Source organism: Mya arenaria, chromosome 13, assembly GCF_026914265.1.
Source record: "Mya arenaria isolate MELC-2E11 chromosome 13, ASM2691426v1".
Classification (NCBI taxonomy): Eukaryota; Metazoa; Mollusca; class Bivalvia; order Myida; family Myidae; genus Mya; species Mya arenaria.
The window spans coordinates 9,089,910-9,218,641 of NC_069134.1; the positions used below are offsets into that span (position 1 = coordinate 9,089,910).

Here is a 128,732-nt window from a genome sequence, read left to right on the forward strand (position 1 = left end):
TTGTAAATTCGTGATCTTGGACTTTTCACGTCCAAATAAAGTACGCGTCAAACTGAATGCGAGTGCTTTGTTAGACCAGATAAAAATCACAGGGAAGTATGATGGCATTTCGTTTTCTTCATTGAAATGATAAACAATTGCAAATCTTAAAATGGCTAAATTTGAGATTTTTTTTATAACTTCCTTATAACTTTTATAACAGAGACAGTAGACGTTAGTAACGCAACGTAACAAACGGCATTAGATACATAACTTGCTAAATAATTAACACTCTTATTTATCAGTCACAATAGGTAAATAAAAAAGAAACAACAAATTAACGAACATACAAACTCAAGTTCGGATGCACAATGTTTAGCTGTGCCGATATTTTGAGGACATGGATACACTTTATACACCATATCGCTTAAATGAGGACTTACATTTGATTGGACAGATACTACCACTCAGGCGCAATTTGATTGGTTCGCCTATGCACACTTTTAAGAGACCGGGGAAAAATGTGCATGGTGGCATACACGAATTCAAGACAACGCTATTTTCTGAGGACTTCGTAGATTTTGGAAAATTTAAACATAGTCCTCACGAAGATGCCAAATAATGAAAAATCTTTATGAGGACTCGTGTGCAAGTCCTCATACTACGAACAGTCCTCAGACCGTTGGTGTGCGTAACACTATACGTCCTCAAAACGGTGGTAATACAAGCCCACACACACACACACACACACACAAGATAACAAGATATACACAACGAAAGACACACATCGAGATACACACAACGATTGACACGCAATCCGATAGACGCACAGCGAGATACACACCACGATAGACACACAACGTGACACACACAATAAAGGCTCACAGCGAGATACTCACCACGATAGACACACACCATGACACATACAATAAAGGCACACAGCAAGACACTCACCACGATAGATACACAACGTGACACATACAATAAAGGCTCACAGCAAGATACTCACCACGATAGACACACAACGTGACACAAACAATAAAGGCGCACAGCGAGATACTCACCACGATAGACACACAACGTGACACATACAATAAAGGCTCACAGCAAGATACTCACCACGATAGACACACAACGTGACACAAACAATAAAGGCTCACAGCAAGATACTCACCAAGATAGACACACAACGTGACACATACAATAAAGGCGCACAGCGGGATACACACCACGATAGATACACAACGTGACACATACAATAAAGGCGCACAGCGAGATACACACACGATAGACACACACCGTGATGATACAGAACAAGAGACACACAACGAGAGACATATTACTAGACACAGTCACTCAGCGAGGGACACACAAGCTCACAAGAATCTGAGTACGAAATACATAGTTATATATTGGTACATTAAAAGATCGCTATCAATAAGTTTAGTAGGTTACGTCTACATAGCATGATTTCATAAAATCTAATAATACATGTATATATCATTTGTCCAGAGTGGATGGTACACTTGAATCTATTTCCGCAAAGTAAAGTATGCACTGTTTATTTAACTTACATCATCCCGTTTGCACTACTTTAAAGTACACAATATTGTGAACTATTTGCATTAGAAAGCAATTAAATATACTCCTGATCGTTTTAGATTAAAAAAGCTTTGGCATTTTCTGGAGTTTTGCCAAATTTAAAATATATTTAAATATTTTAAACGTATATATTAAAATGCAACGTAATATTAGTTTGTTAACACCAAAGACAAAGACTAACGCAGTGGGTATTTCCCACTCTATTCCCAGTATGATATGAAAGTGACGATACAAGAACTAGGTCATTTTGAATTGATTTTTATGGTTTAAACGGATGTTTAAGTATACCACAAGGAATACCATATTGATATCTCATCATTCTATTTCGTTTTGTCATCAGATTGAGCCAAAATAAAGTATAATTTCAAAACCTTCCTGAGGCTGTTGGAGCCAGTATGCTTGGAAGATGGAAAGAAGGATATGTGAATTCCGACCAGAAATTGTGCAGTGTATCAAAACAGAGCGTGTACTGCAGCACCTTGTTCCTTCATTTATAACCCAAGGTAATGTAAAACAATACATATTTCATGTATGTATATATTTCATAACGTATACAGAAATCATAAAAAAATGATCATATTTTTCGCGTTATGCTGGATTTTATGACAAGTACTGATTGTAATATTATTTGTTTTGTTGTGAATAACCCAAATCAAAGTAGGTTATCGGCTGTGGGATTCTAATGCAACGTAATCATGTTGCTATTGTTAGATTGGCATGTATTAATTTCAGGCGAGAGTAGAGTCATTAAACGGCTATACAAGATATCCACAGAAAGGGCAAACAACAAACTTCTTGATAACTTATTGCTGTCTACGTCGCAAGGAAAATGGGTGGCGTTTATCGACGCCCTGAGAAGAGAAGGTTTCTGATTTGTTTATTTTAATCTTGTGAAAAGCGTTAGCATACAACTTAAAGTTACTCGTTCATGGTGTAAAAACTGCACTCTTGTTATTACGAAATAAAGTGTGGCAAATCATCAGGAGTATAAAACTTAGACACAGACGGCTTGAACCCTTCAACAAATGTTGATAAATGCTCAAATGTTGTCATTGAAGTCCACAATTTTGAAATGCGTCACTAACGCGATTCAACAAAAGGCTTTTACTTGATTTGATGATTGACATGTTTCCGACAAAAACATCAGAATTGTATAAGTCCTTGTGGGCAAGTTGATAAGCTATCGGGTTTCTATTTTTTCTTGATTGTACCGGTTCGCTCGCCACTATAACAAGGTTGTTGTTTATATACTTCCATTGCATTTTTTCTGCAATTTCCGTATCAAATAGTAAAATAATGATAATATACATGTTTTCAGATGCATTATCGGGAATATTATTGTTGGTGCGAGTCCCTGTAAAAAAAAATTGAAGAATACTTCAAGAAGTTATTGTCTGTTTCAGAGTACATTTTTCTTGAGAAGCTTTTAAATTGCGAGGATACGTTGAACAAAACCAATTACAGAAACTACAGAAGAATAATTGAATTGTTTGCACCGACATTAAAACAGCAAATAGAACCATCAGAACTGACAACATTTCTTGTGGCCGACAGAGTCATTTCTGACGTAGACCAAGAGGAGATTATAGCCGAACAGCAGAACCACGGTTGTATAGCAGCCACGGTTGTTCTCCTTGATCGTATCAAAACCCATCTCAACCCTGATGAGTGGTATCAACGTTTCTTGCTGGTAAATGTTGTTTGTTTAGTATTAAGTACTTTTCCTGAGTGAAATATCCTGTTTCCTTCATTTTGTCCCATATGACCAATGCTCTTCAAGTAATAAAAACTATCGCGAAATCAATAACACGTGATAAAATGTAGGTTTTATGAAAATCTCAGTCATCATAAATTGTCGTGAAATAGGTATATATATATTAGAATTTGAATCTGATAGAGAAAGTTTACAAGGGACTAATACGTTCATTCCCCATGGATTTTTTTCTAAAACACTAACATATTTACTTGGTTGTAGAGTTTATCTAGTTATATTGCACAAATTAATATTCCTTAAAGGAGCATGCCCATATGGTTTAATGGTCATATATTGTCAGTCAGCTTGGATCACTTTTTTACTTTATGTTCTGCATTTTACTAAAATTTATAGATTGACAAATACCACAGAATGAAAGAATGAAAGAATGTGTAAATCATGTAAGATGAATTTAACCGCCTACACAATTAAAGAATGCCAACGATTAAATAAATAGGTATCTTCCAATCCACATACATTTTGGAAAATAATAAAGAAACGCTATGATAAAAAGAAGATAAATTAATTTCATAAAACGCTGCCGATTTATTCAACCATTTTAGAGACATGTTCAACCAATATGAAAATCATGACAAAGAACACTTCGAGTCTAACAACCACAAAGGATAATCAAAATCTTAGATATACCCGAAAACGAAATCATAAAAGCTGTTTTATCTTAAACTAATAATAAAAGCTCTGACAGATATCAGTTGCCTACCCAATTATTCATATGTTTAATGCTAATACTTCCTCTTTACAATCGTATATTTCTAACACAAGTACACCCCGAGTCATTGGGTAAAGATATTGTTACCCAAGTGTTCAAAAAGGGGATGTTTACGATGGTATAAACTATAAAGGGACCACTTTAACTAATATAAATTTCACAAATATACACTCAAATCTTGTTAAATATGCTGACTTAATTGTCACAAGAGAATGCAAAGTTAACAGAAAACCAGTTTGGATTCCAAATAGCTGACTGTATATTTATTCCACAATCTATTATATCGAAAACGTTGAGTGAAAAGCAAGGACTCTGTATAACTCTGTCAAGCTGTGTGTTAAATTCAACACGGTGTTCTCTCCCTTAATCGAATATTCTTCTGGAGCGCTGTTCTTGATAAACGATATTATTAAAAATATAAATTCTGACTTGCTTGGAATATATTAAATATTCTCATTATTATTATATGCAGACGACATGGTATAATTTGCAGTCACAAGACAGTTTAAAAGCGATTTTGAAAAAAATGTTGAAAATTACTGGCGATTAAGAATCAATGTTGGCAAAAGTAAAGCATGATAATTTGAAATGGAAGATCCACACATATTGATATATCACTCTATCAATTTATAGCACTCCATCGAAGTATTTCCATCATTCAAGTATCTTGGCATCCGTTTATTAAAAAACCCCGGAAACTTTCTGAGTTAAAAAAAATGTTGGACAACACTTTGGAATGTATGGTTAAAAAAGAAATAGGCAGTTTTTGTCTCGAGCTTAAACGAAATAGGAGTTTTGATAAATATTTCCAAAAATGGTACTCGGAAATGAAAAATCCTCTAAATTAAAAAGTTATGCTATATACAAACACGCCTTTGAAAGAGAAAAGTTCACATATTTTTTTATTATCAGCAAGAAACACTGGAATCATGCAAGATTTCGAACATCATCGGATCAACTGGCTGAATTTAATTGAAACAGAAGGTCATTTTCTTTAAGTATTTCCAAAATACAGAGAAATAATTTCAAACCATATTTTTGCCATTGGCTATCAATTAACAAATTTGCCAATTTCATGAGTTCAACTTCAAACTTTATAATATTACAAATTTGATTTATTCAGATTCAAATCTCATGAATGTTATGTCTTAGAACAAGCCTGTTAAAAGCAATATATTCGCTGTATCCTCTTGTTTATTCAATATCTTATTATATTGTATGTATTGTTTTTTTTTGCTATTTACATTGTATTGTTTTATGCAGTACATGTATTATACATAGATTATAGTTTTTGATTTACAGATTTGTACAAGCCGGTATCATGAATGCATTCACTTAGTATTTTCAGATATCTTAGTAAACACTGTAATCTAGAGATCCAGTAACTATAATTATTCTTATTTTCACACATCTCACTTACAAGGGCACGACAACATAAACTATCATAAATTTTACCATATGTTTTCCATGTCTATAGGCATTGTACAAAAACGGACAAAGCTCTCTCGTTAAGGATGTCGACCCAGACTTTTACTGGAAACATCAAACGGAAGAAACTATAGAACGGACTGGTATGCTACATAACTTAAATTCTTTCCAATTTCAGTAAGATAGGAATTCAATGGTTATTAAGAAAATCTATTAGCTTAAACTTCTTTGGACACACAATAAATTTTATCCATTGTTTGTTTCAGTACCTTGCGACAAAGGCTCCGTTAATACAGAAAGGGCGGCTGGTGAAATGCCAGAAGATGCAGAATCAAACATTGCAAAGAGAATCATTGATTACTGGTCGGAAATTGTGGAAATTGTGGATATAGATGATTTGAACCAGTATTTAAACCCTGATCTTCTTGATGAAGGTACTGCATTAGGGAAATGTTGCTGTAATACAGTATGCCTTTAAATCAAATTTATTGATGTTTAGCAGACGCTAAAGTTTATTTCAATATTTATATACAAAACAACAGAAACAAGCACAGTTGTCGAAGGTTGAAAGTTTAAACATAAACCCCGTTTAATGGCACATGGTTAACATCAAAGACATAAAACACAGAAACAAATAATTAACACTAATCAAATTTCTTTTAAAATCCGGCTTATTTGAAATCTTTTTAATCGGCACACATTTTGCATTTATTAGTAGATGGAACAAGAATAAGGGGAATAGAGCCAGAACATACAGGAGAAGCATTGAGTAAGCTGTTACACAAGGTTATAGGAGGAAAAGTTTGTCGAACGTTTCTGTGTGTCCTAGTAAACGCAGGTACCTTATCTTATTTGATTTTTAAAATGCATAATTGCACCCGGAGCATAAACGTTTTACAATGCAATGTGTATTTTCCATAAATAAGTTTGTTTGTGCCGGCTGTTATATTCCTATGTATAACAAATTGCCGTTTCAATTTTCACAGGTTATCCGTTTCTTGCCTCATTTCTGAAAAGTGATTCGGACAATTCTTTAAAAACATCAACTTATTTGAGGAATCTTATTCAGATATTCTCTTCCCGTGTTCAAAACCAGTTGGATGTAAACCATGTTCTAAGCGATTTGGTTGCGGAAAGTGTAATAAGCCAAACAGACAATGAGAAAATTAAGTCTGTGCTTGATTTAAGAGGAAACACAGCCGCTGCCATGGAGCTCTTAGATCGTATTCACAAGCGCCTTGAGCCTTGCAGTTGGTATAGCACGTTTCTTCAGATATTAGTGAGGAGAGGACATGCACACATTGTTAAAATAATCGAACCTGATTATTTGGAAAACCAAACAAACTTCAGAGAAGAATTACGTAAAATAGGTGTGCTACCTTTTAAACATATTTTGGTTAAACGTATTTAAAATATAAAAGGTTGTTTGTGGTTGTAGAAATAAAGAATTATGCCGATAATCGATTGATTACTCTAATTTGCACAAGTAATTTTCATGCATGTATCGTGTGATGTATACATGGGCTGGTGGCCTTCTAGCAAGTAAATTGTTTGTTATTGTTTGTCTTGACTCATGGAAACATGCGATATTTATTTAAATTTTTCTTTTTAGCAGAAAGCAACCTTCAGGAAGATTTGGCATTTTCTTTTGATAGTCCAAGCGATAAGACGTCTCTAGTTAAGGCCATTAAAAAGCGTATACACAATTTGGAATTGTCGAAAGAGGAAGCTTTGATCTCGATAGACAAATGGTTTTTGAAATTACAGGCATCATGTGAAGAAACAAAACGCGAAGTTTCAAGTTTAGCTAGCAGTGAACATGAGAGTCTTCAAAGGGTGTTGATAGACGTACAAGGTGTACCAAGTCAGGGTATTTACTTACCTGTTTTTTTTTAAATTTTCGCAATTTGTAAGAGATTCGTTTTCGATTTTGTTCATGATAATTGGAAATTATTTTAAATATAAAAAGAGATACTCCTTTATACCTAATCTAAATGTTGTTGTTTTCAGATGACCAGTTTGGCACTTTTAGAGACAGATGTTATGAACAAATTGGAACTTTGCCGAAAGCGATTTTATTTGAAAACAGCTCAGACTTAATTCTTTTCGGAGGATTTGGAACCGTATCGCTAGTTGAAAATCGAATGCGTGAAAACGAACGTTTGCCAATCATTGACAACAGAATAAGCAGAGAAAAGAAACTGTCGAATGAAATTTCTAGGCTTAAACTCAGTTATTCTCCTTCCTCATCTTCGTCCTTTTTGAAAGTCAAAGGCAATCAGGTGCGAAAAACAGGAATGGCATTTCATGAGGCCTCATCATCCAAATCAAATTCGAGCCAAGGCGTCTTCGGAAGGTTCCAGCTACTGAAAAGCATAGAGTCAAACACGCTCTTAAGTTTGTCTTTTACGGACGCCGTGATCGATGCAAACGGCCATATAGTAGCGTTTTGTACTACATTGTCTTCATTCTTCAGAATCGGCTTTGTTCAAAATCAGTTGGTGTTCCGTGATGTTATACAGTATGAGCATAACTGTGAGCAGCTTTGCCTTCTTGACAAAAATGTCATTGGTGCAATGACTTCGAAAAATAAACCTTTGGTGACGATAGGAGGTAGTTGCGTTGAATTAGTTTTGAAATGGGAATGTGTTAGCCCAAAACAGACTATAGCAGCTGCAAAGGACAAAATGCTAGTTCTTTGCTCTGGTAAGCACATTCACGTATACAAACTATCGGAATTTAAGCAAGATGAGGTGAATCTTGGTGGTATTCCTATTTCCAAGGATTGGAATCCATCTAGTGCAGTCCTGAATACAGAAGAGTCGCAGATAATTGTCGCTGAGAATGGTATTTTCTGCTTTGACCTGTTAAATGGGGTCATGTTGTGGCAGTGGTCGGAAAAACGTCAACCCTTGATGAACCACCGAATCTTTAGAAAAATCAGCTTTTTTGATAAATTCGTGGTTATCGCTCATTCATCTACTAAGGGCATTGGATTTAGCCGGCTCGACATTGATGAAAAACACGTTGAATTATTGGCAGAAAACGTGTGCAACTTCAGAGCAAATGTTTTCTTTGAAAATTGCAAGAACGGCAAATTAAAAGCGTACCTCATTACCAAAGGTGAAATCAAGATAATGTACCTAAATCGCTCACAGACTGATTTAGCAGACAAATATAAGTCGATGCACACTGCAAATGAAAATACACATTCGGACGACGGATACGTACTAATGCCTGTTTGCCTTGATGGGTCGGAATCATCAGCATATATATTTCCTTAGTTTGAACTATTATTTTATTTTACAACGATAGTGGAGAAATGATTTAGTATGGCCCGATTGTACGTGAGGATGCGATCATTTTGTCTGGTGGGGAAAACCGGTGTGCCCGGAGAAAACCTATTTTCCAAGCTGGGTGCATCTTACGAAATTCACATATGCAAGTTCTTAATTGGTTCCCAAGATAAAAACCCTCGATGTGCCTATTATGCGTGAGACTACTTAAGAGGCACATAAAACACAATGACGCATTTAAAAAAATGTAAATTGAATATGAAATGATCAATAAACTTATTTAAAAAAAAAATCTATTCTAACAGACGGTTTTGTCGTAATGATAACACAAATATATTGAAAATGTAACAATAACATTCTTTTAATTCAATCATGGAAATCCATGAGTATTCACAAAATTGCTTGCAAGACGATTACGATTTTATAGCGCATACTACTAAGGGGAAGTAATAAAGTTATATCTTTTATTAGATCAAGATAATTGCTTTCCATGAATTAATGGCTGAAAGGAATGCTGATATTGGGTTATTGATATCTCCATACTCTGACCTTTCCACACATCCCACTATGGCGACCATAAAGTTTCCTTATTAGGTGTACCATCTGCGCATGGTGAGTAATGGAATGCCACCGATGATAGAGGAACTCTGGAAGACATGTCTCGAATTGGGCAGGTGCATAGCATGTCGGTTTCTGCAATTATTTTCCGGTAAAAATAGAAATGGCACACGATTTTTTTTGATTTTTTAACAAAGGGCAATTTATTGTTCATACTGGAACCTCTTTTCATCGTATAGTACGGTCACCTTTTTTATTTTGAAATCCCCAGAAGGTATTGTTTATTTATAACCAAATTGTTCCACTCTTTACGTTTATCACAGCCAGTTTGAATTTGTAATTAACAATATCAATCAAATAATGGCAAAGAAGCAATCGTTTAAACGAGTCGTACACAAGAAGTAAGACAAGAAATTTATGTTCGTAATCATTAAACAACGTTTGTACTAGCCGAATGAGCCATATAAACACCACCATAGCGACAACATGTTCGCACCGTATACATTGCATGGAGGGCTCTATAGTCCGTCTTGCGAGAGGTAAATGTCTTTTTTTTTAAAACAATACAACAAACAATGAAAACCACAAGGACAAGCCCAGTAGTCAAATATCCTATATCAACCCTGTTTATAGGCACCAGGTCCAAACGACAATATTTATGAGAACAGCTACAGAAACAATCTCAGTAGCAAAAAGTTTAAACATCCACCCGGTTAAATGGCACTGGGCAAACGCCAAAGACATAGCACATAAAATCACAAACAAGAAACATGGAAGAACAGCACAAAACTCCACAAACAGCACAGTGCATACATACTATATATAAAAAAACTAGGTATGTTTATCAAGGATTGTTAGGTACCGCCTGGGAACGGTCAGTAAAATGTAAATTGAACAACACTGAACGAGAGACAAAAACGTACAACTAAAACCACAAAAAGACCACACACGTATCAAACTACCAATAAATGATAGGATTACTGCCTGGGAACGGTCTCTTTAAACTTGTTTATCAAAGCTGACTATTTTTCCGGACTGTTTAAAACCAGTAACCACAACAATTCTTGATATCGAGTATTTAAGATATTGGATCTATGTGTATTGTACTGGTGCGTTGAATGTCTTATTGCGTTTCTGCTGGGCTTTGATCGTGATATATGTATCTTCAAATAAGCTCATAGTAATTTAAACGTTTGAATGCTGGACTTGACCCTGTAGTCCACGTTGTTCTAGTTCTTTTATTTCATTATACATATATTAGACATGATTAAATTACATGCAAAATGATAGACATAATTAAACATTTCTGCGTTTTTACTATCATCTTTTTTCAAGTTTTAAAATCAAACAACTCGCGTAATTTAATGCTTGTTATGTATGTTTGATAGTTTAATTAACGCACCGCTCTAATTTGATTCAATCATAGAAGTCTTATGATAAAACAACCCTCCAAAATGATCACTTAATAACCGTTTCTAGTTCTTTATTTTCTGCAACAAACAAATTAATGTTTCAATCAGTTTTCTTTTCACAAGTTTGATTATCGTTTGATGATGTCGCGGCAGTCAATCCACAGCGCAATCATCATTATCGACTATCGAGTTAACACAACATCACAGGTGCAATATTTAACGACGCACCGGCTGTCAAAACAAAGTGACACGCGATTCGCGAATTCCTAATACACAAAATCATTTTGACATGTTTTAACAAATATACGTCCGGTTTTGTGAGGTAAATTTACGTTGACAACTAAAAAAAATTCTCGATTTTTTGTCCGGTATCCGGAATTCCGGGGTTCCGGTTTTGTAGGGATGTTTTTACATTGAAAATAGAAGGGGAAAATCGGGACTCTGAAAAAAGTCCGGTATCCCGAGGATTCCGGTTTTGTGGAGATCCAGTTTAGTGAGTTTCCACTGTACAATGAATACTACAGGGTCAAACCCAAAGGTCGAAGATTAAAAAAGAATCCCTGTTTAGAGGCATAAGGCAAGGCACCAGACGACAATAAAGTAGAGGCATAAGGCAAGGCACCAGACGACAATAAAGTAGAGGCATAAGGCAAGGCACCAGACGACAATAAAGTAGAGACATAAGGCAAGGCACCAGACGACAATAAAGTAGAGACATAAGGCAAGGCACCAGACGACAATAAAGTAGATGCATAAGGCAAGGGACCAGACGACAATAAAGTAGAGACATAAGGCAAGGGACCAGACGACAATAAAGTAGAGGCATAAGGCAAGGCACCAGACGACAATAAAGTAGAGACATACGGCAAGGGACCAGACTACAATAAAGTAGAGGCATAAGGCAAGGCACCAGACGACAATAAAGTAGATGCATAAGTATAAGTATAAGTATCCATCCAGAACTTCACATTTCTTAATTATATTAAGAAATATATGTTTTATGTTACTACTGTTTTATAGGATTTGATGCAAAATTTCTTGAATGTTTGAAAAATCAATTCATATTTAATTTCAGACATTTTGCTGTAACGGTATCTTTCCAATAAAATGTAGTAAAAACTTCCTTAGATGGTTTAGCCCTGGAATGGATCTGTAATTTACATGCATGTGTGTCATCCATCTTTGTGAATGTAATGACCGGTTTGTCGTTGAGTAAAATATAAACTTCTCGAAGAAACGCGCAAAGGAGATTCATTATCTTCAAGCGTAATCGGTTCAATTGAAAACAACCGTTATTATCATTTAATATGTGTACAAATGAAATGAACGGAGGAAACTCACGAGCTTTGCGAAAAGAGAAAATCCCGGACAATTTGTTTTTACAAGCTGCTAGTTCACTGCACATATAAAATAATCGTGTTTTGCAATGGTTATAGACGTTGAAACATAATAGCTTTTTTCTTATTTCTTCATTGAAATTCGTTCTATGTATAAAATTTAACTATCTCAGTTTTTGTTTCAGAAACATAGTCAATAAATAATGAAAAAAAAAAAAATTGAAAAAAATGATGTGTTACATAATATAACTTACGACCGACGACTATGAAATTTTCATCTCCCTCCCGAGGGCTCTTTGGAACGTTTATTGGTCTTTGTCTGCTATTTAATGAGATACTTATTTTGCTTTATTCAGATACTAGAGCCATGTTCAATAGAGAAAATTATTACCTTTAATGTTTTACACAAATTATCAGGTTTCATGGCGGACGATATAATAAACATAACGATTATGCACAAGACTGGAAAATAAATTCTGCCCAAAGAATCTTAAAAAGGATGAAATTTAATCATCCTCAGTGCGAACAACGCATATCAATGCAAGCGTCGGGTAAACGTTAATTACATCGTTTTGAATCATCTCATTTCTGTACCATAATAATACAACCATGAAACAATCTCATTTCCGTACCATAATAATACAACCATGGCGAAATCTCGTTTCTGAACCATAACAAAACAACCATGGCGAAATCTCGTTTCTGAACCATAACAAAACAACCATGGCGAAATCTCGTTTCTGAACCATAACAAAACAACCATGGCACAGTCTCGTTTCTGTACCAAAACACTACAATCATGACACACTCCCATTTCTGTACCATAACACTACAATCATGACACAATCCCATTTCTGAACCATAACACTACAATCATGACACAATCCCATTTCTGAACCATAACACTACAATCATGACACAATCCCATTTCTGAACCATAACACTACAATCATGACACAATCCCATTTCTGAACTATAACACTACAATCATGACACAATCCCATTTCTGTACCATAACACTACAATCATGACACAATCCCATTTCTAAACCATAACACTACAATCATGACACAATCCCATTTCTGAACCATAACAATACAACCATGAAACAATCTCATTTCCAACCCAAACAATACAACCATGAAACCATCCCATTTATGTACCATACCAATACAACCACGAAACAATCTCAATTCTGAACCATAACAATACAACCATGACACAATTTCAATTTCACAATCTCAATTCTTAACCATACCAGTACAACCAAGACACAATTTCAATTCTGTACCAAAACAATACAACCATGAAACCATCTCATTTCTGTACCAAAACAATACAACCATGAAACCATCTCATTTCTGTACCAAAACAATACAACCATGAAACCATCCCATTTCTGTACCATACCAATACAACCACGAAACAATCTCAATTCTTAACAATACCAATACAACCAAGACACACTCTCAATTCTGAAACATAACAATACAACCATGACACAATCTCAATTCTGAACCATACCAATACAACCAAGACACAATCTCAATTCTGAACCATACCAATACAACCATGACACAATTTCAATTCTGAACCATACCAATACAACCATGACACAATTTCAATTCTGAACCATACCAATACAACCATGAAACAATCTCATTTCTGTACCAAAACAATACAACCATGAAACCATCCCATTTCTGTACCATACCAATACAACCACGAAACAATCTCAATTCTGAACCATAACAATACAACCATGACACAATTTCAATTTCACAATCTCAATTCTTAACCATACCAGTACAACCAAGACACAATTTCAATTCTGTACCAAAACAATACAACCATGAAACCATCTCATTTCTGTACCAAAACAATACAACCATGAAACCATCTCATTTCTGTACCAAAACAATACAACCATGAAACCATCCCATTTCTGTACCATACCAATACAACCACGAAACAATCTGAATTCTTAACCATACCAATACAACCAAGACACAATCTCAATTCTAAAAACATAACAATACAACCATGACACAATCTCATTTCTGAACCATACCAATACAACCAAGACACACTCTCATTTCTGAACCATACCAATACAACCAAGACACAATTTCAATTCTGAACCATACCAATACAACCATGACACAATCTCAATTCTGAAACATAACAATACAACCATGACACAATCTCATTTCTGAACCATACCAATACAATCATGAAACAATCTCATTTCTGTACCATAACCATTCAACGATGAAACAAGCTCATTTCCGAACTATGCCAATACAACCATGGTACCCAGTTCTCTTAGTCTATAATTGCCACATGTATATGAATTTGTTTTGTTCGTTAATATTTACTGTGTTATAATACAGTTGTGTTCAAACGCATGCATTCTGGGAGATATACCCTTCGGACGCACACAATACACGCATGTAAATGTAAATATTTAATTCATTCTATTCTTTGACCTCAATTACGATATTTTTAGTTTTAAATAAATGTGATATGTCGAGCAATCTTATAATAAACGTCTTTATAACATCTTATATCACTGGATTGTGCGTACGTTCATTTGCGTCAGATAAAAGTAACTAAATATGACTTTTAAAACAATACTGATAGCCAGGGGAAATAACAAGGACCATGTTACGCAAATACAAACATAATGTGTTATAGCAATTAATTGGCAATAACTTGGCATGGAATATTTATATGTGTCTTAATTTTGTTGACGATACTGTTGTTATTACCTGAAGGTCCTGCGTAGGGTCTATTGATGCCCGATAAATCGATAAGACGAATCTGGGTATGAGAATCTGATCACCAGAGACGGATACATGGAATCATTACTGAGATTGGAAAATACGTGGTCAAAAGGCAAGATAATTGATTCGCAAGATTCAGATAGCATTAAAAGTTCCGTTTTCTTTGAACGGGTCGGAGAGCGTATTTCCTATTTCGTGTCGATCCGCGCGGACTGATATGAAATTTAATCCATTGTGAGGTCAGCACATCTGTGACATGGAAAAGTAGTTCTAATCTCTGGAAAGTTTTGATGGATGGACTTGATCCGCATGGTATTGAAAATCAACCGAGCAGAAAATAAGTAGATCGGATTTTGGAAATCAGATTGGCAGACAAGAACATGACAATGATCAGAAAATTTGAAGCAAGTGCGGCACTCCGCTCGGAACATACGGAATATCGGGTTTACCGCTTTTAATTAGTAAACGCGAGAGGATGGCTGAGATTATGTGAAACTTAAGACTAAGGTGGGTTGGTTTTGATTTCTTAATGATCTCTTAGTTTGTCATGAACATTTGATGAGCGTGTTATGGGAGTTTACTTGAAAATTCTGAATGACTAAACATGTATTAAAGTCATTTGTTTTTCTAGACGATGGACTTACATGAAGATCTAATTGACAACGACCGCATTGAATGATAACTTAATTCTTACTTAAACACTTACTCACTTTTCGGCTATTAAAATGGACACTTGTATGTGAAAAATATGAATTGTTATGTACCCACTCCCGACTGTAAGTATTATAATAATCACTTCTACGTTAAGTACATATTTGCTCATTTTTGTGTCAACTTTAGATACAAATGTTCCGTTTAGACACGCGCTGACGTGTTTTTTTTTCATAAAAAAGTTGTATTGTATATGTGTACGTTTTTTTCGCAATGAAAGAACTTCAGTGCACACGCACATGCACACGAACACGCGTACGCACGCTCGCATAAATATATAAAAGGTGACATTAGACACGATGAGTGCCGGTTAAAAGATATAAATACAAACTAAAGGACATGAATTAAATGTACGGAACACCGGTCGGCAAGTTAATTTAAACAATCCATTTAAATTCTTTCAAGATTGTTTATTTTTATTCTTATATCAAAATATGTAACCGCATTCTTTAGTTTTTACTTTTTCTATCAACTTGTGAATATAACTTTATTTATCAACATGAAAGAGACGTCTTTCGGAGTTGTCAAAACTAATGCAATATTTGGCAACTGTTGGTATACATGTTTTATGTCTTTAGACAACCTATGATGTTACATTAAACTGTGTTTTCCTGTATAGATTTATTTCGTATTATCCGACCTTTTTCGGCTTTTAAATGTTTAGGTTGATGTCACCAGAGGAGCTTGTCACTACACAATAACATACTTTAAGATAGAAACATATATAGTGCTTGGAAACCACACAAGTGTCAAAAATCGTATATGACTGCCGCACATTTTTGGACTGGTCATTTGTTGTTAAAGAGTGATCAGAGCATTGTATTTCATAAGTATGCTTGAAGTAACATACTCTTCGCTTCAAATAGCCTTTGTTTGTAGTCACTCAAAATCTGCTTGTCTGAGGACAATCGACAAAAGCTTTAATCTGAACTTAAATGTTTTCAAAGTTTAACCAGTACGTAATAGAACACCAAGCTCCATGTACATGGAAGTTCGATTATCCACGTACCTTTTGTAACAACAGCACAATTGAGCCATTAACAACGCTTTCCGGTCTTTTCATTAAATCTGATATTTCACGAAATGTTTCTGTTATTTTTCAATCGAACGAATTGTTCGCGGAAGTATCCTATTTATTTAGTACACGCTGATTGCGCAGCAGAACAAAAGTGCACCTAACATGAAACAGAACAATTTCAAAAAGAAAAAAAATATGGATTTTACGAACTTATTACTCTTGAATTACTATCGTGTCTGTATAACTTACATTCGAAGTACTGCAGTGTTACAGAATTTTCAAGGAAATATTCTATTGTCATTACTTTAATCTAATAAGTGCGCAACTTTAGCTTTTAAACCAAATACCCCCTTATGTAGTTGGTTTCTATTGTGCAAAATATGGGAAACGTAACCTTTACTTGTTTGTCTTCACTTAACAAGGTCTTAAAGAATAATTCTGTCTCAATGTATTGACATTAACATACGGTGATCTGCCGTAAATGTTCATTTTCAGTCGACCGACTACATCACGAAGTCATGTTAATACACATTAACTCTCAGAAAGATGGATTGGCCGAAGCTGTAGGTGGCGAAACTATTCTTTCGAAGCCCAGACACATGCGTTCGCGAGTGATTTCCGCGCTCTGTAATTATTTCTAGAGCATGCAAGCGGCCCCCTTTTTAGTAATTAACCTCATGCATGGTATCAAATCTAGAAACTAGGCATCATTTATTTTACGCGTGAATTTTTGATGTTTCTATTTTTATACTTTTTCAAAAAAAATGAAACAAAGGGTGTAGAATACTGCAATTAAGGTTGTCCATGTATTTTTTTGTTTCTTTAAAGCTACATATCACTGCCATTTCAAGTCATGTGTTATGTTTTCATTATCCAGCTCATTTCGAGATTGTGTTTTTAATGATTACAAAACGGGTGCCATACATTTACTTATTGTTTTGAAAATATGACATGCATATCAATAACAAGCCTCTGTTGATACCCTTGACTATTAAATCGTTAAAAAATATATGTCATGAACATTTATAGTATAATTTAATATATATTCCAAATATTTTCTACAGTACACTTTATTCTTTTTTTATGTTTTATCCCAAAAAAAGAGTTACACACCTGAACCAAATAAAATGCAAAGATAAGGTAAAAAACAAACATGTCTGAACTTTTATCTGTCCTTGTGAACTGGTGTCGATATTGATAAGGAAAGTGCACATCTCCCTCTGTAAACATAAAAAGTGCAAATTGCCATAGTTACATGCACATAAACATGTCAAGAACGTACAGCGAAACATCTGCTCTGCGTTCTGATGTTGACAATTTAATATGTTCTTCTTCAGACCAGACATTAAGGAACGTTTAACTCAATTGGTGAGCGCTAATTATAAGTTGTGGCACATTCCGTGTGTGTTGTCATCTCCTGGAGGCTAATTCGGTGTTCGGAAATGTTGTTCTTAATTGGTCAAGAGAATTGACTCGGTTTCTCATTCATCATTTTCTCAGAAATAATGGCTTTGCAATTGAAACCATAGGATGGATGTCAGCAATTACATGAATTCGTTTGGATGTTCATAATATGGCCGGATCATGCTGAAATACTGAAGCATATTTTAATATTGTCTTATCAATAATAACTATTGCAAATCAAAGTTAAATTTTATGTTAATACTTATTAATAATAATCAACGAAAATCATAGATAAAGTACAACAGCTATAATATATATGTATATAAACCTCTTAGTAACATATATTATTTTTTTCTTTTCAGCTGAACAATGATTGGCTACTGCAGACTGATCGGGATCTTACTTCCATTGGTATATGGTTGTGTCTTTCCGGACCATTTCCAAGGTCAGACATGGTATACAAACGTTAAAACGTCAACCAGAACAATGGTTTATTTTGTAGATGACATTATGGAATATAACGATGAAAATACTGAAGTCGGCTACGTTAGCAAAGTATATACGTACAAATGTGCGCAGAACATTGGTATTAAAAAATTCATTGTAGAACGTTATAAACAATTTACATGCATTTCACTGATTGCGAAAAGTTCGTCAGTTATGGAAGTATCAATGTCTCACCACGCGGATACACTAAACTCTTCATTGTGCGATTCGAATAACATTATAAAAAGCCCATGGTTATGGATTTCTTTGGAACTTATGAGAAAAGAGTTTTCCGTCTGTCCATTCTCGGGTGGATACAATATGAAGATTAAAGATAAAGGAGGTATTGATCACGCCTGCAATTTCATCGACCTCCCGATGCGCTTCGAGAGCGAGTGTTTGAGAGGGGAAGGAATGACGTTTGACTTACGGACAGAGCATTGCATAGGTGCTCTACCAATGCGTAAGACACAGAACGTAATGTGTGTGAGTCACTGGCGAGAAGATGGAGACGTGGTCACAGTTTTACGCGACACTGACACAGACACCGTCTGGTGTCTTCGTATCCCCGCGAGGAATTCATTTACGGGAAAAACAATTATGCTTCTCTTCACTGATGTTGCCTGCAAAGTGGCTGCCGATGTCAATTACTTTACTCTAGAATTACAGATGGTACCGCAAAATACACTCTGTACAGACGAGCACGCAAATTGCAACATACTTCCATGCACATCCCATTTCGAGTCTCAGTGCTTGCGAACATGCTCAATGTGTGACCCTAACACGTATCCGACAGCGTGTGATTTCCCAAAAAGGTTTAGAGGGAAATGGTTTCTTAACGATAATTTTGGTGTTTCTGATGTAAATATAACGACGTCTAAGATGCGTGTTGAAAGAATTGGAAATTTTAATTGTATATCTTTCCATGATTCACCACCTCGGAAATCTAAGCAATTCACAACGTTGTCATTCTTCAGCAACGGATGCAGGCCTCGATATACCTGCATCAGGTTCAAAACCCTGAACTCCAACGTGCTAGGTCTTGGTATAAGTCAAAGTCGTGTGTGGCCTCTCCCAAATGGACATAGACAAGTTGGTGCGTCGGTGTGCGAGCTTAGTAATTTTAAAGAGGACCATGCACCGATAAGGGACACATTTAGAACGAACTCAGATATATTCAAGCCCATTGTCTCGTTGGTGAATAACATTAATTCAATGCAGTGTCCATTTCACAATAGTTTTGTGTTTAACGCAACTTTAAATAATGGGACAGTTTGCAATGGAGCATTTTTTAAACGTTGCAACGAGTCGTCTCATTTACTGTTTATCTTTCACAAATGCCCATACGAATATTTGTCAGTGGAATATGTGTGTCTTGGTAGCATTCAAAGCAAATACTGGGAAACAATAACATTAATACAAAACCAAAATGACGTTAAAGACACGCGTTGCATCGTTACGTCTGAAATCGAACCAGGACATATTCTTGTTCTACCAGCAGGGGAATGTGATCAATTTTCATGGGCGCACGTCAATGCAGGAATACGCAAGCCTTCACTGGATTTAGTAGTGACCCCTGAAAACAAAAACTGTCGGTTTCCGGAGGAGACTCCGGTTGTATTTGGACGAAGTACAACAATGTCTACAGTACCGAAACCTCAACATGACGCATGGAAAGGGATACATGCCGAAGTTAAACTCTCGAAATATCTAGAAAATCAAACACATAAGCACCGACACCAAAATACTATGCTTTCTTCAACAGAAGCGTATGATGATCGCAGAATTGAACTTTCAACTGAAAATGTGCTTAGTTCTGTGTTTTCGCAATCAAGTTCACAACAGATCGTGAATTACTTTAATATGCTGTATTATGTATCTACTTTGTACTATATGGCCATGCTTTAATTTCATTGCATATCTGGTTTCTTTTGATATCTGTTTAATTATTTTTTGGTAGAATAAAGATATTTTTAGACGCACCTGTTTCAAATGATTGCACCTAATGTTGTTGTTCAGATCAAACCGAGACTGCTGTGACCTGTTTTATACCATCACCGACGGATCTCGCTTTCAAAAGTAATACATCAAAACTGTATCAATTTTATTATATATTAGGAAAAATTCATTCCAGACAGTCGCTATCCCTATATTAACAATTTAATAATATATTATTTTAGCATTCCTAAACAACATATCTCAGAAAAATAGAAAAATGCAGAACTTCCTCAAAACTTCTTTTTTAGGTAGTTGCATTCAGTTCTTCACCCAATCCAGCTTATGAACACATAGAAAAAATAGATTCGTCTATGTATTGTTTAGATACATTACTTTGAGCAGACACGCACGCTAGTTCACGGTTTTGTACATACGGTGGACAAGGAAGCGAACCACACTGTGCTTCAACCAAATAGAGAATATTTTGATTATCGTCCGTTCCTCCATGTTGGAGAAATTCTGGGTTGCCATCTACACATATGTGATTATATCCATCGCTTCCAGACGTAAACGTTCCAGCCATTAGAAAGCCACTGTATTCAAGTGTCCATCCAATGTAGCAATTGTTTCTTGCCGGAATCATCAAATTTAAAGCGAAGTGAGTTTTGCAGACGGCGCACGGTATATCTTGGTTATTTACGTTGTTGGGAAAGTATTTAGTTGCTTCGTTAAGATCGATTTCAGCTCCATAGATACGGCCACCAAACGGTGCTACTGCGTCATCGTATCGACCCCACGTGGGCTCATTCGGAAGACACTGTTCGTTTGTACCTCCTCCATAAGCATTGTATTTTTTCCCAGCAGTGAAACCTATGACAATTTTGTAATACTTTTGTTAATAGTTATTATTCAAAAGTGCATAATAACAATAATTATATGTACAGCATGTTACGATATTTAAATTATTCATGAAATTATTCCAGACTTACATAATTTCTATGTCATCCTTACAGGGTGTTTAACTGATAACTGGGTAAACAAATGTATGCCGTAACGGTATATATACTTATAATACAATGTTTTATAAACTGTTTAATGATTAAAACAAGCATGTTCCATTAAATTGCTGTGGTACAAACACGACTTATTTGGTTGGATTAAATGTCCATTTGACACTACCACACCCGAAATGTGACTTTATTTACCGTGGTATACAAGTTCAGTGTTTGCCGGACATGAGCTTCTTCCCCATCTGATATACAGCGATCCATGAGTACCTTGAAGAAGTGAGCAAATAATAGGCAAAAGAAATATGCTTAGCTGTTTTATTGTTAAATGTATTATGATGATGTTAGAGCAGTTATTTAATTATGAGAAAGTTGCTCTTCTTATTTTTATATCAGCTACATTCTCGCATGCGTATGGATTCATCACTAAGGCTATGAACATTCCGCATTTATATTTGATCTTAACAAAATTAAATTTAGTAAGAAAAACTCTTACTTTGCTGTGATTGTTCGAGTATCTGTACTTTGGAAACAAGCTTGTCTTGTTCTGACTGCATTAATACGATTGTAGACTGTAGGTTGACAATTTGTGACGGCAGAATGGAGCAAAAGTCGTTTAGTGTCAACATCTGCTTTCTCACATTTAGCACCAATTACAAACAGTAAACATATGATTCCAATTATACTTTCCATGTTGTACATTACAAAGTAATGTCGCTAATACTAACTAGTATCGTTTTCGATTACTTCACAATTATGAACTTATCTCTGAGAAACATCAGCTGCGAGGCCATTTACAACTGCAAAGTCTTTGAGATTCAATTTAAAACTTGATATACAGACAGATCTTATGTCCCAAAACAACACAGGAACTTTTAACTCTGGATGTTTTTCATGCCCATACGATATTGCTGCGAACTGTTTTAAAGCATTATTTTCATAAAGGAAATTATTGAAAAAAAAAATGATTGTATTCACAATAGAAACCCTGTCAGATCACCACGATAGAACAAAGCTCATGACCCTTTTCTGTATTCTTAAAGTTATTGCTATTTGTCTAATTACTATCCTCTATCAAAATGCAAGGGGAATAAACGAGTACTTCATTCGGCGGGGATGTTGCAGTTTGTGACTGCTCTTTTACCCAAATGTATCAATGATTACAAAATCAAAAATATAATCTTCACCAGTATCAACTTGAGGAAAAAAATAATTAACATAGAAACTGATAAAGAAATTGCATATATTCAACGACCGGATACAAATATCTCATGCAAACACATTAATTATTAAATGTTGGGGAATGCCAATGTCTTTATTGATCACCCCTCGTATTTTTACAAAATATGTAAGAAAATGTAAAAAAATAATATTTTTAGTTTTGATTCTAAACCTCTGGGCTCTGAATTTCCTTATTATGAGCAACACGTATCCCATCGACATTCGAGAAAATTTGTAAAAAATATATGGTATTTATATATTGGTATGGGAATTAAAAGTGTTTTTTTATTCAACTTCACAGCAGTAAAAACATTACATCAGGTGTTTAAGTTATGTCTAGAAAATCGGAATATTGTCTCGATGTAACAGACCCGAGAAAATATGAGTATGAAATGGCACACGCAATGCTAGGCTCAAACATTGTACCTCGTTACAAGCCATGCAGTCTCAACATATTGATGGAAATGAAATGTGATCCTATTTACCTTGGTGTTCTTTATTCGCTCTATAACATATGGACACCGAATCAAGCCGGTTTAGTTGTTTCTTATGTGTGGTCTTCGATTCCAGCATATATTTCACGGCTGAGTGTGCTTACAACAAAAGGATGTACGTAAGGATTAGCGGAAAATCGGCACACACAAAACATTCAAATAAACAGCCGATGAAAAGTATGTCACATTGACTTGAAATTATATGCAATAGCAATGAATATTTTTCTTCGATTTTCCATCACTTTTTCGAGGAAATTTATACCAGCACTAAATCACAATGTCAGAATGTATGTACGCTATCTAATTTAACCGAAAGTTTTATATGAAATGTAAAACTGTATAACCATGATTCAAACGCCATAACATGCCTACGTTTATCTGTAGAAAAAATGAAGTATTTCAAATATTTATGCTACCTAGGACACACTGTCATTGTGCACATACAAACTTAAAACCATTTTAATGCATTCAGTGTCAGCCATAGGTAAAACATAACGTTTGGCATGGCTATGTGGAGATTTCTGACAGTAAGTACTGAAAATATAAATGTATTAACTAATCTATGTATTGTATGCGCTGCCATGTCAATTATAATGAATATACGCGTATGCAAGATGCAATTTACTATATTTATTTTACAGATAATTGCGGCGTGGTGCGTTGACTATTCTCGTAAGTTACAAGCATTGACATGTTAATAATGCACTATTAAAGCCTTGCTGAAATCGTTTGTACGTTTAGATTGTTTTGTTTAAATAACTAGTAACACTATTTAGACTTTAAATCTCATTTTTCCAAAGCCAATATGCTAGAAATATATTCAGTTAATTTATCCTTTTCAAAAGCTTGTCAATCAAATTGTTGTAAAAAGACGTACAAGTACACCAGAAACCAATTGTGTTTGACTATAATTTAGAATACACTTAAATAATGAAATGCCAGAGTTTAATCCACAGATGAATAACATGATATTGCAGAGTCAAGCTCATTCATATTCGGGATACCTCAGACGCACTCTCCTTCAGTCGATTACATTAAAGTGTATGTATCAGCAAAACAGTCCTGTCAGGTATACATAAATGCTCCCGGAATATCTTTTACCAGAAACTTTACTTTGAATGCTGCAACCACGTCATCCGTTCAAATACCATCGACAACGATAATTACAAATGATGGGATTTCTAGAAAATCCATTTTTGTTGAAAGTTCTGAGGACGTTGAAGTACGAGTTATGATACGCCAAAAAGACACCTCCGACGGTTTCCTTGCGCTACCAATAACAACAACCTCATCTGAGTTCTACATTGCGTCATATGTTCCTACCGATTCATCTAGCCAGTTCCTAATATCTGCACCCTATGATGGGACATCAGTATCTATCACTTTAAAGATGACATCAGGAGTCATTGTGTACGACGGAAGTACATACAGAAATGGTGATACAATCACAATTGCACTTAATAGGTTTGATGCATTTTTCTTGCACCATTCATACGATCTGACCGGCACACATGTTTCAAGTTTAAAACCAATCTCTGTTGTATCAGGAAATAGGTGTTCAGATGTGCCATATCGTTCGACTGCCTGTGATTACTTGATAGAACAAATGCCTGCCGTTAGCAGTTGGAAAAACGAGTACTTCACCGCAAATTTGAAAACACGACGCAACAATAGAATTCGTATCATATCTGCAACGGATTCGAATACCGTTCATATCACTGGTGTTTCGACACAAACATTGAATAAGGGAGAGTTATATGAACATGTTGACCAACACGATATCGTTACTAGAATAGTTGGTTCGAAACCCGTACTGGTAATACAGTATTCAGAAAGTTCAGCTGTTGATGGCGCCTTAGGTGATCCAGCAATGATCCTTGTTCCTGAATTAAACTCTCGAAATAACGAAATGTACTTTGAAACGCCTTTAGGTTTTTCAAACTATGTTTCTATTACTATAAGAACTGCAAATGCTAGTAGGCTTAAGCTTGATGGAATTTGGATAGACAGAACAGACGAGAAAAGAATAACATCTAGCGATGAGGTATTTTTCTTTTATAAACATTTTTTTGGATACAAAGACATGTACGTTGTATTTCACTGTATTGTTTTGAAATAGTCTACCTTAAAACGTGTACATTCTTTATAATGTTGAATCCATGGTCTACGTAAACATGCCTTCTAGACTGTATATAATATATATTGTTTATTTTACATAAACGTTTTGTTCTCGGTTTGTTAGGAAATAAGTATTATACGCGTGCAAGTCAACAATGGCAAGCATCACCTTCGGCACGAGGAAACCAATGTCAGATTTGCAGCTATATTATATGGTTTCGCAGAAGATGAGTCCTACGGGTTTCCGCTCTCATGGAGTACACGCAACGGTAAGCGCTTATTAGTTAGTATCTTGAAATAGTCTGTATTCCAGCTGGACACTTGCAGTCCGATAGTGTCATTCGAAAAACAATCCACTAACACAATATCAAACATTTGAATACACATATATTCAATAAGTCTATATATAAGACATTTTGTTACCTAAACATACAGTTAGCGAATGTATTGTTTTTAACAATGATGATATGATTTTTATCTGCAGTTGTGACTAGTGTACGCTTGGTTAATGGATCGTCGCCAAATGCGGGCATTGCACAAGTCGAGTTCGGTACTGGTGTTTGGTATTCCATTTGTTTGCATTGTGCTGTCGGACAGGTTGCACATGCTTTCTGTCAAACTCTCGGCTACGACAAATATCTTTTGTCGTAAGTCAACATTTATCTCCTCATAAACACTTTTAATGATGCCTGTTTATGGTGTAAGTATATTTTTGTTTATAAACGTTAGCAATCATGTGAGAACCAGATTAGCTCCAAATTTCCATTGACAGTGCGTAGGCGATACTCCATACATTTATAATTGATATATAAGCGGTATCTTTGTGGACAGCGTATATAATATTAATTATTTGTATGTTTGGCTTTGGCCTTTGATCATTGTTTCAATAAACAAGATCGCAGTAAGATGTGGCTGCTTTGCTTGTCCCTGTATAGTTCCCATTACATCTTCTATCCATAGGTCTAGACTAAGTTCCTCATCTGGCTCCAGCTCTATGCTATCTTTGGATGGATTGTCGTGTGCTGCAGATCTATTAAACACTTGCACTATTGAAATAACAAGTGTCTATTCATCAAGTTGTCATGACGGAGTTGCTGTCCTTGACTGTGGTAAGATCCTTAAACTGCATGTGTAACCAGCGTGTAATAATAGAGGGGAGATGTAAAACACCAATCGTGAGAATACAAACAGACAGTAAAAATGTCGGTGATACGGTTATGCTCACTGATATTGTCAATTTATTTTCAAAACGTTAAATTGTATGTGAAATCACATTGCACCCCTGTGCATGTTACTGTACAGGATATCAATGACAAGCCGTATATTTCATTTAAAGTACATTTAAAATAGATCTCGAGAATTCCCCGTATAATTCATTATAAGATAAATGATGCCTTAAATATTAAATTTAGTTAGAATTTTCAAGGCATACAGTGACATTAAGCAGATATCTTATTTCTTCAAAGTTTATCTTTACAGGGTTTTGTCATAAGAATTGTACGCTTGAAATAAGTTCATAGTATCTATATATTTAAACTGATTTTGATTATTGCAAAGACTTGTTATAAAAAATAATATTTCAGCCCCATCCCTTGAGGAGATTGTGACATCGACGTGCTCTGCTAACAATATTCTTGTAGAAGTCGATATGGAAAAGCTTCAGTACAGGTGAGTTTTTCATATGAATAGTTGAACTACGTATTCCGTCATGACTTTGGATGGTGGCCATGAAGTGAGCCGAGAGGATTGTGTATGTCGTTATGAGTTATGTATCATGTTCGTATAGGGGTGAGATTTGAGCCACTATCTTCGAAGTCTATCTTAACGTTCATTTTAGATATTCAGGTTTGCAAACGCGAGGAATTGTTTTAATATATATTACTGGTCTATTCTCTTCAGATATCCAGGTTCAATCGCCACTGACTTGTACTTTGGAAACGGCCCATGTACGGGAATGTTAATTGGAAACGTTCTTGAATTCAATTACACGATAAATGACTGTTCTACAACCACTAGCGTGAGTCAAGTAGACATTGCTCTTATTACATTTATGGTATTCCGTTGTTAAGCTCAACAATTTCATTTGTTTTGATCAAACAACACGTGGTATGTGAAAACCCTTACATATTTTTTTCAGATGACAGACTCCGAAATAATGCATTCTAATCAACTCGTGTATGCCTACCATGACCCAAAGTATGCTTTCATCATAAGAAATATCAACTGGACTCTTGATGTCAACTGTCACATTGCCAGAAACTTGTCCCTGGATTCGCATTTGACTTACAACCAATCAACAAGCGGAATTCAACAATTAAATGCAACAGCAAGCTACACATTTAGAACTGAATTTTTCAGAGACCCGAATTTTCTCCAGGTAACAATCATGGATTATCGAATAGCATGAATGCTGATTGACAGACTACACGGTGTTACATTTATAGAAGAAAGTATTGCATTTAAAATTATGGTTAGGTAAAACAATGATTAGAACATCAATCACTTCGTTGGCACGATGTTACTCGAGAGTGTGGTCATGTGGGGAAAATCCATTTGTCAAACTTGGTGACCAAAAACTTTGAATCGAACCCTGGCCGCGTCGATGAGAGCCGTGTGCGATAACCACTGCGCCAACCAGACAGCCACGGTTGTCCCACTATTTCGTCTAAATGATATATATCTGCCCTTGTTTTTACAGCAAATTTCTGGGGAACCGCTGAATGTGCCAATCGGATCAAACGTGTTCGTGAAGACGTTCATTCAGAATGTTGATTGGACTGTTGAAATGAGACTCGACGCATGTTATACCTCCACAGGGGATACAACGCAGTCGAAATATTATCTGATAACGAATGGGTATTATATTTTTTAATTGAAAATGAAGCGTCACCGACGATATTTAACAAGTCTGTGCAAAATACGTATATAATTGTTTTTGTTATTTAAAGACCTGCTTCTAAAATGCGAGTTTATTGATTGTTTTAACGATGCATATCTTCGTCTGTAAAGATTTGTACCAAACGCAAATGAACCATATCTACATGTTCGTGTATGTGCTTTTCATAATATACATAAACAATGATTAAGTATGGTCATAATTATATTTTTCAGTTGTGCGGTTGACGTAAACACCCATCTGCTCTCTCAAACAGATCACGAGACAAAGTTTGTGTTTCAAGTATTTGAAACAGTTGGCAATAGCTATGCCATGAACGTCAAGTGTGACATTATTGTCTGTGATTCCACAAACCCAACATCGGCTCGGCGATGTGAATCTAAACCGCTTTGTACATAGCATATTTTACAATCACATATCTGCTTGCTGCAAATGGATTTATTGCGGGTGTATTTAAAATACATTTTCCATTTCGTATTGTAAAATATATGCGCCAAAATGTGTTATTACATTCAAGTGGATTTATTATTTCATTTAAATTATAATACAATATCGCCCTATCGTTGTCGAGTATCAGTTTGTAAGTTTCTCGTTATTGAAGTGCAAACTTCCAGCTTCCAACGTCGATGATTGGTAACCATAATTGTGACCATAATTGATAACCAACTTAACATTTTTTCCTGTGCATAATAGATTTTGTTATATGGTGTCTGGAAACATAGGTCTGACTAAATCCCACATTATTTGAACACCTGTCAGGGACTCCCTATAGTAAATGTCCTAATTTTTTTAGTTTTCGCAACACATTTTCAATAATATAAAGGTCTGGGCTCTCAGCGTTCAGCAGGCAGGTCTGGGTTCTCAGCGTTCAGCAGGCCAGTCAAGAGTTGTACAGTCAAACCGCGGTGGCTCGATCTCGCTTGACTCAAATTCCTCGTTTCCTCGAACTAGATGTGAATGACCGAATTCTTTAAACTGAAGGTAAACAATCCCGTTTGGCTCGAATTTTCCGAGGCTCGATGTATTTTCGCCGGTCCCTGTGAGTTCGAGCCAAAGGGGTTCGACTGTATTTTGTTCTAAGATTTCCATTAAGTCGTTTTGAAAATACTTGAACAGTTAACTACCATTTTTATTTTTATAAATGTCCTTGTTTCCATAAATAGATGTGAAGGGCCCGACCCCATTAAAACAAATCCCATAACTGACCCTTATAAGTAACTTCCGTTCGGGTTTGTCACACTGGCCAGTACGTTTGTATAGAATTTCAGTTTTGACAAGTGAGTGTATTACACCATAGGTGGCAGTATCAGTCAGAGACAGTTATAAATATCCATCTATATACTCTTAGTTTCCTTAGAAAAGTTTACTAAAATACTGTATGGTCATATCTTTAAAATCTTAAATGATCCGAAATAGGTGACTTTATTGATATTTGAATATTCGAAGCTTGGTCACAAACTTTACGAACATCCTCGTATATTAAAGCTCACCATCTCTGACCGATACTGCCAACAATGCAGTATACCAGTTAAAGAATGAAAACTACAGGAATTGAAATATAAAACCCTGTGAAGAAGCCCCTGGTAAGGGCACAAACGTACTAACACCTCAACACTAAACACTATAACACAGGCATTAAACTAGCTTTTAAAAATACATGGTTGGATTACCGCATTGGAATTTCCACACGAGTTCATTTGCGCACGGATTTACCGGGGGGGGGGGGGGGGGGTAAACTACGCTCATCACCTCAAACTTGTCGCATTAGTTATCAATAAATACAATATTAAATATACTCCTCATCGGAGCAAGCATCAACTTGATTAATGGAGAATACTGTAAAACTAATATATAAACTGTTAATTAATTTCAAGAACTCAGCGTCTGGAAAGAAACATCCCCTGCAAACGAAGCAACAGAACAGAGGCAACAGTGTTTTTTTTTTCTTTAAGGTACGATGTAGTCGTTCAAAGACAGCCACCTTAGCGAATTTAAAGGTAAAACTTAGTCTTCATACAGTCTCACGATGCATGTATAATTGTACAAACCAGGAGATAAAAGAAGATAATAAAGAATTAAACCATAAAAATATATGCTGTCAAATCATTTGAGATATTAATACGAAATGAATCAAAAACCTAACGAGCAATATCTTATATATGAGGCGTCGGCTGGCATCGGTTATTGCACTGAAAATGGTTTGAAGGATAATCTTTTATCCCCAAGAAAATCCGACGACGACTTTTAAGCTCAGGTTGGTCGAAGCAAAAGATACTTTTCACCAGACTAGGCGTTTGTCTAATAACTAAGGTATTCAGATGTTTGACGGCAGGTCAAAGTGTGATGTGGCTAGGGGTCTAACACGCATACTTGTACTGTACAAAGAGCAACTGTCGATTGCATTAGCTCATCATGAGCTTAAGTTGATTAACATTGGTCAGTGACTATTGTCACAAAAATATATTTAACATCAAGGGTAGTGCCGTGCTCAATGAAAACAGTAGAAAATGGCGACGCGATAAGGTTCAATACAAATAGCCGAATGCATTCACATTCCTCAAGTATTCAAAGATAGGTCCAGCAATAAACGACATCGCAATGACATATTAGGTTGGACGTTTGTACTTATTAGTTAATATGCGTCTTTTCTATTCTGATTTCTCTCTGTTCTGCTCATTAAAATGGGCGGAAAAAAAGACTGTTGCTACATTCAAATGAAAATATTGCTGGCAAGATAATCAACCTTAAAACTGAAATGTCCGCGGTGCAAATCTATATCTAAATCTATAAGTATTATCAGTGCCGTAGCTACACTTTCTATACCTCTAAAAATAACCATCGAGGCGGAATGTCTATATTTGAAAATTAGATATAAAAGAATAAATTCTACAAACTACGGTACCATGCTGTTTAATGTTGACTTATTGATTATGTAAAGTGACGATATATGTGACGTTTAGAAGTAGGTTTATGGTATTGGTAACAAAGCCTCATATGATTGTGACAGTAAATTTCCTCTAAATGCACATTTGTTTTGTCTAAATTTATGTAAACCGTGTAGAATTAACTTCAACTGTATCAAAAGTAATAGCAACACAAATGTTGAAATGCTATATTAATATGTAACCTTTTTATGCATTTAATTCCACCAAAGAGTGCAGGAAATCGTTTCTTGCAAAAAAATCTCCGGGGGGGGGGGGGCGCGTCCCCAGACCCCCCTAGACCGTTATGCCTCGGTGTTTTTTTAAGTCTGGCTACGGCACTGATTATTTACTAAACATTTACTGCACTCTTTCTCACTTAAATACTGATTCTTTTACTAGTTTGAGAAACCCACTCAATCAACTGTTAGCGCTTTTCCAACCAATCATTCATGTTCAGTAGCTCTTGTTTATTCATTTTTGTCTCACTGTTTACCGAAATGGTAACTGAAGTGTATCAATGTGACTTTGATATGTTTAGGCTGGTTCCTGTACTTAAACCTGAAAAAGGTTTAACATGAAGATGCTAAAAGTTATGTACGTGAATTTAGCTGCCAAGCGGCCTAGCGACGTGAAGTTAGCGGCCTAGCGCCGTGAAGTTAGCGGCCTAGCGGCCAGGAGGTCTAGCGGCGTAAAGTTGGCGGCCTAGCGGCCTAGCGGCCTTATTTTTCCCTATTTTAAAGCAATTGTTCATGTGGTTTTTTTTGGAAAACAATGATAAATCAATGTATTTTATTCCTATATTAACATAGCGACCATAGATTGTTTTCTATTTCTGTTTTTATATGCGTTTTCTTCTAAAACAACGATAAATTAACTGTTTTAATGCACAAATTTTCAATCTTAAGCGATTATCAACATTTCTTCCAAAAAGTCGTTCAAGCAGTTCAGCGGCCTAGCGGCATTTTTTTTTTAAATGTCGATTGAGTTTTTTGAAAAAAATGTTGAAAATCGCTTCAAATTGATATGTTGTGCATAGAAACACTTAATATATCATCGTTTCAGAAGAAAATGCATGTATTCATGCTTTGAAATAGGATGCCATATTAGGCCGCCAGGCCGCTAGGCCGCTAACTTCACGCCGCTAGGCCGCTTGGCCGCTGAATCGCTGGATCGACTGTTTTTAATAACTATCGCTTCATATTGATAATTTATGAATAACAACAGTTAATAATTATATATCATTGTTTAAGAATAAAAGGCATGTAATTATGCTTTGAAATAGAATGCCATATAAGACCGCCAGGTCGCTAGGCCGCTAACTTCACGCCGCTAGGCCGCTGAATCGCTGGATCGACTGTTTTTAAAAACTATCGCTTCATATTGATAATTTATGAATAACAACAGTTAATAATTATATATCATTGTTTAAGAATAAAAGGCATGTATTCATGCTTTGAAAGAGGATGCCATATAAGGCCGCCAGGCCGCTAGGCTGCTAACTTCACGCCGCTAGGCCGCTAGGCCGCTAGGCCGCTGAAACGCTTGATCGACTATTTTTTTAAATGTTGAATATCGCTTCAAATTGATAATTTATGAATAAAAACAGCAGACATATCATTGATTTATAAGAGCTGGCATGTTTTCATGCTTTAAAATAGATAAATGTTTGATCGACTTTTTTGTAAAAAAAAGTTGAAAATCGCTTCAAATTGATTTTGTGCATAAAAAAACAGTTAATATATCATTGTTTTAGAAGAAAAGACATGTATACATACTTTGAAATAGGAAACCATTTTAGGCCGCTAGGCCACCAGGCCGCTTACTTTACGCCACTAGGCCGCTGAACTGCTTGAACGACATTTTGGAAAAAAAGTTGAAAATCGCTTCAAAATGATATTTTGTGCATAAAAACAGTTAATATATCATTGTTTTAAAAGAAAAGGCATGTATACATGCTTTGGAATAGGATGCCATTTTAGGCCGCTAGACCGCTAGGCCGCCAGACCGCTAACTTCACGCCGATAGGCCGCTAGGCCGCTAACTTCACGTACATCTTAAAGTTCCCTTTTAGTACGCGGTATGTCATGGTTTTTAATGCGCGTTAGGTACGCAAGCAGATGATGGTATTATGAGATTCACTTGAAACTCAATTGTGCGCCGATCTAACTAAGGTTCTCGAGTCACTATAGCAACATCTCTCTGACAAAGCGTAAACTAGAATGTGATTTAATTAGATTGAACAGTGGGTAATTTTCGGTACTCAAACTCAAATTCGTTGACAATGATTTGTAACACAGGATTCGGAAAGAAATTATAGATGAATTCCGTACGTAAGGCCAAAGCCTGCCTACACTTATGACTATATTATCCTTGAGGCAGTGTTGGAAGACGTGAATTCGGTGGGTTAGAAACTTGAGTCCAGACAGTACACAACTTAGTTATGGAGGTGAAAAATAGTCCGGTTATACGATACCATAACGAAAACTCACTAACATGTTTTGTTATGGGACGATAGTCAAGCATTTCGCTTGTGAAAATCATTTAATTCATATGAGCTGAATGAAGACTTTTGCAAACGCTTTGTACACATTGCGTTTGTGTTGCCCTGTTTATGCATAGGTGCAGTACGTATTTTCTGTAGTTCCATTTTGATAAGATGCTGAAAACGTAGTTTTTATTAATTATTACCTACTAGTATATTATATGACAGGAAACATTGCTGGGCGACACTGCACAGATTTAAGAAGTGGTACCGACAACCTTGCTTTTCGTACACTCCGGTTGGGGGTGATTACCACGATGGCGACGGTTTTTCTTAGAGTGTGGATTTGTTGGTCAGAATTGACAATGAAGATTGGTACACTCTCCTTTTCAGACCGGTGAATCAATAGGGTATGCCATGCGTCGTGTGCAAGACAATCTCAACATAAACACTCATGATTCCCGCAAGAAACGTTGCTTCTGAGGCTGGAATGTCGAATACTCAGGGTAGTCAAGTTGACCCTCGCTATGGTTACGACCATCTCAGCATGGACGCTTCTCCTTAAACCATATGTTTTTGGAAAATATCTTTTCAGTTCGTGCTTCAATGTTACCTGCATTCCGTGTCTAAAAAGCTTGTGCCGCGGCTTGAAAAAAGAGATCATAAAAGTAAACTAGAAATTAGTCAAATAACATAGGGAACGAGCTCTTTATATCACTGATTGTTTAAACGAATTTTATTTCCCCGCGAACGATTTTTTTCCAGATAAATAAGACAGATCATCTGTTTAGGGTAAACACAACGAGTGAAACGCTTAAATTAGTACATTGCTTTTGGACTTGATTGTTTTTGGTGTAATACTGTCCTGTTTTGTTTTCCTTCCTTTCGTTTGGTCTATCTACTTACGAACAATGCGTCACTTTGGGTCGTGTTAAAATGCTGACCAAAGTTGCTGACAAATGATAGAGGGATATTGCCGACCAATTGCTGATCATATAAATAAAGACGGAATATTTTTACTAGTGAAATGAAAGTATAATGAGGAGTTATTTTATGTTTCATTATGTACTATTATTTTGTTAAATAAAAAAAAAATAACGATATTTTTTTACAGCGTTTAGTTGCAACCACAAGCAAACTGGCTAACTACTTTCAAGGTCGATCATCATAGTATAGACGAATGTTCTAAAGAACTCAGTTCCTGTTGGTCATATATATTGATGCCCTACAATAAATATAATAATACAATACATGGCACTTATTTAGGGGTGAAAACATTTCTGTATTGAAAAATAACACATGTTAAGTCAAATATTGCAATGCTCTTTAACACTGTGCATGGTTAACATAGACTGACCGGGCTGGGACCAATTTATCAATTTAGGGCACGCTATACCCTACAAGATGCACCCGGCGGGGTGTCTGGGAGGATATTTGGCCACCGGTTTCTAGCGCGTCAAAGTATGACCAAATACGCGACATTTCGTCGTCTTAACGCGCTCCCATATAACTGGTAAAGGGGAGATAATCTCGAAGATATCTCTCGAACCAAAAATGATAGGAGGTTGGTACTGGTATTGAAATTAGGTCTCTCCATTCCCTACGTTACGCCACAATCGGCACAAATCTGACGTCATTGCGTCACTGTTTCCATTCGCCTACAAGGTTATTTTATAAGCTAAAATGGCGCAATAAATGCCTTAAAATGGCGTATTCAATCTCGAAGATATCTCAGCATCCCTGCACCTGACCTGGCTGGGACCAATTTTCCATTTAGGTCACGCTATACCCTACAAGATGCACCCGGTGGGGTGTCTGGGATATTTGGTCATCGGTTTCTAGCGGGTCGAAGTATGACCAAATTCGCGACATTTCGTCCTCTAAACGCGCTCCCATATAGCTCGTACGCGGGAGCTAATCTCGAAGATATCTCTGAAACCAAAACTGATATGAGCTTGGTACTGATATAGAAATTTAGGTCTCTCCATTCCCTACTTTACGCCACCATCGGCGCATCTCTGACGTCATTGCGTCACCGTTTCCATTCGCCTACAAGGTTATATTATACGCTGAAATGGCGCAAAAATGCCTTATAATGGGGTAGGCAATCTCGAAGATATCTCAGCATCCCTGCACCTGACCAGACTGGGACCAATTTTTCCATTTAGGGCACGCTATACCCTACAAGATGCACCCGGCGGGGTGTCTTGGATGATATTTGGTCACCGGTTTCTAGCGCGTCAAAGTATGACCAAATTCGCGACATTTCGTCGTCTTAACGCGCTCCCATATAGCTCGTAAGCGGGATCTAATCTCGAAGATATCTCTGGAACCAAAAATGATAGGAGGTTGGTACTGGTATTGAAATTAGGTCTCTCCATTCCCTAAGTTACGTCACCGTCGGCGCATCTCTGACGTCATTGTGTCAATCTCCACTTGACTCAGGAATTACCATACCACAATTTAACCAAATACAATAATATCCATTAAATTTTTCCTATACACCATTCGGACACTAGTCAGCCCGGTTGTTTACCGCGGCCGAGTATCCTGTTTGAAAAGATCCTTCTTTTTTCTCATATATCTTATCGTATAAGATACTTATATCCAGTGATTGTTATTGCCCACGCCTCTGATAAGCATGTAGTTACCAAAAATGAATTGTCTTGTCATACGGAGTGCGTGTGAATTACCATCTGCCTTCGGTATATCTGTCTAGTATACGTCTTCGAGTCCATTCATTGTTCTAGTTGTACTATATAAAGTTCTGATATGTATGTACTTTTGGCTACTTACATCCTTTATTTTATGAATAAACATCCCAATAGTTTAATTATCAAAGCAATTGTTCAATAAGGAACAGTCAGTTGCTAAGAAACAACTTTACACAATAAGAAGATATGGAAAAAAACTTGAGTTCGATACAGGAGCATGGCTAAGAACGTCCGGTTGACACGAACTAACATGTAGTGTTCCATAAAAAATAGTTGTTTTGTTATTTATTCCAGAGTTAGTTTAAAAGTTGACAGTTACAGCGGATATACGTCCGTTTCGCGGCACATAGTTAACTCAGGTATTTTGAGTGATTTCAAAACTCTATGATTACACAGTTAAACCTTTTTATTTTATAAGGCAGACTGTGTGTGATGTTCATAGTTTCAAACAATGACTGCATCGTATCTTTGAAAAGTTTTTGCATTAGGTGCTCTGAATTGTATTCCTCCGTCTGCAGATCGAGTTGGGATCTCTAATCATAGAAGTACTTGGGTTTACCTATAAGTTTATTATTATTTTGTATTATTAAGTTTTCTCAAGTTAAAGCTGCACTCTCACAGATTGAACGTTTTGACAACTTTTTTAATACATACACGTTAGAAAGTACATACTATTCGATCTATCCTGATCTTAAATATAATAATTACCGATCGACAGTGAAATTAAACATTGGCTGTCGCCCACAACGATCAATATATAACATATAATATGTATTATTGCAGTAGTCTCCAACAATAACTATGTCACCATCTTGAAATGTTCTGAAACATTTAAAGTCAGTCTTGCGAGATCTAAGACTAAATGTCTATCAATAAAGAGCGTTTCTAGTGACTCCATTGTAGAAGGAGTAAACTCATCTGATATGAACTTTATGGCATTGCCGCAAATGAAATATGGATCTCTTACAAGTAGAATCGCTCCACATAAATAATACAATGGAAACAACAGGGGCAAGCCAAGCAGCCAAATATTTAACAAAGATCCTTTTTTACGTCATTATATAAAATACGCTCGTACATACATAGAATCTTGCAAAGTTAAAACGCACAAATAGTAACAACTAATATGCATATTAATACAGGAATCCTGTTTCAGTTAAAAGAAATGGATTGGGGGGGGGGGGCTATGGCACGCCATAATTGTCTAAAATTGTTTGGCCTTCTGATAAGATGCATTGTTTGTCCATATGCAATAGCAATACATGAACGTCGAAAGATGTACGCAATATTTTTCTTAATAATTGGGTTGAGTTTTGGATTCATGAATGCAAAAGAGACGGACTATAAAAGAGTTCTGTTAGGTTCAGAGCAGGAATTGGCTGCCAAAGTGATATCGCTCGAAGCGACGGTGGCTGCACTGGAAAATAAGCTTCACGATATATGTAAGAAATGTCTTTAATGCTTTATGATTTCGTTCAATAATTTATATTGGTTTAGAATACTATAGTATATGCCTTTAAAATGGTATTTTCAGAAGACGTTAAAGAATGTTTGGAAACAAATTTGTAAATAATATTAAACAAACCTGGCATCCAGCCATAAACTAATAAAAAGTTTTAAATTGAATTTGAAATATTTGAAATAACATTTTATTGGCGTCCATATGTATTTTTCAGCTCAAAAAGGTTCAGTTTACACCAGATGGGGGCGAAACGTCTGTCCTGGATCAAGCGAACTGGTATATAAAGGTAAATTGCTTTAACAATGACACGTTAAACGAGTTTTTTTTTTAAATAATTTAAATTTTTATACATATTTTGCGATATTTGGATGTGTGAAGTTAGAATTCATTTTTTTACCTCAAGGCACTTAAAGATGGCGAAAAAAGAGCGTTTGACAAAGTCAATCAAGATAGTCGAGTGATTTACATGTTAACACGATTTTTATCTAACAGGATTTACCGCCGGAAAATACTTTAATGAAGCCGGTAGTGGAAGCGACGAGCAATGCCTTCCCAGCGATCCAACATGGGGTCGTTATGTTGACGGAAATTACGGCGACTATAGAGCTAGAATCTTCGGGGCTGAAATAGATCTTCCAGAGGCAACAAGATACTTTCCATACGACGTCTTTGAGCAAGACATCCCATGCGCAGTGTGCCGTACAAACCATTCTATTAACATCATGATTCCCGCAAGAACTTCATGCTACGCTGGCTGGACGGAGGAATATTCCGGCTTTCTGATGGCGGGAACACACGAACGAATTGGAGCGTTTGATCACATTTGCGTTGATGGGCGACCTGAATTTCTTCAACATGGAGGAACCAATGACAACCAAAACATTCTCTATCTCGTCGAGGCACAATGCGGATCCCTCCCATGCCCACCATACGTACAGGGTCGCGAGCTGGCTTGTATCGTCTGCTCAAAATAAATTAAAAGAACAATCTGGCTTTAACAAAATATCATTATACGTACTTGTTCATAATAAAATAAAAGAAGCATGAACGTCCTGTTTATATATTCTGGAAGAGAAATCAACTACATATGTGCGATAATAATGTATGAAAAAGCAGTCTTGGTTTGGTCGAGGCTGATCATTGCAATCAATGATAGGTGCCACGCTATCAATGTCCACAAGCGCCAAAGCGTCGGATGTATTCAATTTCCTCGTAGCACCAGGGGCCGTTTTCAATATAGTTACATATATGTTTTAACTAATAATTATTGTGATATAAATTCTTATTCCAGAAGGCCATTCGAATCCAAATGTTTTGATTGGTCTGAAAATCTATGATTGAATTCAATGAAACGTTTGAGTCAGACCATTTGCACAAAGTTTCCGGTTTAAATTAGATGTTATGACATGTATATTTATAACAGTAGAAACATATCGGTGATAATTTGATTACCTGATAAGTATTGTGAGTGAATTTTCGAAGTTTTAGATAGATTATTCAATTTCCTCCATATCATACATACAGACATTTGTCAATACAAGTCCGTGCTTCAATGTGTCCTCCATTCCGTGTCTAAAAAAGCTAGTGTCGTGGCTCCAGAAAAGTACTCATCAACTTAAACTAGAAATCCCATTCGTCATTGTGAAATTAATCAAAGAAAATAAAGGAGTATCGGAAACAAGCTCTTTAGATCACTGATTGTTAAAACGAATTTTATTTCCCCACGAACTATTTTTTATGGGTAAACACAACGAATTTACTGCTAAAATTAGTACATTGATTTTTGGACTCGATTGTTTTTGGTGTAATACTTTCCTGCTTTCTTTTCTTCCTTGCGGTGAGACTACCTACTTAAAAAACTCATTTCGGGTTGTGCTAAAATGCAGACCAATAAGCTGACGATAGAAATAAAGCGATATTGCTGACAAAATGCTTATCATATAAATAATAAAGGATTTTTTTCTATTTGTCGATCATTATCGTACAGACAATGTTCTCAAGAATCCAGTTCCTCTTTGTCATATATAGTGATGCCGTAAAATAAATCTAATTATACATAACATGGCAATATTTTACATTTTAGGGCGGAAAACATTTTTGTTTTGATAAATATCACATGTTAAGTCAAACATTGCAATGCTATGTTACACTGTGCATGGTTATGATATATTTTTTAAAACATCTTTTAAACTTGACTCAGGAATAACCATACCACAATTAAACCTAATACAATATCCATTTACATTTTAACCATTTGGACACTAGTCATACCGTGGTTTACCACGGACGAGTATCCTTTTTGAAAGATACTTCTTTTTTTCTCATACATTTTATCTTATAGGATACTTAAATGCAGTGAGTGTTATTGTCTACGACTCTGATTAGCATGCAGTAACAAAAAATTGAATTGTCTTGTCTTTAACATGTCTGAGGGAGTGCGTGTGAATTACCATCTGCCTTTGGTATATCTGTCTAGCATACGTCTTCGAGTCCATTCGTTGTTCTAGTTGTACTATATAAAGTACTGTTATCTATGTACTTGTGGCTACTTACTATCCCTTCTCATATCAATGAACATTCGTATAGTTTAGTAATCATAGTAATTGTTACATAAAGAACAGTCAGTTGCTAAGAAACAAGTTTACACAATAAGAAGATATAAAAAAGCTCGAGTTCGATAGCATGGCTTTGAAAGTCCAGTTGATACGCTTTAACATAATATAGTGTTCCATAAAAATAGTTATTACCAGCCAATTAAACAAAATATTCTAAAAAAATGTATTTAAATTTATTTCTTACGTAGAAGGACTTTTTTATCCTTGCCCCTTTGCAAGATAAGGATTTCCACCATTGTCCACTCTTTGGATCTACTTACTTGAGGTGGGAGTAAATGGGTTCTAGGACTTGACTACTCGTATGTACAGAGTGGTTGGTTATGTGGAAGAAACAGAGTGGTATATAGTTTTAATGTAAAACACTGTTTAATAGATAATAATTTCCCTCTCTTATTTAAATAATACAGTTAGTTTAAGTCATTACAAATCTTCCTTAAGTTTGAATCAAATTGAAGCTTTTTAATACTGAGAATTTGCTGAAGAGTTTTTTTTCCTGTCATTATATATCTTAATAATAAGGTTTTTTCCGTCTTAAAATGTTCTGGTCCTGTTTATGAAACATTTGAAGTTTTTCTTGCAAGATCTAAACCTAAATTTATATCAATAAATAGCTTTGCTAGTGACTCAATTGTAGAAGGACGTGAACTTTATGGCATTGCAGCAAATGAAGTATGGATCTTTAACAAGTAGAATCGCTCCACAAAAATAATATAATGGAAACTACAGGGACAAGCCAAGAAGCAATATATTTAACAAAGAATCTTTTTAACGGTATTATCGATGGACACACAGTATAAGAAACGATACCAGCACACACTTCGTATCAGGTGTGCGCGAGACCCGGTTCTGTTGATAAGGTAAATAAACATTATGACAACCGAAATTCACCAATTTATTTATTTTACAACTTATTCAACTGGTAGTTAATAGATACATTAAATGAATTTGTAAGATGGCAGAAAATTGCACGGGTTGATTGTTTGTGGCGGGAGACGCGGTGTACAGTTAACCTGTCGTCCCTAACAACACCAAGGGTCACCAACATTAACCCTACCTAGCGTCACCAACGAGACGCACCAGTTAGTGGAGAAGACACTATCAGCAGATAGCCTCTGAAGACAGCAGCACTGAACTGCCTAGATGCGTATTATTATCAGTTTGTCTAAAGTATTGACTTGACGTAAATCGCCACTGTGCGTTCCCGCCACAGACACGGTTCGTGCAGACTCGGCTTGCGGCTGCCCTTGAATGTGATACACAATGGCCGTTGACTTGAAGCCGTGCAGCAGGTGGAAAGGTGATGAGGTTCGCAGCAGGCAATGGCATCTTGACTAAAATATTTAGCACAAAAGAGACGACCATCCGAACGTGGAGAAAAACACAAATTTAATGAAACTGGCCGATTTATGCCTTAATTCCGTTACATAATAAGAAGCATAAGTAACAGAAGGATCATACTATTATACTATCGTAGCAAATTCGACCGATAGGTAATAATTACGACCAACAGCATAATTATAGTTTGTATACTATTAAAAGCATACTATTAAAAGCAAGGGTGGGAGGGGTTGGGGTTTGAGAAATTTTGACGGTTACCTTTTCGAATAGACGTAGAAGAAAAAAGAAGTAGCGAGGAAAAGGATGACGTCATTGTCTATTTTAAGCCTGGCTACAGGCAACTAAATTAAAACAAAATAGGTACTGGCGCATAAAGTTGTAACCAGAATTATATAAATTATATAAAGTACGCTCATATTTACCAATAGCAAGCTTGAATTGCATTTCTTTGTAATTTAAAAAAGATGTATGGTTGTTCATATTCAATACAAAAACGTAGAATCTTCGAAAGATGTACGCTATATTTTTCTTAATAATTGTATTGAGTTTTGGATTCATGAATGCAAAAGAGACGGACTATAAACGAGTTCTGTTAGGTTCAGAGCAGGAATTGGCTGCCAAAGTGGTATCGCTCGAAGCGACGGTGGCTGCACTGGAAAATAAGCTTCACGATATATGTAAGAAATGTCTTTAATGCTTTATTTTATAAAGCGTTCAACAATTTATATTGATTTAGAATACTATAATATATGCCTTTAAAATGGTATTTTAAGGAGATGTTAAAGAATGTTTGGAAACAAACTCGTTAATATGAAACAAACCTGGTATCGAACCATAAACTAATAAAAACGTTTAACATTGAATTTGAAATAACATTTTTTTGGCGTTCGTAAGTATTTTTCAGCTCAAAAAGGTTCAGTTTACACCAGATGGGGGCGAAACGTCTGTCCTGGATCAAGCGAACTGGTATATAAAGGTAAATTGCTTTAAAAATGACACATTGAACGAGTTTTTATAAATAATTTAAACTTTTATACATATTTTGCGATATTTGGAAGTGTGAAATTAGAATTCATTTTTTTTTACTTCAAGGCACTTAAAGATGACAAAAAAGAGAGTTTGACAAAAGCAATTAAGATAGTTGATTGATTTACATATTAACTCGATTTTAATCTAACAGGTTTTACCGCCGGAAAATACTATACTGAAGTCGGTAGTGGCAGCGACGAGCAATGCCTTCCCAGCGATCCAACATGGGGTCGTTATGTTGACGGAAATTACGCTGGCTATAGAGCTAGAATCTTCGGTGCAGAAATAAATCTTCCAGAGGCAACAAGATACTTTCCATACGACGTCTTTGAGCAAGACATCGTTTGCTCACATTTGCGTTGATGGGCGACCCGGGTTTCTTCAACATGGAGGAACCAGTGACAACCAAAACATTCTCTATCTCGTCGAGGCACAATGCGGATCCCTTCCATGCCCGCCATACGTACAGGTTCGCGAGCTGCCTGTGTCGTCTGCTCGAAATAAATTAAAGAACGATATGGCTTTAAAAATATCATTATACGTACTTGTTCATAATAAAATGAAAGAAGCTTGAACGTCCTGTTTTAATATTCTGGAAGAGAAATCAACTACATATGTGCGAAAATAATGTATGAAAAAGCAGTCTTGGTTTGGTCGAGGCTGATCATTGCAATCAATGATAGGTGCCACGCTATCAATGTCCACAAGCGCCAAAGCGTCGGATGTATTCAATTTCCTCGTAGCACCAGGGGCCGTTTTCGATATTGTTACATATATGTTTTAACTAATAATTATTGTGATATAAATTCGTATTCCAGAAGGCTATTGGAATTCAAGTGTTTTGATAAGTCTGAAAATCTATGATTGAATTCAATGAAACGTTTGAGTCAGACCATTTGCACAACGTTTCCGGTTTAAATTAGATGTTATGACATGTATATGTATAACAGTAGAAACATATCGGTGATAATTTGATTACCTGATAAGTATTGTGAGTGAATATTCGAAGTAATTTAGTTTATTTTCTAAAAACAGACTTTCCAATCGACTGAATACTGAAAAGATGGCGTCGAGGCAAAACTTCAACTGTCGTTTATTGTTTCGGCCTTGATCGATCCTAGTGTAAAGCTTTTTTAAAAACACCGCTAATGACTTCATATAAATCCTTATAAGGATTATATATATTTTGCATTTTCGTGACATTTAACAGTTTTTTTGGTGTGTATTTTATGCAATAATAGCACTAATACACCTGTTTTCGGTTGTTTCCATCTGCAAAGGCCCCCCAAAAAGTTAACAACCCTCTTGTTACTCACTCGGGTTGTAAACCATTTTACGGGCCTTTGCAGATGGTAACAGCCTCAAAAGGTATATTAACCGTATATTCAAACTAAACAAAAACATGATATACTCATACGTTTATTATTTTAATACCATACAACAGTTAAAGAACAACACTCATGCTTAAAAATACTTAAGTTTTCAATGTGTTCACTTTCCCAAAGTAGGTTAAGATAAGTCATCCAAGATATGGTAGTACTGATAACGTCATATAAACTTAGACCATTAAAGTGCCTAACAGTATGGGTTGCAAAGTCTCTACCTTTCTATTCAGTTTTTTTCTGATATGTTCTGCTCGTGAAAATGGGAAGAGCAAAAGGCTGTTGCTTCATTCCGATGAAGATATTGCTGCAGAAATTGTCAACCTTAAAGCTGAAATTGGGTCGCTGTAAACAGAAATCAGCCTGCTAAAGAGTAGTTCGAGGGGTAAGAAATATTTCTCTGTTGTTCAAGTTAATGTATTATGTAATAAATTGATGATGTACTCATTTAAAAGTACGAGTCAACGAGAGACCATACTTCCACCTTCTAAATACGACGGTTAATTTCATAGGATATACATAATGTATACCTTTAAAGTAAAAATATCGTTATGTAAATAATTTGCTTCTGTTCAACATTGCAGACAGTGGCAAGGGGACGGTGTACATTCACTGGGGTAGTAGCATTTGTCCACAGAGCGCGGAACTTCTTTACAAGGGTAAGAAAAGAAAAAGCTCTATATTTAGAGCAAAACGTTTAAAAACTGGTGTGAAACAAGACAAGTTTCGTTCATTTTGCGGTCACGATGCAGTCACATCTTTCACTTAAAAGTAAATCTGTGTAAAGTGACACTCTTATTCAAAATCAATACATACACATGTTTAACAAACATCCATTTTGACCGATAAACCTTTAACTTCTTACTAAATAATACCTGAATGGAAAAAAATATTACTGATAACAATGATGTAACCCAGTATTTAGAGCAGAAAACGCAAAAATATTAAATGATTGGTGAATGCTAAAATATTTACTGTGATCTATTATAGTCCCATAAGGTAGAAATACCGTGTTGTATGCACATTTCTTACCAATTGTCCTTTCCGATAACTTGGTTACTTCCCCTGATTTCTAAGGGAGGCTACTCCATTTCCTACTTCCGGGGAATACATTTTGCAAGATGGCCGACGTAGACAATGAGATCACTGGGGCGTGTATGAATAACAATGAGTTGACACCATTTAAGGTCGTCGATTTGAAAAGATACCTTGCGAACCGGAAATTGAATGTATCAGGTCTTAAATGCGAATTGATTGAGAGGATAAAAGGCGCATATAGACTTTCTATAACTGACAAACGCGTGCTGGAGGAGAGAGATCGGGAAGAAAGAGAGAGAAGAGCAACCGAACGCTTTATCCTCCCATGTGGCGAGGGTCTTCCACCGCCATCAACACTGAAGGCATGGAAGTCCACTATTGATCTGTTTCCTGCTGTAGAGGAAAAGGATATATACAACTACATTGTACTGAAAAGAGACTCGAAACGTCAATTGAAGGCGAGGACTTATTATGTGGACGGACATGTACAGAAAGTTGAGGTATGTCAAATAGTGAGTTTATAATAAGTCTGAGGCTGTTTTTTCTGCCATGTTTACTTCATCTAGTTATATAATTAGCTCAAGGGGACTATTTTGACTTGGACATAAAAATAATTTGGTGTGAAAAATGTACTCAACATTTTTATGTAGGCGGGGCTAGCCACAATTGTCCTTTCCGATAACTTGGTTACTTCCCCTGATTTCTAAGGGAGGCTACTCCATTTCCTACTTCCGGGGAATACATTTTGCAAGATGGCCGACGTAGACAATGAGATCACTGGGGCGTGTATGAATAACAATGAGTTGACACCATTTAAGGTCGTCGATTTGAAAAGATACCTTGCGAACCGGAAATTGAATGTATCAGGTCTTAAATGCGAATTGATTGAGAGGATAAAAGGCGCATATAGACTTTCTATAACTGACAAACGCGTGCTGGAGGAGAGAGATCGGGAAGAAAGAGAGAGAAGAGCAACCGAACGCTTTATCCTCCCATGTGGCGAGGGTCTTCCACCGCCATCAACACTGAAGGCATGGAAGTCCACTATTGATCTGTTTCCTGCTGTAGAGGAAAAGGATATATACAACTACATTGTACTGAAAAGAGACTCGAAACGTCAATTGAAGGCGAGGACTTATTATGTGGACGGACATGTACAGAAAGTTGAGGTATGTCAAATAGTGAGTTTATAATAAGTCTGAGGCTGTTTTTTCTGCCATGTTTACTTCATCTAGTTATATAATTAGCTCAAGGGGACTATTTTGACTTGGACATAAAAATAATTTGGTGTGAAAAATGTACTCAACATTTTTATGTAGGCGGGGCTAGCCACAATTAAGGGGGGTGTGGTGGATGCAAGCACATGTATGTGTCGAACCACACTGACTATATACTTATCTTAATTTTAAAAAAAATAATGTATTTTGTACAATTTTCATATGTTCTATGATGTTTATTTATTGTCATTTAAATTAAAATATTATTTATAATTTATTCTTCAGGTCCATCTCATAAGCGAAGAGTGCAGCCACTGTTATGTTCAAGCTTCCGTGCTGCCATCATTTCCAACTGCAGACAAAAGAAAGTCACCAGAGTACCAACCCTGGATCCTTCTGTCGAAAGTGACTGGCTGCATACACTCCGCGTTCTGCAACTGTCCAGCTGGGTAAGTTGAATTAATTTGTGATAAATCAAAGTCTCTGATCTGCATTGATGAAAGGTGTCAAACCCACACACGCTAGGCTATTTTGTCAGTATTATCAAATACTTAAACTTGGGGCATTCTTCAAACTATTTCATATCTTCTTATCAAACTTGGTACACTTGTTACAAGAGACAAAAAAGCACATGTTATAACTGTCATAATTTTGGCTTTCATGGTTAGCTGAGTTTTGCTATTTTTTTCTGAATGAAAGAACAGGCGAGCTTATGTATTGATTCAATGAACTCCCTTCACCGTGTTGGTGTTTACTTATGGCACTGTTTGTGTTTTGTATGTTCATGGCCTACCAGGAAATACTAAGTGTAAAATACTGTGTATTCACCTCCATTTTCAAACTTTAATGTTTTGGAATATACATGTAAGTATAACAAGTAAAAAGGCACACATGTAAATGAATTTTTTTATTTTCATCTAGTGAAGGTGAATGCTGCAACCATATTGGTGCCCTGCTGTATGGACTTGAAGACCTGACGCGTAAAAAAACCCTTGCTCCAACATCCAAACCCTGTGCCTGGAACAACTTCAGCATGCTGTCTGCACCACGGAAACGTAAGCTGTCGCCTAGGAAATCTGAAGATCTTATGTTCTCAAAGAAGAAACTGTACAACGTGTCAGTACGTAAAGTTTCTGTAAACAAAAACCATGAACTGAACTCTATCAATGGATGCACTGTTAACATTGACAGATTTAGGCAGAAACTGGTTGGTTCGAAGTTGAATGTAGGCTGGTTAAAAAACTTTGAAATTGAAACAACTGAAAATGAACCAGATCTCCCTGTGTTACATTCTGTGCCATTCAACTACCATGATAGTGTAAACTTGAGGGACAGTTCTAGTAAGACAGTGTTTTTGGATCATTTTGACTCTTTGAAGCAAAGCGCTGAAGAAATTCAATTAACTGAAATCTTAACAAGGGGCCAAAAAAGTGGGAAATGGCAAGAGGCCAGAAAAGAACGCCTAACAGCTTCAAACTTTGGCAGCATCTGTCGTAGGAAAGAATCAACTGAACCTGACGGACTCCTGCGGCAGATGTTGTATTCCAATTTCACAAGCAAGTACACAGAATATGGAATTAAACATGAGAAGGCTGCAAAGAGAATGTATGCGAAAGCAATGCAAACTGACCACAAAGGACTAGCAGTTAAAGACAGTGGTCTAGTTGTATGTGCCGACAGACCCTACCTTGGTGCCAGTCCAGATGGGCTTGTGTTCTGTTCACATTGTACAGAAAGTGTTGGTCTGGTTGAGATTAAGTGTCCTGCCTCTAAGAAATGGAGGATGCAAACGCCTGAGGAATGCTGTGAAGACAATGATTTTTTTTGTCAGTTAGAGAATGGCAAGGTGTTACTCAAGGAAACACACAAATATTACTACCAGGTCCAAGGGCAGATGGGAATCACCGGGAGGAAATGGTGTGATTTTGTAGTTTGGACATGTGTAGGTCTTTCTATACAGAGAATTGCATTTTGTGAATCATTTTGGCTGAAAATGTTGTGTCAACTTGACAGATTTTGCCTTGAATCATACATTCCTGAACTGTACGCACAACGTGTTAAAAGGGGAATGAGTCTGTTCAATTGATTTGTACATCGTCTAGTTATGTGTTGTTTATACATGTACATTTGAATGATCAATAATGGCAATTTATGTGAATATCTTGTTTGCTTTCAGTTATTTTCATAACTATATTCAAAATGAAACTCCAAAATGACTGTATTGTTACTATAATTTGAAACCATGAATAAAAAAGTTGTAAATCTAAATTTTGGGCAGTATTTTGAAAGTATGTGTACTTTTGTCAACATATTGTGATTATGCGATGCTGTAAATCTACTTTAATTATTTCCTTGTTTTATGTTTGACCTTTTCTACTTTTCCTTTCCATTTATCTAGTTTTCAGGGATGTATTTCTGAGCTTAATAAATGGACATATGTTTAACCTTTCAAGTGTGTTATTATTGCATTTTGTGTGCAGGATAGTGATAGCGTTTATATTGCCATTGTTTAAAGAAGTAGCTGAGTTTTACTCTAAAACAATTGAAGATGTTCAATTGAATATTGGTTTGCATGTAGCTACTGCACGGCCCATAACTCAAGACTGTCGAGTTGTTCTCCTTTTCTGACTTGCTAATTAAAAACAACAAATGAGTGTTACTTTCTTATGTTTGCAGGGTGCAAAACTTAAAGGGGCTATACACCGTGTGATGAAATATCGAAAAAAAAAAGAAACTTGTCAAAAACTGACATAAACTTGGTATCAATGTGTACAATGCATTGAAACTAACTAACTGAAGTACCACATACCGTAGTATACAATTAATTTATTTTCGCATTATTTTTTCCATATTTCTCCATTAATTTTTTTTTACTGGGTATGTATACCTAGTAGAATTCATTCTTATGCGTGATTTGCTAGTTGATGATATCATGGGATATAACCAAGTAAGGTATATTAGCTTAAGCATTCATATGGTTTCGGATAAGCCTTCGTAGCAAAGTGGATACAACACTGGACAGCTATTTTGGTGACACTAGTTCAATCCATAGCTCAATTTTCTTTTACATTTTGGTATTTCTTTACCATTATCATATCAGAAGAGTAAAACATTTTATTAAATAATTTGTCCTGAGATTTGTTACAGAAAAAAACTTTATTGGTGCCAATCTGGTGTACAGTCCCTTTAAACATTGGGACATATTTAGCATGGGGCTAGTTTTTTTAATCTAATGTATCTTAAAGTTAACATTTGTCGGGCATTTCAGTTTGATCTATGGCACTCTTGCCTATTCTTATTTCCACTTAGTTCAATTATGAAACTGATATGAAAATGGTTCATACTGAAAAATCCTTTAAGCAATTCAATACTAATGATTTGAAGTACGTGGTAGATCAATTACACATGGCAAATAAAAAAAAACTCATTTCAGAGCCAAACTTAATAAGTGATCTTTGACTTTTATTCTTAGAAATGTTACAAATAATAAAACCACAAAATACAAAGCAGATGTTTCACAAACAAAAAATTATATCAATAAATTGATCAGTTAATGCATACATGTTTCAAATCAAATCTTGAAATCCATTCACATGAGCATATTTCCTTATCCATTTTTGTCAAACCTGAATCAAATGTGTAATCTCATATGTTATCATATAACTTGCTCGAAAAAATGATTTTAAAACAAAATTGTAATTTCATTGTTCTAGTTAGAAGTATACAAGTTTTTATCCCTAAATCTAATGCTTGATATATACAAACGCTTTCATTGACACATGAGTTATTATTGAACAAGTGGTGGCCATAGATTTGTCAAATATGTGCATATTTTGAACACTTTAGAAATTCTCCTTGACTGTGTTATAGGAATATTGCCATGCAATATTCGAAAGTTCTTGATTCTCTACATTTGCCTTTCAACATGTATTCGTAAACTTGCAATATCTTTTGTAAGGAGAACCTCACGTTTAGAGAATTGTTTTCCTTTCTGTTTAAATGGTGGAATAATGAGATGAATGCCTCTTGGAGTAGTAAGGTCTGTAATAGTGAAACCCTTATCAACCATTATGGCGTCTCCTTCTTCAAGCAAGTCCAAGAGTCCACATTTTTCTGTGAGTTTCTTGTCACTGGTACAGCCCACCCAACAGTCAGAAACAAAAGTTACAACACCATTTGGGCTTATACCCACCAAAATCTTATGAGTCATGTGAGACTTGTAATCACTGTACATTAAACTTTTCAAAGAAAGAGAACTGGATGTTTCACTGTAAATTTCAGTGCAGTCGATAATAATTCTAGTGTTAGAATATTTCTCTTTAAATTGTTCAGGCATGTTATTTTTCACTACCTCACGAGATGGCCATTGAACAAGAAAGGATAATTGTACATGTAAATAGTTGATCCATCTTTCAACAATGTCACTACATTGTGAAGTGGATATGCAAAACCTAGTACCTAGATCTTCAAATAACAGACCTAGACGTAGGCGCATCAGCACCATGAAAAATTCATCCAGAACACTTAGAGTTCTTGGCCGTCCTCCATCTGAATCTTTATAGTTAAGTTTCCGCCTTGATGTCCGCACTTCAGCTTCATCCTTGATTTCATCAAACAAAGCTTCAAACACAACTCGATTAGGGATTCCGGTGTAAAAACTGACCAAATCGTCATTGTATTTTACGTCATCATATGTGAGCATAGGTAGCTGACATTGTACACCAAAGTCTCTAGTAGAATGTTCTGTTTGTGAACTGAAGTCTGCTGTTTTTCCCAGGAAACTTTCTTCAGTTTGTACTTCCATCACTGCACAGTTGTTCTCAGTCTGTGTGTCACAACATCTGAAACATATACAAATTGATCATGTACCCATTTACCACATCTTACATGTACAGTCTGGTAACCCTAACCAAATGTTTGTTTTTTTGGCCTTAAACATTTACAAACACTTAAATTTTCCTATTTTTGTTAAAGAATGAAGAAAAATGATCAGAAGTAATTAACTTATCAGATCGATTTCATAGCACAAGAAGCAATATATATATATATATTGAACAATACCTAAAGGACTGATTCTGTGGCTGTAGTACTGGTCCCATGCAGTAATCATGCAGGTGGACAGAGGTATCAATGGCATGCCCGGAAGGGGATACAAATGACAGTTGTGGCTGTATACTATCATCATTTGACAGTTCTAGGTCTAAATCGTCATTGACCGTATCACCATCATCATCATCACCTACGTCTTCATCAAGGAGCTGAAATTGCAAATGAAACTGTATAAGATAAATGTTTTAGTACAAAATCTGCCAGGCTATATGGTACACATTTTTCCAGGCTGTATTTGAAAACAATTCTTTAATCATTTCTTAAATTACAAAATTTACAAATAAGTGCTGTGACATTGTTTTTAAGCACCGTTGATATAACATAATTCATTTTGAGGTGCATGTAAGGAAGAACTTAAACTAATATAAGAAATAAAAAATACCGTTGGCTGGAAGGTTTTGGTAGCACCAGTCTCAGTTGGAAACATAGATGGAAGTGTATGCTGGAATGAAGGTCCTCTGAAGCCAACAAAATGCTCACTACACAATCGTCTGTGTTCATTCCACTGGAACGATCTCATGACCGTTTTACATCGCTGCACCCACACACGTTTTAAACGTTTGTTCTGAGGAAAACGGTGCAATGACACTTTTCTCCCATCAATAACCTTTCCTCTGTAAATTCCTTTACAAATACAACAGTACTTAGGGGTTTTCCTGCCCGTTTTCTTTATTAGTTTTGAATCTTTACTTTCCATTTTCACTTGTTGCTGTTTACTTCCTGGTTTGTGTAGTCCCCGGAAGTAAATTTCCGCTTTTTGCGCATGCCCACTTGAAGAGTATTCAGGGAAAGATAATCGAGTTATCGGAAAGGACAATTAAACTCGGTATCCTTCATAAGAACAATTGATTTCGACATTTTTAGAATATTAAAACAAAGTATTAATTATGGTAAATCTTATTTGGGAGTAAGAGTGCATCTTTAATAACCCTTTTGTGTATAAGATCGTCGGGTTTTTTTTGCCTAAAACAGTTCTCACATAGTAGTTTCAACAGTTAATGTTCGAAACTTTTCCCGAACCTTTTAACGAAAATGTGTCTTTATCAGGGTACACTGCGGGGAAGCTTTACTCGGATGCCGCGAGCGGCACGGACACCCTTTGCCTTCCTGATGACCCAGGGGTAATTTCCATGACGGTGTTGATTATCTTCGAGGATCAATATATGGGTCCGAAATTGACCATGAAGATACACACAACCTCTTCTCTAAACCGGTCAATCAACAGGATATGCCATGCGCAGTGTGCAAGACAAACAAAACGAAAACGCTCATGATTCCTGCCAGAAATGTATGCTACCAAGGGTGGACTGTCGAATATTCCGGTTACTTAATGGCTAATGGCCATATATCTAGTCACTATGGCTACGACCATATCTGCCTGGATAGTTCGCCCGAGTTCCTAGCTCATGGAGGAACTAACGATGATCAACACATTCTGTATGTGGTAGAAGCCAGGTGTGGGTCGTTACCGTGTCCCCCGTATGTCGACGGGCGTGAACTAACGTGTGTTGTATGCTCTCAGTAAGAAGACCAAACGTGCATTTGAGTCGATTTTTTCGAGTTGTTGCTCTGTCCGAATAGAATGGAATACAAATTTGAAAAAAAGAAAACAAACCAATTGCTACATCGGGATCCTTTATTTATATTTCCTCCCAAACCCATTATGGTTTTTGTTAAACATCCGTTTAACCAAATATTAAGTGAGAATATAAGTATCTTCCATGGTCGAGAGTGTAAGATAGGTTCATTCCGACCCGAGCGTAGGGTGTTTTGCGGAAACGAGGTTTACCGAGTTTCCGCAAAACACCCTGCGCGAGGGTCGGGATGAACCTATCTTATACGAGCGGCTATGGTAGATGCTTTTTCTCCCACCTCAGTTAAACAAAATTAAGTAAAAATGAATTTTTTGCTGGAACTCTTTTTTGCTTAGGGAAAATAATTGCGTATGGATATGCGATAGCACGTGGTTGTCATGGATATACGCGCAGTCATCCAGTTAATGTTAATAGTCAAATCGGTCTTTTTAAATAGTTCTAAGGAGAATAAAGCATTATTTCTTGAATGGTGCCTGGAAACTGTTTTCTGGTGACATTTGAAGCGAGAAATAATTAACTACCGTTCTAAATATTACCATAAGATAAGATTTCCTTGATGCTACTGACGACAGTCTTCAACAAGGGAGGTAATTACTATGTGGTAAAAGGAGTTCCATACGGGCATTTTATCTTCGCCCGTGGGCAAGATAAGAATATCTAGCATGGTTAAATTATTGAATATACTTATCTGAGGTGGGAGAAAGATTATTCTTTTTTGCTCTATATAATAAAGAGAAAAAAATATATACAGACATTTGACTATACAAGAATAACAGGAATGTTTATAAAATACAATATGTGCCTGATCAAGTGTACATGGTTAAAAAAGAGTTTACTTAAATAATCATACTAACATAGATTCAACATGTATACAATAATTATTAATGTATTTACATTTATCAATAGTGATACTTATATTAAATCCCTCAGATGATTGTCCAACTAGCACTTCAACGAAAGCCTAGACTAAATACCTAACTAACTTTCAAAAAATATACATTGGTACGCTCTATCTTAATTGCCATATATTCGTCACGCCTTAATCGATAATTGAGGCATTAATACCCAGACACTTGGAAGACTGAAGTTGGGTCATATGTAACTAGTTTACTAATAGTCATTTCTAAAGAAGCAAGGCGAGTTGAACTTGTCACGTACACTTCTCTTTAGTTTGTTCTTCCAGAAATTGAAATACTCCAGTTTTTACAAATATATTAAGGTTATTTATCAGCCCATATTTCTGAGAGAGACGATTCAATCTTGTATGAATATTTTTACTAATCAAAGGATAGAAAATGCATAAGTCTGTTTGTGAATATATATATATATATATATATATATATATATATATATATATATATATATATATATATATATATATATATATATATATATATATATATCCTTTATGGAGTATTTGGGCAGTAAAATACACAACTGTCCCAAGAGCTGCATATGTTTTACGCAGAATCGATGTGCTATTTCTAGGATGTTTTTCGATTATTAAAAGTGACTCCATATTTCACAACCATTTAGCACTTTCGGAAGAATCTCAGATTGACAGATTATACGTGATGTTATTGGGATCATTATTTCTTAATATATTCCATTTGAGTTCTTACCAAGATAAGCTCCTCTGTGTATATAAACGGCTTCAAGCGTAGAGTCTTTTTTGCGATAGGTTTGCGACAGACATAATACCTAAAGGTTTGTACTTTCCAGACTAATGTCCAGGCTTGAATATCCTCTCCTCTATTGGATTATTCTGTTCATTAAATACTACAGTGAAACAGTTCTGTGCCTTGTAGAGATACATTCATTTGCAGAAGTACTCCTAACGAAAGTTGAGCATTTTGTCCATTCCGGTCTTGGACAGTGACTCAAGAATCATGTCATACGCAACGGTGAAGGGACACTTGCACTCTTGAAAGCCGTAAAGACAAAGGTCACATCTGCTTTTCTACACCCTACCCTGGTTGAACCCTGCTCCGTGAAATTTATTACATTTCATTCATGTTCAATTACTTTACAGCTGAGGCTATATCTTGTCGTAGATTGAGAAAAGAATAATCACTCCAAACAACTATGATATAGCCGAAGACATAGTTATTATCATTTAATCTTCCGGCTCATCTCTTTGTTTTTTCTCGCCTGTGTGGAGTGGAGAAGTACTACTATTTCCATAGTGTCCGGTAAACGCAGCTTACTTGTAAATACATATGGCAGGATAGGAGCAACCGTGTCTTTCGAAAAATAGTTTGCTTGTGTGGTATCTATTTCACTTTCGGTATTTTTTTATGGGAGAAGGACATTTGCTTTTGCATAAATATCATCGTATAGCAGCACTCATACTGGGTGTATTCCGACGCGTGTGTGTTACGTGCTCTGTCAATCCTATAACATACTCGGTAAAATTTTCTAACCAATATGGTTTGAAGTATTGTATGAAACGTTTCAATGGAAACGGTTTATGTGCGTAGTCTGTTTCCGTCGTACATAGCTTTTGATTAGCCATGTCAACATCCGTAATACTCATTTTCACCCATAAAATGCCATTTATGTCACTCGGTTTAGCATATCTTTTTTTACTTCCTCGGCAAAGGGGCTCCGTTCAAGGAAGTCGATATTTATTAACTACAGGCTATTTAATCGCGACTGTCCACGGCAATTTGGTAAGTACAAAACTTTGCCAATGTCCCCAATCACGGTCGTATGATATTAAATTTCAATTAATGACCGGTAGCTGTAGTTAATATCCATTCTTGCCTATTTTCATCCTTACTTATGCGTCAGTGATACTATTCATGTGGTGGCCAATTGATTTCGTTTTCGAATTAAAACACTGAGATTACTTAAGATCAATTAAAAAAATGATTACTGGTTAGGATCTCTGAAAAAATACCACATCTCGTTTATCTTAGTATAATTCTCGAATACAAAAGATGGTGATACATTTCTCAAATAAGAAGTTAACATTATAATTTCAATACGTTTCGCAACAGGTGTTGGTGTTTAAAAAACAAAGGATCTTATGATCATGTTTGAGAAGACAATATAACATGGCATGGCAGACCAGTTCCATCTACCTTCCTGATTATGAAATGTGACCATGAACGTCAACTGTGCAACGTTATAAACATCCCATTATTTCAAGTGAGTCGAACTTCGACATTCGAGCCAGCAGGTTAGAATTTCAAATTCCAGAACATTTATTTTAACTCTGTCATACATACTTTTGTCCAGACAACTATTTGTAAAACAAATGCAACCTAAGCCTTTTAAAGTGCATCAACGCCTTCAATCCAGTTTTACAAATTATTTGTCTAAATAAGCCTGCCGGAACACAGGTTAAGACACGTTTTGTTACTTATACAACATGACAAAGGGCTCCCCAGCCATTAAAGGTTGGCTTGTACATTCCCTCGAACAAGTGCTACAAAGCAATGAGTTGACAACTAAACAATTAACTGACCATTAAATATCAATATAACATCATTAGGTAGATGTCATCGTAATAACAATTAATTATTATTTTATACTTGATAAATTACAGCACACGTACACGTACGTCAGTTGAACAAAGACTCTCCGTTGGTCAGGTGGTCAGAACTGGTGGCCTTGGTGGGACAAAGGCAGGAATATTTATACGGTTTAAATCGCTGTTAAAAGGTAAAATACAAATTTGATAGTATTAAGATTTTAAATTTATAAGTTTGATATTTAAGATTTATTTGGAAAGCGTGTTTTGAAAAACAAAATGACTTTCGATATTTATTATTCAGTTTATTTCCATCCATTATACTGTTCGTTGTTCCAAGTTGTACTTTTCGTTTTTGTTTGAACTGAATTTAGTCATATTAAAGAATATATAATATTAACAATAATACTGCGTTATTTTATCCTAAAATAACGGATATCTCATTAAAAAAACATGAAAAAACTGTAGACCGTTAAACAGTTTAATATATATATATATATGTGTGTGTTTTATAGATCTATTTAGTTAGTTAGTTAGTTAGTTAGTTAGTTAGTTAGTTAGTTAGTTAGTTAGTTAGTTAGTTAGTTAGTTAGTTAGTTAGTTAGTTAGTTAGTTAGTTAGTTAGTTAGTTAGTTAGTTAGTTAGTTAGTTAGTTAGTTAGTTAGTTAGTTAGTTAGTTAGTTAGTTAGTTAGTTAGTTAGTTAGTTAGTTAGTTAGTTAGTTAGTTAGTTAGTTAGTTAGTTAGTTAGTTAGTTAGTTAGTTAGTTAGTTAGTTAGTTAGTTAGTTAGTTAATAAGAAATCAAATAAATTTATAAAAATGAAAGATACATGTTACGGTTGTATACGGAGATGAAGTTGTTTTATCGTAGTACGGGAAACGGTTCAGCTAAAAGATTACATAGAATACTTTTTTACTCCTTGTTTCTTGCGAGAAAAGTTTCTATTTTTCACTATCAAACGTTCCATTGTATGGATACGGACATAGTACAAAGAAAAACAAGTGTTAATTTAAAAGGAATGGAAACAAAGACCAACGTCACTTATCGAGAAGATCGATTAGCTTGCCAAAAACTGGGAGATATAAACTGCATGCAAGCAAATCGAAGTGATACATAAAATCAGAACAACCGATCAATTTAATTCGCACTTAATGATAGATAGGCTATTTATATTTCTTGGAAACACCCAAACTTACTTATTTGTACTGAAAACGTATGGAAAAAACGCGAAGACTTATTTTTATGATTTTAAACCCATAATAGATAATCTGTTTGCAGTACTTGAGCGATTTTTTTTTGTATCCCAGTTGAAAACGAAGTTGACAAAAAAAAAACTCTTTCTCCGCTTGGTCAATTTAGTTGTTGTAACAGACGTCAAACAAAAAAGGCCATGCACTGAATGATTCATTAGTTTATTGTTTTATTACAGTATGACAAACTACTCGCTATTCATCTTGGTGTTCGTGCTATCAACCGGTCTGATACAGGCACAGTACCCGGTGTATATGGTTCCCGCCTACCCGGACTTTCCCGTAATGTTCCGACCAAGGAGAACTACGCCTGTACAAATGCCGCCGTTCTCGGATTATTTCGGTGGCCGCGGGGGTACCCAAGATTTGCCGGTCTGGGGCGGAGCCGGCATCGGCGAAAGACACGCAAATGGACTGGACAGATTCGGCCGTGGAGCGTATCCATTAAACATCAACTGAAGGAATAGTTCAAGGGACTGTACATGTGTGTATAACAATCACTCATAATGGAACTTATGTTTAATCGTTTTAATGTTGTTGTTTTTTCCGAAATGTAACATGTTTTATGCGTTTATCATAAATTCGAGATAATAAACTAATGTAATTTCCTCATCCTTGTGTTTTCCGTTACCCTGAACTCTTTATCATTACAATAACTGGACGATCATGTTGTTGTGATGGTCGAATTAGTTATGTTGTCGGAATTTTTAAAGTAGGATGGATTTTGTAAGGGGGAGAATTGTCATGTAATTTCATCTGTAACACAAAGCTGATAAAAAGGAATCTTAGAAATAGAAAGAACGCACCTACCGTGCGGGAATCCCATATTAATTACGTTTTATTGTTAAAATATTTTAAGTTAAACAGACGTGTTTAGTATTATATTTATTGATAATATAACTTTTAATTACAATGTAGTTATTGCACCTGTATATAAATTAGTCACATTTAGTCGGATTGATGGCTGTTAGTAGAATATCAAATGTCACCGTGTCATCTTATGTCAAGGTGCATAATTAGTCATCATTAATTAGAAAATTGATGTACAAGACATGCATTGATCATTATGATAATTGCTGGGTAAGAATACAGTCATCCTCTGTCTAAGGGAGACATGCAAGTTAGAAGTATATCAAATACTCAATGATAACATAATAAATTAAAAACTATTTTGCATTAAACACAAGTATGTACACACTCAATGACATTTTGAAAGTGTAGCCAAATAATCGAAATGATAGTCAGATACGTACGAATACGCGCATAAACTATGCCGTGTATGCGCTCCGTATTATTTTCACTAAAAGGGATATTTTTATACAATCGTGGAAGACCTTATACGAAGGTGTATGGTAGAAATGGCTATCATCTTTGATAACTGTGAATGTGGAAGGATATAAGCTCTGAGGAATCTGAGTAAAACGAGAGCACCATCCAGATCCATTCAGTTAAGTGCGTACCGTATACAATAATGTGATATATAAAATGATGCTTGTAATAAGGATGTTGAGACACATTCAATTACATTATGTACTACCACACCGATTACTTTAAAGGAGATTTCTTCACAAACAGAATCCTGTTGTTTAACACTTTGGTACCAACGTATTGCAATAGTGTTCTTGATATATATGGAACCACTGTGTGAGAACACGAGTTTTATATGACACCAGAGAGCACACATGTGTTAAGTTCTGAACTATTCATTTTTAACGTGACGCTTCCATTCCAGTTGTGTTGGCAGTGTTGGATGAATCAAACTTCACATGATTAACTGCAAACTCAACGCAGTGTTACTTCCCTTACCGTACAGTAATCACTGTCACCATGCAAACCACGTGACTATACTCACTTTAAAAAGAGAGTTGAAAAATAGTTTATACCCAGCTATACTCTTTCTGCTTGTCAATTCAAATGTACACATAATACGACATATATCAGAGACAGGACCTTACATTTGAGTTTCAACATGCGATACATATAATAAATATCAGAGCTTAGTTAATGTTAAAGATGCACTCTTACTCCAAAATAAGATTTACCACAATTTATACATTTTTTTTAATATACCAAAAAGGATGAATAAATGCCGAAAACAATGCTTCTCATCCTCTTACGAAGGATATCATGTTTAATTTGAAAGAAAGATGCAGTAAAAACGGTATTCCTACCTTATGAGACGAAAGTAGATCACAAAAAAAACATTTATTTAAAATGGTGAAGAAATAATGAAGGTATATTTGTTTAAAGTCTTCATTCGAAGCGAAATGTTGACCTCCGACGTAGCATTTACGACGCAATTTATCACCTGGTATACACACACTGCTGTCGAACCATGTTGCAACATAATTTGCTAGTGGCCCGGCAATATCTTAAAAAGTTCAATTTCCATCAAAATTACCATGTGTACTTTCTCCCTGAGCCGTCATAAAAAAAATGCGTTTTTTACTTAGTGTTATCTTTATTCAATATGAGTTTTTTGAGAGTCTTTTCTAATGTCAAGGTGGGTAACGTAGTTTGACTGTGCAATGAACATGTTGCCATAAAGTATCCCTGTTGGTTGTGCCTTTGGACGTGTTTCATTTGTTAAAACATAAACTTTCATTCCCCAACTCCGCCAGTATTTATATACGATATGAATAGACGTTGTAGATTAAGGGCAGTAACTGGTATAGAGAAATGTCATAAACAAACAACTGATCATATCCATTGACAACATAACAATTCTTCCATAATTGCTTTCTTTCAGGTCGACGAGTAGTTGGTCGATTTCAGCCAAATACAGAAAGAAATAAGGCCTCCTCATTGTCTGACAGAACACCTCATTGTCTGACATAACGCCTCATTGTCTGACAGAACGCCTCATTGTCTGACAGAACGCCTCATTGTCTGACAGAACGCCTCATTGTCTGACAGAACGCCTCATTGTCTGACAGAACGCACAACGTCTACCGGGTCGGATCTCAGTCCGCGCATTTTTACTACACATTCCAGAACCCCAAAATGAATTTCTTAAGATTCTCTAAACTTTCCAGTATATCCCAGTTTACATTGTTTAAAGAAGGGTGTATATAATATTATACCACCTAAGGAAATTAGCCTAAGGAAATTTCATAGTTCATGACATTTCTCGGCCAATTCAAGAAGTTGGTAGTGTCATTTCTAGACCAAAACATTGCACTTAAACGTCTTGTTAACCTTCTAGTTTTAGGTATCTGTCACCTTTCTACATTTAATAGTCACTACACGTATTTTTTAGGTTAATCATTATACAATATTCAGTCTATCTAGTGCTCTAGTGCTCTTCGGTAGATAAAGTGACGTTCATGTTCGCATGAATGCCCCCGACGAATCACCGGCGAAGTGATTTTGGCGACTTACTTATTATCCAAAGACTAGTTACGCACGCGTTTCCTTTCAGACCAATAACAAACGATTCGTTAAAAAGAAGTTACCAAAAAATCCTATTTCGTCACTAAAACAGTTGAACTGTCTTAGAATTTAATAAAGTAACGCATGATATCAAAATTCAATAAACGTATTAATTACTTTAATCTCATTTTTTCGCCTTTATCGTTCTTTTGTGCTCGCAAGGTCACGAATTTCGACTGTGTCAGATATAGAACAAAACAATAACTTGTAAATCTTAGCGAAGGGCACTGGAAGAGCCTATGGAAGCATCATAGCTGTGTAGTGCATATAATTAATTATGGTAGTAGTGTATGGGGTGCCGAAAAGTCCATTCCATTGTAAACGTGCAGCATCAGGGCGTATTTCCTTGGGGTACATATATTAAAACCAGTGGTCGCCATGATCTACTGCCCGGTTAGCTCAATCGGTAGAGCGTTGGACTATAAATCGGACAACCCGGGTTCGATTCCCGGGCGGACCATGTCACTTCTGTTGTGATTGGTTATGAAATCCTTTCTACGACCATTCGCACTGTACCACTGCATCTGGCATGTACAGAAGTTGTCAGTTCCTTGCAGAGGTGAAGGCACCTAGTACTGGTTCTGCCCAGGATAGGTGTGCGGTGGTTGAACTGTCACTCTGGGACCCTTCAATGTGCTCACGCCGGGACCCGGAGTATAAACTACTAACACCACCACCATGATCTACTGCCGGAGATGGACTTATACCATTAAACTCTTAAAGAGAATGATATCGTTTCATTACACCCGGCTTACAAAATAAGTTTTTGAAATAGAATGAAGTATTTGGGAAATAGTTGGTGTAGTGACATAAATATGTTAGTCAAGTTTGTAAGCAAATTCATCGAGAAAACCGTTATCCCATCAGATGCCGTAAGAAGGCAAGTCTGTACCCATGAACAAGAATGGACTCGATTGCCTAAAATGAAAATATAAAGTACATGAAAGATTTAATTTAAAAGAGAAAACTATTTTATCTTAAAATTAAGAAGAAATGAACGGTCATTCCTTGCACAAACTTGTCGTACTATTCCCCCCTTGCGTATAAAGACAGGTTAATACGAAAAACATATCTGAACCAAACCGGGTCGTATCCCCGTGTATGCGTTTGAAAATACATAAGTACACGTGTACATTGGCGAGCGTCCGGAAAAAAAGAATGTGTGTTAATGTGATAGAAGAAAACTCCAGAATGAAATCCATTTCGTACTCAATTGTCTTTTTATTATGGTCTAAGAAGATGTTTCTTTTTTGACTACCTAAATAAGTGAATTTATTCCGCACGATTCTGATGAACACAGGCATTTAATGCACCATTACCCAAGAAAAATAGCTAACTTCTTTGTAGCCGCATATCTTAGTCGACGAAATTACCTCTACATTACAAATGTTTAATCATATAACGCGTTGTATTTCTGTTTTTTGTTTGTCCATATTATAAATAAATCATCCCTCTTTATATATGCTTGTTATATTCGCATTGTTTTTATTTCATAATGAATTCCTTTGATATATTCGATATAATTGAATTCAGTATGTGATAATTGTTTGGATTCTCGAGTTAAGATTCAATTATATATAAATCATATTCAATGTTTCGATCTTTAATGGTATCGCGGTATCAAAATCACTAAATCGCGAAATGTTCACATAAATAATTTTAATACATTAATTCCAATTTTTTCAGCACCATCAAACAGTCAATCAGTCAACATAACAGAACGTTATGGAACACAACGTAACGCTATTGTACGTATAGGAACGGTAATCTGACATAACCAAAACACAATAATCAAGACACATACATCGTATACACAATAACAATCAAAGTTATGCACTTAACATAGCAAATAGAGGTTAACAAGGTATTTTCATGACATTAAAAAATGCTCTGAAGTTGTCTTGTCATCAAAGATGGCTTTAACAAACATTTCATTTTTAATGTAAATAAACTTCATTTACAAAAAGCTAAAATGTAACAAAAATATAACTTACTAAACAATGGTACGTTTTCAGATTTATTTAACAAAGACTAAACATTCATGCATGTCTTTTCACTCGCACCTCACTTACTGACCAACTATACTTTCGCCCGGAGCCCTCGCAGCTGCCAACCAATAAAACACCAAAATATGATTTTCCGGTTAGCAGTTAGTGCACTCGCTTCTCACCTGAGCGACCCCGGTTCGATTTCCGGCCTAGGCACATGTGAGTTTGGTTTGTGTTCACCAAGTCGGACAAATGGGTTTCCTCCGGGTACTCCGGTTTCACCCTCAACACATTACCACACTCTCGTGCAACATCGTGCCAACGAGAGTGATTAATATAAGTTGCAATATGGCCTGTTTCACAATCGTTGTAAAAGTTTAAACTAAAAACCCAAATTAGGTTCATGGAAACCACGCTAAGTATATTTTGTGTACGTATCTTGCAAATCCCGGCCAAATTATCAAAATAATGGAACCGATTAATTTCTGCTGTCATTCTTACAATGAATCATACTCGTTAACGACCTACAAATATTATTAATTAAATAAACATATTCCTAGCTGATGCACAAATGGATCGACAAACGCTGACAATTGAAAGACCTGTATGACCTGGGCTAGGCTTCAATTGGGAAAATCAGAGTTTTAATGACATGTACATAAGAGTTCTTTTTGCACGCACCAGAATGTTCTTACGGCGTATCTATGCACCAAAATGTAGTTGGAATGCTGGTAAATCTAACAATATGCATAAGTCCGAATTGGGAGAAAAGATCCGGGCACCGCAAGTTGTAATACTATATTGTAACCAAATCGTAGCCAACATGTAGTTAACGCATTCTTACACTGTACCACATTCTCCGATTTTCGAAATATGTCGATGTAATAAAAATATCAGATGACAAATATATCTTGCTTACGTATGTACGAATAAACAAAAGGCACAGCTCCAACACGGAAGTATCGACAACTCATTTTCTTTGCACCACCGATGAGAAGTGAAGCTTGTGTTTAGTAGGGTAATCGCAACAACTCGGCCATCTCTGGCAACCTTCGTATAGACCTCGTAAACAGTAGTAAAGATATACGAAAATGTGAAGGGCGCCGGCGATTTACACCATACTTAATACAGATAAAGAAGACCCACTGTACTGTAATAACCGAAAGGAAGTGGATTGTGATGATATATTATAGATTTATAGTTCATTTCAGTCTCATTTGTGTACAACATGATATAATTATATATATATACATATCTACACATAAAACATAAAGCACACAGCCATTCTTTTAAACAATTGAAACAGCCTATATAAAACATTTGTCTAGCATTTCGTATAAATATTGCACGTAGATTGTTTTGATAAAACGATTACTATAGAAGTTGGCGCATTTATTTAATGTACAAATCATAAAATGATAAAAAGAAAACTGTTATTCGATTTACCAGTTGAAATTGAGTTTCATAAAAATACACCAAGTATTCCTTTAGTATTATGAGTCTATATAACATGGTAAACTCATAATATGTTGAAGAAATATCTGAGTATGACTAGATAAAACTCGATTTAATTATATGTAAAACATTGAATAAAAAGCATCTATTTACTGAATAAAACATTGTTTCTTGTTTTTAAAATTTCACAACAGGCTTTAGATCGGGTTGGGTGAACAAAAATACATATTTTTCAACAGATGTTAAGAGATCAAAGTTTGGTTAAATGGTTATTGAAACATCAGTGTTTGCCTTATACTATTCTACATTGAGCATTCTTATAATACATGTAACTCGTTTTCAATGTTTGTTGAACAAAATGGGTAAGTTCTTCGAAGTTCAGGTAGATGCTCATAACGGCAAGTTTCTATCCTTAAAGAACGCCACATCTAAACTTTGCCAAAGCAGATCTATACGAGGGTTGTAGAAATATCTTTCTCCCACCTCAGATAAGTAGATCCAATAATCTAACCATGCTAGATATTCTTATCTTGCCCACGGGCGAAGATAAAATGCCCGTATGGAACTCCTTTTTTAATGGTCACAACATTGTAAGTACCTCCCTTGTTGAAGACTGTCGTCAGTAGCATCAAGGAAATCTTGTCTTATGGTAATATTTAGAACGCTAATTAATTATTTCTCGCTTCAAATGTCACCATAAAACAATTTTCAAGCACCATTCAAGAAATAATGCTTCATTCTCCTTAGAACTATTTAAAAAGACCGATTTAACATTTACTGGATCATTGCGCGCATATCCATGACAACCACGTGCTATCGCATATCCATACGCAATTATTTTCACAAAGCACAAAATAGTTCCAGCAAAAATACATGTTTACTTAATTTTGTTTAACTGAGGTGGGAAAAAAGCATCTACCATAGCCGCTCGTGTAAGATAGGTTCATCCCGACCCTCGCGCAGGGTGTTTTTGCGGAAACTCGGTAAACCTCGTTTCCGCAAAACACCCAACGCTCGAGTCGGAATGAACCTATCTTACACTCTCGGCCATGGAAGATACTTATACACAAAAGGATTCAGCCTCATAATTTTGCGTATGTAATTCGTAAGATGAAAGAACATGATATGGCAAATAATAAATATGGTCACAATGATACATGGCAAAAATATGTAGACAAATAAAAACATAATAGAGATTATTTTATTTTTATTTTTTTACAAACGGTAAATATCCTGATTAAGATATAAATGCTACATATCTAAAGTACCAGGATAATAGGGATTTAGGCGAATACAATAATTAAAAAAAGTATGACTTATAGATGTGCGCCGAAAAACAATTGGAATTATTGTTTTGTTCCCTGAATTTTACAGACATACTTTTGTTTAAATTCGCTCAAATAAATGCCCAAGACATTAAAACAGAATGGGGCTTTTAAAAAATATGTAGTTTATCAAAGGTTCCGTTAAATGTATAATTAATCATCAATGGTCTTGTTCAACCCAAAGATTCCAACAATATTGAAACCGGCCATCAGAAGGTTGGAAAGATCTGGCAATGCCAGACGACACCGTCAGACGAGTTATTTATAAAACAAACATGAATCAAATCATGAATTTCTGGAAAATAATGTGTAAGTGTGAGACGATACGTTGGTCGGAACTTTATAGATATATGCCATAACACTTACAGAACACACATGTAAGTGGTAAAAGTTCGTCAAACATTCTGTATTTGTTTTAACTTATATCGCTTTGTTGAACATCTTCTTTGTCGGCCATGATAGACGTTTTTTCTGAAGATCCGTTTTATTTCCGAGGTCAATTCTGTTGGCTAATGGCCGACGTGATCCGATTGTAAGTAGGTGTGATACAGTGAAATAGAGTGTTCATTGGTTTGATAAGACAGGCAGACAGACAGACAGACAGACAGACAGAGTGAGTTGTTTCTTGTCGTAAACATGTAAATAACAGTTTCTTGAAAAAAAAAACATGTAAATAACAGTTTCTTGAAAAAACATGTAAATAACAGTTTCTTTTGCGAAAGAGGTTATCCCTCTAGTTTCGTTTGCCTCTTTCGGTATTAAATTGGTGTAAACGAATAACCCGTGCATATGGTCCTGGTAATGCAATTTAGACTATTCGTGTTGCGTCCCTCGTGAGAGATGGTCATTTTTAAAATAGAACTGTAGTGATAGTTGACATTAAATTATTACATAATGATATTAAAGATTGATAATTTTCAAGATTAATGCAATATAGTACTGAGTATAAATCATTTTCATAAGCTGGCATTTTTGTTACAAATATCCCCTGTTCCACATTTTCTGAAAAATTCGACTGACTTGTTTCCCTTGGCTTTACGAAATATACGCTTCGTATATTAAACGTGAATACGTTAAGCACATTCTCATCCATCAGAGGTTCGATCGTGATAAAATCTAACGTGGTACGTCACTCAGGTGAAAGGTACGTAACTCTGTTGAACGAGAATAGTTAAGCAGAGACAAATGATAAACTTAAGAAATAGAAATTACAGTTCAGTTCACCTTTAACGTCATGATGCGTCACGAATCAAATCTATGACCTCTTTAGTATGACCACTCAACCACAAATCTGCTTTACCACAATGGTAACACATCATTTGGAACTTGAATTCCAATCTCACAGTTTGCCTTTAAATGATTTCAAGCCGTTGTCAGTGAAGATGCGCGTTTTTATTCTAAATATAGCTTTATGGGATGCGCCAGGTAGTCTAAATTAACATAGCGTAAGTCGAAATGTCGATTGTATAAACACTTCATTAGACTTAATCAATATTAAACATTTAACAAATTTGTTAAAACCAGTTGAATCATTGTCAAGTGATATTGTTTTTTCGTCACAAGATTGGGTTGTTAGTATGTTTTTCTGATCTATTCATTGGACGGAATTAAAATTTTCTGTGACATAATGTAATTTACAGCACATGCGTGATTGGACGAAAGTTATCGTCTACCAATTAAGTGCTTCATCATTTTCCCTTTTACTGCTTGATCCAAAGCATATTTAGATCACTTCTGGTGAGTTTATTTTGTGGTTTTTATGCGTAAATAAATATATTTTAATAAAAATCTAATTAACTAAATAGCGGTACGAGTCATAATCACGTATATATGGTGGCTCGGATAAGTAAACTTAAAAGAAGTTAGCAGCTGACTGTGATATCAAACAGGTAATATTCATATATGATACATACACACTATTTTGCTATTGCTGTTGTTGTTGTCGTTGTTGTTTGTTTAAACGTTGTCATCGTAATCATATTTAATGTCATCAAAACCTAAATCTTGATTATTAATGGTTAAAAATCATCATCATCATCATCATCATCATCATCATCATCATCATCATCATCGTCGTCGTCGTCGTCATCATCATCAACAACAACAACAACATCATCACCACCAGCAGCAGCAGCAGCAACAGCAGCAGCAGCAACAGCAGCAGCAGCAGAATCATCTTCATCATCATATTCAGCAGCAGCAGCAGTAGCAGTAGCAGCAGTAGCAACAACAGCATCATAAGCATCATCACCATCATCATCACGATCATCCATCAAATGAAAGACTGGTATACGTATAAAATATCATACTCATGGTCATGTGACAAAATGTATACAGTAATCATTAATAAGGTTTTTATTGATGACAGTTTCGTGTATCATTTTTAAATTAGCTTTGTGGTTCTTTTTTTTCTCTCATATGATCTGAACGTGCAAAAGTTGTTAATTTAAAGACAGAAAATTCACATGTGCTGACAGTCAAGTGAAAAAGGTATAATAGAAAATGCATTTGTTTTAATTTAAATTTATTTATTTATATATGATATGTACATGTTCATGAGGTTCTGATTTTATTTTTTCAGACCAAAGACATGATTCGTGAAGTGATATGTGCGGCGTTATTGGCGCTTTGCAGTGGTCAAGGCAGTCAAATTCAAACATTTGGTAGTAGGGGATCAGGGTTCTCAGGCGGGTCAGCGTCTCATTTTGGAGCGGGGCCTCCTTACTCGGGGTCATCCGGTTCAGGATTCGGTGCCGAGTCCGTGGGTGGGTTTGGAGGCGCAGCGTCTGGATTCGGAGGTGATAATAGTATGACATTTCACAACGGAGGAGGAGGCTTCGACACTAGCGGCTTCGGTGCAGCTGATGCCTCAGCTACATCAGGTGGATTTGGTGCAACATCTGGTTTTGGGTCGACGAGTGGATTTGATCAGCCATCAGGCAGCGGTAGTTTTGATACATCGTCTAGTTTTGGGTCGACGAGTGGATTTGATCAGCCATCAGGCAGCGGTAGTTTTGATACATCGTCTAGTTTTGGGTCGACGAGTGGATTTGATCAGCCAACAGGCAGCGGTAGTTTTGATACATCGTCTAGTTTTGGGTCGACGAGTGGATTTGATCAGCCAACAGGCAGCGGTAGTTTTGATGCAACATCTGTTTTCGGGACGTCGAGTGGATTTGATCAGCTAACTGGTAGCGGTGGTTTTGATGCATCGTCTAGCTTTGGATCGACCAGTGGTTTTGATTCATCGAGAGGCGGATCAGCCACTGGACACGGCCAGCCTACTGGGTCCTCCGGCTTGGACCGCGGAAGTAATCCGAACGATGAGTGGATCGGTGCAATGGGAGGACAAAACGCTTTCCCCATCCACGGAGGATTCTGTGGGGGAGAAGAATGCTCTGACGGAGGTTTGTCTGCTGGCGTTGACGACGGCATGGGTATGGGAACTAGGCAGGCCTTTGAAGAACGGAGGCGAACTGGTAGAAATGAGGACATTAGAATGTATGAGATGTTCACAGGCGGTCCGGCGACTACCGGTGTTATGGGAGCGGGAACGGGCGGAGGTACGGGAGCGGGAATGGGCGGTGGAATGGGGGCGGGAATGGGAGGCGGTATTGGATCGGGAATGGGATTCGGTATGGGAGCGGGAATGGGCGGCGGTATGAGAGCGGGAATGGGCGGCGGTATGGCAGCTGGTATGGGGGTGGGAATGGGCGGCGGTATGGGAGCGGGAATGGGTGGAGGTATGGGAGCGGGAATGGGCGGAGGTATGGGAGCGGGAATGGGCGGCGGTATGGGAGCTGGTATGGGGGCGGGAATGGGCGGCGGTATGGGAGCGGGAATGGGCCGAGGTATGGGAGCGGGAACTAGAGGTGGTTTTGGAGCTGGAATGGGCGGCGGTATGGGTGCGGGCAGGGGCGGTTTCATGGGAGCGGGAATGGGTGGTAGTGTTGGGGCCAGTATGTCAACGGCACATACGGCCACGGGTGGATTAGGGATGCACATGGGCGGTGTGGGATCCGGTATGTACACGGGCGGTAGTGGAGCCGGTATGACCGCGATTGGAAGATCCGCGGGTGGTTTAAGCGGTATGACTGGGATGACTAGTTCGATGGGCACAGCTGGAAGGACCGGCATACATAGTGGACATACAGCAGGTACACATGGGACACACAGCACACACAGAACACACGGCCGTACCTCCGGATCGACCTCATCAATTGGAAGGCAATATCTTGGACACTCACATGGACTGATGACAGTGAGACCGTATTTTGGCACCCATAGTTTGTACCGCGGAGCAATGCTTGGCGGATATCGCTCCCCAGTGCTTAGCGGATATCGCTCCCCATTTTCTTTTAGACCTTTGTACAGTCTTGGTCACACTCGTTATTAACCATATTGAATGGACTAGAAACTCATGATGGAGATATGCTCTTGATGAATTTAAGACATTTTCAATAGCATACAGGTCTGTTATTTTGTTGTACATGTTGAACTGACTCATTACGGAGTTATGTTTTATAAAAATATATGTTAATGTAAATCCGTGTTTACAAATAGTATACATCAGATCATTTTTGTGTTATATTTATTTATTTATTTATAATACATGCTTGTCTAGATAAAATTTGAAGAAAAATACGTACATGTTTTGTTTTTGTTTACAGGGATACAAATGATTATAGTATACGTATTAAGTGCGTAGATCTGTGAATCAATCAATAAATATGGATATAGTCTTATACAGAAAGTATAATTAGAAATTTACACAAACAACCAACGTTAATTGGCTTCTTAGTTAGTATTTAATTGACGATAAAGTAGAGGAATGTAAAATAATCGTATTAAATGTTTTTAACTGATTTATCTTAAATTATCTTAATTTAAACGTTATAAATTTTACAACGATTGTGATGAAAGCTATGATAGCTTAAACTAGGTCACTCTCGTCGGCACGATGATGCGCGAAAGCGTGGTCTTGTGGTGTAGGGAAAACCGGAGTACCCGGAGAAAACCCACTTGTCCGGCTTGGTGACCACTATCCAAACTCACATGCGCCAAGGCCGGGAATCGAACCCGGGTCGCCGTGGTTAGTTGCTAACCGGACAACCTTAAATTAACTTATGTGGTCATACGTGTCAAGAAGAAGAAGAAGAAAAAACAAACAGAACAAGAACAAGGAGAATATATATATACGCACTGTACTAAAAGCAAAACACTACATGAAAGGATAAACAATAGTTATCTAATTTAATGTTTGACCACTATCTGTGACACATTACCCGAATTTCAATAAGTTTTCGGTTCTTAGAAAACATCCATAAACTGCTGTACTGAAAGAGTTAATCGCTATATATGAATTATAATTTGTCAAAACCTACACACGCTAACGTTGAAATGGTAAGTAGTTATCTTTATCAGAATTGACCTGTCTGATAAACAGGGGCGAATTTAGTATTTGTTAGAGGGGGCGCGGTTTGGGAGTGCAACTAAGGAAGTGAGCCCCCATTTCAAAAATACGAAAAAATAAAGGGTTTAATGAGTAAATTGGGACGTAAAATCATCCGCAAGAAAAAAATATGAGTCATTTTAGTCGGAAATAGTGCATTCAAGTGCATTCAAGTGGATTCTTTTCACATTGTTTCTCGGATATTGACATAAAAAACAAACTCGAAACAATTTTAGATGGGGCGCGCGCCGGTTGCGCCCCCTTCTAAATCCGCTAGTGGTAAATATGCGTTAATGTGCATTAATGAAATGGCTTTTTTGCAAACGAGGAGTCAAATCTCCGCCATGTTTCATAGGGCCAGACATCGAAAAACAACAACACATATTTGTTTGATAATACATCATTGAAAATTCAAATTGGAGCTCTATTATTTCGTAATACAAAATATGACAATTTTCTGTTTTGCCGAAAAGCTTTAGTAAATATACTGAAAATTTTATTTTGTCGGGAATTGTACCACGTCACGATGCTATGAAACAGTAACTACAATCAAAATGACTGTAGACTGGAAATACATAACAAATTCCAAACACTCTCAAATAAACGTGTAGCGTAGAACCTCAAAGCTGCCAAAAATTTCAGCCAGGGAGGATTTGCAACAACCCAGTTTACTGGACGTTCAAGATCAGCACGAATTAAAACAAATCTGTGACTTGTGAAAATTTCAACTACATGTTATTGAAGTACCCCCCCCCCCCCCCCCCCCCTCACACACACACACTGATGTTTATTGGCTTAATATCGTGCGCTAACTTATGCTGTATTACGACCTTGTTGGTCGAGGAAACAATGAATTATTGTAAGAATACACACTAGTTTTCACTTAGCCAAGCTTGCGTTTAATGTCGGTAAATAGTGTACCTCATTATATATATATAGCAAATATTAATTAAATGTACAGAAAAATAAGAAAATTAACACTAACACGTATTCAATCCGATTGGTGTACTAGCGGTCATTTAATTTCAAAGTTGATGTAATTTAGCACATAGTTTACCAGTTTTTCATCTATCTAATCTTTGTTAAATGACACACTTTCTTTGATCCACTACAATAAATTTATTTTGGAATCTGATTGGGGTAAAAAACTGGTCATAAAACAGTAACCATATAGTTATATAGATGTTGTGAAAGGATTGTTTAGCCCCATCGACATTTCTGAGATTGCAACTGTAATATCCTTATGAATGAACCATGCTCATTACTGTAGTCTGCTATTTATATCTGTATTGCATGCTGGGATAACACGGTACTTCCGTGATATACAATATGGCTGTCCAAATAAACGTAGTTACAATCAATGTGTTTCTTATAATATCTAGCCCTTAGACATAACAGCATCGCCCATTATCAAATGAATTGCATTAACTATTCATAAATAATTATATATTTTAAAAAATACAACAATATCTTAATACTAGTTATAAATACAGAACTTCAACTATTCCAAATATGCCGAGTTGAGTGCATTATTATACAGCGTATTGGCTCAGCCTCCACACTTTGGCTCCAGCTCCCTGGCTTTTGGCGCCAGCTCAACCCAGAAAAAAGAGTATAAACATGCTAATTCCGGTAAACAGGCGGTCATTTTTATTCCCGACGAAATAAAAGTACTCGATAATACTGGTTTTATCTGAAATGTAAGCTTCTTGAGTGAAATTCAGCTGAAATATATATTTTTATATACACAGCTCCTAAAAGAGCTGGAGCCACTGTTTCGCAGACGTGGTCTAGGAACGAGAATTTCCCTTACTTGTTGCAAATCGCTGATGTATTCCATCTTCTCTAAGTGTCATGCACATTTAATACTCACACTCATTCAAGTCGTATTCACAACCAGTCTTTGAGAACTGTTCAAGTGGCATATCCGAACAAACTCAAATTTCCCATCCACGCAAAACCACTGACACCTGTGAATAAGGACCTTTCACTCGAATATATCTGAAGCGTTATTTGATAACAGAAAAATAACTAATTTAGTGTGAGTGTATGTGGTTGACCTGGATTGACTCCCTAGGCTCAGGGATAGGTCATGACCATGATATGAACTGTATTGATTTTGAAGAATGTGGATCAAAGGTCAAGGTCGTGGTGACCTTCAGTTGAAAATCGGTTTACATTCAATATCTGCGGAACGCTTTGGCTCAGGGATTTTGAACTTGGTACTTCGATAGGTCATGACCAGCAGATAAACATATTGTTTTTTATGGTCAGTCAATCAAAGGTCAAGTTGGTGGTGGCAAGTCAGTTTCTGATCAATATATGAGAAACGTTATGGCAAATGGATTTCAAACATTGTGGGCACGTTGGTCATGACCAGCAGATGCACCCTATCGCCTTTCAGAACAGTGGGTCAAAGGTCAAGGTCGTTGTGCAGAAAGCTGAAAAACTTAGTTCTCTATCAATAATTGAGAATCGCTTAGCCCTAGATACCTCGAACTTGGTAGGGGTCCCTAAAACATGACCAGCACCTTAACTATGGTAGTATCAGATGGACAAAAGTCAAAGGTCGTGGTGACCTTTAAATGAAAATCCGTCCAATGACTGAAGAATGCATGCATCCAGGTATCTCAAACTCGGTATGCTGTTTCGCTGCATCTGCTTAATTTAAGTCATGTTCAAAAAACATTCGCAGCGTCTTTAATGATTTACATCAAAATTAGTCTTACAAGCAAAGCGCAATATATGCACGAACGTTTTTGATGTAAGCCTACGTTAAATGTCCCCTGTACCTGTGCATTTTGTAATTAAAGCCATTGTCTTTAGCCGTCATAATAGTAATCAGAATAGTAGTTGCGTAGCAACAAGATACTTTACAGTAATAGGTGTTTAAAAATCCATTTCAGTGGCCATCTTTAATACTTAATAAACCACCTTTATTACCTAATGTATCTCATTTTTTCATAATCATCATTAACAAGGTCCCATTAATTTCATTCATCTCTTGATAAACGTGTTTTGATCCAATTGACAATGCGATTTTATTTTTAACTTAATGACGACTAAAATATTACCTTCAGTGCACATTCAAAATATCGGCCAGTGTTTATAATATATAATTATATTTTATTACATCATCATTTTCTACGATAATAGTTTGGCTTGAACATTACGTTCAAATAGAATAATTGAGCAAAATGGCAAATAAGAATCTTATAGATTTATAACATAACTTCTTGAGTTACCTTCGTATTTTGTTTACGTGTTTGCCAACCCTTAACGCATTTCTTCACATTCTGAATGTGTGAGTGAGCGTAATAAAAGAGCCCTTCTTAATCATTAAAATATTACTTCAGGTCATCTTACTGTCTAAGAATACCACTCATTGGCTGACACATTATCAACGCAAAATCTGACGCGGGCGTTTGTATCGGATGAGTGGCAGTAGGCGGAAATTTAAACCAAAAGTACTAAATGATTGCCTATCTCTGTTTGGACATACCGCGCGGTTTGTGACATCACATTTGGTTATTGCAGGAAGCAAACTACATCTCCATTCAGATAGGATTATCGCTGTAAGTGGACTTGTAAATCAGTAAAGACGGTGATACCAACCATACATCCAGCACAAAGCATGCCGATAATCTGGCTCAGGATTGATGAAAAGTGAGAAAACACAATTATGTCGCAATTTAATTGATCTTTCAAGTTTTGAAGCCCAACCCCATTCATCATAAGGAATAAAAGTTATACCCATTACACGATTTCTGGTAAAACAATAAAAATAACAGTGCTCTGAAAAGTCGCATACCACGCCTGGAGTTTCAATTGTTTGATTTAGTAGCGCCGTCCAGATGTGCCCCTTCTGACGTCAAATCATGGACCCCCTCACCCCCTCCCCCTAACTCCCGTGTTTAACAAATGCATCTTTTATTTGCAGTTGATGTTCTATATGTGTTTGAAATTTCCACATTAGTTATTTTATTTTGCATCTGTTTTTATCTTCAAATTAGCTGATCATAACCGCAACAAAATATGTTTCATAATTTGCCACTAAAGGACAGGAAAATGAGTTATTGTACAAAAGGCATCATCACCTTTGTTAAGCAAAATTTAAACAAATGTCACCCAATTCCACAATTGGTAATCAATCAAGCACTCTTAAAAAGTAATTATTTTTTTCTTTGTTAATTTTCTTAACCATGAAACGTACATCGTTCATCAAAAATTCTTACCATGAACGATTGAGAGTTGGGCATCACGTAAAAAAGGATTCGTTCGCAAACCTCGCAAGTGTCTGACAGAAAACGTGGTCGCTTAAAGGTGAGTACAATTTTAACAAAATACGCATTCAGTTTACCTTAAAATTCTTACTTGACTTCAAATTTGACAGAAGCCAATACTTGACTGGTGCTTAACTTTTCTGAACTATCTGCAAAACTGTTTTATATGGCGTTCAGCTTATTCATTTTTTGTCAACATATGGAGACTTTACGATAAAGTAAATTATCATCTTTTTTAGGTAGAAGTCATGTTTGTTCACGCGCTTTTAAGCCTGTGCTTTCTGACGGCATGTAGCGCAGCTCCTGGTGACCCTCTGTCTGGTAGGGGCGGAAGTGGAGGATTCGGAGGTCCATCTTATAGTATCACCGGCCCATTCGGTGGCGGCAGTGGATTTGGAGGCAGTGACTTTGGAGGTGGTGGATTTGGTAGTGGAAGCCGTTCAGATATATACAGTGCTGGAGGTGGCGGCAGCGATGGATTTGGTGCAGGTGGCGGCAGCGTTGGATTTGGTGCAGGTGGCGGCAGCGATGGATTTGGTGCAAGTGGTAGCAGCGGTGGATTTGGTGCAGGTAGCGGCAGCGATGGATTTGGTGCAAGTGGTAGCAGCGGTGGATTTGGTGCAGGTGGCGGCAGCGATGGATTTGGTGCAAGTGGTAGCAGCGGTGGATTTGGTGCAGGTGGCGGCAGCGGTGGATTTGGTGCAGGTGACAGCAGCGGTGGATTTGGTGCAGGTGGCGGCAGTGGTGGATTTGGTGCTGGAAGTGGCGGCAGCGGTGGATTTGGTGCTGGAGGGCAATCATATGAAACTAGTGGAGGAAGAAGTGACTTCGGGTCGCCTGCTGGTGGCTTCGGTGAAGGATTCGGACGGAGCGGTAGAAGTGGTGTTGGTGGTGGTGTTGGTGGTGGTGGTGGTGGTGGTCGTGGTGGAAGAGGAGGTGGTGGTGGTGATGGTGGTGGGTCGCGACGATCTCCAGGCGACCAATATGCAAACAGACCACCTCCGGCAGAGGGATACGTTGGAGGTCGAGGAGGTGTTGAAGGTTTACCGGTTCAAGGCGGGTACGGCGGTGGCGAAGAATATGCTGATGGTGGAGTTCGCGAAGGCATGGCCATGGGAAGGCCCGGAGAAGGTTCTGCAATGGCGACTGATGTGAGACGCCGTACAGGCAGAGAAGACTTGCCTATGAGTTATTATGAACAGTACTCCGGCGGACCAGCGACCGCTCCTGGTGGTATGGGTGGAATGGGCGGTTTTGGAGGAGCGATGGGAGGCACAATGGGAAGTGGATTCGGTGGAAGTTATATGGGAGGAATGGGTGGAATGCACTCTGGAATGGGTGGGTTCGGAGGAATGGGTGGGTTTGGAGGAATTGGTGGGTTCGGAGGAATGGGTGGGTTCGGAGGAATGGGTGGCACTCATTCTGGAATGGGTGGTGCGCATACTGGAATGGGAATGACCGGAGGGATGGCCGGCGGCTATGGAAGTACGACTCGCGGCTTTGGAGGAATGACCAGCGGTTATGGAACTAGCGGTTTCGGAGGTATGGGCGGTGGTTTTGGAAGAACTGGTGGAATGCATTCTGGTATGGGAGGCGGTATGCATTCTGGCATGGGACGCGGCATGTATTCTGGCATGGGAGGCGGTAGCATGGGAGGCGGCATGTATTCTGGCATGGGAGGCGGCATGTATTCTGGCATGGGAGGCGGCATGCATTCTGGCGGTATGCATGGCGCCGGGATGAGCGCATATAGCGGAACCAGGCGAATGTAGGGCCACGTAGCGCTGACGACGTTACAATGACAGTTTATTTTATTTATTGTGGTGATTATTTTACATGATTGAGTGGATCTTAATTGATGATTTCTTTCCGATCCATTATTTAAATGGTACAGACAAGAGCAATTAATATTAATCAATGACAACGCTCAATATACTTAGCATGCAGTATCACACTGTTCCGGCTGTCTTTGAAGATTCCTCAGATAGTATACCATTGTAACAAGAAACAAGTTACAATATATTTTTTTCGTATTTTGTGGCGAAATAAAACGCTATTTTTGTCATATAATAATTGAAAAAAGAACAACCAATGTTTTCCTGTTATGAAATGAACATTCTTTAACAGTACATCTTGAAAGAATCTTGATTTATCGATATGTTTTCATGTAAAATTTCACAATGAAGAATACAATATAAAATGTATGGATTGTTTTAAATGAAATAAAGAAGTGCAACATATGTACTATTACTTGAGTTGATTGATCTGCTTGGTCTATTTTTTGACAGTTGATTATCTTATCTCGACATCTAAGGAGCAGCACGGTCAAGTGAAATATAAGCAAAGTTTTGACAATGTAGTTTTTGAGTTAGGGTAGTTACATTTACCCGTAAATTGTGGATCTCCAATGACAAACTTGTATTGAATGAAGCAATCGGTAGCATGACAATGCATAAAGGCCACAGACTCACGGGCATACATCAATGAAATACATAGATATACACATATCAAATCTTTGGACACGACATAATTATATAGTTTAACCACAATATTGGACACTGGTTGTGAGAGATGTGAACAAACTTGTTGGTATTTGCAATAGATTAAAATAACTTTATTCCAATAATATTAAGGTATGTATTTTCTCATTGAAAAGTCATTGTCTCGCCAATGCTTTCCAGATTGTGCAATATTATCAATTATGCAATATTACATAATTCATTTTCTTAAGAAATTTATTTTCGTGTAAAAATAAGAATTTGTATGCAATGCTTACGGGAAACTGTAAATGGTGTCAAATAAAAGAATAGTTAATCATTTTAACATTTAGATGTTATGGAGAAAAAATAACGCCAACCATTACTGATGATAACAACTGATCCACTATACGATTAAAAAGACGGTGAAAAACACACACACAAATCAAAGCACTGAAGTACTGCATGGTGCGGCTGGAATGATGAGACAGTACTTTATTACGTTGATTGATGGGGGTGCGGTTGGCAAGGGGATTGTGTAGTTTGTCATGTTGGTTGAAGAGGGTATGCTTTGAAAGATGAGACAGTACTTTGTTATGTTGCTTGAAGTGTTGGTCAATTGTCTATAGAATGTATACATGTAGAAACTTTATTACGTAGTTCGAACCTGTAAGGGTCGCCACCGGGTTACCCAACACTTAAATAGTTTATATTGTTTTACAATTTTTGACTCATAACAGTGGAATTGTGGCATTTAAAAACCTTTTCCAGCGGTAAAAAATTAGATTTGTAGATTTGATTTAACCATGAACTTGATATGAAAGAGGTCATGAAGGACTAAAGTATTTTCTTGCCTTATTTGATGTAAACTCGTGTGGATTAATGACATAACACCCATTGGGCAGTTAATTCTCGGTGTTAAATGCCTTTCTTTATTTACTCATGACAGTGAATCAAATCATGGATATACAATCTCAGACCCTTTGCTACTTTCCATCCTTATATGTGTTGATGGTTTGTGATTTGCAAGACAGACTGATGGTTCTACTTTATCTACTTTTTTCATAACATGTTCACCGCATTGTTTATACTCCTGCACCGGATATGGTCTCTCTATCGAATATACAGTGGTTACGTTCAACTTTTTTTTTCTTATAAGAAACGTAATAAGTTTTCTTATGTTAAGTACACGCGAGGAACTTTCTCCCCTTAATTGGTGTAAAGGGTTGCTAAGCACTAGAAACCAGTGTTAATTCGCGTGCATATTTGTCCAATGTCTATATAATGCATAGTAAATTTATTAAGTTGTCTCTGACCTTATAATTCAGAACACAATTTATGTACGATATATATATATATATATTTCTTATTGCAGTATCAGCGATTCTAATTAAAGATAGTGTCAATTGTCTCACTTATTTGACTCTTTGTTTGTACTCTTTCCCTTGGTTTTATTTAAGGGGTTTTATTTGAAGCTTGTTTAGTAGTTATGTCGGTTTTCGTTATCTATTGAAACTTTGTGTGTGATGTTGTTGTTAACCGACATCGCTCGTCACCTTGGGGCGGTTACTCCGTAAACGATTTAGTCATTTTGATACTGACCGGTTATAAAGCGTCATGCTACTTTCGGACCTATGGTTTATGTAGCCATTTTTTTTATAAACCAAATTGAGTTTAACTTACATATACTTAGTAAATGTTAAAGAAATGTAAAACTTAATTCAACATGAGAGTATCACTTTTAATTGAACAAAGAATCTACAAATCATCAAAGACGTTAATACAACAAGTCTCCTTGCAAGTTTCAAGTTTTATTTTCATCACGGCATGTGCATGTGATATCACAAAACAATAAAACATAGATCAAATAACACAGTTCTTGTACATAGTTAATCGGAGTATGGAGAATGAGTTATCTGAATTTCAGTAAGATAGCTTTACAGAACAATGCCAACTTAATTTATTTAGATCTATTGTTACAATTCATCAGTTCATCTAATATAAATGAGTTTTGGTGTCGAATGTAAATAGGAACAATAAGGTGTTTTTTTACATACGATTTAAAAATGGTTACAAGTAAGAAGTGAAATTCATCACCAATAACATTCTTAGTACATAACTGACATAGTCTTTGGATTCTCTCATGTACAAATGCCTGCCTTTTTAATTGGCAAAGAATGGTTGGTGGTCCTAAATTTACAACGTATTTTACTAAGGTTACTAGGTAACAAGTCAAGATAATCTTTAAAACAACGATTATTCTTAAACGTTCTATATACAAGACACTTGGAAGAGCTAACAGCAGTACTAGTCCCGTTTTGCAAGAATTGGCCATACAGTCTTCTTTTAACAATGGACTTAGATTTATAAGGACTATTGACTGATTGACTTCTAAAATAATCAGACAAACCAAGTTCGTTTGACGTAATGCTAACGAAGGATAACCGTGGAGAAACAATAACATTATTATCACTTTGCATGCTGAGAAAGTGAATCGGCAAATATCAAACGTGAGAAGGACAATCATTTCACAATTCAAAGGTGCACAATACACATGTAGGTTACACTTGATAGATGCAACATATCTATTTTTATTTTTGTTTTACTCATTTGACTTTAATGATAAACACAAAAGGCATTTGATTTGTGCACAGATCAAACATATAATTATTATTAGCGTTACTTTTGGCGCTTTTTTAACTGAACATTTGATTGAAATCCCGATTAAGAAAGGCTATTATTGTTTAAACTATACATAAATTATATGCTTTTTGTTTGTTTTGGTAAGTATCGCATAGTTTTAAAGAAGCCGTGGTGGCTGGAAGGTGTATACAATTTTAGCATAATACGCATTTATTTAAAGATATATATTTTGACTTCGATCGGTGATAGATTGGCGCCTAGCTTTTCTGAAATATCCGCAAAACTGTTATAGATGGCGTTCGTCTTGTCCAACGGAGGTCGTGGTGGTGGTGTTTGTTGTTGTTGTGGTGGTGGTGTTTGTTGTTGTTGTGGTGGTGGTAGTGGTTGTTGTTGTTGTGGTGGTTGTTGTTGTTGTTGTTGTGGTGGTGGCAGCAAAGGCGGTGGTGGTGGCGGGTCGAGACGATCTGCAGGTGACAATATGGACAGACCATCTCCGGCAGAGGGATATGTTAGGAGTCGAGGAGGTATTGGAGGTTTACCGATTCAAGGCGGTTACGGTGGTCTTGAATGAGTGGTGCGTATACTTTAATGTACATGGCCGAATTTGGAGCTATGCCTGGCGGTTACGACTGTATGATAGGCTGTAAAGGTGGTATGATGGGCGGCTACGGAAGTATTACCAGCGGCTGTGGAGGTATGACCAGTGGCAACGGAGGTAAGACCAGTGGCTACGGACATATGACTAGCGGTCACGTAGGTATGAGCGGTGGTTTTCGAAGAACTGTTGGAACGCATTCCGGTATTGAAGGCATAATCCATTCTGTCATGAGAGGTGGCATGTTTTCTGGCATGGGAGGCGGTAGCATGGGAAGCGGCTTGTTTTCTGGCATGGGAGGCGGCATGCATTCTGGCATGGGAGGTGGCTTGTTTTCGGGCATGGGTGGCGGCATGCATTCTGGCATGGGAGGTGTCTTGTTTTCTGGCATGGGTGGCGGCATGCATTCTGGCATGAGAGGTGGCTTGTTTTCGGGCATGGAAGGCGGCAGCATGGGAGGTGGCATGTATTCTGCCATGGGAGGCGACAGCATATTGGAGGCGGAGTGTATTCTGGCATGGGAAGCGGCAGAATGGGAGTGGAATATTCATCTATTACAAAAACGGCTCAAGATACTTAGCATGCAGCATCACACTGTTACAGCTGTTCGATTCCTTATACATGTATATATATAGCATATGATTAAGAAAAGTAACAAGTTATATCCTTTAATATTTTGTAGATAAACAAAACGTTATTTTTGTAATAATATGATTGAAACATGATAAGAACAACTAATGTTTTCGAGTTTGAAATGAAAATTCTTGAACAGTACAATGTTTTGTTTTCTTGAAATGTTTTAATGTGAGATTCTACAATGTAAAAAATATGAACTGTATAGATGGCTTTAAATTGAATACAGAAATGCAATACATGTGCCATAGTTTTGTTTTTATTAATAATTATCGTCAGGCGCAGCAGGGCCGAAAGAAATAAAAGAACAGCTTTGAAACAATGTGGTATGGAATCGGGGGTGTTACATTGACCTGCATGGGTTGTCATGTTGCATGGAGAAGGTACAGTCTGCAAGGTGATCGTGTACTTTGTTATGTTGCATGGAGAAGGTGCGTATGGTAAGGTGATACTGTACTTTGTTATGTTGCATTGAGAAGGTACGGCTTGCAAGGCGATACTGTACTTTGTTATATTGTCTGGAGAGGGTACGGCTGGCAAGGCGATTCTGTATTTCGTTATGTTGTCTGGAGAGGGTACGGCTGGCAAGGCGGTACTGTACTTTGTTATATTGTCTGGAGAGGGTACGGCTGGCAAGGCGATTCTGTACTTCGTTATGTTGTCTGGAGAGGGTACGGATGGCAAGGCGATACTGTACTTTGTTATATTGTCTGGAGAGGGTACGGCTGGCAAGGCAATTCTGTACTTCGTTATGTTGTCTGGAGAGGGTACGGCTGGCAAGGCGATTCTGTACTTCGTTATGCTGTCTGGAGAGAGTACGGCTGGTAAGGTGATACTGTACTTTGTAATATTGTCTGGAGAGGGTACGTATGGTAAGGTGATAATGTACTTTGTCCTGTTGCTTGAAGAGGGTACGGCTGGAAAGGTGAAACTGTACTTTGTCATGTTGTCTGGAGAGGGTACGGTTGGCAAGGTGATCGTGTACTTTGTTACACTGTCTGTAGAAGGTATGGCTGGCATGGCGATACTGTACTTTGTTATATTGCCTGAAGTGGGTAGGGCTGGCAAGGGGGGGGGGTAGATTAACAAGTTGCCAAGGTAATTATAATAGTTTAAGAGCTACAGTGCTGACATTCCATCGCTAAAAGAAAGTGTTTCGGTTTTAAAATTTTCCAAAAACGTTCTGTGCGCTTGACACGCACCAGAAGTTGAGGCATCGTTCACTGCACTGAACTAACATCATTAGTTGGAAAATCGATCTATGCGCTGAACAAAAACCAGCAGTTCGAGCAGCGGTCTATGCGCCGAACTCGCACCAGAACATGGAGCAGTGGTCTTTGCGCTGAACACGCACCAGTTCTTGGAGCAGTGTTCTCTGCGCTAAACAAGCACCAGTTCTTGGAGCAGCGGTCTATGCGCCGAATTCGCACAAGTACTTGGAGCAGCGGCCTCTGCGCTAAACAAGCACCAGTACTTGGAGCAGTGTTCTCTGCGCTAAACAAGCACCAGTACTTGGAGCAGCGGCCTCTGCGCTAAACAAGCACCAGTACTTGGAGCAGCGGCCTCTGCGCTAAAAACGCACCAAGTCTTGGAGCAGCGCCGTCTGCGCTGAACACGCACTAGTACTTGGAGCAGCGGTCTCTGCAGTGAACACGTAACAATAGTTTGAGCAGCGTTCTCTGCGCTGAACACGCACTAATAGTTAGAGCAGCGTTCTCTGCATTGAGCATGCACCGATAGTTCGAGATGCGTTCTGTGCGTTGAACATGCACCAATAATTGAAGCAGCGTTCTCTGCGCTGAACATGCACCAATAATTTGAGCAGCGTTATTTAAGCTGAACACGCGTTCTCTGTGCCGAACTCGCGACAATAGTTGGAACAGCGTTCTGTGCGCCGAACTCGCGACAGTAGTTTGAGCAGTGTTCTGTACGCCGAACTCACGTCAGTAATTGGAGCAGCGTTCTGTGAGCCGAACTCGCGACAGTAGTTGGAGCAGCGTTCTCTGTGCCAAACTCGAGACAGTAGTGGTCTCTGTTCTGAACACGCACCAAGAGTTGGAGCAGCGTTCTATGTGCTGAATACAAACCCGGTCTCTGCGCTGTACAAACACCAATAGTTGGACCAGCCTTCTGGGCGCTGAACACGCACCAATAGTTGGAGCAGCGTTCTGTGCGATGAAAACGCATCATTATCTGGAGCAGCGTTCTCTGTGCCGAACTTGCGACAGTTTGAAGCAGCCGTCTCTGCGCTGATCACGCACCAACAGTTGGAGAAGCGGTATCTGCGCTGCACATGTACCAACAGTCGGGGCAGCGTTCTGTGCGCTGAACACGCACCAATGGTTGGAGCAGCATTTTCAGCGCTGCAAACGCACCAGCAGTTGGAGCACCGGTCTCTGCGCTAAACGCGCACCAATAGTTGGAGCAGTGGTCCCTGCGCTGAGCACGAACCAGCAGTTGGAGCAGCGGTCTCTGTGCTGAACACCAACACATAGTTAAAGTAGCGTTTTATATGCATTTTTTTCCATTTAAAAAGCCATACCTATGCTGTACGCAGTTTTTGTGTGTTTCTGCATCCATGAACAACGTGAAATTAATATTGATGATGTACTTTAATCGCATAGACCACAAATATTCATTGTGTAAAACAAGTGTTCAATCTCCCTTAGCGTTAAACTAGTAAATTGGTTTGTGTAACTAAGTAGTCATACCCATGCACCTGAGCAGTTTATGATTCTGTACCCTTTGCCCTTGCGACCACAACATATTTTCAAAAAAAACATTTCCTTTGATGTAATCTATAACATTCTTTTGATGTATGGGGGACGTATTGGGAGTGAAAATGAACTACATTCGGAACCCCTCGACCATTTTTCTCGAAAACAACATCGGATGTAAGGCCTTAGACCACAGTTATTTTTACTATATGTTTCATATAGACACTAACCTGGCTTTTCACTTTAAACCAGTTCCAATTAAAATACAAGTAACTGGCTGCTGTAGAACAATCCAAGACACAAAAGTTAATCACAAGAAAACATTAGCTTGACCAATGCGGGGTCTCACAAAATTGAGTAGTAATACATGTCCATTAGGTCAAGACGGAATAATGCTACAAACAACCAAATAACATAGTTCCACAAGTAATGATTTTTATACTGAAAACTATCATTTTTTGCAATACAATGTCAAATTATGTTAACACTGTGTGGGAACGGACACCGGATATAGCTCAAAAAGTGATAAATCGATAAGCGTTTGATTTTGACGCATGGACAGTTTTCTATCATTTTTGTATTTTATGATTATATATTTATCAAAATCGAAGGGTTTCAAATAACTGACCCTGTGCAATTTACGACTATGATGGAAATGTGTCTCCTCTTTTGTATAATAGCCCAATTCTCGCCGAAAGTTGCACGATCGCTCAAAAATGTTCATTCACGTGGTACGATTTCAAACATTAATCAACATTTGATATTTCTATATACTGTATGCCTTATTTGTAGGTATGTATATATCCTGAGGATAGAATATGCATTCCGAGACTTCTGTTTTAAGGCAAACATGGTGAATATATATATATAAACAACTTTTTGGACCAGAAACGTAATTTGCTAATTTGAGCAATCGAGCTCAAAGAAATTAGTGTTAACCTTACTACTACCGATGTTCAATTTGATAAAAGAATGTGATTATTTATTGGATAAAAATATAAATATACAACAAATTGTGAAGATTACATTTTAAATTGAACGAGTTATTAAAACACTTTTTTTAACAATATTTAATCACACGCAGTAAACTTTTTAACTTATGTACCTAAAGAACGTGATTATTTAAGTCCATTTTTCATTATTGTAATAGGCAAATGTAAACCGATAGAGGACTAGTACTTCGCCATTTATTTGAAAGGTTTACTTAGTGTCTAACATAGTATTCAACGAGTATTTATCTATATAAACCTTAACACTTTGTAGCCTTTTTATGTAGAAAGTGAAAAATCTTCTAGATTTAGGTCCTTGTTATTGTATTTTTGTATTATTTCAGATCCCTGGAAAAGTGTTTCGCGGTTAAGATATTATTCTAGAAATGACATTTGAATCAAATATAATTATCATTGCGTTGTATGCACCTAGGGCAGATCATTCCGACGCTTTTAGACAATGATTAGCAGGATAACGAAAAGGGGCGTTTGGGTTACAACAAAGCGAGTTCTTGTTAGTTTAGCGAACAATTGAGGCAGTGATAGGAAGTCAGCCCCATTCGGTTGTAATCCATCAGCCTATCTTGCACTTTGTTTGAATGTTAGGCGTATTTGTAATAGATATCCTCATTTTGGATAAACGATCATTTCTTTTTGTACCGAGAAGTCTTTGTCTTTTAAAATAGTAGAACAAAAGGTGTATATATGTCTTCATTTTTTCATTTTAAAATTGGTTGTACGCAAACACTGACGCGTCAGCGCAGTTCATGTTTGATGTCGGTTCGGATCAGATCAGAAAATCCATAAAGGTTGGTAATTTGTGTTTATACAAATCATTTTTCATACTCAAAGCCGTTCAAGAATGTGTTGAAGCAAATTATCAAATAAGCGTGTTTTTGTAGATGTATCTACTTATAATATGCTTTCCGGTGGATAATAGAGATTTATCAGTTAATTAGAAATTGGTATTTCACTTTTTCAAACAGTGAAATTACAGGTTGATTTTTTTCAATCTTTAACTCTTTTGAAATTTTACCCGCTCTAAGAAAAATCAAGTACGAGCGCACACAGATCTGGGACATAGTTTCAACGACGTCATTTTCTAAATGACTTAACGTTCGCATAGTAGTTGGCGAACTTTTCAGAAGAAAAAAAAACTACAATTACTTGTCACTTTTATACCCTCTTAAGGCTTATTTCAAAAAGAAAAGGAAAAAGATTTTTTTTCAGTGTACGATTGTAATATATTTCACCTCGTTAACACCAAAAGTAATTATAGCTTTTGGTGCTCACTCGGTGAATTATATTACTAACAAGTATATATATATATAGTTACACTCCATTGCTAGCATCTTCAAGTGATGACGTCGATGGTGGTGTCATAAGCTTCAATAAATAGAAATGTTAAAATATGTCATTAAAACATGTACATGTGCAGGGCGGGCTCCAACCGCTCTAAACATTGATAAATTGTCAAAAGGGTATATTTCGGCTGGTTGACTCATGATTTGATCAGTAAGTAGTTAGTACTGGATAAATATTGACCGATAAATAAACATTTTGGCCAACTTTGACCAAGCCGAAAACTTAACCGGTTTCATGACTCAATTCTGATTTGGGTGCTTGTGCTTTAATACATGTTCAGAACATTAAACAATTATTATCAAATTTCTTACAGAACTAGCGATTTAAAATGTATCTCCGTGCCCTCGCTGTGCTTGGTGTTTTATCGGTATGCCGTGGCCAGGGCGACAGCAGCAGAAGCTCGTATGGCGTCTCGGGAGATCGGAGTGCATCAAATAGCTTTGACCGAGTTGATTTCAGAAGCACTGGAGACCTTGCATCACGGGGCACTGTGCCTGAAAACTATGCATCGAGAAGCACTGGACCTGACGGTGTGGGACTTACTGGTTCTGGAAGTTCCGCATCTGGCTCTGCACGTGGCGGCACAGACAGGCGTCCACGTACATATGACGGGCCTCCGCCAGAGGAAGGCTATTTAGGCGGTCGAGGCGGGTATGATGGACTACCGGTGCAGGGAGGATACTGTGGTGAGCCCGAATGTGCGGACGGTGGCGTCAGAGAGGGCATGGCCATGGGTAGGCCGGGAGAAGGCTCTGCTATGGCAACTGCAGACAGGCAGCGCACCGGAAGGGAGGACATGCCTACAACTTTCTACGAACAGTTCTCTGGGGGGCCGGCTACCGCCCCTGGCATGATGGGCGGTGGATACATGGGTATGGGCGGTGGCATGGGCACTGGGGGAGGAATGGGTTTTACAGGCGGAGTGGGAATGATGCCCATGGGTGGAATGGGAATGATGCCTATTGGAGGAAGTGGAATGATGCCTATGGGAGGTATGCCTATGAGACCTATGGGCGGCGGATACATGGGCGGACCAATGACAGGCAGTGGGTTCATGGGCGGACCGATCGGCGGCGGGCCAATGTTCGGCATGCCATATAGGCCTCCGATGTTCGGTAGGATGCCTATGGGACCGCGATATGGTGGAATGATGCGATAGTTATTTCTTCCATAATATTAATGGCAGTAAATGCCTTTAAACATGGTTTCTGGACTCATATATTTTGTTTATCATTTTTCACCACCGAAGAAAAAAAGCAAGAACGTTAAATATATATATATTAAAAACAGTTCGAATTGATTATTTGTTTTTAACCGAAATAAATTTAAAGAAATTGATTTTTCATATTCTTTTCAACCTTTTGTAGTTGTCAATACGTGAACTTTATTGAACTGGATATATAAAATGGACGTTGTATTTGCGCGTACGTAATTCAAGCCATGAACATAAAACCCTAAAAGACCTAATCTAAGATATGATACATATCGGGCAGTGAGGTGTTGATATGTTGGTTTCTTGGTTAGACGGTTAATATAAATATGGACATTATATTGAACGTTTTACATTATTTCATTGATAGACCGTAACTCAGCTATTTTACTTGACCAAGTGTTTGGAACACTTAAGTCTTGATCCAGGACATTCGATCCCTCCCTGAAATTAAAACTGAAAAGGCTCTTTATGTATGCATATTCAATGACATATGATACAATTTTCATTTTCCGTCTCTCAATTTTACTGGAAAGGCCGTACATGTATACATATTGCTAATGTCTTTATTAGAGGCATATTATGCTTGTATCAATATCCATGACATCTATCTGTTAACTTTTCGAAAATAAATTATTTTACATTTGTAGTACTTTGTCTGGGAAAACTAGTGTTTTTTTTAAATCGATTAAAAAAAACAATGCGAAATTTGTAATTTAAGTTTGTCAGAAAAAAAAACGCGATATTTATTGTTGCATCGGCGAATGTATTTTTATTGACTACTGACTTAGAGGTTTAACAATATTTTTGCTTTCGAAGACCAAACACAGACATAAACAAACCCTAAATTTCTTTTCATATAAATCCGTTTTGCAATCAAACCATATCAAATGGTGCACAATAAAGGTTGATGCAAAAAAAACCTTCTTTTTTCAAACAAAAAAGCATAAAATTTGTGTACAGATAAAAATAAAAGCGATATTTTATCGTTTTTTTAACTTGCGATTTTGTTGCCACGTAGCTAGTAGTTGAACACCCCCATTATATATTATTATAAGGCTAATATATTTTGTTTTATCTGTGTAATTTGCATCAACGTATTTAAAGTTTGCAACATGTGTTCATAGATACGACCTTTCTTCTATCGATTCGTCATTGTTGACGTATATGGTGATAATGATCAGACAAACTTACATTGTCTTCAATTAATTACTTAATGAGGTAAATACATCAATAATTCAAACCCCATTGCTTTGTTTAAGTCTTCAAACAAAGTTGACAGATCGTCGCTGGTCCAACCACAAATGCCCGGAACTTGATAATAACTTTTGAAACAAATTTATTACTGTCTCATGGTTCATTCGGATGTAGAATATAATCACGTTTATATGGTTCTGAACTAGGTACATTTTACCTTGTACTTAAACATACTTACTGACACATGTATACAAAACAGACGACGTTACTTTTGATTGATTTTTTGTTTAAATAGTCTAGAAGTGCATGCATAAATAGAGAACATGTATCAAAGATCAAACCTTGTCTCTGAAGCGGTCGGCTTTTAAAGAACACTTTATCATTTCCAAGTACAACAATAGTTGGACTTTAAGGTCTTTTCCAACAAAATAGAACGCTCCTCATTGTCTTGTGACAGGTCATTTATACTTGGGAGTATGTTTATATTGGTCCCAGTTTTTATAATACAATACTCCATCTTTCTATACATGGGGTATCCTGGATGTTATGCGATTCAAGTGATACTATTTTGATGGTTCAAAAAGTCCGAATAGCTTTGTGTTTTCTGTAGAAGAAAACAGAATTTTATTGATTATTAAGTTATACAATTTTAGCGAGCAATTTCAAAGATATCAATACCACTCAAGCGCATGAAAGCACGAGGGGTATTCGGAAAGTAAGGAAATTGGAGCTCTTGGTGTAGTTGTTGGTGCTTTAAAACAATTCATTCATTCTTTATAATGAGAATACTTTCATCTATTAATGGTATGTTTCAACCACAGAAGAAAAATATGTGTTCAGTCATCGTGTATTTTTCTCCGTTTAAAGGCAATGATATGGTGGCATACAGCTGCCATAAGAGAACCTGTTAACGTTTACAAATTGTTTCGTGCTTATCACTTAATTTTCGCGATATATTTTGCCAGTGTGTGAATACCACGTGATAAATTACGTCATAAATGCTACGTCGGAAGGCAATAGTTTGCTTCGAATGATGACTTAAAACAAATATAACTTATATTTTTTTCTTTCATCATTTTAAATGAAACAAAGCGTATTATGTGCCGCTTAAAGAGTCCCGCGTTCGTTTAATTACCGGGTTTGATTACCTGTTTCTAAAATAATATTTGGACAGTACTACATCAGGCGTCGGTTTTGTGAAAAGGTTTGTCGAAGTGTTTTAAGAAACTAAACTTTCATGCTGTACAGCTTTAACAGGTTTCCTAGTTTACTAGATTTGGCAAACAATAACTCGATATCCTGTTGGTGTTGTACAGCATGAAAAGGTAACAGGTGGCAGTTGTGGGCACTTTCAAGACTGTTTTAGTATTATTGTATCTATCTTACCGAAAATAAGATGCAGCTTTTAACTAGATAGCTAGATAATTATTGCGAATATTAACTGGTGAACACGAAACAATATTCGAACGTTAGCAGGTTATCTTACGGCAGTTATATGCCACCATAAAATGACAATTTAGCATGAGTCCTCTCGATCAGTATATAAGGCTATCTCGAAAACCAGATGTATTTGTTGGGTACGGTTGAAGCATATTAAAGAGGTGTGTATAATTTAAAAAGATATACGTTAATTGTATTTTAGAATAGCAACGATTGCAAGTTTGTACGTGTTGTTTTACAAAACTGAAAATGGCTCTACAAGACTTGTTTTGCCAATATAAAACCTGGACTTAGTGACCAACGTTCAACGAAATGACAAACAATATTCTACAGCAAACATGCATTCCTTTCAATCTTATTATTGTTAAGTTACCCACCCCCAACACCCACCCCCGAACACACGTATACATTTGTAGTAAAACCTTTTTCATTTTTCTTTTCATTCTTAACATTGCGTATCATACCACAGCGTAGTTAACATGCATGCAATTCTCCCATCAGTCTCAATAAATCGCATTGAAATAATTTATTTGAATATTTTATAGTTTATTGTCCCATATACTATTTTATCAGTCCGCAACGTAGACCATGCTTCGACATGCACTTGGAGTATGCCAGTTTACTCATGGTCGTAGATATTTCTCCTTATGTAAGTACAGTGCTTACCTAAGGGTTTATATTTGTACTAGTACACTCATAGCTTAGTTTAAACATGTGTCAAACACGTGGCATGGAAAAAACGGATTAACACAGGGGCGTAACTAGGGCCTAAAACGTGTAAGCCCGATGATTCTATGTGAGTTTTGGACATTTTATATGCACATTACACACTCAATTATACTTGATATGATTACAATAAAACCAAGTCATACACTCTGTGCGTAGAAAAATAAACACCAAACTTGCCAGGGTTAAAATAAAACAACTTTTGTGTTTGGGTAGCTATAAGTTTTTATGGTTATCTAAATTTTATCATTTTTCAAAAAAGTTGTAGGCCCAGGCCTACAAGGCCTATATGTAGCTACGCCACTGCAACAAGTCACATAATATTTCCATCGTGATTTAATTAAGTTACGACCATCTCGAGGGGGTGAAAGCGAAAAGGTCCTATCTTCTTCTTTATTTAATGTCACTAAGAACCTTTTCGCATTCACCCCATTTTTTGACTAGGGCACTTGTGGCCTAGTTCATAGCCGTAAACGCGCTATCTGCATTCTCAAGCCGCAACTGGGGGTTCACTAACGTAATGTATTCATACGCTGTATTTTGATTGGATTGCCGTTAGCGAATTTGAATGATCAAAGTAGTACCGGAACTGATTACAATAAAAACATCCAATAAAAGTAGTTTTCCTAACAATTTAAGCTAACTGTATGTTCTTTTAATGAAGCACAAGAAATTCATACGTAGCGAGTGAGTTAATCAGATTAACTACATGAATGTTCTTGCATAAGGTCAGATTATATGCAATAAGAATATGAGTATATTGGAAAAGTACGCATCGAAATTTTTCCGTTCAATGCTCTGTATTGATAGACTGGTACCCTCTTTCTCTTTTATCCGAAAAGAAACCAGTATCAGCTAACCGCGGTGCCCGTCGCGCATTCGAAATGTCTTGTGAATTCATACGTAAAGCGAATAAAGTGTGCGGTCTAAGTAGAAAACAACTAGGAAAGTTGGTTTAAAAAAAGTATTGTTATCCTTTGTATACAATGTTGATATTCCGAAGTCGGTCCCTGTTCTTTTTTTTCGACATACAGTAATTTGCATGTTTCCGTGATATTTTCTTTTCGATACAAAGTTTATTTAACTAATCATCGCATGGCACTTTTTTAAATACAACATGATTTTTTGGTATTTATTGTTAAAATACTATTAATGTTCACTAAAAACCATATGCCGCGTACCTGTATAACTTTATATTTTTGAGGAAAAGTAAATCAGGGTACCAGTCTACTTTTGACCTCAAAATTTACTCTGATCAGAGCGGCCGAATGATTCAGACATGTATGTTATCACTACTTCCGGATGCTGATGATGTGAATTTCATAGTGTGTTATTGAGGAAATTTATCAATAAAGCCGCCATTGAATGATTACCACTATCAAACGGATTTATTTTCATCTTACCGTGGGTAGCATTTTTAATTTGACACGTAAACTTTCAAGCAATACAAGTTCGTTTGAAAAAAATCATGTGATTTCAATTTTGCAAAATGGAGATAAAAAATATCAAATATGCGCATACTTATTTATAAAGTTTCATTCTAAATGAAGCCAAATGTATGAATATGTGCACAGCATCTGGGAATAAGATGATTGTTTACCTATGTGCATAGAAAAGTCTTGGAGTCACTCTCAGTGTAAGTACATGACATTGTGATAAACCATCGCCATTGTCTGGCATTGATAAAATAATCTTGCATGCTCAATTTTGATTTCCTCTCTTATAATGCACCAGTCAATTGTTACCACGCCTCCATCGGGGATATACCAGGGAAAAGGGCTGTGTTTTTACCTTAAAGGTGTTCTCGTAGCTAAAGAACTTCAGCAAACACATTATATATTACCTTTTTGGACGTGTTGTAAACATAAAAAAATAAATATCAACATTAAAGTTATGGAAGCCAGAACTAGTGTCCTCGCAATGCCGGGTGATTGCGGTGGTTTTGTCTTCCCTCAAAATATATCAGGGAATTGCTCTTACCTTAGATCCGCGGGATGCGGGGTTATTCACGGGATTTTACCACCAGTTCGATTTCGCAGGGCAGGGATTTTACCGGGGATTGGCTGGACGGAAAGTCGGAGGGGGGGGGGGGGGGGGGGTGGCTGGTTACAATTGACTGGTGCATACTTTACAAGTTCTTTTTCTGAAGACGCTTTGTGCTCACTTTTTTGTTTTCTAGCCAAGAATGAAAATCAAACATCAGTCAGAGATACAGTATGGTGATGCATTGTTGTTGATAGATCAGTAGAAATTTGTGAAATATTTGAGGGAAAGGTATTTGGTTAAATAATTTACAAGTGTAACTTTTGAGTTTTATTTAACAATGCAGTGCCGAATATTGTGAAGATAGAATTGAATTTGTATTAATTAATCAGTTGACTTGTGGCGTTTAGGGAACAAAATTAAAATCAAAATATTCAATAAGGTTCCCTTATCACCCAATGTTGTGGAATAGTAAAGTAATGAAGCTTTAACCTCACAACAGTCTTTCTCAAATGCTGTCCAGGCTTAAGAATAACTAACCTCGCGATGTCACACCAGAACTCATCTTGGCATGAGATTGGATCACTATGGATCATTATACACCTGTCAATTGTAACCACGGCTCCCACATCCGGGGGTATACCGGGGATAGCCGGCGAAATGGGCCGTGTTTTTACCTTTCAGGTGGCCCCGCAGTGCCAGGTCCTCCCGGAAAATACAGAGTGGACGGGGCTTAACCTAATGCCCCTTGGGTGCGGGGCATTTGGTGGGGACTTTACCATCAGATTATCTCCGCAGGGCGGGGATTTTAGCTGGGGTTGGCTGGACCGAAAGTAAAAGTCCCCGCTATTCCGGGACCGGGGGGGGGGGTATGGTTACAATTGACTGATGCATTAGCTTGTGTATTCAGATAAAGTTAAGAATATATATTTATTTATATAAGTTATACTTTGCAATCTAAATCAAAGATTTGCAAAAGGTATCCTTTATCAATAAATGCAAGTATACATAAATGACTGTGCAAATCTGTATGTATCATCCAAATATGAGTACCTTGCAGGGTGAATGTTATTTGTAAAAATTATACTAAGTGAGCTTTCAAGATTACCTTTCCAATCCCATACACAATGCAGTTTGAAACCTGGATAATTAAAACAAATCTTGGTTATTGACCATTACTATTAAATATCTGATAAGTCACAGACATTATAAGGTACAGTTTGAAGGGGCTGTACTCAGTTAATGATGAAAAAGCAAAATTTTAAAGAAAATTGTAGAAAATTGACATAAACTTGGTATCGATGTGTACTATTAATGCATTGAAACTTACTGATGATCCCCATAGTTTACAAATGATTTATTAATAGCAGTTATTTCGTGTGTTTCCATTAAAAAAAGATTACTAGGTATGTCTACCGAGTAGAATTCATTCCTTATGCGTGATCTGCCGTTGATGTTATAACATGATATAAGCGAGTTACGTATACATCTGGAAAATTCCACCCAGTAAAAGTAACTCTTCATAGCATAGTGGATACAACACTTCACTGCATTTTTTTTTTTTTGATTTTGGTATTTTATTTACAATAACGATATCAAAGAGTAAAATATTTTATTAAAAAAGTGTCCTTAGATTCGTTACAGGAAAAAAAAAACTTTTTTGGTGCCAATCTGGTGTACAGTCCCTTTCATAAACAACAAGTGAAGCCAATGCTGTATTAATTTGAGACAAACAAAAAGAAGACAGCACAAAGTTCAAAAAGTGTGACCAATGTGAGAATACCTTACATAATTTATAATTTTTCATGCGATTCAGACAATTTTAATGCTAGAAATCACAAAAAAATCATTCCCTTGAATTATTCCTGTCATAGTTTAAAGCTACACTCTCACAGATTTACTGTTTTTACAACTTTTTTTTTGTCTTGGAAAGAGCAATTTTTTGCGTAAACATCTTTAAACCAATGATATCAGATTGCTGACAAACAATCAGCTCGTAGTTTGTCATATTTCCGTTCGAAAATTAATGTTTTATGGCTTAAACAGTTACTAACAGTTTAAGAATAATGCTTAAAACATCAATTTTGTAACTTTAATATAAAAATCTGCCATCTAAATTTTGGTCAACAGTCTTATATAACTGGTTTCCATGGATTTTCGCAAAAATTGGCTCGTTCCAAGACAAAAAAATAAAAAGGTTGTCAAAATGAGAGTGCAGCTTTAAACTCATAATAAAATTTCAATGCACTACATTTGACATAATTTAAAACAGACGAAAAAATGTTATTTTCAAAAAGCACAATATATCCTTTATGTGACCTTACATTATAATGAATTTAATCAGATCATAATTAAGTGACTTTTCTTGCACTTAAATGTGAACAAGAACGCTTGGGATTGAACACTTAATGAAACAAGAATGAAATTGATGAATCATCAAAATTATACACACAAATGTTCTTTGATATACAAAAAAATGAACTTTTTTAGACTTTCAAATATTTAACATTTACTAAATATGTTTATATAAAATGATGAATACATTTGTAGGATTTGATATCCTACTAGATGCAACTCGGCTTCGTTCATTTTTCTTATCTTTCTCTCAGTGATGAGGAATAAATTTTATTCACTGCAGTTGTTTTCTAAGTTTATGAAAATAAGAACAATTGAAACAATTCATTAACTACTGTTGATCAGTGCAGATTGTGGAAGGTCATGGTTGATTTCAATGAACCACCAATAAGCCCTATGTATGTAGTTGTCTTTTACAATGATTGTTCAAAGTTACAATGGCCCTGTGGGTTAAAGATGCTCTGTCCACGGGGTAACATGTTTTGTACATAATAGGGTTATAAGTACTGCGTTTTGATCCAGGAGGTTGTATTCGACTCAAGTAGATTTTTGCAGATTCAGATTTCACAAGGCACAAGCCGAGTAAAATCAAAATCTACAAAAAACTACCAGAATCAAATATGACATTCCGCCATATCCGGATCAAAACGCAGTACTAATAACCCTTTTATTATATTATACATTACTGGTTAGATCACTTAGAAGCCACATCTTTGCATAATAAATTTCATTTTAAGGATGCACTCATTGACTTAATGACGTCAATTTAATATTGCGCAACATACTTGTTATCACGTGACGTCACAAGAGTGGTATATGGCCGTATTGCACTGGAGCGGAATATGGGTTAAAGTATTTTGTGATATGTATTGCATGTGGATTGATGATGGGTATAAAATAAAGAATAAAATTATATTTGGTATTCCATTCTCACTAGCAGTGTGATGAACTGCTGACACCATGTTATGAAATTTGATGGTCAAAGTATTTAAAAGACATTTCAATATTTCATACTTTAAAAACGATATTCATCTCATCTTAGTCTACTCAACTTGCTTTGCTATGTACAAAAGTCTGCAGCAGTAATATGAATAGCATTAGACAGAAGGCAGTGCCTAATATTTATCAACAGCATTAACAGCATTAAGTTATCATGGTAACATGTTATATGAATTGAATACCAAGCACAAATTAAGAGGGACAAAATTATTCTTCACTTTTTTATATAAAAACTACTTCCTAATAGCACTGTGTATGCAGTCTGACATAGGTGTACAATGTAGATGTCTTTTACAAAGATTGTTCAATGTATGACCCTATGGTTTAAAGCTCCCCTGAAAAAGAGGTGACAGGTTTTCTATATAGTATATAATTACATCATTGAAAATCTTCTCTGAAACTGCAAATAACAGCCCTTTGATATAAAAGGATTTGATCAAATTAAAGAAGTATGTGTGCCAACCACGTAAATTAATTTGTAAAAGTCTGATTTAACGACTTTGAGAAATTCAAAAGAACTATGACTTTATCTGATTTAACGCTTTAGCCCCCCCCCCCCCCCTCTCACTCTACACACACTTAACTAGATTTTTGCAAATTTCCTTTGCAGCTTGCAAGCAGTTTTATTCTAGCCCATTAAACACTGACCCATTGTGATGTGAACCGATTTTTTCAATGCTTAGAACATGGTTGTCAACATCTCTGGATGAAGCCCTAGTCCATCAGTGCTTTCAGCACTTTGATTCAAAGACGTTGTTGTCACATTTCAACTTGTGGGTTATAATGAGACTAGCAAAACTTCATCAACTTTCTGGAAATTTAATTATGTTTTGCATCGATTTATAAAGTTTTAAAGGTTTCAGAGTTCGAATACGGTATATATAAGAAACATAAAAGCTTACATATATATGGAAATTAAATATCAATACCTCAAATATTAACACAAACAAGGATAGTTGCATTGCAAGTAACATTCACCATCTAACTAGAGAATAACACATTTGAAATTTCTCAATTCTTTGTATTGTAGATCCACCTATACATGTACATATATAGGATACCAAATAAATATTTGAAATTATTATGCTCGTTATGTTTTTGCAGTTAACGTGATTAAACCTAGTTATAATGGTCCTAGTTAAGGTTCTAATTAAAAAAAAGAAACAGGTTTAACACAGACTTCATTTAATGTTGTTATTTTTTCATTGTGAATATTATTCAGTAGTTCTTATAAGACAAATAAATAATACAGCAAAATGAAAGAGTAATACCGCGTGACATTCACAAATGATGAATTGGTAAAAAAACATTAACCGCTAAAACGTGCAATCACAGCGTTAACGTATTAACGTAACGTAATATAGGGAGTGTGCTATGCTCGTCATATATAATAAACGAAAGTCATGCTTTCCATCAAGTGTTATAACCAACCATGTTTTTTATTGCGGTCGTTAAATTGTCGATTTGTCAGTAAACAGCGCAATTCAGTTTGCTGAGCGAATGAAAATTGGCTTTTGAGTTAATAAAAAGCATACAAATTCATTTAGACTATATGCGAATGACGCGATTATCTAAGAATATCTGGTAAGTGTTAGTTTTGATATTATCTTAATTATAAGTAATATAAATAAACGATGGTATCACAAACGTGAAGTCATTGTGAAACTGAAACTGTATGTACGTGTGAACAAAATCTAAAGAAACGGTAAAGCCTAAGTTATTTGTGTCTTATATTTCTTGTAACTTTTAGTTTTGTTTCTTATGATAACTGCTTTTGTTTTTACCAGCAAGAGGTGGACAAAGTGTGTAATGACTATCAAAAGTTTGTTACAAAGTATCAAGAGTTAATTCAGTAAATTAGAGTCAAAGTTTCCTGATTGACATCCTCAGTTTATATTAAAGTGTATAACTGGCTACACGAATTAAATCTAAATATCTTTGACACAATGCACACTTATTTAATCGACTTAAATTTTAAGCAGTCATTACAATAATGCAATAGCTTTTTATGTCAATATCTGAATTTGCTTTCATTTGACACACCAGTGAGTTGTATATTGTGATTTTACTATGTAATAATTATATTGCGAATTCTTCAAATTATGAGTGACATGTCGGTTTTTTTTTCAGAATCAAGCAAAGGCATGTGCATCGCCATACTTTTCATCTGCCTATTGTTACATATAGGCAGTGTCGATACGCAGACAGACGGGTTCCAAGCTGTGGATGGCTTTGCTCAAGGTGACGGTTTCAACAAACCTGACCACCCGCAGTCTTCATTCAGTGCGGAGGGGTTCGTTCCAGCTGAGCGAGATCAAGCGAGTATTGATCGTGCACGGTCTACTAATGGGTTCCAAACGATTCCAGTTGGAAAACCAGCTTTTAATGACAGACTGGGTCAGAGACGTGAACCATCAAATGTAAACACCGAAGTGGTCGGTGACAGTCGTCGAAACGCCATTGCCATGACCAAGTCAGTGTTTGCAAATATTGCAAACGCTTTAGATAATTTGCCACCATTTCCACCAAATAACGAGCCAAACATACATGAGCCTCGTTCAGCTTGGATGCAAAGTGACCCCAATCAAAGCGATATCCCAATGGGCGTCAATGGCGTTGATGACGGAATGACAATTTGGGAAGAAAGTTTGCAATCTGTTCAACAAGAAATGGGAATAAATGGATCATTCCCAAATTTTATCTCCGAGGGTATTGCATCCGGATTAGATCCAATGTCAAACGCAAACACCAACTTACCTGCGGACAATAGCTTTGGTAAAGCTGAACCGATTCCTAGTGCAAATAAACCTAACGTTCCTGATGACAATCGGATAAATAAGATTTCACAGGGCATTCCAGATTCTCTTCGAAATAATCCGATGGATTTTAGCCTCAATGACGTTTTGCCAATATCTACAGAAGTTGCTGCCAATGCGGAGTCTGTTACAGATTTGCGAGGTCAATCTTCTTCAGATCCACTGTTATCAAATGACTTATCAGATACAGGTCGAAGTTCTGGCCTTGGAACCAATATTGGTGTCGATACTCCGATGGTGAATGCAGGTGCTGAAATTCAGCCTGATCTAGTGCCACAAGAAAGAGCTTTTCCATTTGACACACAAGGAAGTAGTTCTCTCTTTGGAACTAATTTTGATTTTGAAGGAAGTTCACTTTTAGGCACTAATTTTGATACTGAACCATTGTCAACTAGTGATGGGATGAACACTCCCTCAAACACAAAACCAACGGGAGGTCTACCGTCGTCGAATGGTTTCACAAGTATTGGAACCAATAGTGGTGTCGATACTCCGATGATGAGTGAAGGTGTTAATGTTCAGCCTAATGTAGTGCCACAAGTAAAAGCTGCTCCATCTGACACACAAGCAGTCAGTTCTCTCATTGGAACAAACTTTGATTTTGATTTTGGAGGAAGTTCACTTTTAGGCACCAATTTTGATAATGAACCATTGCCATCTAGTGGTGGGGTGAACACTTCCTCTAACACAAAACCAACGGGAGGTATATCATCTTCGAATGATACTTCAAATATTGGAACCAATAGTGGTGTCGATATTCCGTTGATGAATGAAGGTGTTGAAGTTCAGCCTGATCTAGTGCCACAAGTAAAAGCTGCTTCATCTGACACACGAGCAAGTAACTCTCTCATTGGAACTAACTTTGATTTTGGAGGAAGTTCACTTTTAGGCACCAATTTTGATGATGAACCTTTGCCATCTAGTGGTGGGATGAACACTCCCTCAAACACAAACCCATCGGGAAGTCTATCATCGTCGAATGGTTTCACAAGTGGAGGATTTGACCTTAACCTCAACTCAAATTCCGGATTTACTGACAGTTCTCCCACTGAACCATTTTCTGTACCATCTGACCAACGATTTCAACCAGGGTCTGACCCAGCACGGCCTTTAAGTTCAAGTGATGGATTTGACACTCGAAGTTCAACTACCAGAAGATTACGGCCTATATCTAGATCATCGTCTGGAAGAAGCTCAGGCTTTGGAGATTTAGCTCAAGGTACTCTCGCACCGGTCTCCCAGAACTTCCCAAGCTCATCGGCAAGACCAGGTCCCTTTGGTACACCGACGGGCTCATTTGATAGAAGAAGATCGGGCTCATTTGATAGATCAAGACCAGGCTTTTTTGACAGACAAACTCTGGGCTCATTTGACAGACCAACTTCGGGCATATTTGATAGACCAACTATGGGCACATTTGATAGACCAACATCGGGCACATTTGATAGACCAGGTCCGGGCATATTTGATAGACCAGGTCCGAGCATATTTGATGGACCAACATCGAGTACATTTGATAGACAAGGTACGGGCACATTTGATAGACCAACTCCGGGCTCATTTGATGGACAAACTCCGGGCTCATTTGGTAGATCATTGATAAGAAGGACAGGGTTCCAACCATTTGAGCCAAGATTTCCTTCCGGTTTTAGACGTCCGCGTGAACCATTTTCTTCAGGTTTAAATGCAAGTAGAACCGTTTCATCCGATCGATTTCGTGGTCCAGTCGATCTTGACAGAAGCATGCCACCAATATCTCCGTTTGACATTGGACGATTTCGTGACCCTACACTATTTGGTATGGGACGTAGAGATTCTACTGGTTCAGGACAATTTGGCCCTCCGCAGTTTCGTTCTCCTGTAAGATTTGACACTTCACTGGGGTCAAGTTCGACAGGATTTGGAATGGGGTCTTCATCATCAAGATCAATACTCCCGAGGTTACACACCTTTGGCACCGTTCCAAGCAGGGGTGACAGTTTAATTGGTTCAGTGAGGAGAACTGACATGGCGCAACGTACACGTGGAAGTGACTCCCCGAGGTCTCAGGTACCTCTGACATCTGGGCCATTTAGACCATCAAGCTCTCTTCCTTTGCCAACAGGCAGAACATTCAGTGATGGCACAAGACAAACGATGTCTCTAACAGGAACAAGAACGGGTTTGGCAGGCTCGCGATTTCCGTTAACAAGTTCATCGATTTTGCCAAGGTTTCCTGTATCTTCTTTAACAAGACCGAGCTCTTTAACAGGATTTGGTGGTACTATTTCTTCGTTTCCGTCTCCTGGTAGAAGTACATTGACAGGGTCATCTTTTCTACCACGGACATCTTTTCCATCTAGAACACCAAGTACCATGTTCGGATCTCATTCTCTTCATACCGGATCTTCAACAGGATCACAACCTAGGTTTGGGTCAGGTCTATCTAGAGGATTTGTCAGTTCATTTCCATGACACTGATATCGTTCTATAATAATTATTGTGTAAATATTGAGTGAGAGTATTTATTTGTTTTTATACTTTATTTGATATTGAATGTGTTGTATTTGTGATAAATAAAGACTGATAAAAATACACCATATTGTTATTGGAAAAACGCCGTTGTTCCGGAGAAAAAATAACTTTTAAGAAAATGCTTAAGTTGTGTTATAACTTTAATGCCCTGTATGTGAATACCAATCGAAGAAACACGAGACATACGAAAATCTTTAAGGCATGATAATGTTTTCTCACAGGGCAATGTCGAACTGATATGGGTTAAGGGAAAATAAATACATAGCTATGATAGAGTGGACATTTTGAAAAATGCCATAATGACATATAGTATCCTGGAGTTAAATAGTAACATATGTTGTACAAGTTTCCGCAATAGTTTGAGTAGAAAAATCCGAAAAGAGGAAAATTTGCCGCTATCGTTAGAAATTTACTCAAGTTTTAAAATGTGTTCATATTCAGACTCAGAAAAGTTTATTTTATTTTATATGCTTAAGTATGAGAATATACATTCTCAAAATACGTGTTTATACAAAACATTTAGGTTCTGGAACACTGCATTTGTATTAACAAATACAACAATGTGCATCATATAAACTTTTGTATTAACATTTAAAGATAAGATTTCTGTAAGTTTGGGCTAGCCTCATTGTGTTTCCTGCAATATTTTAAGAATTTTACAAACAAAAGGATATAATTAGCGAAATATTACAAGGTCAGCACTTCGGCTTCATTGATGGATTTATTAGATTCATTATCTTTAATTTAGGATACGATATGTTGATATGTTCCAGCAATTCATACGCATTAAAAAACATTAAAAATGATTGATTAAACACACCGATTCGTGCAGGAAATGGAAGTTATGAAATGCATATTATTAAGTGTAACGTTGCTAAAAGAAACATTCTGACAAGGCCTTTGGCCTTAAACATTATGTATAATTGAAGTATGGCATAATAAGAAACCGTCCGAAACGTTTTTAAATCCGATTATCTTAGTTCATACAGCTAAGACATTTTGAACATATTTTTCATTTATATATCTATATGTGGGAACACTTAAAACAATTTTTAATGAAAATGACAAAATATCTGTTTTCGAACTTTAGATGAGCATTTCGGTTCGATACTAAACTACAACTGCCCCCTTACTCGCGGCAATTTTACCACGACGTCATACTGCATATGCAGTTATGCTACACCTTTCGCTGTTTAAGCGCATGGTATGTGTTGTTATTTACAATCCAATAAGGTGTCATGTAACGTTATAAACGCGGGCGCCGTCTGCGTGTTACGATGATTATATAAACTAATGGTGCGCTGTCAATATCGAGTTAATGTATTGTTAGGTAGTATGGCCATATGACGTTCCAATTTCATATGATGTTTCCATTTCGTGAATCGAACCATTAATACAGAAGTTTTAGCAAAGTTCTACTCGTTTTAGGATCCCCCCTCCTAAAACCAAGCCAGCAAAGATATGAGACTCAAATATCTCCATAATTACTTTCATGAGGTCTATAAGGGCAGTCTATTTAGTACCCCAATGGGATGTGCATCATGGATTAAAATGAGACCCATATGAGCAGTATTCGCAAATAATATAGGCCCTGTTATTTGACAAAAGATTTTGCTCTCTGTTATGTATGGAAAGGCTTCAATTATAGTTTTTACCGTCTGCATTTAAGAATAAGCTGCTCCAATCAAGTATGATTTGCTATTTTTGGGCATTTGTATTATATGTCATCAAATGTTGTGGAAAATGGATTTTTGGAAAAAGTAAAGAAATCGAGGATATTACTTCAGGGTAAGAACTTACTTTATTTCATGAGTGTCGTAGAAAAACATATAGAATCTATGATCACGCGTGAAATGAAATACGATCTTTCACTGAAGAAACAACAATACATTTTCTGTTTCTTTTATGCTTATTTTCGGAGTTTTATTTGTATTTTGATACATTTTTTTAATAACCCCATTTTTTGAAAAGAGTGTTTTTTACGCCGCTACCCATGGGACGTCCCTAACGTCACCCCTGATGACGTAGCAACTTTCTATTTCCGGTTTCTGGAGAAAAAGTTCTCTGATATTCTTTTTTATAGATTATTATTCGCTCGTTTTTTAGTGCAAACATTTTATAAACATTAATCCATTGAGGTAAATTAGTGCATCTATGTTCCAAAACCTAACGAACGCACTTATACATTAAACAGGGCATAAATAAATAACCAAATTACTACACCGCCATTTATTGAATGAACATTTGAAATGTAGAACAATTGCAAAACAATTGCGGATAAGCTTTGGATATAAAACATTTTTCTTAGTTTTAGAGTTTGTTTCATGATACATGAGTATCCAGTCATCCCACTGTAAGAGACCAGTCTGATTCGCTTGAAGACAGGTCGAGTTCAAGGAAAAGAGTGAAGACCACGCTAGGTTGTTGACAAATTTTGAGACGTGGTGGGTATACAATTAATCAGTTAATCTGATAATTGCGGTGTGAATTTTCAGGGAAGTTCGTTTTATGATTACAACGACAAACAGTTCAAACAATATTTGAAAAACGATGATATAACGTTCTATTTATTTTCGAGCATTTGTTTTCGTCTGTAATATGTTTGGTATGAAGCAACTGTTGGACTACTGTTAGAACATTCAGCTTTAAAGTTCAAGAAATCGTTTGAAAATCGGGATAACCATTTTTCTAATAAACGGTAAGTTGTTTATTTCCAAATATATCTTTATTCCAACTTATGTCACCTTCTTTAAATTTCAAATTAGTTTTTTGGCAACATTTTCTGGTCCAAGGTGAAGTGTTTTGGTTTGATCAAGGGGAAGTATAACTACAAAGGATATTAAAAGTAGTTATAAAAGTTGATATGTTCTCTCCTTTTTGCGGTTAATATATTAAATTGATATTCTCACTGATGTTATTTCATTGATAAAATGCCATAGTTCATCAAAAAGTATGAAAGAAATCGATATCGTTCACTGTCCGTTCCAAGGCGGTTAACCCATCATCTATGCAGAAAGCTATTTCGATGCGTGAGTGGTCTGTGTGTGGTGTTTGTATTTGGGTTCGTGGTGTTTACACATTTGAGTCTCCAGTTCATTGTCGCGTGGATTCTTGCCGTGTGCCTCTAAGCAGTTTTTTACTCCTGGGCTTGCCCCTATAGTTTTCATTGTATAATTTATTTTGCCCTCATTGAAACCATACCGGACCAACCTTGGCAATAGTGATACATAAAATAATTTAATAAAGTTTTACGCCTGACATTGATTTTATAGAAATGAAGGTGCATGTTCTCAAGTAAATCAGCTTTTGAAAAAAATACCACACTTCTGAATCATAATTAAGTATCTCACCTATTAGGACTATTATCTAATAATGATAAGACGTAACTTTAATTAAGTAAATTTTGAGTGATGTTTTTTTGTTTTGTTTTTTTTTAAGTTTACAGCCAGCTTTTGGTGCTTAGCCTACTAGAGCTTTTCATATTTTATTAAATTAGCCACAAATGACAAACCTCCCTTTCTCAATTCTATGACCTTAATTTTACATTTAGATCTAGTAATTTGGTAAAATTCTGTAGGTCTTCCTCGGATTCAGAACATATAACAATATTATCTGCGTACAACAAGAGTAGTATATTAAATATGTTGATATTGATTCATTTCAGTCCATTAAAGGTGCTGTCTCACGTATGATAAAATAGCGGAAAAAAAGAAAATTGTCGAAAACTGACATAAACTTGGCATCGATGTGTACAATGCATTGAAACTTACTAACTGAAGTACCACATAGTTTACAATTTATTTAAGTTTAGCAGTTATTTCGTATTTTTCCATTAAAAAAGATTTCTGGGTATGTCTACCAGGTAGAATTCATTCCTTATGCGTGATTGGCTAGTCGGTGTTATCACGTGATATTACCGAGGTAGGTGTATAGCTTAATAATGTCACCCAATTTGAATAAGCCTTTGTAGCGCAGTGAGTAAGACGCTGGACTACAATTTTGGCGACGCGGGTTCAAACCCGGTCTCCGACACATTTTTTTTTTTTTTACATTTTGGTACTTTTTTTACAATTACGATATCAAAGCGTAACACATTATTAGATAATTGTCCTGAGATTCGTAACAGAAAAAGCTTTTTTTGGTGCCAATCTGTGACACAGTACCTTAAAAGATGCACTCTTACTCCCAAATTAAATTTACCAAAATTATTGCAATTGTTTTCCTATTCCAAAAAGGATGAATAAATGTCAAAAACAATGGCTCTTATGAAGGTTATTGAGTTTAATTTGAAAAAAGGGCCCAGAAATCATGGAATTTCTACCATATGAGTTCCTAGAAGAGCACAGTAAATCTTTTAGCACTCACCAATCATTTAATATGTTTGCGTTTGCTGCCATTAAATACACGGTTACAATCTTATTATCAGTAATTAATATTTTCCATAAATGCATTATTTATTAAGTAGTTAAAGGTGTACCAGTCAAAATGTATGTTTGTTATACATGTGTATGTAAGAGTGTCACTTTAAGTTATAAATATTCCTCCAGATCTTTGCATACATACAAAATAAACGAGACAAGCACATGTTCATATTGAGCATACTAAACTCTCACTCACTAAACTCATTTTTGAATGTTATGCTTGACTATTTATTGCAATTCAGCGGTACAGTATTCATCACGATTCCCACATATGCCCTATGTAATTAATTGGTAAAAAGTAAGGCTCCTGCAGATATAAAACGAATGTTTTTGTAAAGTCAACAGAGCTTAAATATAACTTATCATTTTGTTTTAGAGTAGGTTCGATTATACAATTAAAAACGTTTATGTTATCAATTGTGCCGTTGATTTTTTTTCATATTTGAAACCACAAGACAATGTTAATTGTGTTTGTTGGAGCAATTTGATTTAATAACATGTTCACATGAAAGACGAAAGAGTTTTTCGAAAAAAAAGCAAATGCTTTTTGGGTCGTTTTTTAAAATTGCTTTATAAATTTGCTGAACTATTTTTGACACCAAAAATTTGTAAGGGGTGTATGTTTTACTCTTGAAAAAGAATGCTTCCCAAACCTAAATAAAATATGAAATTTGGAAACATCTAAATTTTCGATTTTTCTTATCCTCTTTACACAGTGTTTTGTCCTTAAAGGTATTTATTCTGAATTATTCGATGTTGTTTTTAATATCATTTATTAATAAGCAGATTGTGACACTGCACAGAATCGCTTACAAATGCACTGACGGAGAAAAAAGTAACAATCTATGTAGCTAAAAGTGTGCATGCAAACTCGCCCATTTTAAGATTGGTCAATATGCGCCTTTTCATTAAAAGAACTTATTTCATTTCAACCGGTTTAAATACAAATGTTGCCTTTTTTCCAAATAATAAACATGTGGTACCTCAAAAATGCATCGAAAACAGCGAAATGTTACTCCTCCAGGGCCTCATTTTCACTATTGAGAGCAACATTTGAATAATGTACTTAGTTTTTGATGTGTTTTTCAAACAATAGTTATGGTTATGAAAAATTAAATGACAGCACTATTGAAATGACGAGTATTATGTATTTATTATTCAAATTGATTTCCACATTGTACCCCAATAAAGTTATTATTATATCGAGAAATAATAATTGCCATCCTTGTATATTGGAGTTTTCTGAAACTTTAAACTTGTATCAGTCTGCAAAAAAGGAAAATAGTACGCTAAATATCTTTATCTGCATTTGAATTAAAATGACACTAATATTTAAATTCAATGCATCAACATGTATAGCAAACGAAAAAAAACCTTTAACTACTTTTCTAAAAAAAAATGCATTTTTGAAAAAAACAAAATCCTGACATCAATATTGTTATCATTAATATAAAAAATCTGAAAAGAAAATCTACAAATATTAAATGACTGTTGTGTCCTAAAAGATTAACAGTGATCAACTATAGTCTCATTAGGTAGAATTATCGTGTTTCATGCGGCTTTTCGTTCAAATTAAATACAGTATCCCTCATCAGAACCATTGTTTTCGGTATGTTTTATCCTTTTCGGTAAATTAAAACAATTCTTTAGTTGGAAAACATCGTGTTTAGAAGCAATCGTGCATCTCATAGCAACGTTCTATATTAAAATAAAATAATAAGACATGTATAATGTTTAAACAGGCTTAAATAACATGTAACAGAAATATCAATGCGATTTAGTTATATATTTATTGCAATTTTAATATTCACTGGTTGCCCTCTGTGTCTTAATTTATTGTGTGTTTTGGCATTAAACCCATTAATTGAGATATCAAACAGGAAACGCTTGTTATAAATCCATAGATGATCTATTCAAATGTGTCCTCACAACCTTCGTACTGGTAATTATGACAAGAGCGTAAAAATGTATGTCAAAATTTAAATGACGGGGCCGATTATACAGTCAAATTAGTTTATGATTGACTCGCCTGCTGCCAATCAAACATTTACTTGAAAAAAAGTCATTGTCAATCATACAATTAACTACATATTGGCGTCTGCCTCATTCATGGACCGCAGACATCCTTGACTACAGGTAAGATTTGCAAATACAGCTAGTCTTAGTTTGAATAATGATAATCTAACATACAGTTAATATTTTTAGAATATACAAAAACACATAAATTTATATTGATTTTTTTTTTACTTTCAGTGCGGAGAGACATGGTGCGACCAATCCGTCTTGAGACTCCTGGTCTGTTGCTTCTGGTAGCAGCTGGGATGTCCGGTGTAGTCGGACATATGCCACCAAATTCCAACCCTTTCAACCCGCCATACTTTGGTCGGCAGCATGGGTTTCGTGGATACGGTCAGGGCTACAGTTCACGTCCGAGATATGGAACGTATGAACGATACTTTATTCCTGGTAGACAGTCCCCTGCTGGTAGCGGCGGCAGAGCGCAAAGACGCGACAGAGCAGGCTTGCCGTCGGCATCATCTAGTGATTATCAAAGAGGTTACTCAGCTAATTATGAACGAAGATCTAGTGGTCGTGATTTTGAGGCAGGTGGTTCACCAGTGGTAAGTGGTCGTTACGGCACTCAAAGCAATGATATGTTGAAGAGAGGAAACGCGTATATTAATAACTACGGCAAAAGCAGGCGTATAGCCGATAGTCGTGATAGAATTGCGGGAAGGCAAGTTATTCCAGTGTCACCTTATGTTGAACGAAAAACACACAGAGCCGGTGGTAACCGGCGTTCAACTTTTCAACACAATCCCAGAGATACCATTAGTAGCCGTGGTCGTAGAAATAATTTCCAAGATGTTAGTTTTCTGGAACATTCCACTGGAAACGACGTGGTAGACTTTGGCAACAATGAATTAAGACCGGGATTTCAAAGTAATCGTAATTTTGACATGGATCTTAGACGGAACAATGAGATCAACAACATGGGTGTCATTGAAAGAGGTCGTCGAGTAAGAAATGACAATAATAGATTAAATAAACAATTAAACCGCAATGCTTTTAGACGAAGTCGAGTGGATAATATCAACAATTTTGGTTTTGGAAGAGACTTTATAAGGGAAAACGGAAATGGAAGGGGAAACAACTATGGTAGAAAAAGTGACAGCGGCTTTGGCAGAGGAAACAACGAAAACAATAGGGGCGCTGATTTTAAAAGAGACATGGGTTTGAATAATTGGAACAGAAGGGACAACCATTTCGGCAGTAGAGGGAACAATGATAATGGTGGTAGTGGCTTAAGAGGAATTGATGGGAACAGAAGGGACAACCATTTCGGCAGTAGAGGGGGCAATGATAATGGTGGTAGGGGCTTAAGAGGAATTGATGGGAACAGAAGGAACACTGACTTTGGCCGAGAATTCAGAGGGGGTAACAGGAACAACATAAACAACATAGTTGGCGGAAACTTGAGAGTGGACGACGGAAATGGTAGAAATAACGACTTAGGTAGAGGGTTTAGAGGTAACGATGTTAACGGCGGTAACAATGGCTTTGTTAGAGACCTATATGGAAGAAGCAGTGGGGCTGCTCATTTGGGCAGACAATTAAGAAGAGGCAATGACGACGAAAGAAACAACGACTTTGGCAGAGAAATTCGAGGGGACAGCAGAAACGGTAACGATTTTGGCAGAGACCTGAGAGGAAGTAGCGGGAGAAACTCAAATGTTCAAGATTATTCAAATAACGGTGGCTCAAATGTATTACGTGAGTTTACGTTCAATGACAATTCCGGAGTTCCCTATAACGTTTCTTTAATACCGAAATCTAGTGGTAGAAATTCTGGGCATTCTATTTTTTCTGGATCAACGGTTGATCTAACATCTTTGTCTATGGCTGATTCATCTTCAAAACATTTACGACGGGAAATAAAATCTGATAACAATGGGCAGACGACCTCCAGTGTTAAAACTACAGACACCTCAACATCTACTACAAACAAACCCCGCGTAAATAATGCACGAAATATTGGTGGAAATAATAAAATAAGTAAACCTGGGTCTGTTGCTTATATCGGTGGCGGTTCGTCTTCAACCGACACTAATAGAAAGGCTACAGAAATTCACACTGGAAAAGCCATATCCTTCACATCTTGGGGGGAAAGGGACACGAAAGGATCGCAGACGGCTTCGATTAAAAGTAATGCATCGGAAGATCGGAATGTTTGGCTCACGTCTTTGTTAAACAATAAACGACCTGTTGTACCTAGCCAAGGCATTGTGCTTGACAATAAGCAGCCAGAAGCAAATGTGTTGATAGGCAGCGTGGTAAAAGAACAATCGTCCTCGGCACCTTTAGCACCCTCCCTACCAGACCAAGTCGTGTCGACTGATATCGTACATTCTAATTCCCTATCATTATTGTCTGGCAATGATGAACGCTCGTCTAGTGGTGTCTCGGGCAGCAGGACAGGGAAGACTTCGGGAAGCACAGCATACCGAGGGACTCAATTGGCAAAACCACAAATAACTCATCTACCACGCCGACCGGATGTCGCCGTAAAAGGCCAGTCATCGTTCATGCGGGGAGCAGATGCGTACAGAACTAAGGCAGACATTGTTATTAGTCTCCTTTCAAATGATTGATACTCTTAAAATTGTTTAGTGAAACAAGCAATCGGATATTTGCAACTTTAGACTGATTATATTACAATTGTACTGACAACGCTATCTTTGTTTTCTATATAATCTCTCGAACATAATATCACCAAACTAAGTAGTTCGAAAGTACAAAAAATATTGTTAATTATTGAATATTTCAAGAAGAAAACAAAATATAACAACGTTTGTTACGACTCCTGTGCGATCGTAGTAATGGACATTTTACCAGCGATATATTTTTAACATGATAATACCTTTGTATTTTGACATATTGTGTACTACAATTATTGAAGCGAGGATTATGCATTAAATTTCGAAAAAGAAAACGGTAGCCATAAAGCAGGAATGCTACCGTGCAACGATATTCCAATATACGCATGCTGATTATTATACGCTGGATATTGAACAGTGACAATATGGTACAAAAACAGTGAAAATACCAACACCCCTCGTGAAATAATTTAACTCAGCAAAAAAAAAAGTTTTTATTAGTTACTGTTGTGCGACTAGTGACACAACCTTTCGAACCACAATGAATATGTCATTGCAGGTTTGACTATAATCATTTACAAAGAGTGCCAAACTGACGCAAAATACGCCCATTTAAGGACAAGTTTGGTAATGGGAGGTTATACATTAAAGTAAACTTTAGTGAGCGGACACTGTAAATACAGAGACTGGCATTTTTATGGTCATAGCTCTGGAGTGACTGAAGCAACATTGTTATCGAATTTCATCTAGAATGTTTGCCCATATACAGTTTTACCTCATTTGGTGATGATTAGACAAGGACGTCTTGAGTTATCGATCGGACCAGACCGATTTTAGGTAATTTCTATAATTAAAGGGTGATAACTCTCCAGTGACTTGAGCGGTATGGCCGGTTAATGAACTTGTCTAGAATATTTGGTCCATACAGATTCCGACCAAATTAGGTAATGATTTGACAAAGATTTCTAAAGTTATTGATTGGACAATACCGAATTTATGTAATTTATAACTAAAAGTCCGTAGCTCACCAGTGACTCGAGCGATTTGTCTAGTTATCGAACTTGATCGAGATTTATACTCATGCACATTCCGACCACATTTGGTGATGATTGAACAAAGGCTTCTATAAAGTTGTTAATTAGACAAGAACAATATAAGATAATATATTGATGTTTAGTGCGACAACTTTCGAATAACTCTAGTGATATAGCTGGTTTCGAATTTGTTCGAGATAATCAACCCATACACTATCTGACCAAATATGGTGATAACGGGACAAATGCATCCAACTTTATTGATCAGACAACGTATTGGACGCTGCCACCCTAAGCAGCAGGTGAAACTCTTACGCGTCCCGTTCTATGAACGGTCATGAACAAATTAAAGGTAGGCATTTTACGTTTATTTTCAGTTGAAATATCGAACACAATTGTGTCCCATAAAAACGTTATCTCCTGTGAACAATATATTTTACATATTCTTAGGTTATTAACTAAGCAAACTCTCTTCGAAGCATAACAACGAAATAGTAGGGTTAATGGAACCATAGTTAGCTTACAGCCTACATATTCAGCCTATAAAAGTGCAGATAGGCAATCATTAAATACTAGACATAATCATAAAAGCGATACTTTTATTCAAAATCAGTACATACACATGTATAACAAACATATATTTTGAGTGATAAACCATTAACTATTTACTAAATAATAATTTTTGGAAGCTATTAATAACTGATAACAAGATTGTAACTGTGTGTTAAAATACTAGTAGCTAAAAAGCAAACAATAGTAAATCATGGGTGAGTGCTAAAAGCTTTACTGTGATCGACTATCGTCTCATAAGGTAGAAATACCGTGTTGTCTGCACCTTTCTTTCAAATTAAACTTGGAATCCTTTATAAGACAAGGGGGATGACGTAATTTCGTTTCATGCAAACATTAAGTGAGAAAAATGTTTCATTGCAAACAAAATGGCGGATTTAGAATGAAAAGTACCGATTCTGGTACCAACTTTTGCCTGGTAAGTGGGCTTTTTCTTTAAAATTTGAAAAATGAATGCGTCCAGTATGTGGCGAAAAACATATTCTTCGATCGACATCTTAGTTTGGTATCATAACTTTAAAGATAAAAAAGTTATTGAAGAGATTGTGGCTTAGGAGGCAATGTTTACAAATAAACGTGTTGATTTATTCCACAATTTTTCATATTTTTCTCGGCAAATATGGCATACCTGTGCATGTTGTAACTGTCTGGTGAGTGGTTTGTATATTGTTCTGTTGGGCAGTACTGTATTCTGGTGAGTGTTTCGTAGATTATTCTGTTGCGCAGTGCTGTATTCTGGTGATTTTTTGTATATTGTTCTGTTGTGCAGCGCTGTATTCTGGTGAGCGTTTTATTTATTATTCTATTGGGCAGTTCTGTATTTTGGTGAGTGGTTTGTTTGTTGTCCTGTTGGGCAGTGCTGTATCCTGGTGAGTGGTTTGAATGTTGTTCTGTTGGGCAGTGCTGTATCCTGGTGAGTGGTTTGTTTGTTGTCCTGTTGGGCAGTGCTGTATCCTGGTGAGTGGTTTGTTTGTTGTTCTGTTGGGCAGTGCTGTATTCTGGTGAGTGGTTTGTATGTTGTCCTGTTGGGCAGTGTTGTATTCTGGTGAGTGGTTTGTTTGTTGTTATGTTGGGCAGTGCTGTATCCTGGTGAGTGGTTTGTATTCTGGTGAGTGTTTTTATATAGTTCTTTTGGCCAGTGCTGTATTCTGTTGAATGGGTTTTTTTGTATTCTGTTCTGTTGGGCAGAGCTGTATTCTGTTGAATGATTTGTGTATTGTTATGTTGGGCAGTGTTGTATTCTGGTGAGTATTTTGTGTATTGTTATGTTGGGCAGTGTTGTATTCTGGTGAGTATTTTGTGTATTGTTATGTTGGGCAGTGTTGTATTCTGGTGAGTATTTTGTGTATTGTTCTGTTGGGCAGTGTTGTATTCTGGTGAGTATTTTGTGTATTGTTCTGTTGGGCAGTGTTGTATTCTGGTGAATATTTTGTGTATTGTTATGTTGGGCAGTGTTGTATTCTGGTGAGTATTTTGTGTATTGTTCTGTTGGGCAGTGTTGTATTCTGGTGAGTATTTTGTGTATTGTTATGTTGGGCAGTGTTGTATTCTGGTGAGTATTTTGTGTATTGTTCTGTTGGGCAGTGCTGTATTCTGTTGAATGTTTTTTTTTGTATTCTGTTCTGTTGGGCAGAGCTGTATTCTGTTGAATGAATTGTGTATTGTTCTGTTGGGCAGTGTTGTATTCTGGTGAGTAGTTTGTGTATTGTTATGTTGGGCAGTGCTGTATTCTGGTGAGTATTTTGTGTATTGTTATGTTGGGCATTGTTGTATTCTGGTGAGTATTTTGTGTATTGTTATGTTGGACAGTGTTGTATTCTGGTGAGTATTTTGTGTATTGCTATGTTGGGCATTGTTGTATTCTGGTGAGTATTTTGTGTATTGTTATGTTGGACAGTGTTGTATTCTGGTGAGTATTTTGTGTATTGTTATGTTGGACAGTGTTGTATTCTGGTGAGTATTTTGTGTATTGTTATGTTGGGCAGTGTTGTATTCTGGTGAGTAGTTTGTGTATTGTTATGTTGGACAGTGTTGTATTCTGGTGAGTATTTTGTGTATTGTTATGTTGGACAGTGTTGTATTCTGGTGAGTATTTTGTGTATTGTTATGTTGGGCATTGTTGTATTCTGGTGAGTATTTTGTGTATTGTTATGTTGGGCAGTGTTGTATTCTGGTGAGTATTTTGTGTATTGTTCTGTTGGGCATTGTTGTATTCTGGTGAGTAGTTTGTGTATTGTTATGTTGGGCATTGTTGTATTCTGGTGAGTATTTTGTGTATTGTTATGTTGGGCAGTGTTGTATTCTGGTGAGTATTTTGTGTATTGTTCTGTTGGGCATTGTTGTATTCTGGTGAGTATTTTGTGTATTGTTATGTTGGGCAGTGCTGTATTCTGGTGAGTATTTTGTGTATTGTTATGTTGGACAGTGTTGTATTCTGGTGAGTATTTTGTGTATTGTTATGTTGGGCATTGTTGTATTCTGGTGAGTATTTTGTGTATTGTTATGTTGGGCAGTGTTGTATTCTGGTGAGTATTTTGTGTATTGTTCTGTTGGGCATTGTTGTATTGTGGTGAGTATTTTGTGTATTGTTATGTTGGGCAGTGTTGTATTCTGGTGAGTATTTTGTGTATTGTTATGTTGGGCAGTGTTGTATTCTGGTGAGTAGTTTGTGTATTGTTATGTTGGGCAGTGTTGTATTCTGGTGAGTATTTTGTGCATTGTTATGTTGGGCATTGTTGTATTCTGGTGAGTATTTTGTGTATTGTTATGTTGGACAGTGTTGTATTCTGGTGAGTATTTTGTGTATTGTTATGTTGGACAGTGTTGTATTCTGGTGAGTATTTTGTGTATTGTTATGTTGGACAGTGTTGTATTCTGGTGAGTAGTTTGTGTATTGTTATGTTGGGCATTGTTGTATTCTGGTGAGTATTTTGTGTATTGTTATGTTGGACAGTGTTGTATTCTGGTGAGTACTTTGTGTATTGTTATGTTGGACAGTGTTGTATTCTGGTGAGTATTTTGTGTATTGTTCTGTTGGGCAGTGTTGTATTCTGGTGAGTAGTTTGTGTATTGTTATGTTGGGCAGTGTTGTATTCTGGTGAGTAGTTTGTGTATTGTTATGTTGGGCAGTGTTGTATTCTGGTGAGTAGTTTGTGTATTGTTATGTTGGACAGTGTTGTATTCTGGTGAGTATTTTGTGTATTGTTATGTTGGGCAGTGTTGTATTCTGGTGAGTATTTTGTGTATTGTTATGTTGGGCAGTGTTGTATTCTGGTGAGTAGTTTGTGTATTGTTATGTTGGGCATTGTTGTATTCTGGTGAGTATTTTGTGTATTGTTATGTTGGACAGTGTTGTATTCTGGTGAGTAGTTTGTGTATTGTTATGTTGGACAGTGTTGTATTCTGGTGAGTATTTTGTGTATTGTTATGTTGGGCATTGTTGTATTCTGGTGAGTATTTTGTGTATTGTTATGTTGGACAGTGTTGTATTCTGGTGAGTATTTTGTGTATTGTTATGTTGGGCAGTGTTGTATTCTGGTGAGTAGTTTGTGTATTGTTATGTTGGGCATTGTTGTATTCTGGTGAGTATTTTGTGTATTGATATGTTGGGCAGTGTTGTATTCTGGTGAGTAGTTTGTGTATTGTTATGTTGGACAGTGTTGTATTCTGGTGAGTATTTTGTGTATTGTTATGTTGGGCAGTGTTGTATTCTGGTGAGTAGTTTGTGTATTGTTATGTTGGGCAGTGTTGTATTCTGGTGAGTATTTTGTGTATTGATATGTTGGGCAGTGTTGTATTCTGGTGAGTAGTTTGTGTATTGTTATGTTGGGCAGTGTTGTATTCTGGTGAGTATTTTGTGTATTGTTATGTTGGGCAGTGTTGTATTCTGGTGAGTATTTTGTGTATTGTTATGTTGGGCATTGTTGTATTCTGGTGAGTAGTTTGTGTATTGTTATGTTGGACAGTGTTGTATTCTGGTGAGTATTTTGTGTATTGTTATGTTGGGCATTGTTGTATTCTGGTGAGTATTTTGTGTATTGTTATGTTGGACAGTGTTGTATTCTGGTGAGTATTTTGTGTATTGTTATGTTGGACAGTGTTGTATTCTGTTGAGTATTTTGTGTATTGCTATGTTGGGCATTGTTGTATTCTGGTGAGTATTTTGTGTATTGTTATGTTGGGCATTGTTGTATTCTGGTGAGTATTTTGTGTATTGTTATGTTGGGCATTGTTGTATTCTGGTGAGTATTTTGTGTATTGTTCTGTTGGGCAGTGTTGTATTCTGGTGAGTATTTTGTGTATTGTTATGTTGGGCAGTGTTGTATTCTGGTGAGTATTTTGTGTATTGTTATGTTGGGCAGTGTTGTATTCTGGTGAGTATTTTGTGTATTGTTATGTTGGGCATTGCTGTATTCTGGTGAGTATTTTGTGTATTGTTATGTTGGGCATTGTTGTATTCTGGTGAGTATTTTGTGTATTGTTATGTTGGGCAGTGTTGTATTCTGGTGAGTATTTTGTGTATTGTTATGTTGGGCATTGTTGTATTCTGGTGAGTAGTTTGTGTATTGTTATGTTGGGCATTGTTGTATTCTGGTGAGTATTTTGTGTATTGTTATGTTGGGCAGTGTTGTATTCTGGTGAGTAGTTTGTGTATTGTTATGTTGGACAGTGTTGTATTCTGGTGAGTAGTTTGTGTATTGTTATGTTGGGCAGTGCTGTATTCTGGTGAGTAGTTTGTGTATTGTTATGTTGGGCATTGTTGTATTCTGGTGAGTATTTTGTGTATTGTTATGTTGGGCATTGTTGTATTCTGGTGAGTATTTTGTGTATTGTTATGTTGGGCATTGTTGTATTCTGGTGAGTAGTTTGTGTATTGTTATGTTGGGCATTGTTGTATTCTGGTGAGTAGTTTGTGTATTGTTCTGTTGGACAGTGTTGTATTCTGGTGAGTATTTTGTGTATTGTTCTGTTGGGCAGTGTTGTATTCTGGTGAGTATTTTGTGTATTGTTATGTTGGACAGTGTTGTATTCTGGTGAGTAGTTTGTGTATTGTTATGTTGGACAGTGTTGTATTCTGGTGAGTAGTTTGTGTATTGTTATGTTGGACAGTGTTGTATTCTGGTGAGTAGTTTGTGTATTGTTATGTTGGGCAGTGCTGTATTCTGGTGAGTAGTTTGTGTATTGCTATGTTGGACATTGTTGTATTCTGGTGAGTATTTTGTGTATTGTTATGTTGGACAGTGTTGTATTCTGGTGAGTATTTTGTGTATTGTTATGTTGGACAGTGTTGTATTCTGGTGAGTAGTTTGTGTATTGTTATGTTGGGCAGTGTTGTATTCTGGTGAGTAGTTTGTGTATTGTTATGTTGGGCAGTGTTGTATTCTGGTGAGTATTTTGTGTATTGTTATGTTGGGCAGTGTTGTATTCTGGTGAGTAGTTTGTGTATTGTTATGTTGGGCAGTGTTGTATTCTGGTGAGTAGTTTGTGTATTGTTATGTTGGGCATTGTTGTATTCTGGTGAGTATTTTGTGTATTGTTATGTTGGACAGTGTTGTATTCTGGTGAGTATTTTGTGTATTGATATGTTGGGCAGTGTTGTATTCTGGTGAGTATTTTGTGTATTGTTATGTTGGGCAGTGTTGTATTCTGGTGAGTATTTTGTGTATTGTTATGTTGGACATTGTTGTATTCTGGTGAGTAGTTTGTGTATTGTTATGTTGGACAGTGTTGTATTCTGGTGAGTAGTTTGTGTATTGTTATGTTGGACAGTGTTGTATTCTGGTGAGTAGTTTGTGTATTGTTATGTTGGGCATTGTTGTATTCTGGTGAGTAGTTTGTGTATTGTTATGTTGGGCATTGTTGTATTCTGGTGAGTAGTTTGTGCATTGTTATGTTGGGCATTGTTGTATTCTGGTGAGTAGTTTGTGTATTGTTATGTTGGGCATTGTTGTATTCTGGTGAGTAGTTTGTGTATTGTTATGTTGGGCATTGTTGTATTCTGGTGAGTAGTTTGTGTATTGTTATGTTGGACAGTGTTGTATTCTGGTGAGTATTTTGTGTATTGTTATGTTGGGCAGTGTTGTATTCTGGTGAGTATTTTGTGTATTGCTATGTTGGGCAGTGTTGTATTCTGGTGAGTATTTTGTGTATTGTTATGTTGGGCAGTGCTGTATTCTGGTGAGTAGTTTGTGTATTGTTATGTTGGGCATTGTTGTATTCTGGTGAGTATTTTGTGCATTGTTATGTTGGGCATTGTTGTATTCTGGTGAGTATTTTGTGTATTGTTATGTTGGACAGTGTTGTATTCTGGTGAGTAGTTTGTGTATTGTTATGTTGGGCATTGTTGTATTCTGGTGAGTATTTTGTGTATTGTTATGTTGGGCATTGTTGTATTCTGGTGAGTATTTTGTGTATTGTTATGTTGGACAGTGTTGTATTCTGGTGAGTATTTTGTGTATTGTTATGTTGGGCATTGTTGTATTCTGGTGAGTATTTTGTGTATTGTTATGTTGGGCAGTGTTGGATTCTGGTGAGTAGTTTGTGTATTGTTATGTTGGGCAGTGTTGTATTCTGGTGAGTAGTTTGTGTATTGTTATGTTGGGCAGTGTTGTATTCTGGTGAGTATTTTGTGTATTGTTATGTTGGGCAGTGTTGTATTCTGGTGAGTATTTTGTGTATTGTTATGTTGGGCAGTGTTGTATTCTGGTGAGTATTTTGTGTATTGTTCTGTTGGGCAGTGTTGTATTCTGGTGAGTATTTTGTGTATTGTTCTGTTGGGCATTGTTGTATTCTGGTGAGTATTTTGTGTATTGTTATGTTGGGCAGTGTTGTATTCTGGTGAGTATTTTGTGTATTGTTATGTTGGGCAGTGTTGTATTCTGGTGAGTATTTTGTGTATTGTTATGTTGGACAGTGTTGTATTCTGGTGAGTATTTTGTGTATTGTTATGTTGGGCATTGCTGTATTCTGGTGAGTATTTTGTGTATTGTTATGTTGGACAGTGTTGTATTCTGGTGAGTATTTTGTGTATTGTTATGTTGGGCATTGTTGTATTCTGGTGAGTATTTTGTGTATTGTTCTGTTGGGCATTGTTGTATTCTGGTGAGTATTTTGTGTATTGTTCTGTTGGGCAGTGTTGTATTCTGGTGAGTATTTTGTGTATTGTTCTGTTGGGCAGTGTTGTATTCTGGTGAGTATTTTGTGTATTGTTCTGTTGGGCAGTGTTGTATTCTGGTGAGTATTTTGTGTATTGTTATGTTGGGCAGTGTTGTATTCTGGTGAGTATTTTGTGTATTGTTATGTTGGGCAGTGTTGTATTCTGGTGAGTATTTTGTGTATTGTTCTGTTGGGCAGTGTTGTATTCTGGTGAGTATTTTGTGTATTGTTATGTTGGGCAGTGTTGTATTCTGGTGAGTATTTTGTGTATTGTTCTGTTGGGCATTGTTGTATTCTGGTGAGTATTTTGTGTATTGTTATGTTGGGCAGTGTTGTATTCTGGTGAGTATTTTGTGTATTGTTATGTTGGACAGTGTTGTATTCTGGTGAGTATTTTATGTATTGTTCTGTTGGGCAGTGTTGTATTCTGGTGAGTAGTTTGTGTATTGTTCTGTTGGGCATTGTTGTATTCTGGTGAGTATTTTGTGTATTGTTATGTTGGGCAGTGTTGTATTCTGGTGAGTAGTTTGTGTATTGTTCTGTTGGGCAGTGTTGTATTCTGGTGAGTATTTTGTGTATTGTTCTGTTGGGCAGTGTTGTATTCTGGTGAGTATTTTGTGTATTGCTATGTTGGGCAGTGTTGTATTCTGGTGAGTATTTTGTGTATTGTTATGTTGGACATTGTTGTATTCTGGTGAGTAGTTTGTGTATTGTTATGTTGGACAGTGTTGTATTCTGGTGAGTATTTTGTGTATTGCTATGTTGGGCAGTGTTGTATTCTGGTGAGTATTTTGTGTATTGCTATGTTGGGCAGTGTTGTATTCTGGTGAGTAGTTTGTGTATTGTTATGTTGGACAGTGTTGTATTCTGGTGAGTATTTTGTGTATTGTTATGTTGGGCAGTGTTGTATTCTGGTGAGTAGTTTGTGTATTGTTCTGTTGGACAGTGTTGTATTCTGGTGAGTAGTTTGTGTATTGTTATGTTGGGCATTGTTGTATTCTGGTGAGTAGTTTGTGTATTGTTATGTTGGGCATTGTTGTATTCTGGTGAGTATTTTGTGTATTGTTATGTTGGGCATTGTTGTATTCTGGTGAGTAGTTTGTGTATTGTTATGTTGGGCATTGTTGTATTCTGGTGAGTATTTTGTGTATTGTTATGTTGGGCATTGTTGTATTCTGGTGAGTATTTTGTGTATTGCTATGTTGGGCAGTGTTGTATTCTGGTGAGTAGTTTGTGTATTGTTATGTTGGGCAGTGTTGTATTCTGGTGAGTATTTTGTGTATTGTTATGTTGGACAGTGTTGTATTCTGGTGAGTAGTTTGTGTATTGTTATGTTGGGCAGTGTTGTATTCTGGTGAGTAGTTTGTGTATTGTTATGTTGGGCAGTGTTGTATTCTGGTGAGTATTTTGTGTATTGTTATGTTGGGCATTGTTGTATTCTGGTGAGTATTTTGTGTATTGTTATGTTGGGCAGTGTTGTATTCTGGTGAGTATTTTGTGTATTGTTATGTTGGGCAGTGTTGTATTCTGGTGTGTATTTTGTGTATTGTTATGTTGGGCAGTGTTGTATTCTGGTGAGTATTTTGTGTATTGTTATGTTGGACAGTGTTGTATTCTGGTGAGTAGTTTGTGTATTGTTATGTTGGACAGTGTTGTATTCTGGTGAGTATTTTGTGTATTGTTATGTTGGGCAGTGTTGTATTCTGGTGAGTATTTTGTGTATTGCTATGTTGGGCAGTGTTGTATTCTGGTGAGTATTTTGTGTATTGTTATGTTGGGCAGTGTTGTATTCTGGTGAGTAGTTTGTGTATTGTTATGTTGGGCAGTGTTGTATTCTGGTGAGTATTTTGTGTATTGTTCTGTTGGACAGTGTTGTATTCTGGTGAGTATTTTGTGTATTGTTCTGTTGGACATTGCTGTATTCTGGTGAGTATTTTGTGTATTGTTCTGTTGGGCATTGTTGTATTCTGGTGAGTATTTTGTGTATTGTTATGTTGGGCATTGTTGTATTCTGGTGAGTAGTTTGTGTATTGTTATGTTGGGCATTGTTGTATTCTGGTGAGTATTTTGTGTATTGTTATGTTGGGCAGTGTTGTATTCTGGTGAGTATTTTGTGTATTGTTATGTTGGACAGTGTTGTATTCTGGTGAGTATTTTGTGTATTGTTATGTTGGGCAGTGTTGTATTCTGGTGAGTATTTTGTGTATTGTTATGTTGGACAGTGTTGTATTCTGGTGAGTATTTTGTGTATTGTTATGTTGGACAGTGTTGTATTCTGGTGAGTATTTTGTGTATTGTTATGTTGGACAGTGTTGTATTCTGGTGAGTAGTTTGTGTATTGTTATGTTGGACAGTGTTGTATTCTGGTGAGTAGTTTGTGTATTGTTATGTTGGACAGTGTTGTATTCTGGTGAGTAGTTTGTGTATTGTTATGTTGGACAGTGTTGTATTCTGGTGAGTATTTTGTGTATTGTTATGTTGGGCAGTGTTGTATTCTGGTGAGTAGTTTGTGTATTGTTATGTTGGACAGTGTTGTATTCTGGTGAGTATTTTGTGTATTGTTATGTTGGGCAGTGTTGTATTCTGGTGAGTATTTTGTGTATTGTTATGTTGGACAGTGTTGTATTCTGGTGAGTAGTTTGTATATTGTTATGTTGGACAGTGTTGTATTCTGGTGAGTATTTTGTGTATTGTTATGTTGGGCATTGTTGTATTCTGGTGAGTAGTTTGTGTATTGTTATGTTGGGCAGTGTTGTATTCTGGTGAGTATTTTGTGTATTGTTATGTTGGGCAGTGTTGTATTCTGGTGAGTATTTTGTGTATTGTTATGTTGGGCAGTGTTGTATTCTGGTGAGTATTTTGTGTATTGTTATGTTGGGCAGTGTTGTATTCTGGTGAGTATTTTGTGTATTGTTATGTTGGGCAGTGTTGTATTCTGGTGAGTATTTTGTGTATTGTTATGTTGGGCATTGTTGTATTCTGGTGAGTAGTTTGTGTATTGTTATGTTGGACATTGTTGTATTCTGGTGAGTAGTTTGTGTATTGTTATGTTGGGCAGTGTTGTATTCTGGTGAGTATTTTGTGTATTGTTATGTTGGGCAGTGTTGTATTCTGGTGAGTATTTTGTGTATTGTTATGTTGGGCATTGTTGTATTCTGGTGAGTATTTTGTGTATTGTTATGTTGGGCAGTGTTGTATTCTGGTGAGTAGTTTGTGTATTGTTATGTTGGGCAGTGTTGTATTCTGGTGAGTATTTTGTGTATTGTTATGTTGGGCAGTGTTGTATTCTGGTGAGTATTTTGTGTATTGTTATGTTGGGCAGTGTTGTATTCTGGTGAGTAGTTTGTGTATTGTTATGTTGGGCAGTGTTGTATTCTGGTGAGTAGTTTGTGTATTGTTATGTTGGACAGTGTTGTATTCTGGTGAGTATTTTGTGTATTGTTATGTTGGACAGTGTTGTATTCTGGTGAGTATTTTGTGTATTGTTATGTTGGGCAGTGTTGTATTCTGGTGAGTATTTTGTGTATTGTTATGTTGGACAGTGTTGTATTCTGGTGAGTAGTTTGTATATTGTTATGTTGGACAGTGTTGTATTCTGGTGAGTATTTTGTGTATTGTTATGTTGGGCAGTGTTGTATTCTGGTGAGTAGTTTGTGTATTGTTATGTTGGGCAGTGTTGTATTCTGGTGAGTAGTTTGTGTATTGTTATGTTGGGCAGTGTTGTATTCTGGTGAGTAGTTTGTGTATTGTTATGTTGGGCAGTGTTGTATTCTGGTGAGTATTTTGTGTATTGTTATGTTGGGCAGTGTTGTATTCTGGTGAGTATTTTGTGTATTGTTATGTTGGGCAGTGTTGTATTCTGGTGAGTATTTTGTGTATTGTTATGTTGGGCAGTGTTGTATTCTGGTGAGTATTTTGTGTATTGTTATGTTGGGCAGTGTTGTATTCTGGTGAGTAGTTTGTGTATTGTTATGTTGGGCATTGTTGTATTCTGGTGAGTAGTTTGTGTATTGTTATGTTGGGCATTGTTGTATTCTGGTGAGTATTTTGTGTATTGTTATGTTGGGCAGTGTTGTATTCTGGTGAGTAGTTTGTGTATTGTTATGTTGGGCATTGTTGTATTCTGGTGAGTATTTTGTGTATTGTTATGTTGGGCATTGTTGTATTCTGGTGAGTATTTTGTGTATTGTTATGTTGGGCAGTGTTGTATTCTGGTGAGTATTTTGTGTATTGTTATGTTGGGCAGTGTTGTATTCTGGTGAGTATTTTGTGTATTGTTATGTTGGGCAGTGTTGTATTCTGGTGAGTATTTTGTGTATTGTTCTGTTGGGCAGTGTTGTATTCTGGTGAGTATTTTGTGTATTGTTATGTTGGGCATTGTTGTATTCTGGTGAGTAGTTTGTGTATTGTTATGTTGGGCAGTGTTGTATTCTGGTGAGTATTTTGTGTATTGTTATGTTGGACAGTGTTGTATTCTGGTGAGTATTTTGTGTATTGTTATGTTGGACAGTGTTGTATTCTGGTGAGTAGTTTGTGTATTGTTATGTTGGGCATTGTTGAATTCTGGTGAGTAGTTTGTGTATTGTTATGTTGGGCATTGTTGTATTCTGGTGAGTATTTTGTGTATTGTTATGTTGGGCAGTGTTGTATTCTGGTGAGTATTTTGTGTATTGTTATGTTGGGCATTGTTGTATTCTGGTGAGTAGTTTGTGTATTGTTATGTTGGGCATTGTTGTATTCTGGTGAGTATTTTGTGTATTGTTATGTTGGACAGTGTTGTATTCTGGTGAGTATTTTGTGTATTGTTATGTTGGGCAGTGTTGTATTCTGGTGAGTATTTTGTGTATTGTTATGTTGGGCAGTGTTGTATTCTGGTGAGTATTTTGTGTATTGTTATGTTGGACAGTGTTGTATTCTGGTGAGTATTTTGTGTATTGTTATGTTGGACAGTGTTGTATTCTGGTGAGTAGTTTGTGTATTGTTCTGTTGGGCAGTGTTGTATTCTGGTGAGTATTTTGTGTATTGTTATGTTGGGCAGTGTTGTATTCTGGTGAGTATTTTGTGTATTGTTATGTTGGACAGTGCTGTATTCTGGTGAGTAGTTTGTGTATTGTTATGTTGGACAGTGTTGTATTCTGGTGAGTAGTTTGTGTATTGTTATGTTGGGCAGTGCTGTATTCTGGTGAGTATTTTGTGTATTGTTATGTTGGACAGTGTTGTATTCTGGTGAGTATTTTGTGTATTGTTATGTTGGACAGTGTTGTATTCTGGTGAGTATTTTGTGTATTGTTATGTTGGACAGTGTTGTATTCTGGTGAGTAGTTTGTGTATTGCTATGTTGGACAGTGTTGTATTCTGGTGAGTATTTTGTGTATTGTTATGTTGGACAGTGTTGTATTCTGGTGAGTAGTTTGTGTATTGTTATGTTGGGCATTGTTGTATTCTGGTGAGTAGTTTGTGTATTGTTATGTTGGACAGTGTTGTATTCTGGTGAGTAGTTTGTGTATTGCTATGTTGGGCAGTGTTGTATTCTGGTGAGTATTTTGTGTATTGTTATGTTGGGCAGTGTTGTATTCTGGTGAGTATTTTGTGTATTGTTATGTTGGGCAGTGTTGTATTCTGGTGAGTATTTTGTGTATTGTTATGTTGGGCAGTGTTGTATTCTGGTGAGTATTTTGTGTATTGTTATGTTGGGCAGTGTTGTATTCTGGTGAGTATTTTGTGTATTGCTATGTTGGGCAGTGTTGTATTCTGGTGAGTATTTTGTGTATTGTTATGTTGGGCATTGTTGTATTCTGTAGTGGTATGTTGTATGTTTCTTTGTTATAATGTAATTTGTTGATTATTTAATTACCTACAATACTTTATTTTCATCGCTGTTATCACGTGTTTATTGTAGGTTATTGGTTTGTCGTAATGTTGTTGTATATGTAATTTTTTTGTTATGTTATTTTGAGTTACATTGTGTTATGCCGTGAACGTCATGTCATAGCATAATGTGTTTTTATGTCATGGTGTGTCAAACAGTGCCACTTAATGTCATGCTAAGCAGCATTTTGTCATGTTATCTTATGTAAAGCAATGTTTTGTTATGTCATGTCTTATCAGATAATGTGTTATCATTGTCCTGTTTTGTTGTGGTATGACATGCATGTTATGCCTTGTTAATGTTTGCCGTGCCATGTCATGTCCAATTTTGACATGTTACGGTATTATAATGTATGTCGTGTTATGTCATGACCTGTCATTTTAAATATATTATGATATGCTCTGCCATGTAATGTTATGTTCCGTAGCCATGGTAAAATATAGCATGCAACTTATTTGAAGTCGACAGTTTCTTCAGATTACAACGTTTAAATATACAAATAGCTTAGCCAAAAGGAATATTAACGCAACCAAGACGGGAAGCAGCTCACACGGAGGAAAAGGTTACAGCAATTAGCAATTATAAATAAATAAATAATAATTATATTTAACAGTGAACTATATTCAACTGCTGATTTGAATGTTCTGTAAGAAAATAAAACTAGCGCCATCAATGATAGCATCCTTTGTACAGACGTAATGCTACATTTACTGACTTGTTAAACATGACATTCAGAATGGAAAAACGTGTAAACGTGTTATTACTTGATTCATCACAGCAATTAGCGAATTATTTTAATCGAAATAGAGGTGTTTTGTATCCGCGTCCGATACAGTGTCTTGATTTATAGCCAATGTCCTCGGACAAGCCTAGCTGGGTCCCATTTCAATAAAGATCTAAAGGCAATCTTAGTTGCAAATTGATACCATCTTAGTGTTGTTTTTTGTCTATATAAGTGTGTCAAATACGGCAATGTATGTGTCCTATTTCATTTTGCAATATCAAATACGATTGTAAGTATGTAGGAAACCTATATTATAATGCACCAGTCAATTGTATCCACGCCCCCCCCCCCCCCCAGGTCCGGGGAATAGCGGGGACTTTGACTTTCGGTCCAGCCAACCCCGGCTAAACTCCCCGCCCTGTGGGGACGAACAGTTGGTAAAATCCCCGCCAAATGCCCCCGCACCCCAGGGACCCTAGGTAAGGCCCATTCCCCGCTATATCTAAAGCGAAGACAAGACCACCGCATTCATCCGGCACTGCGCGGCCACCTGAAAGGTAAAAACACGGCCCATTTCCCCGGCTATCCTCGGTATACCCCCGGACCTGGAGGGGGGGGGGGCGTGGTTACAATTGACTGGTGCATAAGTATGTGGGACAATGTTGTCATTGTTGATATTCCTTCATATTTACGATTCTTTAAGTAACGACTAACATCCTTGAAAGTTTAATGAAACGGGCAAAAGGCTACAGTCTCAAATAGTTTAAGTAAACGTAAATCAACTACAACACTCGTTTAAGAAAACACCTTTCACGGCCAAAAAAACAAACACAATACATCAGGAAAGATTCATTAAACTCCATCTGTGTACGTGTTGGAACGTTGACTATAAAAAGGGTTCATATACGTACAGTTTATTTCTACATGTACAGTGTACTTCGTCATCAACACATATGTTTATATAATGATCAATGTCAACGTGTATGCATAATAACAAACAATGTAGTACAAACAAGTATTTATACAAAACAGTTAATACGTTACAACAAATTGGGTAACTAATATAATTGCTATAATGTATCTTAATCTGAGGATGGACACATATATTACTATATTAAGTTCTAGCATTAGTTATTGAGGATCTTACTTTAAGCGCATCTTAAACAAACAGACATAGTTTAATAAGCTCAGATCTATAATTTGATTGCAATAATTGTAAATGTTTAAATACAGAAGGTGTTGTTTAATATCATTTCTTTATATATTTCTTTATATAACAAACACAAAACTTAATGTGAATATAACTATTTTATAAAATCTAATAATAGAAGTGTTTTCCATTAATTAAGTACACAAAGGTGAAGTTGTTCGAACAATATGTTCAACAGTCTTTCAAATATTCTATTACACTAAACTTTCAACAAGCCGCCAGGTGACAACTATTATCATAATTGTAGCAAAATCTTAACCAAATAAGAATACTAGAGGTGCAAGCCAAATCGAAAATGTATGTGAGAGCAGCGAGGTCCCTGCATTGAGGCCGACCAAGCCCATCAAGTCTGAGATAATACCCGAGTCCTCTTCAATTGCCTTCCTCTGGGCCATCAGGGCAGCCATCTGGCTCTGTATTTGTGGATTGTGCTCGAGAATCACAGCCTTCTCGTGCAGAGCCGAGGACCGTTCACATTCACCCGTCTTGGAGTCAACCTCGTAACCTTTTGGACATGTGCATAAGTAAGCACCGACGGAATTTCTGCAGATCCTGTTAGGTTCGCATTGATGGGTCTTGGTTAAGCACTCATCGCTATCAATACACATTCCAAAGCGACTGTTCCACTCGAAACCCTGCCACTCGGACTGGCAATCACATGTTATGTTCCATTTGTTACGAATTAAGTCA

At 36.6% G+C, this 128,732-nt stretch overlaps 11 protein-coding genes and 1 non-coding gene across 16 annotated transcripts; 11 read left to right on the forward strand and 1 right to left on the reverse strand.

Annotated features, from left to right (window-relative positions):
- Positions 1 to 1,577: 1,577 nt before the first annotated feature.
- LOC128213414 (uncharacterized) lies at positions 1,578 to 9,209 on the forward strand. Of its 2 annotated transcripts, none has more exons than XM_052919078.1 (9): positions 1,578 to 2,084; positions 2,314 to 2,445; positions 2,985 to 3,271; positions 5,542 to 5,635; positions 5,759 to 5,926; positions 6,208 to 6,330; positions 6,479 to 6,862; positions 7,105 to 7,362; positions 7,503 to 9,209. In XM_052919078.1, the coding sequence occupies exons 1-9, from the start codon at positions 1,988 to 1,990 to the stop codon at positions 8,774 to 8,776; spliced, it is 2,817 nt and encodes a 938-aa protein (XP_052775038.1). In that variant the 5' UTR covers positions 1,578 to 1,987; the 3' UTR covers positions 8,777 to 9,209. The 2 variants fall into 2 exon arrangements, with proteins under 2 accessions (XP_052775038.1, XP_052775039.1); XM_052919079.1 differs by having other exon boundaries at positions 7,108 to 7,362.
- A 9,556-nt stretch (positions 9,210 to 18,765) lies between these two features.
- Positions 18,766 to 20,408, forward strand: LOC128213862 (uncharacterized). Its single transcript, XM_052919930.1, has one exon. The coding sequence runs from the start codon at positions 18,777 to 18,779 to the stop codon at positions 20,406 to 20,408; it is 1,632 nt and encodes a 543-aa protein (XP_052775890.1). The 5' UTR covers positions 18,766 to 18,776.
- Positions 20,409 to 20,943: 535 nt separating this feature from the next.
- LOC128213864 (uncharacterized) lies at positions 20,944 to 28,663 on the forward strand. The gene is made up of 10 exons (XM_052919933.1): positions 20,944 to 21,004; positions 24,138 to 25,204; positions 25,403 to 25,547; positions 25,763 to 25,925; positions 26,239 to 26,387; positions 26,862 to 26,946; positions 27,178 to 27,295; positions 27,416 to 27,655; positions 27,977 to 28,134; positions 28,390 to 28,663. The coding sequence occupies exons 1-10, from the start codon at positions 20,944 to 20,946 to the stop codon at positions 28,571 to 28,573; spliced, it is 2,370 nt and encodes a 789-aa protein (XP_052775893.1). The 3' UTR covers positions 28,574 to 28,663.
- Positions 28,664 to 37,615: 8,952 nt separating this feature from the next.
- LOC128213865 (short-chain collagen C4-like) lies at positions 37,616 to 38,730 on the forward strand. Its single transcript, XM_052919934.1, has 3 exons — positions 37,616 to 37,736; positions 37,971 to 38,042; positions 38,249 to 38,730. Exons 1-3 carry the CDS (start codon positions 37,616 to 37,618, stop codon positions 38,728 to 38,730), a joined length of 675 nt encoding a protein of 224 aa, XP_052775894.1.
- A 6,511-nt stretch (positions 38,731 to 45,241) lies between these two features.
- Positions 45,242 to 48,596, forward strand: LOC128213866 (uncharacterized). The gene is made up of 4 exons (XM_052919935.1): positions 45,242 to 45,658; positions 45,977 to 46,327; positions 46,661 to 46,824; positions 47,297 to 48,596. Exons 1-4 carry the CDS (start codon positions 45,242 to 45,244, stop codon positions 48,459 to 48,461), a joined length of 2,097 nt encoding a protein of 698 aa, XP_052775895.1. The 3' UTR covers positions 48,462 to 48,596.
- Positions 48,597 to 51,311: 2,715 nt separating this feature from the next.
- Positions 51,312 to 52,208, reverse strand: LOC128213424 (uncharacterized). Its single transcript, XM_052919103.1, has 2 exons — positions 51,867 to 52,208; positions 51,312 to 51,633 (listed from the first exon to the last, which is right to left on the reverse strand). Exons 1-2 carry the CDS (start codon positions 52,179 to 52,181, stop codon positions 51,394 to 51,396), a joined length of 555 nt encoding a protein of 184 aa, XP_052775063.1. The 5' UTR covers positions 52,182 to 52,208; the 3' UTR covers positions 51,312 to 51,393.
- A 9,419-nt stretch (positions 52,209 to 61,627) lies between these two features.
- On the forward strand, positions 61,628 to 61,699 carry Trnay-aua (transfer RNA tyrosine (anticodon AUA)). The gene has a single exon. It is a non-coding gene; the product is annotated as a tRNA-Tyr (tRNA).
- Positions 61,700 to 67,739: 6,040 nt separating this feature from the next.
- Positions 67,740 to 70,651, forward strand: LOC128213421 (uncharacterized). Of its 2 annotated transcripts, none has more exons than XM_052919099.1 (2): positions 67,740 to 67,896; positions 68,589 to 70,651. In XM_052919099.1, exon 2 carries the CDS (start codon positions 68,598 to 68,600, stop codon positions 70,401 to 70,403), a length of 1,806 nt encoding a protein of 601 aa, XP_052775059.1. In that variant the 5' UTR covers positions 67,740 to 67,896; positions 68,589 to 68,597; the 3' UTR covers positions 70,404 to 70,651. The 2 variants fall into 2 exon arrangements, with proteins under 2 accessions (XP_052775059.1, XP_052775060.1); XM_052919100.1 differs by lacking the exon at positions 67,740 to 67,896 and adding an exon at positions 68,389 to 68,497.
- A 5,013-nt stretch (positions 70,652 to 75,664) lies between these two features.
- Positions 75,665 to 77,986, forward strand: LOC128213422 (uncharacterized). The gene is made up of 2 exons (XM_052919101.1): positions 75,665 to 75,782; positions 75,982 to 77,986. The coding sequence occupies exon 2, from the start codon at positions 75,991 to 75,993 to the stop codon at positions 77,512 to 77,514; it is 1,524 nt and encodes a 507-aa protein (XP_052775061.1). The 5' UTR covers positions 75,665 to 75,782; positions 75,982 to 75,990; the 3' UTR covers positions 77,515 to 77,986.
- An 8,527-nt stretch (positions 77,987 to 86,513) lies between these two features.
- Positions 86,514 to 88,499, forward strand: LOC128213423 (uncharacterized). Its single transcript, XM_052919102.1, has 2 exons — positions 86,514 to 86,605; positions 87,475 to 88,499. The coding sequence occupies exon 2, from the start codon at positions 87,490 to 87,492 to the stop codon at positions 88,318 to 88,320; it is 831 nt and encodes a 276-aa protein (XP_052775062.1). The 5' UTR covers positions 86,514 to 86,605; positions 87,475 to 87,489; the 3' UTR covers positions 88,321 to 88,499.
- A 10,001-nt stretch (positions 88,500 to 98,500) lies between these two features.
- On the forward strand, positions 98,501 to 102,463 carry LOC128213412 (uncharacterized). 2 transcript variants are annotated; one of them, XM_052919075.1, is made up of 2 exons: positions 98,501 to 98,655; positions 99,202 to 102,463. In XM_052919075.1, exon 2 carries the CDS (start codon positions 99,216 to 99,218, stop codon positions 102,339 to 102,341), a length of 3,126 nt encoding a protein of 1,041 aa, XP_052775035.1. In that variant the 5' UTR covers positions 98,501 to 98,655; positions 99,202 to 99,215; the 3' UTR covers positions 102,342 to 102,463. The 2 variants fall into 2 exon arrangements, with proteins under 2 accessions (XP_052775035.1, XP_052775037.1); XM_052919077.1 differs by lacking the exon at positions 98,501 to 98,655 and adding an exon at positions 98,663 to 98,776.
- Positions 102,464 to 103,003: 540 nt separating this feature from the next.
- Positions 103,004 to 111,553, forward strand: LOC128213416 (probable serine/threonine-protein kinase clkA). Of its 2 annotated transcripts, none has more exons than XM_052919083.1 (2): positions 103,004 to 103,095; positions 109,076 to 111,553. In XM_052919083.1, exon 2 carries the CDS (start codon positions 109,087 to 109,089, stop codon positions 111,472 to 111,474), a length of 2,388 nt encoding a protein of 795 aa, XP_052775043.1. In that variant the 5' UTR covers positions 103,004 to 103,095; positions 109,076 to 109,086; the 3' UTR covers positions 111,475 to 111,553. The 2 variants fall into 2 exon arrangements, with proteins under 2 accessions (XP_052775043.1, XP_052775042.1); XM_052919082.1 differs by lacking the exon at positions 103,004 to 103,095 and adding an exon at positions 104,964 to 105,099.
- The last annotated feature ends 17,179 nt before the right edge of the window (positions 111,554 to 128,732 follow it).

What these genes read in the sequence shown, in the direction of transcription:
- LOC128213414 (XM_052919078.1), top strand. Translation starts at nt 1,988, where the DNA reads ATGGAAAGAAGGATATGTGAATTCCGACCAGAAATTGTGCAGTGTATC. An exon ending in GTGTGTCCTAGTAAACGCAG is followed by an intron (nt 6,331 to 6,478) that starts GTACCTTATCTT and finishes CAATTTTCACAG; the next exon opens with GTTATCCGTTTCTTGCCTCA. An exon ending in ACAAGGTGTACCAAGTCAGG is followed by an intron (nt 7,363 to 7,502) that starts GTATTTACTTAC and finishes TGTTGTTTTCAG; the next exon opens with ATGACCAGTTTGGCACTTTT.
- LOC128213862 (XM_052919930.1), top strand. Translation starts at nt 18,777, where the DNA reads ATGAGAAAAGAGTTTTCCGTCTGTCCATTCTCGGGTGGATACAATATG.
- LOC128213864 (XM_052919933.1), top strand. Translation starts at nt 20,944, where the DNA reads ATGTTGGAGAAATTCTGGGTTGCCATCTACACATATGTGATTATATCC. An exon ending in ACTGTTCTACAACCACTAGC is followed by an intron (nt 27,296 to 27,415) that starts GTGAGTCAAGTA and finishes TATTTTTTTCAG; the next exon opens with ATGACAGACTCCGAAATAAT. An exon ending in TATTATCTGATAACGAATGG is followed by an intron (nt 28,135 to 28,389) that starts GTATTATATTTT and finishes TATATTTTTCAG; the next exon opens with TTGTGCGGTTGACGTAAACA.
- LOC128213865 (XM_052919934.1), top strand. Translation starts at nt 37,616, where the DNA reads ATGAATGCAAAAGAGACGGACTATAAAAGAGTTCTGTTAGGTTCAGAG. An exon ending in AAATAAGCTTCACGATATAT is followed by an intron (nt 37,737 to 37,970) that starts GTAAGAAATGTC and finishes TGTATTTTTCAG; the next exon opens with CTCAAAAAGGTTCAGTTTAC. An exon ending in AAGCGAACTGGTATATAAAG is followed by an intron (nt 38,043 to 38,248) that starts GTAAATTGCTTT and finishes TTTATCTAACAG; the next exon opens with GATTTACCGCCGGAAAATAC.
- LOC128213866 (XM_052919935.1), top strand. Translation starts at nt 45,242, where the DNA reads ATGGCCGACGTAGACAATGAGATCACTGGGGCGTGTATGAATAACAAT. An exon ending in GACATGTACAGAAAGTTGAG is followed by an intron (nt 45,659 to 45,976) that starts GTATGTCAAATA and finishes ACACCATTTAAG; the next exon opens with GTCGTCGATTTGAAAAGATA. An exon ending in GACATGTACAGAAAGTTGAG is followed by an intron (nt 46,328 to 46,660) that starts GTATGTCAAATA and finishes TTTATTCTTCAG; the next exon opens with GTCCATCTCATAAGCGAAGA.
- LOC128213424 (XM_052919103.1), bottom strand. Translation starts at nt 52,181, where the DNA reads ATGGAAAGTAAAGATTCAAAACTAATAAAGAAAACGGGCAGGAAAACC. An exon ending in CCAAAACCTTCCAGCCAACG is followed by an intron (nt 51,634 to 51,866) that starts GTATTTTTTATT and finishes TTGCAATTTCAG; the next exon opens with CTCCTTGATGAAGACGTAGG.
- LOC128213421 (XM_052919099.1), top strand. Translation starts at nt 68,598, where the DNA reads ATGATTCGTGAAGTGATATGTGCGGCGTTATTGGCGCTTTGCAGTGGT.
- LOC128213422 (XM_052919101.1), top strand. Translation starts at nt 75,991, where the DNA reads ATGTTTGTTCACGCGCTTTTAAGCCTGTGCTTTCTGACGGCATGTAGC.
- LOC128213423 (XM_052919102.1), top strand. Translation starts at nt 87,490, where the DNA reads ATGTATCTCCGTGCCCTCGCTGTGCTTGGTGTTTTATCGGTATGCCGT.
- LOC128213412 (XM_052919075.1), top strand. Translation starts at nt 99,216, where the DNA reads ATGTGCATCGCCATACTTTTCATCTGCCTATTGTTACATATAGGCAGT.
- LOC128213416 (XM_052919083.1), top strand. Translation starts at nt 109,087, where the DNA reads ATGGTGCGACCAATCCGTCTTGAGACTCCTGGTCTGTTGCTTCTGGTA.